This window comes from Cyprinodon tularosa, unplaced genomic scaffold (genome assembly GCF_016077235.1).
Source record: "Cyprinodon tularosa strain WSP-4 unplaced genomic scaffold, ASM1607723v1 ctg327, whole genome shotgun sequence".
In the NCBI taxonomy this organism is placed as follows: Eukaryota; Metazoa; Chordata; class Actinopteri; order Cyprinodontiformes; family Cyprinodontidae; genus Cyprinodon; species Cyprinodon tularosa.
In genome coordinates this window covers 152,361-295,425 of record NW_024039038.1, presented here as the reverse complement: position 1 = coordinate 295,425, position 143,065 = coordinate 152,361, and the positions used below count along the sequence as shown (strand labels likewise).

Below are 143,065 nucleotides of genomic sequence, written 5' to 3'. Positions count from 1 at the left end.
GTATAAAAAGCCATTATTGGTGGAGCACCGATTTGACGAGTCACCATGCCACAGGCAGTCACAGCAGATTCGGCATCATGTCAGCTAGGAAGTTTGTTGGTTGTGGCTGTGAGTGTGGACAAAGGAGGTTCCATCACACGCACCTTCGCTGATAGAAATGCATTCTTGTGTAGGGTGACCAGATTTGGGTTTCTGAAAAGGAGGACAAGGGGGGGTTGTCGACTGCTCGGCCGGAACTCAGCAGAGAGCCATGAGCCGCCCATCCTCCCGACGGAGGAGGGTGGCTGGGGAACGGTAAGGCAGGCGGGGGGCAGCACAGGGCTGCCGTTGTCCAGGCTACCATTACCGGGTCAGGTTTGATCGCTCTGTCCCCCGCTGGCTCCCTGTTTCAACTACCTGCTTGCACTGTAGTCAACCAAAATTCCGGACGATTTTGAAAATCCTCCTGGACATTTTTTTAGGTCTGAAAAGTAGGCAATGTCTGGGACAAGGAGGACATCTGGTCACCCTAGTCTGGTGGGGAAGTTACTCATAGGTTTTGAATAAGCTGGACGCCACAACTTATGAGAAACTTAAATTTAACCTATGTCAATGCTCAGACAACTTACGTGCAACTTATACCCCATTTATGGCATACACTGGCACATGTCGGGAAATTGTAAGCATGCTCAAGATTTCTCAATGTACTCGCCAGAGGTCGACGTGTGCCAGCATCTTTCAGCGTGCTTATAACTTAAACAAAATGTACCCATACCTTATCCAACATATGCTAGCTTTTTTTTTTTTTTGCCAGATTTGTCATTGTCGCCAAGGTGTGACAGGGGCTTCAGTCACTGTTTGATGGTTCCTTGTCATTATTTCTTTGACCTTCATGTCTGTTTTCCTGGATTTAAGTATTTTGTTTGTTGCCCATTAAATCTGCAAGAATTTGGAATAAATCATATTCCCCACTTTAATAAACTCTTCCTAAAACCCCAAATTTCCTACTAGTCTCTTTGTGATGTAATTGTCTGGCCAATAGTTTACCAGACTCTTTCACCACTCTCATACACATTATCTTTCAACTGAAATAGAGCATGCAAATCTTTTTAACTGTTGTAAAATGTTTCATTTATTTGAAATTTCAGGTCACACACTTTAAAACAAGCCAGTATGCTTCTAAACTGAGTGATGTGTGCTTAGTCACTGGGTAAATAGAGATATTGGTGGATGTAAAGCGTTAACAGTCCTATGCGGCGGGGGAGAATTTCAGTCTGGATAGATGTTTCTCATAGGCTCTACCTTGGCCCCACTTAGGCTCTACCTTTCTTATACCAAATCCAAAATCCTTAGGTCATTCTGAGCTATTTTCTGTATTTGTGCTGCTATAGGCTTAGACTGTTGGAGGACATAAGGACCCCTTTTGATCATTCTTACACTGGCATACGTCGGGAAATTCGGGAAATTCTATCTCAATTCCCCCATTCTGCAGTATTTGTGAATTCAATCTCTAACGTTATGCTCTATCTGCTTTTTCTCTTCATAGTAACTGAGCTGCTTAAACTTATGTATATTGAGCAAAGAGCTGTGCTTCGCCTTAGCTTGGCTCTACATACTACAAAACCATTATGGAACCTGAACATGCAATTTGAATGGATTTCTGTGCATTTTGGAATATCTGCCACTTTTGGTATATGATAAGAGCTATTAAGAGTTGTTGCGATCATTCATGTTTTATGCTGACAGTTACTCATTGTTCCATTAGTCCCAACAGCCTGGTTAGGGTGCACTTGAGTTGTATTGCACAAATGGTTCAAATCCTTGTGCTAAATCAGTAATATTAACCAGTGTTGGGCACGTTACTTTGAAAAAGAAATTATAGTTACTAGTTACTTCTCCCAAAAAGAAACTGAGTTACTAACTGAGTTACTCCACAATAAAAGTAACTAGTTACTAGTAAAAGTAACTATTGCGTTACTTTTGTGTTTCTCACCCCCGTAAACCTCACCACCCACCCCCACTTTCTCGCCATGTGTTTCAAAAGCCAGCTGAATAGAGTGGAAGACAAAGACAAGTACCTGCAGAGAGTTTTGCATTTCTTCCAACTCAACGTAAAAGACATCAATGTTCCCCCTGCTTAACATGGGGGGAACGGTATCTGACGGGCCTATAAATGCTGTCAGATAGCGTTTTCCCTGCTTAACATTGGGGGAACGATATCTGATGGGCTTCTAAAACCCGTCAGATAGCGTTGTGAAGCAGAGGGGAACGCTATCTGATGCAGTGTAAATATCATCAGGCTGCATTACCTACTACTCATCCAACCATCCATCCATCCCGATTTCTCCATATAGACCAACATTTGATCATTCAGCTCTCCGTTGTTCCCCTGTGGCACAAGCACAGGGCGGATGTTACGTGCTTTCAGTGAGCATGCGCCTTTCCTGTCGCTTGTGTGGTGAATCGTGCCGCCTGCGCTGTGCAGAGATGCAGGGGAGACTGTATCTGATGGGGAAACACAGCTCGACGTAACACCTGTTACGCACCTGTATTTCCACCTGTAAAAAACACTGTTTTTCTGCTGGATTCCTCCTCACTCTCCATCTCTCTGTGTGTCATGTATGTTAACACCCGCCATGGAGATACTTTACTCGGACTTCACTATATATTAAAGTTATTTTTTCTATTTTTTTATTTTTTATTTTTCAGCATTATGGTACAGGTCAACAACATAGACAAACAAAATGTTTTTAAAGATTACATTAAATGTTATATGTAGTATAAAACAGATTAACATTATGTCTTTCCCAGCAGGTTTTTCTTTGTGTTCAGCTCAGGTTTAAGGACAAGGATTAAGCACTTTGGTGCAAATATACAAAATAGTATCCCATAACTCGATGCAAGAATGGCAAAGATCTCAACAGCAACAGTGAGATTTCCAGGTGAGCTGACATAAGCTGGGATAAAGGTGAGCCAGACTGCACAGAAAATCAACATACTGAAGGTGATGTGCTTTGCCTCATTGAAGCTATCAGGCAATTTTCTTGCCAAGAAAGCCAGGACAAAACATAATAAGGCAAGGATTGCAATGTATCCCAATACAGCCCAAAACCCAACAGGGGATCCCAAGGCACACTCGAGGATTATCTTTTCCATATAATAATTCATATTTTTGTAAGGAACTGGGGGATTTATCATTATCCATAGGATGCAAATTATAACCTGTATAAAAGTGAAAAATAAAACAGTGAGTCTCTGTTGTGCCGGCCCAAACCATTTCATCATGTTATTACCTGGAAGTGTAGCTTTAAAAGCCATCAAAACCACTATTGTTTTTCCAAGAATACAAGAGATGCAGAGCACAAAGGTGATGCCAAATGCTGTGTGTCTCAGCTTACAGGACCAGTTAGTAGGCTTACCAATAAATGTTAAAGAACACAAGAAACAGAGAGACAAGGAAAAGAGCAGCAAGAAACTTAATTCAGAGTTGTTTGCTTTCACAAGTGGAGTGTTCTTATTAGATAAATAAAGTGTGGATACTAATAAAGTTAGCAACAGACCGAACACACTGAAAATCAGCAATATTTTTCCCATAACCTCATTAAAAGACAGAAACTCAACGTCTTTTGGTATACATGCATCTCTGTTCTGATTGGACCAGTATGCTTCAGGGCACTTTTTGCAGTCAATAGAATCTGTAATAAAAACAATAGATTTTCTATTAATGTTTCAATCAGTTATACCCTTATAATCTTTACAACTGACTGTATCATTAACAATTTGATCATGATACACACACTTTGGCATGCAAGGAGTGTACTCATGCTATAATTTATGTCTGTGGTACCTATAGAGTTGCTAAACTCCCCGACTGCACAGGCTATACAATCAAAGCAGCACACAGGTTTTCCTTTCTGAAGGACTTTATGGGTTCCTGGACGACAGCTTTTACTGCAAACTGAAACAGGCAACTGTAATGATGAAAAAAAAGTGTTTAGTTACTCATTATTTTATATAAAACATGTTTGATCAGATTTTACTATCAGCAAAAGTCTTTACCTCCTTTGTGCCCTGGGGCCACATTATTGCGTCTCTGTCTAGTACAAACCTCTTCCCAGAGGGAAGTGAAGCATCATAGTAGCCAACGGGTTTAAACTGAACGGTTTCATTTCCTCCATACTGCCAGTTTACGATCTCATACCTGGCAACAGCAGCTCCGGTGTTATCAAACCACACTTTGTCACCATTCTTAATAGTGAAGTTCACATTTTTCAAAGCCTCTACTACCTAAACAGCAAAAAAAAAAAAATATATTTGATTTTTTTTGTTTCGTTTATCCACCTGTTCCCAGAACAGTGCCTACAAAGTTATGAATTTTTTTTTTTTTTTACCTCCCATGGCTTGACCTCCACTTTCTTTTTACATGCTTGACCTATTGAGCAGTTCAATATACTATGTAAAGAATATGCTAGGGCATAGATGGCTTTATAGATATTAGTAGAGTATCTTAGCTCCATCACGTCATCCTCATTATCTCTGAGCTCCATGAAATCATTTTTTGCTTTGCAAGTTTTCAGACGTGCCTCATTATTATTCTGAGTGCAGAGAAATTCTTTTTCCCAAAAGCCTCTGACAAGGAATTCTTCCAACCCGCTGATATTTGCCTTTTGAACAGCAAATCCTAATGCACCTCCCAGCACTCTATAGCTAGTAGGAGTCACAAGGCTGTCCGCAGTAATCCAGGCTTCCACACCAATGAACTGACGTCCAGTAATGTTGTGAAGACTCAATTGCTCTAGCAGGTTATTCATTTCTACATGAGCAAGAAATGCAACAATCACCCGAGCAGTGCTTTTTTTAATCACTTCTACAACTTTCAGGAGCTTTTTTGGCTCTGCCCTGTCAAATTTTTCTGTGTATTCCACACACACACCCTCCTCTTCTGCTGCAGAGAGAAATATGGCCATCCCATTGTTGCCATAATCACTGTCACTGTTTACTGCTCCAACCCAGGTCCAGCCAAAATGTTTCACTAGCTGTGCTAGGGCACGGCTTTGATAGAGATCACTTGCAATCGTTCGAAAAAATGAGGGGTACTCCTTTCTATTGCTCAAACACTCACAGGTGGCTGAATGGCTTATCTGTGAACACAAAGCGGAGCACTGCAAGTAAAAAAAATTACTTTGCGTATGAAAGACACAGAAATAAGGACTGGTTTCCTTCTTACCACTGGAATCTGAAATGGCCCAATAGTGCGGGTAAGGACAATAGTTGAAGAAGATTCAGACTCTCCAATAATAGCATGAACAGCTGATTGTCCAGAGCAGCTTTTTCCCAAAGTCAACTCATCACCATTCATCAGAGCCATTACGGCACGCATTGATGATAACGTGGATGCACAGTTGTCATAAATCCGATATCCAATTGAGATATTAGGAAGAAGATCCTGGTTTTCATTTATTTCTTGAATAGCAAAAATCATTGTCTGGGCAAATCGAAACTCCCTTATGTTAATACTGAGAAAACACAAACTCATTACAAAATTACATTCAAAAGCCAAAAAGCATATCAAATATTTTTGTGCTTAGCTCATATTTACCTGGTACATTGAAGTATTTTGGGCCTCTCTGTAAAGAAAAGGGAAGGTTGTGTGATTGTGCTGTGGATAGAAAAAACACCTCCAATTGTCAAATCTCCTTCTTTTGACAGTACAGGAAACTCTGGATTTGTCTGTATCTTACAGAGAGAAACAGGCTCCCCAACTGCCTTGTATACAAACAGAATCCCCATAATAACTATGTCTCTTACTATAATTGACATTTTTATAAAAGTATATCCTACTAGGAAAGAGTTACCCTTGTCAAGACTGCAGTTTATTATATATAGATGACAGCAAGACTCCTCCCCGATATTTACCAATAAAAAAAAAAACATGGGATGGCCTTTGATGGAGCTTGTAATAGTGTTATTCTTAGAGATCATTGTGACAATTAATTAGACATATGCTTGTTTTTATTAAAAGCAATACAATGAGATGAAATTAATAAGTAAATAAAAGCAATTAACACAGGGGTTCAGTTTATAAATGTTTGTATTAATTTATAAAGGTTTTTACAGTGTCTAAGCTTTCCAAGGATAACCTATGCATTTAGATATTACACAGCACAGAATTTCAATTCTTTGCTGGGTTTCAAAAGAAAACAAATGTTTGTTTTTTTTTGGTTTTCCCTAGCTAAGCAATGGCTGTATAAAAAGTAAACTTGACCATATCTTCCCTTTAGTTGGAGCAAAAACTCTCTTTCTAGACCTCAAGTGTATATGGGTTCTGAGCGAATATATATAAAAATGCAGAATTATCAGGATCTCCCAAATCTGTTTACATTGTCCTTGCAGGAGAGGTAGGGTCCAAACACTCACAGTGCAAACTGAATCCATTTTCATAGCAGCAGTTAGCCCAATAGGCTCGTCAACTTTCAGCAGCAGAACTAAGTATTAAACAACATTGACCCAGTGATGCTTAAGACACTGAACATCATAGGACTGATTGAAACCCCCTACAAGGACAATTGGAAAACACCTTCGACAGTGGACCAGACCTTTGCCTATTTGGAATTGTTTACATGAGTTTTGATCATAAAGATTAAAAGTGTTTTGGGCATCTTGGATAGTATTATGATGGTGCTCCTCAACATATTTTAAAGGTGGTTAATCAGAAGTACGGGGTAAATAAGAAAACACCCTTTCAGAGACTAACATGATTCTACCAGGACTCATTTTGCTATCCACAATCTGTCTATGGCTCATTCTTTGAATTTCCTAAATACAAAAAAATTAGGTGAACAGCTGTTTTTTTTTGTTTTTTTTTTATTGTGTGTTTGTTTTAAAATCAAATTAGAAAAAGAAAAATGCAAAAAACAAAATGACTGCCCTTTTCTTATTGTATTTATTTTCTGGCAGAATTGGTCTTCACTTGTCTCTCCTATCTTGTAACCTATGAAAGTGGGTTAAAAGAGAAAGGAGAGACATTTGGCAAATGTCAGCAGGCTAGAACTCGAACCTGTGAATGCCAGTATATGGGTCATGTGCTTTATCTCGATTGCCATAGTAGCAGCAGCCCTTTTCTTATTTTAATGGTTGAATTAGGCTCTCAAAACCCACCAGGTCACTGGCAAACTGTTTCAAAGCGTTTACCAATGATAACTCAGAACGCATGAAAATTACATTGGTAAAACGTTTACCAATATAGACATTTTAGACATTGTTGGAAAGATTCTCCACAATTCAACCACCAAGTTAATTTTATGGACATAGCAAGAACCAAAGCACAATTAACAAAGATATGGCAGCATGTCAAAATGTAAACATGTCAAAGCAGCCTCAACATCATACATTTGAAAGCATCAAGAAGCCGTTTTTTAAATCCAATCTTCAATTGTTTATACTCCATTCGTCCATAAGGGTCCACAACTTAAAAGTAATCCAGTATATTCATAATAAAAACATACAGCTGAGAGTGGATCAATGCGGGCAACTCGAAGCTAAATAACAAATGTCCTATTTTGTTTAAGTTTGGATGCTGATTTAGTTTTATTACAATGCCTAAGGCTGAAAAAAAAAGAAAAAAATACAGCTCAGAAAAGGCACTGGGGCTTATTTTAGCTTGAAAAGCAACAGTTTCACTATTATTTCATATATATATATATTTCTATGCTATTGTATGTTTATAAATGTTAGATTTCGTTATCTACACTGATTCTGAAAAAAGTGGAAAATACTTGCTTCATAAATGTTTTGTGGCCATCAAAATGCTTCAGTGTTATTCTATGGGTCAAATAGTTGAGTAAAAGCATTTGACACAATTTGGAGAGATTTGGAGACGCTACTGACACCAAAAGTTCAAAGCTCACAGCTCTGTAACAGTTGTAGCTAGAGGTCTGAAATTTTCTTCGGTTGAAATGATGTAGAACAAATATAATATATGAGACATGCCTATACTCAAGCATGACTTTATTACTGCTATTCACAAGAGACCTATTATTTTTGAGAATAAAAAAAAACAAACAATTTTGAGTCATGTTTGAACTAATGTAGCTTGGGCTGTGTTTTACTCACCCAATTTATATTCAGAAACTAGAAGGTGTTAGCTTTCAAATAATGTATCACACATGTAATTTCGGCTTACAGTTCCTAAGTTATTTGCTTTTCCATTTGGGTATGGAGAATAGGCAAGGATTACTTCAAAATGAGGTTTTTTCGTAAACAGTTTCATTTGTCACTTGAATCAACTTGTTTAAGTGAGGTCTGAAGAAGTTTTCTCTAAGGGAGGCCCTAAAGAAATAAGACGCCTTTAATAGGGTTTTGTTTTCCATAGAAATGTCCAATGAATGTAAACCCATAGCCATGTCTAGATGCGTAGAACACTACACAGTACCTTTAATTTGTAGAAATAACAGCCGATTGTTTCATTGAGTTGGTACTGTACTAGGCCAATAACCTTTTTGTTTTATTTCTACTAGTAATTACTTCAGTTTTTATTTTATTATGCCGCTCATAAACCAATGTTTACACTGTATTAGGTCATTGGCTGATCTTAATTAAATATTTTAACCAGTGTATCAGACTCATTTTGAATTGACATTAGGTTGGTACAACGTTAAGTAGCTTCTGATGTAATAAAGCTACTGTTAACACATTTGTGTTAACTTAGCTTGCTATATTTCTTTTGCAATTTATATTTCTTTCTTTTTGTAGTGAAGCTTAATTTATTGTTGAGTAACTGATATCTTAGCTCACTACACTGGACAAGTAGCTTGCCCAACACTGTGCATATTTAAATAAATCCTCATGATACTGTATGTATGTCCCATGCAGAATTTGAACGCCGGTCTCCCACATGGGAGTTGGTCCCCCTATACTTTCTGATAACATATTTTAATGCCCATATTGGTCAATAATATCAGCAGACTCATAACATCGGATATATGCCAGAAATATAATACCTATAATTATTAACTATTCTCATTTTAAAACATGTTGTGATTTCTAAAGCAGAAAAAAAAGGTTTTGTAGGGCATGTAATTTTTGGCACTTGTCTGAAAGCTAGAAACCAGCTATCAGTCCCCTACCTTCTCTGATACAGATGTTAAAATGTCAGCCTGTTTATATTTATTTATTTATTTTTATTTATATATATATTTTTAATTTATGTGATAAAAAAAAAAAATAAATAAATAAAATGTCAGCCTGTTCCATTTAACTCTTTGGGAGTTATTAATTTTCCCACCTGTCAGGAGAGTTGACCAAAGGCAGTGCAGGTGAATTGTCTTGAACCAACAACCTTCTGGGTTCAGGGCAAATTCCCCAATCCGACACCACTGAAACAATAATCCTGCGGAACAATAACCCAAATCCCAATTGTTTTCTTGATCGGCCATTCGAAATCTAATCATATACTGTATAGTAGCAGCCATTCTAAATGTCTCTTCCCAGTCTAAATCAAACTGATTGGCAGCCGAATGGCAGCAAAATCCCCTCCAACTTCCAGCTACTGGCCTTCTCATGGGCATGCATATTTTTTTAATCTGACTCTACCTTTTCACTGAATTACAGGGTCTGAACAGGAGATAACGCTTCTTTTTAGATTTTAATGTCCAGAAATCATGAAGGAAAGAAGATTTTAAATGTTTAAAAAGGGGGTTGTAGGGGACTAGCCACGGAACAGCCAAGGGTCCATCAAGGGAAATCGGGAAATTCTGAATGGCTACTACTGTAAGAAGATCTCAGACGTGTGGCCCTCTAGACCCTCTAAGTCACACATATTTTAAAAAGTTGCACAGGTCTGAAATTTGAAAGTTTTCTGGGAGCCAGAATAGGGGAAGTAGACATCCTTAACTTCTACTTTTTGAGAGGCAGTGATTTGAACATCTACATTCCCTATTTTCCATGTGGATGAAGTTTCCATAGAGACAGAACATATTGTCCTGAAATGTGCCTAAGGACTTTTGATGAGACTCCTAATCGTTCATGTCACTCACCCCAAACGCAACACAGGGAAGGTTTACAATGACTGTTTACAGTATCACGTGTATTTCTGTGATGTATAAAGTATATTGCCAATTACTGTTTATTATACAGTTTTTTACTTTAGAAACATTTGCAAAAACTACTGTAATAGAAACACAGTAAATTACTGGCTATTTCACAGCCATTTATCACAGAGATGCTATGTCATGATTTACTATCAAGTATAATCTGTCCCGTTAACCCAGTGACTTTGTGCAATCCTCTATTCTAACTCTATATCAGTACTTATTAAATAATAAAATATATTATGAGTGAGACTAACACTACTTTAATGTTTTTCTACTCGAGTAAGTGTTTAAAGTACAAAAACGTACACAAGGAAGAGTAAAAAAGCACTTGGTAAAGTGGCTACATATGTACTGAATAATTGTTGTATTATAACATCTGATTTAATGTTCATACTCATATAATCAAACAATAAGTCTTCTTTCCAATAAAAAAATTATTCCTAAAAATAAGCAACACATATGTTAGGAAAGAATAGGGATTTTAAGCTGCAATATTTCCAGTTTACTGTATTTTCACCTGATCTCTGAATAGCTCAAATTACTTGTGATGGGTAGAGTAGCTAGAAAATTGTCTCAAATAAGACTAGCGATACACTCAGAAGAATATTACTTAAGTGAATATAAATAGTTACTCGCCTCTGCTAAGATTATGGTTTTAAATTGCTGTCCTTTTTATTGATTTAGTTTGTGCATGCTGGAATTTAGTAAATATCAAAAACTGAAACTAGTAAAAAGGAGAAGGAGAAAATTGTGAAATTGCAAGAGTATTCAAATAAAATATAATTTCCTATATGTAATTATCAAGAAATTTGTACAGAAATATTTCAATCAAAGTTTGTCAAAATTTAAAATGGGTCATGAAATACTTTAAGTAAACTGGTTAACTGTAAGGAAATCCAAATTTACCACTTTCAAATGGCTAAGCACCACATACGATTCGAAAGTAAGACTGGTCATTCATCCATTCATTTTCCTTCACACTTATCCCTGCTGGGGTCACGAGGGTTGCTGTTTTCTATCTCCAGCTGTCACTGGGTGAGAGGCCAGGTACACCCTGGACAGGTCGGCAGTCTATCGCAGGGCAACACAGAGAAAAATGCAACAAAAAACAACCAGCCAGAGTACCTGGAGAGAACCCATGCATGCATGGCCAGTAATCGAAGCCAGAACCTCCCTGCTGCAAGGCAGCAGTGCTGCCCACTGTGGCACTCTGCAGCCCCAGTGTTAAATGTGCAATTTCAAACTACATTGACTCACAGAGTTATTTGGAATAAAATCTACACTCTTGAAGTGTTATTTTAATACAGCAAAAATAAAAAATGTGTGATATTCGACAGCTTTGTTACAGTGTATAATTTCATCACCAGAAATATCATGATACATTATTTTAACTTTGGTATATCTTGAATTTATTTGAATATACTTGAAGAGCATTATTGTATATTTTACAGGCCAGGTAAATCAGGATATCAAAATTTTTGGTGAATAAATGTACAGGTTTAAACATAACAAACATCAACTTTTTCAGAGTTAAAAAAAAATATTTTGTATCATATAACACATTAACGTGTTTTCCCCAGTAGGTGTTTTCTTGTGTTCAGCTCAGGTTTTAGAACAAGGATATAGCATTTTGGTGCAAATATGCAAAATAGTATTCCATAACTTGATGCTAGAATAGCAAATATTTCAACAACAACAGTGAGATTTCCAGGTGAGCTGACATAAGCTGGGATAAAGGTGAGCCAGACTGCACAGAAAATCAACATACTGAAGGTGATGTGCTTTGCCTCATTGAAGCTATCAGGCAACTTTCTTGCTAAGAAAGCAATGACAAAACATAGTAAGGCAAGGAGACCAATGTATCCCAATACAGCCCAAAACCCAACAGGGGATCCCAAGGCACACTCGAGGATTATCCTTTCAATATAGTAATTCATATTTTTGTAAGGAACAGGGGGATTTATCATTATCCATAGGATGCAAATTATAACCTGTATAAAAGTGAAAAATAAAACAGTGAGTCTCTGTTGTGCCGGCCCAAACCATTTCATCATGTCATTACCTGGAAGTGTAGCTTTAAAGGCCATCAAAACCACTATTGTTTTTCCAAGAATACAAGAGATGCAGAGCACAAAGGTGATGCCAAATGCTGTGTGTCTCAGCTTACAGGACCACTCAGTGGGCTTGCCAATAAATGTTAAAGAACACAAGAAACAGAGTGACAAAGAGAAGAGCAAGAGAAAGCTCAGTTCAGAGTTGTTTGCTTTTACCAGTGGAGTGTCTTTATTAATTAGATACAATATGGCCACTATTAAAGTTAGCAGCAGACCAAACATGCTGAAAATCACAAGTATTTTCCCCATAACCTCATTAAAAGAGAGAAACTCAATGTTTTTTGGTAAACATGCATCTCTTCTCTGATTGGACCAGTATGCTTTGGGGCATTTTTTGCAGTCATTAGCATCTGTAACAAAATGAATATTATTATTTGGATTTAATCATACCCTGTTATGCTGATAAATGACTGTATCATTGCTAATTTTAACATAATACATAAACTGTAGCATGTGAAGAGTGCGTTCATACTACTGTATTTCAGATCGGTGGTACCTGTGGTATTGCTAAATTCTCCAGCTGCGCATGGTATGCAGTCAAAACAGCACACAGGTCTTCCTCTTTGAAGGACTTTATGTGTACCTGGACGACAACTTTCACTGCAAACTGAATTAGGTAACTGTAAATATAAAAATAAAAAAATTATTTATGACATCATTCTGTCCACTGTTTAAGTTTTTTAATTCATTCAAATAGTTAGATATTACCTCTTTACCACCTCCAGGCCATATAATAGCCTCTGTGTTAAGGTAAAATCTCTGGTCAGAGGGCAGAGAGGCATCATAGTAGCCAACTGGTTTAAACTGAAAGGATCCATCTGAACCAAGCTGCCAGTTCACCAATTCATATCTGTTTACAGCTGCACCAGTTTGATCAAACCACACATTTTCTCCATTTTTCATGGTGAAGTTCACATGCTTAAGGGCCTCCACCACCTAATGAGCAGCAGAATCAGTTTGGGTCAACATTGTTAGGTATAAATAAACAACACCAAGAAAAACAAGTCTTTAATGTCTCTTACCTCCCAGGGCTTGATATTCACAGCCTTATTACACCCTTGGCCACCTGAACACTTCATTATTGTATGAATGGAATGTGCTACTGCATAGATGGCTTTATAAATGTTACTAGGGTATCTCAACTTTTCCAAATCATCATCATGACCTTTTAACCCAACAAAATCCAGATTCTCTTTACAAGTTTTCAGAACTTTTTCTGAGGTTGTATCATGGCACTGAAGTGTTGTTTTCCAAAAATCTCTAACTAGAAAATCTTCCAACCCACTGATGTTGGTTTTTTGTACAGCAAAGCCTAATGCTCCTCCTAGCACACTAAAGCTAGTAGGAGTCACAAGGCTGTCTGCAGTGATCCAGGCTTCCACACCAATGAACTGCCTCCCGGTGATATTGTGGAGACTTAACAGCTCTAGCAGGTTATTCATTTCAACATGAGAAAGAAAGCCAACAATAACTCGAGCAGTGCTCTTTTTCATTACCTCTATCACTTTTACAAGTTTTTCTGTCTCTGCCCTGTCAAATTTTTCTGTGTATTCCACACAAATTCCTTCTTCTTTCGCAGCAGAAAGGAAGATGGCCATCCCATTGTTACCATAGTCATTATCACTGTTTACTGCTCCAACCCAGTTCCAACCAAAGCGTTTCACTAGCTGTGCAAGGGCACGGCTTTGATAAAGATCACTGACAATGGTTCGAAAAAATGAGGGATACTCCTTTCTGTTGCTCAAACATTCACAGGTGGCTGAATGGCTTATCTGTGAAGAGGAAAACAGAAAACTGCCAGAAAGAGGGAAAAAAAAAAAAAACATTGTTGCATGTCATAAACACATAAATACCAACAAGAATCTCTCTTACCACTGGTATCTGAAACGGTCCAGCAGTGCGGGAAAGGACAATAGTTGAGGAAGATTCAGACTCTCCGATAATAGCATGAACAGCTGATTGCCCAGAGCAGCTATTTCCCAAAGTCAACTCATCACCATTCATCAGAGCCATTACTGCACGCATTGAGGATAATGTTGACGCACAGTTGTCATAAATCCGATATCCAACAGTAATATTGGGAAGAAGATCTTTATTTTTATTTATTTCCTCAATAGCAAATATCATCGTCTGTGCGAATCGGAACTCCCTTAGGTTGATACTGTAATCAGACAATCATTTTATAATATTTTGTTCACAGATGAAAGAACATTTTTGACACATTATTTAAGAAGTCAAAGTTACTTGGTGCATTTATATGCTGCCGGCCTCTCTGTAAAGAAAAGTGAAGGAGGAGAGATTTTGCTGTGAATGGAAAAGGCACCTCCGATTATCACGTCCCCCTCTTTAGACAGTACAGGAAACTCTGGACTTCCCCGTATCTGACAGAGAGAAGCAAGCTCCCCAACTGTGGCATATTCCAACAGGAGTCCTGCAAAAATAAGTGCTGTTTTAACAAATAACATTTCACCTAGCTGGATGCAACTGGGGAAGAGTCTACCAATTCAAGGGTTATATTTATGAATATAATTCATTGTTGGGCACACTGTTGCGTCATTGACCAATCAGACATGTGGGAGGGCCTCGGTTAAAGCTTGCTATTTCTAAACTTGGTGTGATTTTCTTGATGAATATACTTTTTTAAATGCATTCCATATATACTTTTTTTGTTTATTCACAACAGGATTAGAGCCACTGAAAAAAATAAAAACAAGTGTACTAAAAGAATTCAGAATTCTGACTATAATATATGCACTAGAATATAAGTATTCTGTCTATTCTCATGATACTTATATTACTCTCAGAAATTATACAGATGGCTTTAAGGAAGGATGTCATGTCTTCAATGACATTTGAAGTTGTGCAGGAATGTCACCACATTTTAGGTGGAAATGATGGGACTAAGTAACTTTTTTGTGGCAGAGGAGTCGCTGAAGATGCACTTTTATTAATGCAAAGCAGAAGGTGAGTTAAACAAGATAACTATTTCAGAGCCTGAAACTGAGAGGTTGCGGCTAGTTTTAAGCATGTTTGTTAGCTTACAGTACATCAATGGAGGAATAAACCGGTTTCACAAGTTAACATCACAGGCAATGAACAGAGGCTTAGCGTTTATCAATTTCTGGAATTGTCGAAGCTTTTGCATTTGTTGCACTATATTTTTGTTTTTATCCTACTCACATATTTTCCAAGGAAATTTAGTAGTATCTGTATATTAGGTTGCTATCCACCAGTGGCGGCTGGCCAATACAGGGCCCTAGGTTGCCCCCACCCACCCAGTGACCTTGATTAAATAAAAATAAATTTATAAGATTACAATATTTCAAAATCTACTAATATATATTTTTTTTTAGATCTGCAAGATAAATACTTAATATTTAATGATGAGTAAAGCTGTTTCATTGTCAGTCGGATTGGTGAAGTATTTCCACCCTGGGGCGCAAAAATATTTGACCATAGACTCTCGTTAAAAGTTGTACATGCTCTGTTGCTCCTCTTCAATGCAAAAGGATAGGAGAGCTGGGCCCAGAGCTGGCAAGAACTGCGTCACAGTAGTAGTGCGGCTGATTGACAGGTTGAGTCGCAGAAGTGAAATTCCTCAATGCAAATTTTCCAAAAGAAGCTGAAGTTTAAACCAGAGACGGTACACTCTGTCTTTTTCCAGGAGCTAGTTTAGCTACAAGGCTTGGCTAACTGCATGCAGCGAGGCTAATGCTTTTTTTTCTGCTTTCCTGCCTCCTTTTTTCAAACGTCAGTATCTGACCCAGCATGGATAAAGACAGGTAGAACTTTTTAGAAAAGGCAAAGGAGAATGAACAATCTGGGATTCACATGGAAAATAATGTAATATAGTGTACTTTTTCTAGGTGTTTATTAAATTGCATAGTTCCCCTTGAATAATAAAATAAAGAGTTTTTATATATTATTAAAATATAAAACTGACTAATAGCTTCTCCATTATTAAACTGGTATATTTCTTTTAGGTTTGTGACACAATATTGGAACATGCAAAACACAGATTTGCCTTCACAAAGCCTCAGAAGTAAAGTTTAATAAAGAATTTTTGTGAAAATTGATGTGAGAAACATGTTTATATATTTTAATATTAAGATTTTTTTTTTAAATATACAGTCATTGATCCCCATTTGTTGTTCTGATTGAGGTGGACTAAAGATCCTTTTGCACTTTATCACCTTACACCAGCGCTTAAAGTGGGCTGGTTTCCAATTATATGGGGTACCATTACTTCTGACTAATTTAATGCAATTCTTTCTTTTGTTAAATGAGGAAGTTATGTCCCTTTAAAAAGGCCGTTGCGCCTCGGGGGCTTCCTCCCGGTTCTTTTCCTGGGAGCAATTTATTTACTACTCTTAACTCAAACTGGGTAGAACCATATAAAAAAGGACTATAAAACAGGAGTAAAAAAATTAACAGAGCTTATTCCAGATCAGGTCGTTTGCACAGCTGTGGGCTCAAAAGTCACGTCCGCGAGCGTCCGGCAAAGATTGAGCCCCGAACAAGGCCATCTTCTCCTTCTTATAGCTCATGAGTCTATGTATTGCACCAGGTGGATGCTTAGTTGTCCGTATCAGAAACTGACACGCCATCCATGCCCAAGGATTACAGATAGCTCTCCTCTATCAGTCCGGCTCCAAGATGTTCCCATATCCTGTGTATTTTTAAAGACATGAAGGCTGTCCTGATTAGATGACCTCCGTACACACAGCGACATCCACAATTTGAAGGAAGGCCATCTACTCTCTCTATTCCGGCTAGCAAAGTAACAATGCACATGATGTATAAAGCATAAACCTAACAACTCCCCCTGATAAGTTACCGTTTATACATGTAACTTAAAACACAGTAAGCGACACATCTTTGAAGGACCAGGTGACTCAGAGAGCATCTATAATTAGTGATGTATCATTAATTAGGGATCAAAAGTAATCACAATCAAAAACTTCACAGACCAAATGTTTTCACTCAAGACCACCGTTTCAGCATTTAACTACAATTTGGGTTTCATCTAATTAAAGGAAGGCTATTTTAGTTTCCTATGCGCACATTATTCTAATTTACCTTAGACTAGGTAACCTAAGCCTATAGATCTAATAAGGCCAAATTTATCTACTCTCACTCCCACCTGGAGGCCTCCTAAACATGACCGCTCCTCATGGATAAACCATCCATCCAACTTTAGCAATCATTCAGTCACAGTAGGGGACGTCACAGGACAGGTCGGGCCGTTCTCCACCGGAAAACCCTACCTTCTCTAAAAGGTAGTAGAAACCAGGGTGACCCCAGGGAAATCCCACTCTCGGCCAATCTGAGCAAGAAAACCCCATTTTGAATCTGACAATTATCATTACCAACTATTTAAAGAACCTTTAAGCCAATCAGGTTCTGAGTCTTTCTACATCAAAGAAAAAGTGGCATAAAGCTTGATCTTGGTGGGTCTGGAGCAAAATGTTTCCATGATTTTCATCAAAACAAAATCAAAATAAACCACAAACACTTTCATAGTGCCACACTGACCTGCTTCCAAATAGACATATGAATTTTAACAGAATTGAATGACAACAGCATCATTCTGAACAGTTCTCCACTTTACAAAAAATTGGAAGGGGGTTCTGATGCTGCAAAAAACCCTGTGACATATGGTGATGTAAAAGACAAGGTCAGGGGTGATGCTAGCCAGTTGAGAGCCCTCAGCAAAAATACTGTGTGGTTCCCACCTAATGCTGAATTGAAATATATTTCTTGGGAATGACATCTCCTAAAAGATTAAAAATAGAATTTGAGTTTAATGTTTGTGATATTGGACAGAACCAACTTACTGATGGTACCTGCCTGACTACTAGAAATATGTATGAAACAGCAAGGCTCAAAATGTTACACTACTACATTTTAATATATCTCAAATATCCTGAAGGAGATTCAATTTAATGAAGTAATATTTTTCTTGGAAAGCAAAAGCAGTGAAATTAATACATTGCAAATGGTTGTAGTCTTCTGTTGTAGTCCGAACTGCATCAGGACTTGTAGATGATTCATATATTACTTTGGTTCCATTCTTGATGTTGAAGAAGCAACAGAACACACATTAATCTATGAGGGTTTGCTTGTTCCACTACTGTAAGTTCAGCTAATCCAGAGGACGTAACATATGTCATACTAACACTTAACATGACATTAACAGTATGATCTCTGATCCCAGTATTATACTACTACTGAATGTTAGGCTCATACTTTCAGACAAAATCCCCAATACACTACCCCTACCCTGGAAACTGATCCGTGATGTTTGGACCGAGCTTGGATCAGTTAACAGTTCTGAGTTCAGTTCCTTACGACCATTTACACACCACGCTAGCACGCTCCCTCGCTTCCTAGAGACGATCTATAGTACTACTGCTCTCTAGAGGAAACGATAATCCATATAATCCGTAACATTCAGGAAGTTTGATTATTATTGTGATATTTTGTTGTTTACAGAGAGTCAGGCGAAGAAGGAAGCCTTTGGTGTATTTACTTGACAGGGTTGGTTTTTTGGAAGTGGATACGACAAACTAATCAGGGCTTAAAGATGCAGGAAACAATGACAAATGTTGAAGTTCATCACACTGCTAAGCAAATTCATCACTGGAAATCGTGTGGCAAGATAGGGTCTGAAATTTAATGATTATGGAGGCTGACTGTAAGGAGATGACGCGGTCTGCTCATGTGCTCTTTGTTTTCTGAGAACTGATCCAGCACTGAACCCCGCCAAGCCCTACGGATGAACTAGAACCAGTTTGGCGGTCTGGTTCAGTTTTATGTGCCATTTACATTTAAAAGTTATCTTATTTACCATGCTCGGACTGATCTCGACATAGTTTCAAAAAGTGTAAATGGGGCTACTCTATAGCTTGTTCATTGTACTTGCACGGAACTTTACATTTTGAGTGGATGTAAAAGAGGGCAACCCCTAACCTAGGGTTGAATAATACATGTAGTTCAATTCGAATGGTACACAGTATTCTTAATTATTTGAGCTGTTTGGATAAATGTGTGGCAACTGTCTCCAATGTTGCAATTTGAGCAATTGCAGCTGCAGTAGCAGGTGTGACGTATCACATTCTTGATTTGTTTCACAATTAGCAGAGCTACCTGATAAATCACACTCTAGCCAAATCCAATTGGGGGGTATGCACAAATATCTTTCCAATCTACAAAGGCAAAAATCTAGTTCTTTTGCATTTTCCAGAAGGTAAATCAAGGGTACAGTATTCAGGCGAAAATGGACAGAATAGTAGAGTCTAAAGGTAAAACACTGCATTTCATTGGTGTGAAACATATCTGTATTTAAGGTTAATGCATTTATTGGCTTACAGCAAGCCATTACAAAAAGTTTCCGAATAGTTGCTATTTAGGAATGTATTTGCCCCCCATCAACAAGAACAAAGGTTTATATGTACTCTAATTTGAGTTGTCATCTATGCATATGAAAAATAATGGCTAAAGAATGCAACTGAGTTGTTCAGTTTATTCTATGCAATAATTTGCAATAAAACAGTAATGTTATTAATTTAGCCCGTGGGTTTTCAACTTTTTTGGCATTCTTTTTTGCTGTACTCATGCTACTACTTTCATATCTCACACATGCATTTGTATTGCATTTACAAAGAAAAACATGAAACCCTGGAGTGACAAATCTTAATGCTTTTGCTTGGACCTAAGGGAAAATAATCAATATTTAGATTTTTGGCAAAATGTTATAGCACTAGCAGGGATATTGGTCTTTTGAACTTCACAAGGTTTAGTCTTTCTTTGCCCCAGTGAAACTCTGGAAATGAGTATATAACTACTGGGTGACCTGATACTGCACTTCCACTCAGCCGGATTTAAGTTCTGTGTGTGAGTTCCATGTCTTCACAACATCATAACGTTCATCCTACATAAAAAAGCATAGTGTAAATGTATCAAGCCATGAGTCCTACGTAGTTAACTACGTAGCAACTTGTCTCAATTAAGTGTGAGACCTCAGTCAGTCCGGGTCAGACAGAACACATTTAAAGTCATCAGCCTAAGCGCAGGCTCCCCTCAAGGCTGCGTCCTAAACCCTTTGCTGTTCACTCTGATGACACATGACTTCACCACCAATCACATTGTGAAGTTTGCACGCGACACTATTGTGGTGGTGCTAATCAGAGATAACAACGACCAGGACTACATCAGGTCCTGTAGAGGAAGTGTAGCAGCTGGTGGGCTGGTGCAGAGATAACAGCCTGATCGTGAACAGGGAGAAGACGAATGAGATCGTCAACTTCAGGAACAACCGGCCTAATCACACTCCACTGCTCATCAACAGCTGAGCTGTAGAGGTGGTCAACAGCAACAAATTCCTGGGGGTGCAAATCACAGACAACCTCACCTGGACTGTAAACATCACCTCACTGATCAGATGAGCAGACAAGTGCAAATCCAACATAAAAATATATGAAAATATATACCCAAAGATTTTGGTGATCTCAATGTGTTCATGTACCAGCAAGTAATTGCTCTGGTAAACCATTCAGAACAAGAGAAACGTAAGAAGAAAATAACACAATGAAAATTAGTTCCCGAAATCTAAAGGTATATAAACCATCATAATTATGTCTTCTTATTTTTTTGTGCAAACAAAGAAAACAATTTCAATTCAGGTGAATTTTGCAGCCCTCTTGAACAGTCAAGAAAGCACACAGGATGGTGATACAGTTTCCAAGCCCTAAGGCATATAGGGCTTGGAATCCTGAGGTTGTGAGTCCAAAACCCACTCCCACAGACTGCCACTCTTGGTCCCTGAGCAGACCCTTAACCCTGCACTGCTCCCCGGGCGCCGCAAATGGCAGCCCTCTGTTCCCCAAGGGGATCGGTTAAATGCAGAGAGTAAATTTTGTTGTGCAGTACTTGTGACAGTGTAATGACATTTAAAATTCTGGAAAAATTAAAACTTTACCTAATTCCTCCTGGTGTTTTATATCTACTAAAAACAGATACACTTCACCAATAAAGTTTGAGTACATTCACCAAACCTAACTGAGTTATAATTGTTACCTTTGCTTTTTTGGATATTTCCTTGAGATTGTTCCTTACATTGTAAGGGTGTCAGATTATTTTCACACTAAGGTGTTGGAATAAAACTTTATATTTTTATTTTTCAGTTTAAATTACTTTCTTTGTTTTTAATAACTGACAGATTTTTCCACCTATAAATCATTATTTATTGAGCTTTGTGTATTCTAGTCTGCCTGTCATGTGTTTTTGTGGGCTACTGAATATAAATTTAGGCATACAGGTACGGTATTCAAATGCTAGAATTAAATTTTTAACATATTTTTTTGGTTAATGCACTTTACATGTAGTGAGGAGACGTCCTAATTTGCTCTTGGGGCTTAATATGAGTTATTATCAAATTTCCATAACCATCCATGTTTAAAATGTATTTCTTATTGCTTAACTTAACATTTCACTTCTCAAGATCATCTGGATAGACATGAGAGAAATGGAGTGAAACTTTTGTCAACTGATCAAATTAAACACTTAACCAACTGTTATTGCAACGCACTGAGCCATGTGATATTTAATTTAATGTTTTCCACATTTTGCAGCCTGAGGGGTGTTTAGAAATCATGGTATGTGCCTCTAAGTCCCTTTATTAATTAAAAAAATGTTGTTTGAATATTTTAAAGAGGTCTCATAATTTATGAAGCACCTTAGTCTGTTTTGGTTAGGTCTTTTGGGAACTGAACGCAAACATTGCGTGTGCCTTAGGGGTGATTGTGACTTATTTTAAATTCTCTTTCCAATAACAAGCAGATAAACCCTCTGTAGAGTTCACAGTTCCTCCATCCCAACAACATAAGCTCCTTAGAGTTTGCATTAGAAATTTCTTTCAGGGTTATTGCATCATGATTACAAGGAGATGACTATTACATACATTGTTTCTGTTCACAGCCTTTTACTCCAAAGTTTCTTTGTGAAATATGTAAGTTAAGAAAAGTTTAATAATCTCAAAAACTTTAATTTTACTTGCATAACAAATACACCAAATTCACAACAATGCATGAGAAATATATGTTATATTAGATGTATTTGGATATTATAAATATCTAATGTTAAAAAAGATGTAAAGAAAGAAGGGTACAATCACAAAGCCAGTCTGTTTACTTGAACAGTCTGTTTACATTTTTTATTCCTTTCAATGTGGAATAGTACTTTCACTATTTTCCTTATCTAAGCTAATCAAGAATCAAAGTGAGTCTAATGACTGATTTGCAATAACGACTAAAAACTGATTGTTTTTTTTTATTACAACTAAAACCAGGTAAATCTCTTAGCAGATATTTGCAAAAACATACATTTTTATGCTACACATTTTGAACACATGAGGTAGCCGGTTTAAATGGAAAGTCTACTGTGGACATGTATCAGGCAACGTTGAGAGGTAGTGTCATGGGTCTTGAAGAATTTCGACCATCTGGAGTTTTGCTCTGGGAGCTTTCAAACGTTGACGCATCTCAATTCAATTCACTTCAATTCAGTTTAAAGGTCCAATTCACAATACTTTTCATCTTAAGGCAATTTATTGTGACGATTGAACTGTATCATACAGTCTGATTGGTTCAAAGTTTTCTATCTAAAGCCCCTGTAACACCTTGATGATTTAGACCAGCATATGCCTGACCTACGGAAAAACTTGCAAAAATGCTGGCATACATTGGATAAGTTATGAGTATGTTTTGTATAAGTCATGAGCATGCTGAAGTATGCTGAAGCATGCTGAAATACACTGGCCTACATCGACATACATACATCCCAACGTATGCCAGCATATGTCATACGTGGGCCTTAAGTTACAGGTAACTTATCTGATCATTGACATACGTTAAGTGTAAGTTACTCATAAGTCTTGGCAACCTGCTTATCCAAAATTTGGTGGAAGGAATCGTGCTAGACTCAGGTTTTGTGGGGGGGAGAAAAACTCCCCCCCACAAAACCTAAGAACTAATTCATAAAAGAGCAAACATTCTGTATTAGTCGTCTTTATTTGTAGTACACTGTTTTTGTTTTTGCTACATTTTGTATTAGTTCTTGGTTAATATACCAGTGTTAAAATCTCCAAGTAGAAACTTCCACATGATGGTATCACTGCTGCCAACTTTGGGCTTTAAAAAGAATTGCTTCTTACATGGGGTACTGAATTGCATCCTAGAGGGAACAACAAATCACTTGGTTGGGGTGGCCACAAGAGTGGCCAATGACTGACCAGAGGGGCCATGGCCACCCTTGTAGATCTGCTCCTGGTTTCAATTAGTTTTATCTTCCACACATCTTAACATGAATTGAAACAGAATTTGTTTGCCTGGTCCCACAGCAGCCCAATGTCAGAACGTTCAACCAGTGATGGGCAGTAGCGCTGCTACATGTAATGAAGCTATTAGTTTAACTACATTTTCCAGTAGCTTGACCGTAGCGTCGCTGCTTTATTTATCAAGTAACTTTCCTGTAGTGACGTTATTGTTTCTATCAAGTAGCGACGTAGCGTCCACAAAGACTACAAAATCCATAAGATATCTGCATAAATCTGCCCCATCAACATTTCAGGGAAATTTACTACTGTAATGGGTTACAACATTAGACTGCTATATTATTATTTTTATCTCAGTCATTTTTACAGAGACTTTCTCACATGAGCACAGTGCAATTAACTTTGAGTTGATTTGTTAGGATAATTCTTCAAGTTCCATAATTTGATACAATTAAGACACTAGATGCATTTAATGATAGTTTCAAGGCCTCAAAAAAGCCTCCGCTCACCATCGCTAGACATATCCATTTATTATGGAAATAGATACACTCTATACACCCAATCAACTTTCTTTTATTGGTTCTTATTCAGCAACTTTTATGCCATTTGGTTATTTTACTTCCATTGTATCAAAATTGTTTACTGATACCACATGCAGTGGTAGCAGTAGGTGATGCTGCTTTCTGTAGAGTTGAATTTGAGGAAACTGGTCCTGGAAAACACTTGTAAAGACTTTGAATGCAATGTTAACCAAGTCAACCATGCCTGGAACAATCAATGTGACCAAAACTTTGCATATAAATATGGGGAATATTTAAACTCCACAGAGAAAACTGTGGCTGCTGTTTATTGTAATACTAGGAAACAGAGCTTACTTACACCAATGTGCAGATTTGTATAAAACGGAGAATCTATTTGTCTCAATAATAATATTCTTGTTTTGGCCTGTTACTAGAAATAGGGTATCATAAAAACTCTTAACCTAAACAGAAAGTTTTCTCTCTGTGTGGGGAAAAATATAGAAATCCCTGATCAATTTTAATTTATTTGTCTACAGAAAGTTTACACAATACACAAAGTTGGTGTAAATGCTTTTTTTTTCTAACTGTATCTTTCGCTGCATTTGCCTTTGTTCATACTTTTAGACTGAGAATTGGCCCGTGGTTTAGTTTCCACTATTACAGCAGCATAAGATCTGAATAAATTCCCTGGAAAAAGGAATGAATATGGGATCCTATAACAAATTATATCAATAAGAATTGTATTTATGTTTGTAATAGCAGAGTGAGGCTTTTTTTTTTTTTACACACAGGCTTTTATTTTAATGGTGTAGTGAAAAGAAACAGAGAAACACCACCTTTTGTTTTAATGATAGTGGACACAAACATATCATGTACAATGCTGCCACCTCCTGACTGTATTAGTACATTGCTGGAAAGAAAGGATGGAGGGTAGCACACGTTTAACCTCACAGACTCACAAGATGCTATAGCATCTTGGTAGCATTGTGGGGTTCTATCTATCTATCTATCTATCTATCTATCTATCTATCTATCTATCTATCTATCTATCTATCTATCTATCTATCTATCTATCTATCTATCTATCTATCTATCTATCTATCTATCTATCTATCTATCTATCTATCTATCTATCTATCTATCTATCTATCTATCTATCTATCTATCTATCTATCTATCTATCTATCTATCTATCTATCTATCTATCTATCTATCTATCTATCTATCTAATCAAACATGGTAAGACCATGGGGATAGCAAAAATAACTTATGCAATACCTCCAATTCCCCAGATGAAACTGTTAAATAGGTGGAAAGTTCTTTTAATACAATTTCCAGCAGATTGTTTCTTCCAGCTTGGGTTAGAATTTATAACCAGCTCTGTTCTCAAAACACTTAGTATTTTTACGTTCATGCCATGTTTTGCCTAGTTTTTATCTGCTCAATAGGTGCTTACTTATACATCCATGAAGGAATTTACACATGTTCTATCTTCTTTTCTCATCTGTATGGACTTTCACATATTTGTGAGTGCACTATAAAATTGTTACAAACTTGATACAAACATAATTATAAAACCAATGTTTATATATCAATGCTACAATACAATAATATTTCAGTCTTTGAGCTGTTTGGTGTCTGTTGCTTTCTGATGCCATAAAACTAGCCCAAAGTATGGGTTCAGTGGAAGCTGTGAATTGAAATAGAGTAGAATAGAGTCAGCTTTAATATGTATTTGTCTTTACAATAATACATTACAACATAACTTCTCTTTTTTATTATCTTCGACAGTTGTGAGCAGAGAACATTGGGCAGTGAGAGGCGAGTGTGAGCGGCGAACACCTTACAGCATCTTGGTAGCATTGTAGGGTTAAAGGGGAACACCTTTTTTTTTTTTTTTTTTACATTGGCCCCTTTTACGTTATTACATCATGTTCTGCTCACCCATATGAGTTTTGTGTCATTTGGAGCTGTTCCAAAGATATTCGATGTTGTTATATCCAAGTAACGTCTTCCTTTGGGCAATGAGTTGAGCACAAACTAAACTGTTCATAATTGATAATTTATGGTACGCTAGCATTCATAACATGTAGGCGAATCACTGTCCCCCAGACATCTGCCGTTATATTTTAATATTTACATTTTTTAAAAACAAAGCGGAATCACTAAAGGACCCATAGTGGTACCTTTAGGTTTTAACTTGCATTCTTGCTCCCTCCCCAGGGTACAAATGCCCTGTTTTATAACCAGCCGGCCCCCACCTCCCAAAAGCCTATAGCACCTAAGTACTCAAATATTTTCCCACACCGTTTCTCCTGTTAAGGCTTGTATAGGCCGGAGGCCCTTCCCTTCTCTAAGTAATAGTGGAAGGGGCAACACAGAAGAGCTAAACGCTACAAATGCACACTTTAGAGTGATCAGTTAACAAAAAAACAAAAACAAAAAAAAACCTCAGAATAAAGGGACAAAGCTAATAAATGTAGTAATACAATGAGAAAAAACTATGTAGGCTTATATTGAACCAGAGGCATGACTAAGTAGAAATACAATAAAAGAATAATTTATAAATACCTAAATTACATTAAAAAGGTTGTTTTTGATCTTTGTGTTATACATTTTTTCAAATGTTGTGTAAATATGTCCCTAGCCATATTGTTTGACTAAATATTACAAATGTTTTTTAAATTACTTTAGTCTGTCTGTGCAACATATGCATCAACATAAAACGGGAAAATTTGGTACTTCTTGAAACATAAACAACAACAAAAAAACATTTAGCTAATATCAATAAATGTTTACAAAATATCAGACATATGTATTTTGCTGTAGCCAAGATACCGTAAGTATAGGGAAATATTCAAGCCTAAGTGAAACTTGTTTCATAACTTCATCTTCTCAAACATTTAAGATAAATTTTAACTCACTAATGTTATTGGAAATGTAATAAGAATAATTAGGTATTACTTTTTTAAACAAAAAAAATGATCTCTCATTCCACATTAGATAGCATTTACTAGTTAAGTTTACTTCTTTTTAACTCCAAAGCAACTGTTACAATTAAAAGTGAAAGATACATGTTAAATGATGTAATTTAGTCTGTTTGTGTTTTCAAATTGTGGCAATAACCTTTAAAATCCCAATTACTTTCTACAAAAACACCTGTGACTACTTGTATTATAGCCTCGGGCCACTATGGTATCCCTCTTGCTGGAAACATTTGCTTGTTCCTGCATGCCCAACCCCCCGCCCATCTTTTCACCCTCTGCCCTCAATGCCACTGGGTAACAACTAAAGTGGCAGGTTGAGGATGATGCAAGGATGTCATCTCTTCTTAAAAACAAACATAAAAACAAGTTTAATGGCTTCCCAGATGAGTGTTGTGTTTCACAAATATATATATATAGATCTTTTTTTAGTAATGCATCTTATTAAAAACAGCTATGGTTCATTGGGTGTTTTTCTAAAGCAGAAGTTCACAAAAATAAGTTTTACAAACATGGGACTACAGCAGATGTTTTATGTTCCTTAGGAAATTAAGTTGTTGCCATAAGTATTTAACAAAGAATTTAATTAACAAAGTGGTTATTTTCTGCTACATATTTTTTTCCATTAAGTTCAAATCAGTCTTGCTTTCCAGTTTTCACAAGATGTACATGTTTTGTTTTGTTTTTTTACATAGAACAATTACTTCAAGACTAGATGTTGTGCAATTTTACTAGAATATTATGAATATAATGAATAACTAGAATTGGAAGATATAGCAAATTGATATGTCCCTTAAATCAAGGGTAACCAATTAAAGATTATTAGTTAAGTGATTATAAGTATAATTTGCTTAGTCACCAGGGTTCCTATTCTTTTACATAAAGGTTGGAGTCCTGGAATGGCTGTTAAAATCAAGTTGTTCTTCACCAATTTAGTAATTTAGACCAACCATTTAACTTTGGGGTCTCCATTCCAGCTGGGGTCGCGAGATGAGGTCTTGGGGTCACCAAATCATTTTGGAAAGATATAAATATGCAAAGTTTATGTAGCTTCTGACCTGGCTTTAGAAGGATGGCAAGTGGTACTGTAATACTGAATCAAATGGGCCTTAACTAGGCTTCTCCTTTCTCTCTTTCACTCTTTCTTCCCCTCTGTCGGCAGCTGCAGAAAGCATTCACAGTCTGAAATGACAAAAATGAAACTTAATATTTGTCTGCATAAACATTATAAAAGTAATGGCATTGCATCTATATTAGATTATATGATTTCAAACAGAGATTGGTTTACTGCATTATCTTTTGTTCAAAATTTATTGTATCATTACGTTTGTATGAGATTCTGATTGTGCATGACAGATTCTGGTCCGGAAAGCACTATGGGGTTGGAGTGTGGGGGGGATGGGGGAGAATAAAAAAATTATGTTGGTGAGCACAGACGAAGCTTGACCTGGATCTGTTACCCGACTCCATTCTGGATTCTCCCTCGGCATCTCACTGGATCTCTGATCTCCTGGCTCTGATAACTTTACAAGTCACTGACATTCGCTTTGGCTTCTCCCTTTAAATGATCCTGCCTACCTCTGTCTGCTCGGTTCTGATCTCCAGCCTGTCCTCTGACCATCAGATACATCATCCACTTCATGAAAGATGTGGTCACTAACCTGTTGACCCCTCCTGGAGAAGTTCGTGCCTTAGACGCCCAAAGCTGCTCACTACGTTTCAGTTTCCAGTAAACGTTTTGAGAAATCTGTTTGTCCGCCTTGAATACTGTATCCTACTGTTCTGATCTTGACAGTATAATCTGGCCAAAAATGGATCAATCGGCAGCTAAAAAGCATTCTGGTGTAGAAAACTTTATTTCCCAGCTCGAGTCAGGCATGCAGGAGATTCTTACTCATCTGCTCAGTCAAGCTAATCCCATTTCTACATGATCGCCTACGTCAGCTACCACTCCTACGCCTCGTTTTTCACCTCCTGAACTATTTAACAGCAGTTCTGATCAGTGTTGGACTTTTCTCACCCAGTGTGAGAATCGTTTTGAGCTTGAGCCTTCTGCATATCCTACTGATCGAGCTAATTTAGCATACGTAGTCTCACTCTTAGCCAAAAAAGCAAAGCTTTGGGAAACTTCTAAGAGGCAGTTAAATTCTAGCTTGTGTTGCTCTTTAAGAGCTTTTTCTTACAGAGTGTTTTGAGGAATCTAACCGGCTGTCTACCTCGATTACTGGATACTACTGTTCTCTCCTATTCTAGCTTCTCTTCATTTGTATCCTTTTAAATCCAGAATTTAATTTAGAATTCTCCTTCTCACATATAAAGCTTTAAATGACCAAATTCCATCTTATATCAGAGATATGATTGTTCCTTATGTTACTAATAGAGCACTTCACTTTCAATCTGCAGGTTTAGTAGTTGTTCCTATAATTTCTAAAAGCAGAATGGGAGGCAGATCTTTTTATCAAGCTCCTCTGCTGTGGATCTAAATCTAAGGTTTAGCCCACCCTATACTTTTAAGGGAAGGATTAAAACTTTTCTTATTAGACTGCTGGAAGACAGGGAACCCTTTTCATCATTCTGCGTCAGTCTATCTTTAATCTCCAATTCTGTAGTATTTCTTAGTTGGAGCCCTAACGTTATGATCTCTCTGCTTTTTCTCATCTGGTCTGTTCCTGTTTGGCTGTGAGATTATCCTGGAGAGAAATATTAGCTTCCCATGTAGCAAAAAGTGGCTGGAAAGACATCGTAAAAGAGACATGAGTTACGTCCAAATAAGATCTACATTTGGTTAAAAAGTGAAAGGTGAAAAGTCGTAATTTTGAAAAGACATTGAAAGTGGATTGGCAATGTCTTTTCAACATTTATTATTAGACTAAAGTGGGGCAAAATCAGACCGACCAAACCCAGACAAGTTTTTAGCAATGACTTTTTAACTAAATCAATATTATGATGGACCTACCAGATTTTGACTAAAAAACAACATCAACATGACGTCTGGTGTTAAGGGAGTGTGCTGCTTGTTTATAGATGTTGGAGCTTTGCCTATTTTTTAGTGTTGGTCTGTTTCTCAGACTGGGGCAAACTGTATGGGCTCTCTTTCATCCTCTAAAATGGGAGCTGGCTCGAAGCTCGCCTGCCTGTTTGTGGGTTTCCTGGACTGTAGAACTGATTAATCGGGGGAGAGGCAGAAGATCAGAACAGAGCAGCCAAAGGGAGGTAGGATAATCCAGACGGCGAAGCCAAAGCCGTTGTCTAAGATGTGCTAGATAGTCAGTGCCAGGAGATCAGATCAGATCAGAGGTCCAAAGAGGGTCCGAAGTGAAATCCAGAATGGAGTTACGTACAGTTCCAGGTTCTGTAAACAGACAGGCAGAAATCCAGCAATAGTCCAAAGACAGGTCAGGCAAACAGATCACAAGGTAGACAGGCAGGCTCAGAAGTCAAGAGGCAGAATGGGTCAGGATAAGGCAATCAGAACATAGAAGAATTGTATACAACTCTCACCAAAGGCTTGCATAATCTGGCACTATTGACAGTTTGAAGGCTGGTAAAGTAGAGGCTGAAGTAGGTGGATCAGATTAACTGTAATGAGAACTGGTCGGAGATAGTCAGGTGAATGAAATGAGTAATCAGACCACTAATCAGTGCCAAGATCATGACATCAAAAAATAATGATGCACAGTGTGTGTGTATATATATATATATATATATATATATATATAACTCTTTTCTCACCCCTCGTGGGGTGGTATGTGTCATCTTCAAGCTCGGGTCCTTCTACCAGAGGCCTGGGAGTTTGAGGGTTCTGTGCAGTATCTTAGCTGTTCCTAGGACTGCGCTCTTCTGGACAGAGACCTCCTATGTTTTACCTGGAATCTGCTGTAGCCACTCTCCCAGTTTGGGGGTCAAAGCCCCCAGTGCTCCAATTATCACTGGCACCACTGCTGCTCTTACTTTCCACATCTTTTCTAGCTCCTCTTTCAGCCCTTGGTATTTCTCAAGCTTCTCGTGTTCTTTCTTCTTGATGTTGCTGTCGCTTGGGATTGCAACATCTATTACTACTGCCTTCTTCTGCTGTTTGTCGATCAACATGATGTCTGGTTGGTTAGCCATCACCTGTTTGTCAGTCTGGATCTTGAAGTCCCATAGGATCTTAGCTCGGTCATTCTCAACTACCTTAGGAGGTGTCTTCCATTTTGACCTTGGGACTTCCTGCCCATACTCATGGCAGATGTTCCTGTACACTATGACAGCTACCTGGTTGTGGCGTTCCATGTATGCACTTCCTGCCTGCATTTTACACCCTGCTGTTATGTGCTGTATTGTTTCAGAGGCATCTTTGCACAGTCTGCATCGGGGGTCCTGCCTGGTGTGGTAGACCCCGGCCTCTGTTGATCTTGTACTGAGTATATAGCTATATAATATATATATATATATATATATATATATATATATATATATATATATATATATATATATATATATATATATATATATATATATATATATATATATAATATATATATATATATATATATGGTGAGGTATTCCGGGCACGTCCCACCGGGGGGAGGCCCTGGGGAAGACCCAGGACACGCTGGAGAGACTATGTTTCCAGACTATGTTTCTCGGCTGACCTGGGAACGCCTTGGGGTTCCTCCTGAAGAGCTGGAAGAAGTGGCAGGGGAGAGGGAAGTCTGGGCCTCCCTTCTTAAGCTGCTGCCTCCGCGACCCGACCCCGGATAAGCGGAGGAAGATGGATGGATGGATGGATATATATATATATATATATATATATATATATATAGCCATATATATATATATATATATATATATATATAGCCACCTAGTATATTTAACAGCCGGAATATGAAAATTCACAAAAATCCAGGTAATGACTCACCTGCAATGGCATAAACTCTTATCCACACTCCTGTGGGTATGGCATATATAGGCTACTGTATGTCTATACAGCCCATGCAATCCTGTGCCACTCATATTTTCATAATGATCCAAACGATCTCACAACTTGCAGCTTTTTTTTATTTAGCTTTATATTAAAATATCAATTCAATTTCAATTCAATTTCAATTCAATTCAGTTTATTTATATAGCGCCAAATTCTCAACACATGTCATCTCAAGGCACTTTACAGTTCAACCAGATCATACAGTCAAATTGATACGAAGTTTTCTATCTAAGGAAAACCAGTTGATTGCATTGACTCATTGACTCAAATACAATCCCTCACACTAAGCATGCTTGTAGCGACAGTGGAGAGGAAAAACTCCCTTTTAACAGGAAGAAACCTCCAGCAGAACCAGGCTCAGTGTGAGCGGACATCTGCCGAGGCCGACTGGGGTTCAAGGAGACAGAAGCAGAGATACAAAAAGCAGCTGTAAAAGGCGGCCCCGTCCAGGAAACACACAGCCAGGCAGACGAGCTCCAAGGCAGCTCCCATGCCAGAGGACGAAGAGAGCACATCCACTCAGTCACGGTCAGAGAAACAGGACAACACTGGAAAACAGGCCGATCTTCAACATCTATAAACAAGGGTGTTGATGGAAGCAGCACAGCTGATGTTTCTTTCCAGGATGACGTCACAGCCAAACAGGAACAGACGAGGCAAAGCTACTCTGAGGAAAAGCAGAGAGAGCAGAAGGTTAGAGATTGACTAACAGATTCTGCAGAATAGGAGAACAGAGAGAGAATGAAGCAGAATGATGAAATGGGGGTCCCTATGTCCTCCAAAAGTCTAAGCCTATAGCAGCATAACTATAGAGATAGCTCAGGATAACCTGAGCCACCCTAACTATAAGCTTTATCAAAAAGGAAAGTTTTAAGTCTAGCCTTAAAAGTAGACAGGGTGTCTGCCTCACGGACTAAAACTGGTAGTTGGTTCCACAGGAGAGGAGCCTGATAACTAAAAAATCCAACAAACAAGTGAATGTCAGCTGTGTATTATACAGGAGAAAACAAATAGTAAAGAGTAAAAGGTTGGTATATCAAAAAGGGGGAAAAAGAAATATAAATGAATAAATGTAAAAAACTGTTGAATTGGTCAATAACATATTTTGTTTTAACTGCCTTTTGGTTTTCACGTTCCTTTATTGTGATGTTGTTTTGTTGAAGTCTTTTCCCCCTCTGAATTAAATTGGGTCTTCAGTGAAAGGGTACATCATTTTTTCCCAAACAGCTGATTGGCTCCTGCATGGGGTGTTTTCTTGGTTTCAGCTGAATCCTGAAACCTAACCTGCTTCACTTCAGGTTTGGCTTAGAGCACGTTACCATGGTGACTTGCCTCGGTAAGAATAAATCCAGTTTTTTGATGCAGGGAAGACAGGGTTTAACCTGAAGTTCTCTCGCTAACCCAGCAACCCTGCTTCATGACAGGCCCCAGATGACTATGAACCATCACAGCATTGGCTAGATGCTCAGAACGTGGATGTACCATAATTTTTTCCAATCGAATAAAAACAAAACTGAGGAAATAATCTTCTGACCAGAGTAGGAGAGACCCAGAGTTAGCTCACATCTTCAGCTACTACAGCTAGAAACTATGTATTATGGCTGAAATCATGGCCTAAGCAGTAAAGACACTTGATAATTCAGCCTTTTATCACCAAGAAAGACAGGATTTAAGGACTAATGTCCAAGCAGGAACTAGAAAAATATATTCATGCATTTATCTTTATTACAATTGACTGAATCACAGAATGTATTAGCACCAAATTGCATAACGTATTTATTGTCAATGTATCAACCTCCCAGACCACTCAGGTGTTCTAATTCAAGCCTCTATAGACCCAAAAAAAAAAAAAAAAAAACACGGAGAAGCAGCATTTAGCTCCACTTATCTGGAGCAAACTCACAGAAGACTGTAAAAGTGCTGAAAGCCTGAGTTCTTTTAAGTCAAAGTAAAAAAAACTATTTGTTTAGAGCTGCCTTTGAGTGTATAACTACACTAATCATTAGTAAAAATTTGTGGGCCACCTGTTGTCCACTTGCATTATTATGTGCTTTGATCAGGTTTTTTTCCCCATGCTTTTATTCTACTTTTATTTTGTTTCCATTGTATTATATAATTCATATAAAACACTAAAACAAACAGCTTGTAATGAACTATGCTATACAATTAAGTTTGCCTTTCATTTCCTTCTTTATATTTCTCATCTCTATTATAATATATATATATACACTATATTGCCAAAAGTATTTGCTCACCCATCCAAATTATTGGAATCAGGTGTTCCAATCACTTCCATGGCCACAGGTGTATAAATTCAAGCACCTAGGCATGCAGACTGTTTTTACAAACATTTGTGAAAGAATGGGTCGCTCTCAGGAGCTCAGTGAATTCCAGCGTGGAACTGTGATAGGATGCCACCTGTGCAACAAATCCAGTCGTGAAATTTCCTCGCTCCTAAATATTCCACAGTCAACTGTCAGCTGTATTATAAGAAAATGGAAGTGTTTGGGAACGACAGCAACTCAGCCACGAAGTGGTAGGCCACGTAAACTGACGGAGCGGGGTCAGCGGATGCTGACGCGCATAGTGCGAAGAGGTCGCCAACTTTCTGCAGAGTCAATCACTACAGACCTCCAAACTTCATGTGGCCTTCAGATTAGCTCAAGAACAGTGCGCAGAGAGCTTCACGGAATGGGTTTCCATGGTCGAGCAGCTGCATCCAAGCCATACATCACCAAGTGCAATGCAAAGCGTCGGATGCGGTGGTGTAAAGCACGCCGCCACTGGACTCTAGAGCAGTGGAGACGCGTTCTCTGGAGTGACGAATCGCGCTTCTCCATCTGGCAATCTGATGGACGGGTCTGGGTTTGGCGGTTGCCAGGAGAACGGTACTTGTCTGACTGCATTGTGCCAAGTGTAAAGTTTGTTGGAGGGGGGATTATGGTGTGGGGTTGTTTTTCAGGAGCTGGGCTTGGCCCCTTAGTTCCAGTGAAAGGAACTCTGAATGCTTCAGCATCCCAAGACATTTTGGACAATTCCATGCTCCCAACTTTGTGGGAACAGTTTGGAGCTGGCCCCTTCCTCTTCCAACATGACTGTGCACCAGTGCACAAAGCAAGGTCCATAAAGACATGGATGACAGAGTCTGGTGTGGATGAACTTGACTGGCCTGCACAGAGTCCTGACCTCAACCCGATAGAACACCTTTGGGATGAATTAGAGCGGAGACTGAGAGCCAGGCCTTCTCGTCCAACATCAGTGTGCAACCTCACAAATGCGCTTCTGGAAGAATGGTCAAAAATTCCCATAAACACACTCCTAAACCTTGTGGACAGCCTTCCCAGAAGAGTTGAAGCTGTTCTAGCTGCAAAGGGTGGACCGACGTCATATTGAACCCTATGGATTAGGAACGGGATGTCACTTAAGCTCATATGTGAGTCAAGGCAGGTGAGCAAATACTTTTGGCAATATAGTGTATATATATATATATAGTAAATTAAACAATTTCCAGAGAAATAGGTGTCAAATAATAGTGCACTAAGTTATACTGTTTAATTATTAACATTTAACTCCAAATATTGTGCGTTATTCATTTGATAAACTTTTTAACCTACTAATTTCCGAACTGTCAAAAAAAGTACTATTTTCAGGTCTAATTCCATATAATTATAGTATTATATTTTTTAGACAAAAATAAGGCATTCGACTACCCTACTCTCATTGGGTTTATTCACTTTAAAACACAGTACTGTTTAACTTAACACTGCTGAAAAAAATCTTAACTAATTGTTTCAGTAACAAATGTGACTGTGTCCCCTGAGAGAAAATTAGACTTTCAGATTGGATTCTAAAGGACCTAATGTATATTGTCTTAAAGCAGTTCATTTTTGTCACACAGGGACATATTAGAATTGCAAGCACGCCTACATGCCAGAGGCAACACAACAAGTCGCATGTAATATTTTGTTTCCTTCATACTCTATGGTGCTGTGTTTTGTAGCCTGCAGTGTTGATGTTGGAAAGGATTTGTGCCATCATTTAATTACTTCCCAAATGATAAAATAAAACATAGTCTACAGAGAATGAAATACAACATATGAAAACCATGTAAACCAAATGAGTATATTTCAACTCTACAAGCACATATAAAATATCCTGTCAAGCATTTCTAAGAAGTGTGTACATAAATGTAGACAGTGTAAAACAGTGTTAAAGCCCATTTTATTCAATATTTTGATATATCTGGCTGTCAGTAAAGTCTCACACATCTTGTTAACACCCTGCCTTGCAAACGTTTTTTTATCTTAAAAAATGGAGAATTGCTTGGCCTTCAAAAAAAACTCATCAGGTGAATCCTGCTTTGACTAGTGAACTTTCCATGGACAGATGGATGGAAGGTTGGATGTATGGATTGAATGAATCTTGGACATGCTTGGATTGAAAGACGCCAGTCTCTTAATGTTTAGCTTTTTTAAAAACACTTGGGTGAAAATTTGTATAAAGGAAACAACTAACCTAAGAGCATTATGCTGTCATCATTGAATATCACTGTAGGTGTAATGTAATTTTTTTTTTTTTTTTTTTTTTTATCTTTTGAAATTGTACCGAAAGATTTTAGCTTGATTCTCTGAGATCATAATGATTCTTCCAAGAGAATTCAGGCCTGAATATCTTTAAAACACAATGCTTAAGTTTATTTTTCGTTCTTTTTTTTTTTATTATTATTATTCTCCTTTGTTAAGATATATGGAGAACACAGGCAATCGTTGGCACGTATATCAAATATGTAACTTTTGCTCTTTATTTTTATTTGTCTGTCTGTCTGTCTGTCTGTCTGTCTGTCTGTCCATCTATCTACCTTCTGTCCATCGACCTTCTGTCCTTCTGAGATCTTTTTTATCAACATTCTGATTGCTATACAACTATGTTTTTATACTTATCTCACTTTTTTTATCACAAAACCTGAAATTTTATTTATTGTATTTAAGCACTGATTTTTACAGCTTTTAATTATCCAATTTATTTTTTCTCCCTTTTATCAATGTGGATATATATTCTAATAACAAGTATGTTTAAGAATGCAATATATTTGTATTAAAAACTAATTCTAGGTAAGAATAGCCCCCTGAAAACAGTCACACTGAGTGCACCTCAAAGGCAAAAAGTATATCTAATGTGATTTAACAGTTCCAGAGACATTTGTCTACTCGCATTAATGAAGGATGATTAAATCTTACTCAAGCATAACTCTCTCAAATCCATTTCCCATATGTTCCAGGTGCTCCAGCTCTGTTTTGTTGTTACCTGATGTGAAACTGGGGATTATTTTCCACCGAACAGAAGCCAAAGGGGAAATTAAATGTTTCACACAGTTAGATCTTGATTAATAAAATATTATATATGCTAAAGGGCAGAATCTCTTACATGACACTAGAGGGTGGATATGTATGCCTCACAGCTTCTTTAGAGCAGTGAAGATAAAGAACTCTAGAGCTGTTTGAATTACCAAATTCTTGGGTTGATAAGTGATTCTTATTCTTTTGATTTGACATCTATTATCTGCTTTTGGAATCCAACCTATAATTAGAAGTTTGGACTATGCGGTAGGATGAAGCTGTTCTGGATGGAACTGGCTTCACCTATTCCTATGAAAAGGACTTGTTTTTTGCTTTTATGTTTTTTATGGAATATGTTATTTCCTTGCAATTTCAACCAGGATGCACACCTGCGATGTCAAATGATACCCAACAGTATGTCAGTGCTGGAGAAAAAGGGGGACATCATCTTGGGGGGACTCTTCTCCCTTCATGACATGGTGGAGGAACAGAGTCTGTCTTTCACCTCACAGCCTCCTAAGATTAAATGCACCAGGTACAGTAAGATGCCTCTGACTTGTACATGTAAAATATTACTACATCTGATCACATACGGTATATGTTTTTTATGAAACTTTCACAAATCGTTACTGTTTTAAACAGATTTAATTTTCGAACATTCCGCTGGATGCAAACTATGATCTTTGCAATTGAAGAGATCAACAAGGAGGGTAAACTCCTTCCAAACATGACAATTGGATACAAGATCTATGATTCCTGCAGTACACCTCATCAAGCATTAAAAGCTGCAATAGAGTTAACAGGGAATGAGAATAACTCAGAGTTTGAACAAAAGATTCTGAGTAATAGCATTTGTAAAGAAAGCGTGCCAGTAGTGATAGGAGATGGAGGCTCCACTCAGTCTCTTGTTGTTGCTCATTTCCTGGGAGTCTTCACTGTACCACAAGTAAGTACATGTGACTATGGCTCTGCAAAGTACTAATTTGGATTGGAATTTTATCTGAAGTACCAAAAGAGCTAGTCATAATTGTAATGTGAAGGAAGAAAATTACACATTTTCCAAATTTCTTTACAAATCAAAATCTGAAACACTTGCCTCCATGATTCAATGTGGAATTCAGGGTGATTTGCTATTTCAGTTTTCCAGTAACAGTTTTTTTTTTCTTTGTTTTTTCTATCATGTAAAAAAAAGAATCAAAATATACCTACCAGACTGTGCTTGTTACTTGACCAAATGGACAGGAATTGTGTCAGTCTCTTTTGGTTTGATTACTGTTATTTAATCAAACCATATTTTACACTTTTCACATTTCTGGTGAACAATTTGGTCTTATTGATGATATTTGCTTTTATATTCTGAAAGCAAGTACTTTTAAGAAAAGCTGTATATATAATGAGATATATTATATGACAAACTTCTAAAAGCTATTTGCTACACTGAATGTAATCACTGTTATCAGATTAGAATGACTTTATTGCAAATGCATGCCACTCTTTTTTGTTTACTTCTTAATGTTTTAAGAAATGTCCTTCCTGTCACAACATAGAACATTACTGTACACTGTCAATATTGTAATTGTAGCTTTCCATTTATTTTGAGTTTTTGTCAATTTACAGATCAGTTATTTCTCCAGCTGTGCCTGTCTGAGTGACAAAAATGAGTTTCCTGCCTTTTTACGGACCATGCCTAGTGACTTTTTCCAGGTTAGTGAGAATGACAAAGAAACATTGAGCAGAAAAATAGAAACTTTTATTCCCCTTTGAAAATTAAATTGACACATCTCTAATTTCTTCATCCAATGCTGCTTAGGTAGAGGCTTTGGTTCAACTTGTTAAGCACTTTGGCTGGACGTGGGTTGGTGTGATAGCAGGGGATGATGCCTATGGTCGGAATGGGGCAAACATTTTTGCAAATGAGGTGGGTCAAACAATCATGTAGAAAAAATAGAAATAAAGCATGATTTCTGTATACAAAATATAATTAAAGTATAAAGTACCATGAACCTGTTGTTTTAATTTGTTTTGTTGTTTTTTTTCTTCCAGGTCACAAAGTTTGGTGTTTGTATTGCCTTTTATGAAATTATCCCTAAGAACAGACAGCAGACAAAAATTTTACACATCATTTCCAGAATCCGCTTGTCCAGGGCAAAGGTGATTCTCCTGTTTGCTGTGGAACAAGATGCAGCAGCATTGTTTGATGAAGTACAGAGGTATTATACTTTACTTTTTACTTGCATGAGAACCATTCATACACAGAATTTCAGTGCTTTATTCTTTATTCCCATTAAATTAAGAAGTGATCTTACTGGGATACAGTGGTTAGCCAGTGAAGCTTGGAGCACAGCAGCTGTCCTTTCCAACTCCAGAAAGTATCACCACATTCTCCAGGGTACAGTTGGCTTTGCTATTCAGCGAGCAGACATTCCTGGATTGCAAGACTTTCTGCTAAGCGTTCATCTATCAAAACTGGATGCCCACAAAAATCCTCTGCTTGTGTCCTTCTGGGAAGAAGTGTTTCAGTGTAGCCTGGGTGCACAAACTGAATATCAGGAACATGAAGCAGAAAGCAAGCCCCCATGTTCTGGGAAAGAAGACCTCAGGAGCGTGACAAATATCTATTCAGATGTGTCACAGCTAAGAATTTCCTACAATGTATACAAAGCCGTGTATGCCGTTGCTTCTGCTCTGAAGGCTTTGAAAAGCTGTGTGAAAGGAGAGGGACCTTTTTTTCAGAAGTCATGTGCAGATCCAGACAAAATCCTACCTTGGCAGGTACTGTTAGATGTCTAAACTACCCACTGCAGTTTACTATTCCTTCATTTGCTTTATCTATGAATATACACCTTTTTGTTTTCTTTAGCTACTTCATTACCTAAAGCATGTGCAATACTTGAATTCATTTGAAGATGAAATCACATTTGATGACAATGGTGACCCAACAGCTGTGTATGATCTGGTAAACTGGCAAATGAATACAGATGAGGAAATTATGTTTGTTAACATTGGCAAATTTGATGGTATGGCCACAAGCGATAAACAAAAACTCCATATCCATGATGAAATAATTTTTTGGAATGGCAACACAACCAGGGTAAATCACTCAAACTGTATGTGTGTTTTGCTAACAGTTTCAACTGCTTATGACTTTATCTTTAATTTGGTTTTTGTGCAGGTTCCCTTGTCAATATGCAGCACTATTTGCCCTCCAGGCACACGAAAGGCAATGAGACCTAACTTTCCAGTCTGTTGCTATGACTGTGTGGCTTGTATGCCTGGGGATATCAGCAATATCTCTGGTAAGACATTAACTATCAAGCCCACTGTGCTAAATACTTTTACCTACCATCCAGATGCATTTCAATATATATTTAAGAAGATAACTTATAATTCCAACATAAAACACAGTACTTCCATACATACAAAGTGATTGATATATTTAAAAAAATATTTCATATTCATTTTATGATCATGGATTACAGCAAAGATCTCTGATCAGCTTTAGTTACCAGACACTATGTTACCACACAGCTGTGAAAAAGCACTGATCTATGCAAATGATCCTGATTGAATGACAGTGGCTGTAAGTTCACATTTTTCCAGTCATTTTCTTTTAAAGGCTTTTTGCATCATGTACTCCATAACACACAAAGTAAGCCCTGTGCTGGATTATGGAATAAGTCTGTTTGGTGACTACTATATCTTGACTCTTTTCCAATTGTTTCTGATTAGGGAGTTGCTTAACATAATAAATGTGATAATTTCTCTGACTTCAGCCGCAATCCAAGGCTTGTCAATCTTATCCAATGTCTGTTTTACTTCATAAGGCTCACTGTTAATAGTGTGCATGAATTCTCCGACACCATTTTCCTTCATTCAGCTGTCCTTTAGTATGCAGTGCATACAGCGCACTCTGAACAGTCAGTGCCATGATCATCAGGGGCCGTATTTATCAAACCCCTTTAGAGTGCTGTCTTTTCTCCTAAGTGCTGAGTGAATTTGGATAATAAACTCCTGTCAGAATTAAGAATAAAAGCTATTTATCAACCTTTTTAAGTATTATACTGCATTCACACCAGAGGTACTTCGTTTTAAAAACACTTAGACGCAGCTATTTGGATGCTAGGTCAAACGGTGGATCAAATTGTGGTCAAGTTGCTTTAACTTTTCTAATAGTCCTGCATATAACTGGTAAAACTTCTCAGATCGCTCTGATTCCAGAGCTTGTGCAAATTTGGACATAATGCTGGGCCATCACAGCCATCAATAAACAGTTCCATTCAGTGATTGGTCAATTCAATGATATAGTGATATAATCTAAAATTCCAGTTACTTCCGTGACTCTAATACTTTAGATTTCGTCATACACTTTGCTAAAAGTGAGTGTGACACTTGATAAATAACTTTTTAGTCCAGCTTTTAATTTAGAAATCTTTTTCTCGCGAAGTCCACTCTTGAGAATGAGCATAGGACTAAAGCTAAGAATTTTATGAAATATGGGTCCAGGTTTTTGGTTTGTGTTTCTTTTGATAATGTAATATCCATATTTTTCTGCTTAATTCTCACCCAGCTACCTTCCAAGCTGTTGATTGTACTCTCCTGGTTTTCATGTGGCTTATTTCATCAGTCTGCTGTATTTAAGCTTCTGGTTCTGTTTCGTTATTGTTGCATCCATTGCTTGCACAATGGCCCCCAGTCAAGTCTGTTAGATTTTCAGTGTAATAATTAAAACATATCCTCATGACATGCCTGCCTCTGCCTCTTAGTAGTTTGGGTCAGCATCAACCTGTCAATATGGAAGTCTATTTTTCAAACAGTCCCATCTGCTTACTACTCAATGATTGTGTTGGAATGACAAATGATGTATCTGTTAAAATTCTTTTAATAACTATTTCACAGAGTAACAAATTGTCTGAGAAACCTGAGACACATATAGAAAATGTTGTGGTATTACAGCTAAAGCATTTTTATCTTTCCTGTAGATGCTATAGAGTGTACACCATGCCCACCACAGTATTGGTCCAATTCCAAAAGGACCACCTGCATACCCAAACATGTGGAGTTCCTCTCCTTTACAGACACTATGGGCATCACTCTAGTTGTGATTTCTTTATTTGGCTCAGTAAGCACCTGTAGTGTGGTTCTTATATTTTTCTGCCATAGAACGACACCTATAGTCAGGGCTAACAACTCTGAGCTAAGCTTCCTGCTGCTCTTCTCCTTGACACTATGCTTCTTGTGCTCTCTGACCTTTATTGGCCAGCCATCCAAGTGGTCCTGCATGCTGCGCCACACAGCATTTGGGATCAGCTTTGTGCTCTGTATCTCCTGCATTCTTGGAAAAACAATAGTGGTGCTAATAGCCTTCAAGGCAACACTTCCAGGCAGTAATATTGGTAAATGGTTTGGGCCTGCACCACAAAAGGCTATCGTCTTGATTTGTACCCTAGCACAGGTAAAGGCTTTTTTATTTTTCAAAGCAATTTTCTGAAAACTATTTGTAAAATGTTTGAGTAAGAAATCTTTTTTTCCTGCAGGTCATCATTTGCACAGTGTGGCTGCTTGTTGCCCCTCCTGCTCCACGTGAACTGATGTCACGAGAGAAAGCCTTTGTCATTCTATTATGCGATGAAGGCTCATACATTGCATTCACTTTGGTCCTGAGCTACCTTGGACTCCTGGCATTCATCTGTCTTCTCTTGGCTTTCTTGGCCAGAAAACTTCCTGACAGCTTTAATGAGGCTAGACTCATCACTTTCAGCATGCTGATATTTTGTGTCGTGTGGATAGCATTTATTCCTGCCTACATCAGCTCCCCGGGGAAGTATGCAACAGTCACAGAAGTGTTTGCCATCCTAGCCTCCAGTTATGGACTTTTGGGTTGCATCTTTGCCCCAAAGTGTTATATGATCCTACTCAGACCAGAGAAGAACACCAGGAAAAACATGATGTTAAAAGTTTCCTCCAGCAAACAATAGAATACAACTTGAAAAAAAAAAAAAGAAGAAAAAAAAAGTGGCTTTAGAGATATTTTACCACCAGATGGTAGCAGTGAGCTATAAAACCTAATTCAATCTGTGAATTTAATAAATAAATAAATAAAAAGGGATTTTCTTCTGTGACACAAATTTATTTGTACTCATTTTTTACCTCTACCAACAACCACAAAACCGCAATGACTTAATACTAAAGAAAAAAAATTAGAAGATAAAGCTTCAGCACCATAAGGGTACATTTAAAAGACGTCTCAGAGCAGAATTTAAATGGGATTTGGAAGCAGTTGCTTATCTCATGACAGAATGCTAAGCCCCAATAAATCTAAAGTATGCTGTATAGAAATCCTAACTTTCTGTGTTTAATTGTTCATCATTCCTCAGAGACCTTTCCTTAAAAACATTATGCTTGGCTGTTTCGTACATTAACACACCAAACTGCTTTGAGTTTTTTTTAGTGTGTGAAATATTCCTCCTTTTCTCAGGCGCATAATTAATAACAATGATTATCATGGACCAATGGATCTTTTGATGTTTCCCTAGACATATCAATGTGGTGAAACACAATAGATTATCATCTGTGTCCCAGGAAAAGACAGATGGAGAAAGGCAGAAAAAAAATAGGAACAAATTTTAAAAATTATATAAAAACGTTTGTGAAAGCCCTGCGTTTTTGTCAAAGAGCAAAAGAGCAGTGAATGGAATTTTGTTCATAAAGAAACATGTGCAACAATTATACATTTTATGGAACTAAGCACTATTTTTTTTACTTTATCTAGAAAAAAAGAATAGATGGGTTTTTTCACCTTTGAAACCTAATCTTGTTTGAATGATAAAATGGTAGGTATTTCTTCAATGAAACGAAAGGATCCTGAGACTATATGTGTAGAAGATGACATGTTAGATATAAAAAGAGCATGATTTGCTGTTGTGTACTCAGTCTTATCTGTTTATTTATGGGGGGTGAGCAGATTAATGGTCCTTCTAAAGGGGAAATTCACACAGCAAGATAATTGCGCTTACTTCTGCACAGATCTTCATTTTTCACTCAAGAGGCTCCAAAATATCGATAACCCCACAATCTCAAATCAAAGTTTGTCTTGGTCCGAAATCTGTGGTCAACGGTAGAGGATAATCCAGCAAGCGATATGCGATAACATCCTATTCTCTCTTCATTATGCCGCATCCCAGTGAGCAGTCCTGGTCTGTCTTGGTCTGCACCAGAGTCCGGGACCAGAACCTGTATACATAGAGCTCAGACCCGAGTCTCGGCCAAATTTATCCAAAGTTATCCTCACTTAAAATCCTATCCAGAATTGTGAGTAACAGCGAGCAACCTCCACCGTTTTTGATAATTTATACATTTGCCCATACCTGCTAAATTAAACAGTTTTATTTTCTACCCTTTATTGGACATCACAGGATTCTAATCTGCACACAGACCCTTTGATAGAACCATATAAACATGAAATCATTGTGTGTATCTCTAGAGGTTTGGCAAGATTTGAGACTGGTTAAGAATTTGTGAATTCAAAATCTCCCAAAAATACATATTGCCAGCAGCCAGCAGATACTTTTGGGCTTGATACAGAAGTGTTTTGGAGAAATCAAATGCATTTACTAGTATGACAGTAATGCATCGACTAGAGGGAGAAGGCAGAAGCAAACTGACACGGTGCAGCAGGTTTAACTGGATTAGCCTATATTTCGTTTTTGAAAAATGAGCAAAAATTAGATTTTTGCCATTGTGGAAGGGAAGTTGGTTCCCTCGCCACCCTGGTAAATTTGCTAAGACTTTAATTCATCAGTTATTGTGAAACAAATTAAGCTGCTACTGCTGTGATTGGTTAAAAAGTTGACATGGGAGGCAGGTACCCAATTAGTTTGAAGAATTGTACACTTGTTAGTTTGAACACTTGCTCTAAGTGTTCTTTTCTTTTGCATACACCTCCTACAGAAGCCTTCTCAGATCAATATTTGCAGTTCAATTTGAATTCTACACAGTATCAATCTGCATTTTGCCTAATTAAAAAGTTGTAAGTGAAATTGGCTTCTGTGAGGTTTGATTTGCCTGTTGTGTGTCTGAAGAGAATTGTCTAAAAGCAGTCATACCCTGAAAATCATACATTCTTATTTTAAATTGTGTTCATAGGTGTTGAAGTTCAAATTAATTGGGTGGAAATACAGGTGTGTGAATTTGTTGATTGGTTTCTTCATGTGGGCAAATTGTGCAGAATCAGAAATGCCCGCAAGAGCAGGCTTTCCACAAAGCCCCATTTTGTTCCTCCTTCTGTATTGACTTTAATATGGAAAGAGATGCAAGCCCACCTGGATATCACCACTCCTATCTCTATTTCACCAAAAGGGGAATGCCAACAACTAGGGAGATACCTGTAGGGAGTTGTAAGTGTTGCTTACAAGGATACATGGGTCAATGATCCATAATGGTACATACACAGGAATGTGAATACACAAAAGTAAATTTCTTCTGCATTTACTCTCACGAGACAAAAAGGGGGTCTAGGGTATATCTATCCTAATTCATCTTCTATCAGTTGTAAAAAAAAAAAAAAAATGAGAAATTGGTTTGTTAGCCACATTTTATGCAATCTGCTAGTATATTCTTCTTATGACATAGCTCATGTTTAGTTCACTGAAAACAGCTAAATTCTACCAAAGCACATCTAATGGTATCCAAAGTGGCATGTGTATAGACCAACATTTGTTTTATACACAAACCATGTTGGCTGTATTTTCACCCGTCCTTTTATATTCATGCTCTCCTTTGTTTTTTTAATACCAAACAGAACCTGTAACTTGAGGACAGGAAAAGCAAGGTCTCAAACTTATTTGTCACCCTCCCATTAGAACTAATGTAAGCTTGCCCAACAGCCAGCCAAACATTAAAAATCAGTGTATGCACAGTGGTTAGCTGGGGTTTATTTCAGTTTTTTTAAATTACCTTGCTTTGAATGCCAAGAGAAGGCCAGCAATAAAAGCAATCAAGCTGTCACCACTAACATTATCGCACATAATGATCCCCAGTTGTCCATAATCTCTTTGTCTCTGTCCCTCTCTCCCTCCCTCTGCAAGGTGAGACAGGAACACAGCTAAAGGCTCAGCACGTTAAAATAAGATTAAACTGAAATATAGAGAAAGGTAAATGTTTAGACTACAAACACAAAGAAATAATCATATAAACCTTTATTGCCAAGTATTGTTTTACACATATGGGGGATTTGCTTCAGTGAGAAGTTGCTCCACATGGACACTTGCAACTGTCATGAATACATTTGTAAAAAGATCATTTTAGAGTAAACAAACGCAAGCTTTACAAGAATTTTATGAGCATGTCGGATATTAAAAACATACAATAAAAACAGCATGATATGCAATTGTAGTATTCAGAGTGGAGCGGATATCCCATACAGGAAAAATGTATCTTAAAAAGATAAAAGTGAACCACAATTTAAAAGTCTAATTGTTTAAGAGAAGAATGGTATAACGGTTAAATTACATTAATAAACAGTAAGACAAATGCCTAATACAATGTTTTTCATCTGCTGTGCAGGTATTACTGTACAGACCAACAAGCATTCTATGCAATATATGGGCCTAACTCTTAAAGCAAAACACCCCCATTGCATCATGTACTATGATTACTGTGATTCAGATTCAATCTTAGGAAATAATCTGCAAACTATCGAGAACCAAAAAGATCAATCTTGCTTTCTTTTTAGCTTAATTCATAGAAATTGCTGGGGGGGGGGGGTTCTTATAATATTATAACCTCTTCAGCACATCATTTTTTTTGGACCTGAATCTGGCTTCTTCTGGATAGCTTGATTTATCTACTTTATGTTTCAGAAAATGAATAGCCTCAGTAATTGAAATTTGACACTGCTAGTATTTTAAATGGTCTCTTAAAGCAGCGGTCCCCAACCACTGGGTCATTTGGTACCGGGCCGCACAAAAAAAAAAAAAAAAAAAAAAAAAAAAAAAAAAATATATATATATATATATATATATATATATATATATATATATATATATATATATATTTATATTTATATTTATATATATATTTATATATAATTTATCGACGATCAGAGTCTGAGTGATGTTTTATTTATTATTATTATTTATTATTTTGAAAAACATAAAAAATTGCTGGATTCTCTCCCAATTACATCAGTCGGTGCATCTGTGCCTCTTGACAGGTTAATTCAGTTCAAGACTCATCCTATCTATAACATCCTATCTTTGTGAAGCGGGATTTCCTGCAGTTACAGCAACCAAAACAAAGCTACGGAGCAGACTGGACATCAGGATCACACCTCGTCTGTCATTTTCTCCGATTACGCCTAGATGGGACCGGCTTGTTGTTTTATTGTTATGCTATTTGTATTTGATTTTATGCCAGTCGTATCAATTTACTTGATCTTGCAGAAAACACTTGAACTTCCATAGCTGCAAAACCAAACAAATTTAATGAGTCATAAGTATTTAACTTGATATTATTTTATTGTTTTTTTTAGATCATTTATTGCAAAGAAATGCTTAACAATTCTTATAATATTTTCTGTTGGTGGAGTCCTGATAATAGTCTTTATTTAGAAAACATTTGCAACTCCTTCAGAATTGTGCCACTTGGTTGCTTCTAAATAAAGTTCTGACTTCCTTTACTTTTTAATATGTTGCTTCTTTCTTTATAATGCTTTCATAGATAGATTTTTAGGGAGTTTAATTACCCATGGGTGGACTGTTTAGTGAGTTCTAAATCTTTAAGTGCACCAGATTTTGTTCAGGGTATCTTGTTGCTGGGCTGAATACATTTTGTAAAACAATTTTCAGATTTAATTTTAATATTTTGTAAAACAATTTAAAAGCATGAATTATTTTCCTTCCAGATTATAGGTTGTCATTTTGTCATGGGCTGTCACTCTAAACCAGAGGGAAATTAATCACTTTCACTGACATGAATGAGGGGAGGGAATAAAATCTTTGTCTGACAAGCAATTCAACAATTTGGACTTGCTGTAGAAATCCCTGAATAAGGGAGAATCCAAAAAAACAGACATAAAAAAGTAAGACAGTTCACCTTTTAAAGCACTCTTTATTTAAAAAAAACAACAACGTACATCTACTATAATACTGTAACTATTTATCCAAAGCACTCCACAAATCTGAATTAGCAGAGAGCTATCGTTTTTACAGCATTTTAGTCATTACCAATGTGGGTAAACAAAACCCCAGGATGTTTGTTAGAAATACATGGACTAAGAGGTTTCTTAAACAATAATTAGTGGTTAAAAACACACAGATCTATCTGAATTTGCCAAATAAGTCTTTAGAGATGAGCTGATGTATGTCCCAACCACGTATCAACTGCTACAATTCAATTTATGGAGGGCTGAGTAATTGCTAATTTTCTCCACTGTCATAAGGAAGGAAAACAGAAACAAAGGAAGGGGAGATTACTAGAAATAGGCATTGTGAGGATGGTAAACAATGCAATATTTAAGATGCAAAAAAAATGAGTACCAGCCATGTGAGATTCTGACTCAATATTCGCTGTCTTTAAAAAAGGGGAAAAAACATAAAGATGTAACATCCACTGCCTGACATACACTACCTGGATTTTATTTATCATAAGCTGGCAGGGCTTTTATCAACGCTGATACTGCAGTATCAATTTGGATATGAAAAGTGTTGCTGGAGAAATCAAAACATGAAAAGTCATTGAGTACTTTTCACATTGGACAGTTGACATAAAATGCAAGAAATACTACAATATCACACTATAACTCAAAAATAAATTTGGATACCTGCTATAAGCAACAGTTGTAGGTCATTCGGTCATTACAAGATTTAGGAAATATCCAAAGTAATTACCAACAGAGAGGAAATTCGAACTGTGTCATAGCAGGGAGGGAACTATCAGTGAAGAGAATACAGTACAATACGGGCACTGTACAATGGAGGTAACACAAGAAAAATGTACATCAACTTGCCTGAAGAAACTTTTTTTTTTTTAATATTTGATGTCATTAGTTTCTGAAAAACAACTTGTTACATATAGTGAAAGGTTTTAGATGTTTGATCATTTAGCAATTAATAAGATCCCTACATCAGGGTCTAATCATGCTAATTCTCTTCTGGCATATCAGGGTCCATGTGATGTACTCTGAGCAGGGGCACGTATAAGAGAATTCGTTTTACAATAGGAAGAGTTGGAGCAAGAAAATGAGAGCTGTCAGTTTCAGAACCAGACCCTGCTGCTTGCAAGTGCTCATCCAATTACACCACAAGAGTCCTCTTTTCCTGTCCTCTCATTTTTCCTACGATCCCAACTATCCAGACCATCTGATCCTCTTTTTCTCTCTGCTGCTCTTGTTCATCTTTTTTTTTTTTCTTAAGAGGTCATGAGTAATGAGCACTACTTCACCCTCCATGTTGTGTCTTGTGTGTTAAATGTCCTCAAAGACCAAGTGTTTCTTGAACAAAATGCAAATGTATTCCTAGTAGTTTGGCAGAGGTTCTGTCCTGCCTACCGCATTATTAAAATCTGTAACTTTTGTCTACATTATTTAGTTTAGAATATTTTCTACAATTCAAAATCTAATAAAACATCTATACTTAAAATTTAAGTACTTTTGGTGTCACAGTGTCAGACTGAGATAAAACTGCCCTTCTTGCACTAAATGTTTCTCTCTTCAGTTTTCTGTTTAGGATATTGAAACCAAAGCATTAATCAGTATTGAGAAGTCCAGAACTGGTTGTTAAATGATGGTTTATTAAAGTCATTCATTCCATCAACCAAACTAAGTGCTAGACAAGACCATATACCAATAATCACAATCATTTTATAATCCGTTGTCACAATCCGTTACAGTTTGTAATAAAATTGGGATTTACTGACAGAAATGTAACATTTAATACATATGTAGGTTATTTACAATCATCGAAGAATTGAAAATCTTAATCTTTATGTCTGCATTACCTTAGAAATGGTCTATTTATAATTACATAGGAGCAGGTTTCTCATTTGTGGAGGCAAAGATCTTTACAATACAGCAGCGTAAAACAAACAAACCTAGTGAATGTGGAGATCACCAATATAATGTGACAGCTGCAAGTTAGACCTGCAAAATATACTACACACACTAACAAAATAGTATTCATAAAATAATCAATGTAAAATAAACCTACACCAGCCAAGACCATCAACCAGATGGTCATTTTTAAGACTATCAATCTCAAGCGAAAGTTGTTGCATTTTCGATACGTTTTTTTCCAACTCACATCATGCTCTTCGACTTGGTCCATATTTGTTTTGGTCACAGTGCAGAAAACAGGGGAACGAATAACCCAAAAAACAGAGATGAGGTGAGATGGCCTTCCTCAGTTCAGGCAGGAGCAGTGGGCAATCATTGTGAGAACAGTGGCTGAGAGAACTCCATAACCGGTATGAGGGGGCCAGCCATGTCCCTTTCTGAAGCTAAGGAAACACAGCGTTAGAGGCGGGCGGTAGGCTGCTGCTGCTAGCTCAGGATAAGGCCTGAGTAACACAGCTGTAGATCCAAGAAGCCTGCCTGGCAAACAGGGCGCTGAAGGCCCAGGTTGGCCCAGGCCAGCTACAGTGGCTAACTGTCGAGGATCAGAGCAACACTGCAGAGGATCAAAGTAGGACTGCGGAATTAATTTCAGTTTATTTATATAACACAAATTCAAAACACATGCCATCTCAAGGCACTTTACACAGACAATTCAAAATGATAATAAAGTCAAATTCGTTCAAAGTTTTCTATCTAAGGAAAACCAGCTGATTGTAAAATGATAAAAGTTTGTCCCTATGTTCTCCAGCACTCTGAGCCGATAGCAGCATGACTATAGAAATAACTATAAAATTGATCAAAAATGAAAGTTTTAAGCCTTGCCTTAAAAGTAGACAGGGTGTCTGCCTCACAGGCTAAAACTAGTAGTTGGTCCCATAGGAGAGAAACCTGATAACTAAAAGATCTGCCTCCCATCCTTCTTTTAGGAATTCTAGGAACCACTAGTAAGCCTGCAGATCTACAGGAAAGTACACTGTTAGGGACATGAGGAATGATCAGATCTCTGATATAAGATGGAGTTTGGCCATTTAAGGCTTTATATTTAAGATATAGGATATTACATTTTATTCTGGATTCACTAGAAAGTCAATTAAGAGAAGCTAGGATAGTAAAAAATGATAACTCTCGCTGCAACATTTTGAATCAGCTGAATCTTTTTAAATACAGTTTGTGGACTTACTGATAGTAAATTATAAAATTTGTCCAGCCTTGAAGTAACAAATGCATAGACTAGTTTCTCAGCATCATCCGTGTTTTGCATTATTCCAGAGATGACAGAAGGAAATTCTATAAACCTCTCTGATATGGGATTTAATTAACAGGTACTGATCAAAAAGAACACCAAGATTTTTTACTGTTATCTAAGATTAACTTAATCCCATCCAAAAAAGTGACTGACTAATCAGCTTCTTTTTCAAATATTCTTGTCCAAAGACTATAAGTTCTGCATTGTGTGCATTCAGAAGCAAAAAGTCAATAGTCACCCAGGTTTGTATGTCTTCAAGACAAGAATGTAGTCTATATAATGGGTTAGATTGATCTGGATTAAACAAAACAAAAAACAGCTGACTATCATCAGTATACCTAACAGTAGAAATGAATCCCATACTCTCTAATAATTATACCAAATGGGAAGATACATATAGTAAAGAGAATTGGCCCTAGCACTGATCCCAGTGGTACTCCACACATAACCCTGGAATATGAACAGTATTTATCATTAACATGAACAACTTATATTCACCAGATAAATACAATTTAAATCAGACTAGTGCTGTTTCCTTAATTACTATTAAATATACAAGTCTTTCCAGAAGAATAATTGAATCAACTGTGTCAAATTCAGTACTTAGGTCTAACACTGATGAATGGATTAAAAATATCCACCAGATTTGTCGTGGAAAAGATATATTTTTCCCTCAAAGTTGAAAAGAAAAGATTTATGAGGTTTGGTCTAAATGGAGAGAGCCTGTGAAATCAATTAGCTTGGATTTAATTTGACTACATATATGCTTGGTGTGAATCTGCTCTGCCTTATTTGTTTGTGATGGTGCACTTTCCTGTTTTGTTCAGTTTTTGTTCCCAGCTGAAATGAAAGTTAGTCAATGAAAGAAAATCCCAGCAAAGTCATTACATGTTATTTGATCCATGTCCCTGATATTGTAATAGTGTTAATCAGATGTGTAGACGAGCCTAGATAGTCTTGGATGATGTTATACTTGCAGACAAGCTTTGACAGTTGAAATGCTAGATCGTTTTTTTGCTGTTTTAATTGCTCTGTTATACACTCACCGAACACTTTATTAGGTACACCTGTCCAACTGCTCGTTAACACTTAATTTCTAAGCAGCCAATCACATGGCGGCAACTCAGTGCATTTAGGCATGTAGACATGGTCAAGACAATCTCCTGCAGTTCAAACCGAGCATCAGTATGGAAAAGAAAGGTGATTTGAGTGACATTGAACGTGGCATGATTGTTGGTGCCAGAAGGGCTGGTCTGAGTATTTCATAACTGCTGATCTACTGGGATTTTCACGCACAACCATCTCTAGGGTTTACAGAGAATGGTCCGAAAAAGAAAAAACATCCAGTGAGCGGCAGTTCTGTGGGCGGAAATGCCTTGTTGATGCCAGAGGTGACAACAAATAGTGACTCAAATAACCACCAGTGACTCAAATAACCACCCGTTACAACCAAGGTGGGCAGAAGAGCATCTCTGAACGCACAGTACGTCAAACTTTGAGGCAGATGGGCTACAGCAGCAGAAGACCACACCGGGTGCCACTCCTTTCAGCTAAGAACAGGAAACTGAGGCTACAATTTGCACAAGCTCATCGAAATTGGACAATAGAAGATTGGAAAAACGTTGTCTGGTCTGATGAGTCTAGATTTCTGCTGCGACATTCGGATGGTAGGGTCAGAATTTGGCGTCTACAACATGAAAGCATGGATCCATCCTGCCTTGTATCAACGGTTCAGGCTGGTGGTGGTGGTGTCATGGTGTGGGGAATATTTTCTTGGCACTCTTTGGGCCCCTTGGTACCAATTGAGCATTGTTGCAACGCCACAGCCTACCTGAGTATTGTTGCTGACCATGTCCATCCCTTTATGACCACAATGTACCCAACTACTGATGGCTACTTTCAGCAGGATAATGCGCCATGTCATAAAGCTGGAATCATCTCAGACTGGTTTCTTGAACATGACAATGAGTTCACTGTACTCAAATGGCCTCCACAGTCACCAGATCTCAATCCAATAGAGCATCTTTGGGATGTGGTGGAACGGGAGATTCGCATCATGGATGTGCAGCCGACAAATCTGCGGCAACTGTGTGATGCCATCATGTCAATATGTACCAAACTCCCTGAGGAATGCTTCCAGCACCTTGTTGAATCTATGCCACGAAGAATTGAGGCAGTTCTGAAGGCAAAAGGGGGTCCAACCCGTTACTAGCATGGGGTACCTAATAAAGTGGCCGGTGAGTGTATTGCTCAGTATAGTAACCACAAATATCAATCAGATTACTATGAAAAAAAAAATTGGAAAGATGTCTTCCTCCACGTCTTGCCCTTAATGCTCTGTGTAATTAAAGTTTCTCAGCTCCAAATGTTTTGAATCAAAAGTCTCAGCTACTGATGAGATAAATGATACTGTCAGTGAGTCAGTAAGTGCTGATTGGATCATCCCGCTTGTGAGTAAGTTAGTGTCACTAGTGTTGTCTTTTGTACCTTTTTCACTCAAAAGGCAAAAAAAAAAATGCAATTTCAAAAAGGATTTGAAAATGCAAATTGAAAAAGAAAATGGAAATGAAATGAGGAATAATCCTTTTAAATCTGTAACTAGGAACAGTATTTATAATCAGATTTAATAATTTGGTTCCAAATTCCAGTGAATTGCGGTATGTAATAATGGTTTGATAAACACAATGTACAATTCGTAATTCAAGTTAAAATGTACCATTAGAAATTGTTTTTTGAACTCTTTTTGTCTAGATAAAAGTTATCATCTTCACAGGGTAAGGGAAAAAGAATGGGTAGATACTGAGCAACCTAAATACATATAATGGCCTACATAGATACTAAGTTGGCCAAGCTTGATCAACACAAGACATCTTTTATCTTTGTTATAAGAGCTGCAGGCCAATTGATAAAAATTGATGTAAAAAAAACAAACATTGTCTAATTCAAGTGAGTTTGTAGTTTTAGCTTTTGCCAATATAATTACACGATTATGTCATAATATATCAGGTTCATAAGTTGCTGTGACTGTTGTGCATTCTCAAATGCTCTAATGGAAGCACTGTCCGCTATAAACCATGCTGTGAAGGCTGCATTTGATAACAGGAAATTAGATTGTCTGGCTGGTACTGAAGGTTGTGTCACATCCATTTTCAGTATGCAAAAGGCAGAAATTAAACACACTATTCTACCCCAGCTTAATAACCCAATGTATTTGAGGTTTAGCTCAACATGTGCCCCAGATGAAAAACCTCTGGCTGACAGACTAATTAGATTGAGATGGAAACTTTCTGTACCACAGCACATAAAAAAAACAAAAACAAAAAACACACAAGCTCACAAACGTGCTGTTTGCACAGTCATAAAAAATGTGCCTATGCAACGCAGGTTAAAACTGCATTAAGCATATAAAAAGACTGACAATAAAGTGATCACAATAAAAAGGAAAACAGAAGACATTTTTTCAGTTGTCTCTATTTTCTAAATTAATTAGCGAATTCAGTTAAAAGAAAGCTCGAGAGGCAATTTAATCCACAGCTTTGGAACCAAACACAGAAGCCCCAACTCCATACACACACACACCTACACACCCTCCCCTTAGTTTTGATTTGTGGGTGTAAAACAATCTCCCAAATTCTGAGCCTGGGACTTGAGGATATAAGTAAAACTTAGCATCAGATATACTGTTGGTAAAAAAAATAAAATAAATGCATACTGATTTGTTTATATTTAAATTATGTATTAGGACTATTTTCCTTATTTATGTTTTGTTTTTGTTTTTTTGTTGGGGGGGGTTAGACCCACAGTTCATCATAACGATTTATGTGTAACCCCTTGCTCACACTGGCTCCGGTGCGGTTACCGAGCCGACGGAGACCGCAACTCCCGCACACCCCCTCTCACACCGCCCTTTTGACTACGGTGCGGTGCGGCTCTGCGGCTCCGGCAACAGGTCCGGAGATTTAACAGAAGTTCACTTGAGTTCACGTAACTTCACGCGATAACACGGCCCAAATAAGGATATTTGCGAGAGTTTGTTGCGGAGGGCTCCGGCACGCTGCAAGGATAGCTTTCTTGCGGAATTTTCTGCAGCGCCGGAGTGTCTCGGTAACCGCAGCCGGACAGCTCAGCAGCCGGTGAGAGAGGTTTACGTCTTTTTAATGACTTGGAATCACTGCGGCGCCGCACCCACCGCACCGCAACGGTAAGACCGGAGTCGGTGTGAGCCTGGGGTCAATCTTCCCTATGCGTTTCTAGGTAAATCACACAGCTTTTGTTGCCAGCAAAACGGCATATTTCTGACAGGATATGTTGTGGATAACAACTTTATAAACACATTGAAATGGGTTGCGTTCCTGACACCTATAACACAGTGTTAGAGTTGATTCCTTCCCAGTATCTTCTCAATCCTCATCGCCATGCAGGATCAAAACATCTCACCTGTTTAGCCCGGCAAACAATGACCTTAAGGACCGATGGCATAACGAAACAACAATAGGCCCATAAGCAACTTTATCTGGATGGGCCCATATGAAGTACAACCCACCCCCCACCCCCCCTTCGCTGCCGTAGGCAACCGACCCAAAATGTGTCCCATACATACACACTTCATCATTCTTCACCTTCACTGGACATGGATATACTTGAGTATATTCTGCTGTAAAAAGTCTTATCGGGCTACCTTTAGTTTCACAACCCCCTCCTCACCTATGCTCTCTCCATTTATCTCCTGGTTGCAATCTTCACTCACTGTAGCAGCAACGTCTACCATTTCCTCTTTGGTTATTTGAAAAAACATGTTTATTTTGGGAAGTTTTTCTTTGGGAAGCTCTTCTTTGCTTATTCTTTTCTGGAAGTACCTCTTTTTGGTATCCATTGTCGCTAACACGTTGTTTGTAACGGTTATGCTTTTAATCGAAGCTCTGGATTACCCATAATTCCTAAGTTGTAGTGTAAAAAATAAAATACTGAATTACATCATTCTTTTAAGATCTTTATTGGGGTTTGAAACATATTATATGAGTGTATTTTTTACCAACTGTCTAATGAACTATACACAGTTATTAACATAGTAATTAAAAGTACCACTGTCTGCTTTGCTATAGGAGTTGTGTTTAAACAGCTCACCATCATGTTGAAATCTGCCATGTGTCCGGGTATAAATAAGGTCCAGTCAGTTAATGTCGTATTAGGTGGGTTTTAAGAAGAATTTTTCGCACCATTACAGTAACTCTATAAGCCTGGAACTCAATGATACTCCAGACATTTTGAATTGAGAAAGCTTTCTGAAAGGGAAGCGAAACCCCTTCAAACTTGGAAAACAATGTCCAGTGGTATGTTTTTTTAACTTTTTTGGAATGACAATGACATGGATGACTAAGAATCTTCACCAGCAAACTGAGTTGAACTGCTGAAGCACATAAAACAGAGGAATCCAGCTCTGGTAGAGCTACATCTAACTGCTAAAGGAAAAGCTGGGTCTAATTGCTGTTTACCGAGGAGCCTTTAGAAGCCGGTAAGCCATGCCATACTGATCCCCCTGCCTGGGGCTGTTCTGCCCACCTGAGCTGCTACCAGCTGAGCTGCTACCACAACTAACCGAAGCAGGTGGTAGCTCAAGCAAGGCTGTTAAGGCTACTCAAGGTAAATAACATTAGGCCCCACAAAGTTGTCTCTTGTTATTGCATCAGATCAATCCAAATCTCTTTGAGAGCTGCTGTTGGACAAACAGACTGGACTGAAGATGGGGCCTCCAATCTGCAAAGAAACGAACCAAGGCGAAAAGTCTTGGTTCGAGCCAAAACAGTAAAATCCATGTTTCCCTCTTTCCATCTGATGCCTAAATATTGCCCTGCTTGGGTAAACTAGGTAGAATATATTACCGGTCATGTGTTTAGAGAGACTGCTACATTTTCTACTACAACCGTTAGCTCATGTTACGAGCGCTAACTGTCATTTGTTTCACCTTGACCATCCCAGACCAGACCCCCTGGGGCCAGTTAAGCTAATCTAGGGTGACAAGACATCCTGTTTTTCCTGGACATGGCCTACTTTTCATACCTAAAAAAGTGTCCGGGGGAATTTCAAAATCGTCCGGAATTTTGGTCGACTAGAGTCCAGCAGAACCGAGCTGTCAGTACTGCGGTGAAGTTGGTTTGAAGTTGGATATTGGGTATTCAAGCTCGGTGGAGTCAGCGGAATCTAGCAAACGGTTGATCCGACTGAGGAACTCCGAGGTCAGCCAGCGTCTCTCTGCTGCTCCCTCCTCCCACACGCGGTGGTGCAGTTAAGGACAGTCAACAAATCTTTGAACCAAGCACTCTTGAGAAACAAAAATCAGTAAATTCCTTATCTTATGACCAGCTAAGACAAAACTAATATAAAATCATGCCAATAGATATCATAGATATCTTTTATGCAATTTTAAGCTATTTACAATTTTAAAGATATTTTTAAAGACAAAAGTTGCGACTTTTCTTCAATAGCTTCCAGGTCATGTGAACTACTGACTCAAATTCCTTGTGAAATTGTTTTATTACATTAGATAGATGAGGCACACTCATTTTTATTCAATTTTAAGCATTTGTTAATTTTTAAACATTTTTTTATTACAAAAATAATTGATATTTCTTCAATAGCTTCCTGGTTATATGACCTACTGACTCCAAATCTATGTCAAATTGTGCTACTACTTTAGCCAGATGGGGCACACACATTTTTATTCCATTTCAAGCCTTTGTATATTTTTGCCTTACCAAGCACAGTATACAATACACTACCGAGGCACAGAGGAAATCCTCTAAAATACATTTTACTTTTTCAGACATAAAAGGTTTTTCTGATCATATCTAAGATTTTAAATGTGATTCTATTGACTGTAAAAGATTCAAATCATTCTTAAAATGAGATAAAGGGCAGATTTTGGCTTACAATGGGTTAAATTATTCTTTTGAAAATCACACACTTGGAAAAAAAACTGTTTGATGAGCATAAGTATAGCATATTTATAAAAGCGCTGAAATTGACCTATATGATATTAAAGTGAAAATAATTATTTCTTAAAATATTAAACAAAAAATATAAACAATGATCAGAATAAAACAAAATTGAACTACGACTTAATTGAAAATGAATAAGTTAACTAAAGAAATCCTACTGTACTTTAATGGTTATCATAGGCATATGCCTACATAAAGTCTCTGCTATATGGATATATGCTTATACAGCTACCTGCCTGTACGTGTCATAGTTGTACCTTTACAATTAAATACCGTTTGAACTGTCAGAATGGGATTATTCCTAACATTTCAAGTTAAAGAAAATAATTTTGGTTAAAGAAAAAATTTAATTGTATGACCATTTATAATGTTTAAAAAAATATGATATGAGGCTGTTGAACAATTTTCATTCAACTGTGCATGTGCTTAAAAAATCACTTGGCTAAAGAAAAGATAGTTACATTAAATAACCACATGAGGTCACTGTGTTATATTAATAGACCAATATTATCTTACAAAAGCTTATTCAAGCTTATAAAGATTACTTTTATTTATGCATTTTTTTACAATCTAATGATTGTTATTAGGGGTCCAAATGTTAAGATACCTCTAAGTTACACATCTAAACTTGTTGAATTGTCTTTTAATTTCATGGCAGTTAACTCAAAAGCAAAATGTTCGTTTACCGTTAAATCCACCTTTTTTACTTGATCATGTCCCTAAGAAGCTTGCAATTTCAAGCATTATCAGTTTAGATTTTTGGATAAAGCTGTCAAAGCCTCTTTAAAATCACAACAGCTGATGATCAGTGTTAGCACAGTGGAGTGCAATGGAGTTGATGCAATTTAAAATCAACTGAGCCAGTCTCTAATGCCCACCTGTATTTTGCCTGTTTCAATTTCTGATGAATCATGATCCTAGAACATCACTTGCACATGCCATTGTGCACCTAAACATGTGTAGCTGTGTTCTTTTACAGGACTTTGGCATGCCTGAACACATATGCAGATAATATTGTGTGCTCATTTTCCAGCAATGACCGTCCATGGTCCCAAAACACCACACAAAGTCTTGCAACACACACATACAGACATTCCAGTGGCTGTATGTTGTTTCCTCGGAACTACCACCACACTCTTACACACAAACACGCATACCACTGGACACACTGTTAGGGTCACCCAAAGGGCAGCATCCCAATGGAGTGGTTTTATGACAGCAGGGCAATGGGGGGAGTAAAACTATGTAATGTGAAAAGAAAAAAAAGGTCTTGCATGAGTGACTTAAAACATTGCCATGGGGCTTTAAGGTTTTAAATGCCTTTCCCCCCTCTGAGCAGTAAATTTCAAAATAGGTTTCTTATTACCTTTAAGTTTAAATTACTTTCCAGGTCTTGTACTTTGAATAAAGAGCTCAGCAGTATTCAGTATTCAAAGTGCAAAACACTCAGCTGAGCCTCCCAGGAACATGCTGAGGTGTCGTAATGTTAGCTGTGAGGGTAACTAGTGTAGCTACTTATGACAGGGAGGGTGAAAGCACGAGGATGGTGGGTGGTGTGAATTATCAGCTATCTACTAAAGTGCCATTGATCAGCAGGAGCAAAAAGGGGATATTTGAGAGTATCCCAGTAGATATTTAGCTTGAATTAATGCTTGAAGTAGTATGAGTGACTGGAATGTTTTCATACACTGTCACTTTTTTTTAAGGTGCTATAATGCATAAATTCAGTCTAAAGAATTGGCAATCTAAGCCATTCCGAAACCCTTTAAATAAAACAGCTGGCTGTTGACTTTTCATAGTGGAATTCAGTGTACAGACCTGGAAAAGATATCAGCCATCTCTTTTACTGACAAGTTTCTGTTTGCTTTTTTTTATTCACAGGCCAGAAACCTGTTAAATTTTAAACTCATCAGGTACACCTTTCTCATAAAGGGGTATATTTCCTATTGCATTAAGAGCTGCCTTATTTTTTCATGGCATGGCTTTTGTAAGTATTAGAAACGTTCCTCAGAAATTTATGCAGGTCCAGATTCCTCAGCTCTACAACACAGAAGGAATTCCACATTTAGTTATGTTAAAGCATTGTAACAAGTAGTCTTGAATTAATCCTTTTTGTAAAAATTCCACACTCTTTGTTCATTGATTGAACATCCATTTGTAAATATTCTATCCCAGCCTATAATTTTAAACAAGCTTGTCTGGACTAGAATCTCATAACAGTGAAGGCCATGGACTACAGCAAATTAATTGTCTGCTTCTAAACGTTTATTAGACAGAATTTGAGCTTATTGACATATGCTAGGGAAGGCCATGGTGTTTTAAGTACTAAAAGGGACCTTAAGTGTAGTTAAAGTTACCACACCACAATTCCAACACCTGCTGAAATTGTTTACACAAAGAAAGATAGAGCTTACATGTTTACCAAAATATCGCTTTCTCAATGTGCTAGCAGAACTTGAGACTTTGGGCCGTTCAACAGTTTTTCAGCCTCTTATTTTCTCATTTTGGTAAGCAGTTAAGGTAGCCTCAGTTCCTACAAACATGACAGTGATTATTGTATTCTGTTATAACTTCAGACATTCTGCGATTACATATTTTTGTATCTTGGATTGGAAGAAGTGGTTATTATAAAAACGGATGCCTATGTATGATCAATAAATAAATCTGGCCACTCTCTCTAATACCTCTAACATTAACAGGAAATGTTCTGTCTAAGTGCTGATCATTAGATTTTTTTACTTTTTTTCTGAGAAATCTCTGTGAACCAGTGACACGATTTGCTAGAAAATTAGAGCGAGTCATCAGTTTTAGGAACTGCTTAAATCGGTCCATTGAACACCAACAATCATGCCACATTGAAAGTCACTTAAATCAATTTTCTTCTCCTTCATGCATGGTGGGGAATTAGGAAAGTGGTCTTCAACAATTCTAGATGCCTGAATTCATTGTGCTGCTTCCAAGTGATGTTCCTGACTTTCTGTTGCTGCTAAAAAGTTGACTAAGTCGTGACTCAAATAGGAAGTTTAGTGTTTTTTTTAAGTGTGCTGCAGACTTCATTACTTCAGCCCATAGTTACTCATAGACCAGGCCCATTTAGGTTTCAGGTAATAAGTGAACTATACTAATAACTTTCAACTTAATCTACCATTAAGATGTGTGTCATTTTTTCAAACATGAGTCTTGTTTCCTGTGAAAAACAAGCTTCTTTTATGAAAATGTTTTATTTTTACTTGATTCAGCGTGCCAGTCAAAACTCATCTAAAATACATTTTGTTGAATGCTTGCTAGAAATATTTCCCTACAGTATCTAAAGAACTTAATCTTTAATTTCTAGATAAATACTTCCAATTTCAAAAGGTATAATATGGTTTAATCATAAAGTTCTCTAAAATTCTATAAAACTTTTCTTTCATTTGATTTTGATTTCATAATTCTTTTTAAATAATTATGAAATGCTTATAGCAGAGGACAGCTAAAAGCTCTTTGAATGGGTAGCCTGTTTGGTTATTTTTTAGAATTTACAACTTGTCACTAAACATTTTTAAATGTAAGAGAAACAGCATTAATATACATTTTCCCCCAACAGTTATAAATTGTTTACTTATATATGCATAGATAAGAGATGCCAAATGGCTGCTGGATAGAAAAATCTGCCTGATCAACTCACTGTAATCTTCCACAACAGATAATATAACTATTACTAAGACTTGGTATACTCTTGAGACTTCACCTGAAAAAATCTGAACAATTAATTTAAAGCTTGCCCTAGAAAACAAAGAAACCCAAAATAACCACATTACACAAGTCACATAAAGACTTGGTCCATTATTTGATGATTTATTTTAAAATAAAAAAAAAGGTTCCTCAATAAGTTTTTTGTTGTTATAAAGTATTTAATTACAGGCAACTGAGGTATATCTGTTGTCCTACAATTGAGAAAAGAAGGAAAAGATTGCAAGAAAAATTGATAAAGAAAGTAAAAGCTTAAACAAAAGTCACTGGGACAATAAGCTGAACATAGAAGAGGTTGTGTACAGTAATGGTGTGGATGATCGTACTGCATAATTAACTATCTATTTGATATATAAAAGCCAAAGTTTTCCACATTCATGGACTAAAAATCACAGATTCAGTTACATTTGAACAAAAAAGACAAAACTATTAAAACTGGAAAGATTAAACCCACTGACCATACAATCCACAGATAAATTTAGGTAAAACATTTATATGTTAATTTCCACAAGTGGAATATGTTTTAATTTTTACATAGGTTTAAAAAGAGGTTATTATTTATTTGACCATCAGGCTAATGTAGAGCTTAAAGGTTTTCAAATCAGCTTAAAATCATACATAGCAATATCAGCTGTATGACCTGCTTGATGTTTTTGAGTTTTGTGCAGCCTCATTTCAGTGGAGCAGCAAAGCATATTTTCCCCCATTAAAAGAGAGTCAAAGACATTACCAGATATATTACCAATATTAAGTAAACCAACAGCCAGCTAATATCAAGGTATGAGAGCTGTCTAGTTTGTTTTTACTTTTTAAGAGGAAAGAAAAGAAGCATTGTAAAAAGTTAAACTATTTTTTAATACATATATATATATTTATATATTCAGATTCTTTGTTCTCATTAATGCACACTTGTGGTTTAACAATCATAAGGCATACCAATTAGCTTGGCCAACAGCAGGCAGTGATAATTTGACATACAAAGCATATTAAACAACATTCACAGAAAATATGGAGGCTCGGGACAGTTTATGTTAAAGGTCTGGAATATTTAGATTGTCATCTCAGTTATTTATGGCCATTTAAAGAAACAAATCAACAAAATGTAATTTTGGTTAATCCTCACATTAATAAAAAGCGGACCCAGGGGAAAAAATCTATCAACATAAAGACTAAAACTTTTTAATATTGGATCCCGAATAATAATTATTTTTTCACAGGACAAAATATCTTCTGATTATGTGACCATTTATTTAATCAAACTAAAACAAAACAGTCCATGGTGACATAATTAAGAGAATATCTGCTTGGAGACTAGACAAAGGGTGAAAACAGCAGAGGATAATGAGAGTTCCAGCAAAGTCCCACATACAATACAGTGGTTCGGCCCTGTTGCATGTATGCGAGTGAGTAGGCGGCGCATTAATGTGTGAGTGGGTTGAACACATTTTTCTGTCCACCACTCGATTGCCTACTACTTGTAAAGCATTTTAACTGAAACACACTCACATTTGCGCCCACAAAAAAACAATGGCAGGCTCAAGTGATAAGCATTTGAGAAAGAAAGAAAAACAGGGCTTGATTGTACCTGGTGAACAGAAGATTAAAGAGCTGACTTATTGGACTACAGTATTAACGTTTAATAGATATGGGTTTGAGTTTGTCCGGCTCGTGAGGGGTAACATCTACTGCTTGGTTGAAGTGCATACTGCAGTGTTGAACAGCCATGGTCCATTCGGTAAAAGCGGCTTCCGCCTCCCTCTAGCCCTCTATGAGGTATCCAGCATTTAGAGGGAAGAGGTACTGTACGGGTAGAAACAGGGAACAGAAAAATCCCTCCCAGAAGTCTTTAAATCACCATACACGACAAATGTTGTCAGGGACCATATAGCTGCTTTTGTTGCAGTTGAATGCTTTGGCAAACTCTGGGAAATTCTGAAGGGATCCCAGTACTCTGAAATGAGAAATTGGAACGGTATTAGGAACTTAATGTACTATATTGTAGAGTTACTGCATTCCAAATCTTATTTTAAATGAGGAAACATAACGGCTGATTTTATTACCTGAATTTTCCTGGACTGTGTACATCTACTTTAATGGAATTAACAGCTTGCTCTGGTCGATGTGTTCCACACCACACCTAGAAGAGATATACAGGATGTAATGCTCATGAAAAAATCTATTCATTTCCAAATAAAGATTTTTATATCTTATCCTGACTTTTAATATACACAAATTTAGACAAGCAGAAATTTTCAAAACTATCAAAACTTCATCTGGAAAACATTAATAAAACACATTTGTTTTCTAAGAACTCTTACAGTAGTTTTGTCCATAAAACAATCAATTTCCATTTTTTTTCACTTTCTAAATGTACTAAAATTAAGGGATATATTGATTTCTACTACAATGCCTAATGTGTTATCATTCATGAAATAAAAATAGAGGATAAAAAAACAGTCATCAAATAACTACTGGTGGGATAAAATTACATTAAAGGGCAATATACACTGTGCCAGTAAAAATGACAATTTTCTCTGGTCTGAATGATTACCTGAGCAAAATTAAGGAAAAAGAGCTGATCGTGTGAAAGGTCAATCCCAGGCAGTGGTGGCTCTTCTCCATTGTGCTTCACAAAGTTCTTGTATGCCTTTAATAAAAACAAAATGAAATATATTTTTAGGCATATTAAAAATAACATTTTAATATTATTTTACATATAAATGCACCTGTCTGTTGTTGTGAAAAGAGAGCCGAGTTAAAAACTCTCAATTTAACGGTCAGTCTATGTTCCTATCCTCACCTATGTTCTTCACCTCTGGATCATGACCAAAAGAAGGAGATTCCGGATTCAAGCGGCTGAGATGAGCTTTATATTGCAGCAATCTGCAGTCTGACTATTGCTGAAAATCATTAGATAATGGTCTTATGCTAATTTATCACTTCATCTCTAATTCTGCTGTATTTATCTTGAACTGGTTTATAAGCAAAACTTACCAGTATTAGTCTTTGTGGCTTACTAGAGCTTGTCACATTCATCTTTATAGATTGTTTTGTTTTACTTACAACCAAAAAGATAAATTTAACTTCTTATTAAATGAAATGTAAATCATGTTTGGAGTCACCATTTGTTCACAGACAAAAAAATTGGGTCTAATGCTTTCAGATTGTTTAATATCCCTCTGTTAACTCAGAGTCAAAGAGCCAACATGCACAATGTAAACCTCATACAAGGTATGAAAAAGTCAACAACCCGGAAAGCAGACATCATACATCAGTGTTTGCAAATGAAATGATGTAGGCTAAAATATCTATAACCCCAAAAATGTTTAAGAGCATCTTTAAAGTACTTTACCTGGTACGCCTGTCGAATTCCTCCATTGTCGGCAATGTTCTCCCCAAGGGTGTTGTTACCATTCAGCTAAAAAGAAAATACAAGTGCAAAAGTAGAAAGAGAGATTGAAAGTTTTCCCTCCATTTTTTCAGTAAATTGCAGATAACACTTTCCAGGTTAAAGAAAATATTACCCACATAATAAAAAGAAGCACTGTTCAGAGGAGCAGTACAGAGGAGGAAGGATGAAAGGAGAAGAACTTGTATATCAACACAAAACAATAAAGAGACTTAAAGTAATGAGGAGGTGAAGCTGCAAAAGAGGAGGAAAGATTGAAAAATGCAGATGGATAAACTGGCATAGGTAAAAGGAATTCTGGCAAGATCGCTTAATGTGAGGCTTCTGAGAATTTTAGGTGGGAAAAAAATAGTAAAATAAAAAAATAAACGCAAGAGAAAAGAGGCAGTGATTGTGTGAACATACATGTAGTCCGTTAGCCAGGTCCCAGGAAAAGTTGCTGTATTGGTCAACTATGCACTTTGAAAGCTCTAAGAATCTGTGAGTGGAGTCAGGTGTCCACCAGTCCTTTAGGTCACCATCCTTATCATAGTTGCGACCTAAAAAAACAGATGTTTGGGAGTTATGGATGGGAAGTGTAAAAATGTATACTACAAAAATAATCACATCATGGATACTACAGGTATATAGTTTATTACTTTTATAAGTGACATATATTCATTATTGCATGAAATATTATGATATGTTCTACTATAAAACGGTGTTGCCCTAAATAAGACATGACTTTCTGTAGTTTTTCCTTTTTTGTACACTGAAATATTTCTAAACAGCCACATTTGCAGTTTCCAGTAAGCAGGAAAAAAATGTTGTTGTTGACAGGCAGTTTGCAGAAGCATGTGGGAAAGAGAAGTGCTGTGTTGATCTATGGTCCAAACAAGAGAAGAAATATCTGGTCACTAAAGCACTTTCTGTTTCATAAAAATGACTTTGAAAAAATGAAAATGAAAAATGAAATTGTAAAAAAAAACATATAACATGATACAATAATTGTTGTTGCAGTTTTTAAACTTCAAACCTTTTTATATCTGAAACGTAACAAATGTTTTAATTTGTTTCAATGAGATAATAACAAATAGAGGGTTGGTGGAAATGTGATATAAAATGAGAGTGACAATCAAATTTGAGAGAATGCAGAAAGAAAGAAAAAAATCGGGAGGGCAAACCCTTGATAGGGTGAAATAAAGCAGTTTTCTAAAATGGTATCAGTTACAGGGGGCAATGGATCTGTCATAAAGCTAATTTAATCCACCAAAACTGGAAGGGAGAACAGCTAAGTGAAAAATCATACCATTGTCATCAAAGCCATGGGTAATCTCATGACCAATTACCATGCCGATGCCACCGTAGTTAAGAGACTTAGCTTGGCCTTTGCTGAAGAAAGGTGGCTGAAGGATACCTGCAGGAAACACTAAAGACAGAGAAAATATTTTAGAGTTAAAATTATGTTAGGTTTTACCTTTTAAAGATGCAAAGGCTTGCCAGTGCTCATATGATACCTATTTGGTTTTTGCTAGACGAGTAGAAGGCGTTGACAACAGCGGCTCCAGTTACCCACCTTAAGAGAAATAAGGGGGATAAAATTAAATGATACCACTATAAAAGAGCGCAGAGGCAAGTCAGGAGAACTAGTTTTTAGAAACATTAAAATGTAGCTTTTAATACCAAGGTCATCGGAGGGAATCCTGCTGTTTAAAGCTGAACTCTATATTCGTGTAGGAGTTTGTGTGGGAGAAAGTGAATGCAGTGTACAAAGAATACAGTAAATGAGACAAACACTGTAGTAGATCAGTCAGCTGAGATCATAAATGAAGCCACTTTGAACAGGTGATTTAAATACTGAACGCTGCAGTTTTCATTTACAACACATCTGGAGTAAAGCTGTGAAATCCACCACCCCCACAAAAGGACGTCTTACTCCTCCTTGTTGACTTTGACTCGCAGTTTCCGCAGGCGTTTCTTCTGCACATACTCCAGATTCTGCAGGATGTTTTCAAAGTACTCCTCTGCACTGTAGCTCAGCTAACACCGACACACAGCCAGAAAAATCAGGAGGATTAGCAGTGATGAAAGCCATCAACACTTGGTGGCATATGCGCAAGAAAAAAATGACTAAAGCAAAAAAAATCCACTGTGATGTTTTTTGGAGGATAAAAAATGTGACTTGCCTAAAGCATATTCCGTTACAAGAATTCATTGACAGATGAATACCTCGCAGGAATTTTTCCAAACACTTACATCTTTGTACTCATTGTTTAGATATTTGTCATCCATTATGTTTTCAGAATAGCCAATGCGTTCACGAATAGCTCGAGCCTGGAGAAAAAGAGAGAAAAAATGAGACAAAAACACTTTTTATGAAGAAAACTACAATAGGATTCTTGGAGTTAAAGTTTGCACCTTTTCTTCAGCTGCTTTTTTGGTGTCTGCATCCATCCAGGCAAGGTCATCAAGGTTGCTGATGAAAACCTCACGAATATCTTTGATCATCTCCTCCATCTAAATTCCCAATGTACAATAATAAAAAACAAAAAAGTCTTAAAATGTCACTGATATATAAAAACGTTTCATCCCTGATATGTTAAAAACACTGACATGGAAAATATTTATCAGTCAACCTGTCATACTGATGTGTAAATGTTATTGCACCCAACTGTAGGAAATCATCTTATAGTATTAGTAAGGCTTTCATAATGTTATGGTCACATTATGGCATCAGTGACATTTTTAAGAAAATTAAGAATATTCTCCCCAAAGATGATTAAGATTAAACATTTTAATATAGACAATTACATTTCCTCTGAGTATATTGGATCAACTCCAAAAAGAAGGAAAGACAAGCGTAATTTGATATGATGTCATAGAAAACACATCAAATATCACCCTGACTTTTGAAATCATAACAAAATCATTTTGTTTCAAGAATAAGGTTGTTGTTTTTTTATTTGTCAGGTAAGAGGTTTAAATCTAAAAATGTCAAGGGTACTCAGTGTTCATCTGTGTCAACACAAACCATTTGTTGACATTTAAATGAAATAAGATGCTATGGCAGAATGCTCTGGAGTACCCAAATGCTGACACAAAGATAAGACTGCAGGTCCCTGAAAGTAAATGTAAAATGCCCCATTAAAGAATCTAATGTCCCATTATCTAATGAAACATTAAATAATTTAAGTAAAAATAAAATGAATAAAATAAAATGTAACAATAATTAAATGTCATGAAAAATATTCAAAAATAGTAGAGCTATTCTACTTTATTGTTATAAATAAATACTCAGTGAGGTATGAGGGGGTCTCTGGTCTGTTGCATTGTTATTTTTGGGGTCGCAGCCTGAAATGTTCAGTAACCCAGGTTCTAGGAGATGGGTCTTCAAACAGCACAACCCCAAACATTCTTTAAAACGCACTCATAAATAAATGGAAACAATTGAACAAAGTTCTCAGGTTTTCTGTAAAACTTTAAACTTTAAATGTGACAGACTTAAAGAAGTTTAGAAAATAAGGTGCAAAAATTCTAGTTGAGGGGTGAAAAAAGCTCCTTGGTGGTTACATAAAACAAGTGATTTCAGTTTGAGAGAACTTGTTTGGTTTTTGAAACAAATCTTGACTATTTTTGTTTGACTAATTGTTTGTTAGGAGGCATATTGAGCAAATCTTTGTTAAACTAAGTGTATAAAATGCTACCAAGGACCTGTAGGACTCAACTTGAGGACTATTTTGTGTTGATGAATTGATTCTGCATTTGTTCGACTGTAGTTGTAGCTTTAAATCTAAAATTACGTGACTAATCAACCCTAAAGTGGATAATTCTATACTAAAATTAGCTGTAGAAACAGTCATTTCTAAAGAGGACCTCAAAATCGCATCACTTATTTTTGATTCCTTTTTTTAAGCAGCTAAATAATGCTAATCAATACCTGAGTTGAGGGGGAATGAGGGAGGATGGCACCCACCTTCTTAAAAAAAATCTTAAAAATCATCCCCCTTCTTAAATGACCATTCCCCCATACCTGTTACATTTTATCACTGAATGTGTAAATTTCTATTATATATTAACTGTAATGGCAATAATATTGCCCTTTCAACATTTGACAGGCCGTGCACTAACAGGTATCCTGACCAAATTACAGTGGCCCAGAGGGCAAATGCGATTTTATTTTCGACCTCAGTGGCGCAACCAGCGGTGCAGGTGACGATGTTCTGAACAGCATCACGGCCAAGCGGCAAAGACAACGCAATTTGAGGGACTTAATTTTTAAGAAGGCAAGAACTAACGCTTCAGGTAAGCCGAGAGTCAGAAGACATTACCTTTTACAGTATAAGCTTACCATTGTGTCCCCAAATATGTAGAAGTCTTTATCTCTGGATAAGCGGTAGCATGCAAAACTAGGTAAAGTAGTTTGAAGCGCAAACATTTTTCTGTCTTTCTTTTGGTGAGTAAAATTATGAGATTTAATATAGGCTTATTTCATTTTCAGGCTCCATTTGTAAGCAGTTTTTTTCAGATTTTGAAAATAATTTCAGCTGTTTCAAATTAATTAATAAATTTAATGAAATTGAATTAAAGTTGACTTGAAAGGTTTCAGATATTCATTTGCAGTGTTTTGTGACGTTTTGTTCCAAATCTTAATAGGTTCCAAAAGATTTTCCAAAGTAAAATCAAAGAAGTGTCCTACCATGACTATGAAGCTGATCCCAGTGAGAAATTTGTCGCTAACTTTTTAGGGGCAGTGATAGCCATGCCAGTCCAGGGACTGACTGCAGTTCTACTGTAAGGTGCCTCTGTCTAGGCCAATGACTGGCGTATCTTACAGGTTACAACCATACCATGCATATTGCTTTAGGTTTATAGACTATATTAATTAGGCTATGTATGCTTCCGAAAAAAAAAAAAAATTCCACCATCACCATTCTTTTTCCCTCTTTTTTTAAAATCATGCATATATATATTTTATGATTTCACAGCTAAATAGACAAAATAAACAAATAGAAAATAGAAAAAGTTTAAATGTAAGTTAATTGATTGATTAATTGTTTATATCCCTGTTTAACCCGCATTGCAAATGTATGTGGGTGTTATAAGGACACAACAAAACCAGCATCAATAACTTTTTTTTTTTCCTGGAAGTTGTGCTGCAATTTTCTGGTGTAACCCTAACCATTTCCCAAAATGTTGGATACATCACTGCATGCAAAGAAAATGAACTCAGACCTACTCTGAGACCACAGCAAGAGAAAACCACGTCTTGTCACATCAGTAGACCCCTCGATTAGTCATTGCACAACCTCTTAAAAAAGTTGTGGTTTGCCTCAAACTGTGAGCCAGCACGCTCAGATGATTTTAGAAAAGCCTTTGGGAGATTCTATCCTGTAGAACGTGGATTGTGTGGATGCAAACAGTTTGTTTAAATTTCAAAATAAACATTGAAGTCAGCTTAAGTTTACTGTGGCAGTGCCTGAAAATCTATGCTAACCACTAAATCCCTTAATCACTATAGATTCGGGGACTATATAGTGGACTTTATAGTGAACTCAGTTAACTGACTGTTCGGACAGATGATCACTACTTTTTGCTCCCGCTTGGTCATGTGACTCTGCCTCCCCGCACAGTGCCTGAGCCATCTTTGTTATTAGTTGCCACTGGCAGGTAGCGACAACTTATGGTAACAGCGGGCTGCTATGACAACAAATCCCATAATGCTTTCTGAAGAGAGCTCTGCTCGCAAAGCATTCTGGGATATATCTGCTCACCTAGTGAGCATGGATGATCATTACTTTTAAAGGTGCATTTTGGGAAATTTCGAGTCCATTACCTTTTCATCCACTAGACATTCGGACACTCATTTAAAATGGCATAACCATGATTTAGTGCCCTATATAGGGAACTATATAGTGCTCTATATAGTATTTAGGGCGGACATATGGACACAGTATATGAGAGCTGAAGAAGAGTGGAGTGAATGTTCCTCAACAGCTGATTACTAGATACGTAAATGGGAATTTGCAAGCAGATGGTCCAGTGATGATTTGGGTAGGAACTATGACAAGATAGATAGCAGATCCCTCTGAGCTTTTCTCCTCTGCTAGAACGCCCAGTCAACTACTTCCAGCTAGAGAATGGAGGAAAAAAAAATAAACAAAATAACCCCCCAAAACCCTTAAACTACTGAGTCCTACATGTTCATTACTTCCCTTATGGAAATAATCAGTTGCTTTTTAAATGGATTTATCTACTCTGTCTGTAAAGTAATTAAATGTGTTTTACATATAAGAATTTAAAGTAGCATTCCACCAAGTACTACAAAATTTAAAATGTGCATAACTTTTGCTGATAAACATAAAGCTATTGGGAGTTTTGTGACATATAAAATATTTATTTGTATTAACGTAAATGTTTCAGCTCTGTCAACTCACTAACTAGCTGTATGCTGGCTCATGTATTTAAAGAAATGGGTAAGCCGATATGTAGCTAGATGTTCAAAGTAGCTGTGTGTTTATTCTCCCTTTACCAAACACACAAATTCAAACACACAGCCACACACGGTGGGGAAATGGGATCTGTTTGAGTTGGCAAACACCTTTATGGTATTTAAATCGCTCAAGAGTTACGATGGTGTCACTCATACATGAAACAGTGATGTGATAAAGCTCGTATATGCACACACACACATATACAAAGGCACACTGTGTAGATTTACAGTGTAGGTGGTGTCAGGATGATAACAAGGACACCTTGTTCAACTGCTTTCATGAGGATGTAAGGAAACAAGAATGCACTGATTCAGACACAAGACGGGTGACAAAATTGCAGATGTCTGTTAAAAAAACTAATTTATATATGAATACAATAGTTCAGATTGTCACTGTAAAAGAAAGAGCTATTCTTATCTGATAATGGAAGGTCCAATTCAGGCTCTACTTACCAACTCTTTGCTCTTTTCAGAGAAAGCCTCCTGCACATAGAGCCGTCCCACAGCATTGTCCATGTTGTTGTTGACATACAGCGCACACTGTCGCCACACAGCCACCTCTGATGTTGTACCAGACAGAGCCTATTGGGAAAGTAATGAGACTTAGAACAATTGTAAATAATAGAAGAAAGTAAAACAAGAAAGAAATGATTAGGTTATGGGTGACAGCTCTGAAGAATTTGTCAAAGTGTGAGTATGGTGTCTTAAAGAATATTCATATGCTACAGGGGTTAAGCTCGTGATCCATGTACGGGGGCCTTTGATTACCGACCGGCCTTCCCCATGCCTCTCCTTCAACCCTATTCCTTTGTGCATACTTCCAAAAAATAATACAAATAATAGCCACTAGTTCCTAAAATAATTATATCCACTGAACTCTCTTTTTTTCATTGTTCAACTCCAAGCTTTAATATCTTTCAAAATGATTATATGTGACTATAAAGAAACACAAAGTAGTGAATAACTGAAGTGGTTAGAAATGATTATTGAATTGTTCTTTAGCATGCAATCAAACTTTCCTGCTCATAATGCAATATGGTTTAAGTGAGTTGAAAGTAGTCTTTGTCAAACCCCTGGTTCCAATTGTTCCACTGCAGCTGTAGCAGTATCTTTGTGGCAGCATTCCCATGTCTAAAAAAATGAATGAGTGTTCTGCCACCTTCAGATGTGTTTCTCACCCTTTACACTTGAATTTATTTGTGTGCCTCACTAGCATGAAATCAAGCACACACTCAAGTGTGATAATTAGCTAATATTTGTGTCAACTCCCCAAACTGTGGTCTTTAAAGGTTTTGTATTTAGTCTAATTCATTTTTCAATTAACTTTGAACCCCCAAAGCCTTTCCCCCATTCCTTACTGAAGGATCAATGCCAGCATTAACAGCTCAATGCTGACACTATCTCACCATTTCCACTGTGACAATCCATGTTGTTTCTTTGGAAGTGTTTCTCAACATCTGGCCACAGCAGACATTTATGAGTAATCCTGCTAAATCCAGATTTGTGGAGCTCATGACTAATAGCAGTCCAGTGAATAGATTATTCCCCGTAAGCCAATTGATTTTTGGAATACCCACAGAGTTAACATGTTTTTTTGTTTGTTTGTTTGTTTGTTTGTTTGTTTGTTTTTTGCAGCTTATTTAAATATTGTTAAACATAATCAGATGGCTTATGAATACTACCATTACCTCTGGATATATTTGAAGGTATTTTAAAGTGTCTAAATGCTAAATGTATGTTAAAACTTTTAAGGGTCAAGTAGCATTTTCTTACAGCTGACCATTTTGTGGTAGTCTGCTACATAAAAACCCTGTTGGAGTACTTTTTAATGGTCATTAAAACATATTTACAATAAAAAAACTGAGAAACTACAGAGACAGTCTGTTCTAAATGTTACAATGAGAAGCTGTTGATGGGTTTTGACAAAGGTAAAAGTGATATAATTAGTGTTGCACCGATACCGATACTGCACATAAAATGGTGGTATCAGCGAGTACCGACAAATAGGGCACTGATACCATTTTGAGAGCCAAAAGTTTATTCAACTATTGTCACCCATTCCAGGTAGGCAATAAAAAGTTCTACTGGATTCACTTTGTATTAGTATTTCTCCTACTTCACAAAGGTAGGCAGCAACTTGACAAAGCCATGATGGCAATTATTTTACATCCAAGTAGTGTGCATTTCTTCATATACACACACACACACATATCACTTTCAAACAGATGGTATTGAGTATCGCTATCGGCGCCAAAAAATGGCAACAATGCAACACTAGATACAATGCTAAACTATCATGAGCATTTCAATTAAACTGCACCACCTTAAATAAAGGATTTAATATAAGAGAACATCAAAGAGCTTTATTCATACAACCTTAATAAAAAAGTCAAATGTCTAAAAAAAATATGTTTGACATAAAAAGGCTGACTTATGTTAAAACTGACATTACAGCATTCTGTTATTTTCAACAAAATAAATACCCTTTTGTTGCTCATATTTATAGGTCATTTTCCTAAACTACAATGACTCCCATTCTAATTTTCATTTTTTAATATTGATATAGATACATAACAAAACTTCTTTCTTACTTAAAATGCCAGGGTTATGGCTACATACCTTGCGGAAAGCTTTTCTGGTGTCTCTGTAAGATCGGCTCAGCCCCACCACCATGTTCATAGCAAACCGCCACACCATGTAGTTTTGCAGATCCCTTCAACAGAAAACACCCCAAGGTCAAGATAACAGACATGAGCATGCAAATATGAAATAACAGTGTGTGTCAAACACTGCATCTCTGGACTCCCACCTCAATACAAACACACACAGTAAGTAATACCTCTGGAAAAAAAACAATAGCTAATCCTTATTTTTTAAAACCCCACCTTTTGGTGTATTTGGCTAATACAAAGTTGAGTCTTCTGTAATAGTTGGGGGAATAGTTGATGATTTTCTCTGACTCTGGAATGCTGATATTGACTGTATCCATTATCTTAGCAGTGAAGTAACTCCAATTGAATACCTTCAGGTTGAGTCAAAACACATACAGAAAAGTTACAAGGATATGTAATAAAAAGTTGAAATAATAGAAATTCTAACAAATATTTTAGTTTTACCTGTGATTCAATCTCAAGTGTGAAGTTGCTGTTCAGCTCCCCCAATTCCATCTTGTTATAAAGTAATACAGGGTTGTTCCGATCCTCTGGTGTGTCAGTGGCCTGGGAACAAAAAGAAAAAAAAAAAAGCTAAGGGGACAGGATAGAATTAAAAAAAACAACTAAATTCTGTAGTTTCCTAACGTGACTACAGTTTCAATACACCCCCAGCAGCATCAAGTATGTTTAACAGCCCAGGAGGCTTCAGGTCTGTAAATGTCAAAGCTTGAATTGTTTAACTGCCTCGTAATAGCAACCAGCAGAGTGGGGAGGAAGCAGTGCTCATCGGAGGCACAAGCAGCCTGAAATGCCAAAAACAGGTACAAACCTGTTGATTTACAAGGAAATTATTGGTGTCAACTGCTCAACAAGATTCCTTCGAAACAAATTATTCGTACATGTAGAAAGACATTTTGTACATGACGTCTTCCTGGATGTGGTATTTTACTTTACTGATATGCTGCTCACATGAATTATGTAAAGGTCGAAAGAGAACCACACCTTGATTTTCTGAGCCCATTAAGTTTAAGGCAATACCCTGTAGCTCAATATAATGAGGCCCCAAAATAGCTTAATATAACCCTTATTGACTTCAAGATACTGATATATGTACCCACATCCCTCTCTTAAGACATTCAATTGTTCCACAGTTTAGCAGCAATTGTACTGCTGATGTATATAAAAAATAGCATGTATAAAATTAAGTGAAAAGATTTTGGAAATAACTGCTGAGACTTTAGTTTTCCCCAAAGTGCTGGCTGACAGCCAAAACTCTAACAAACTGCTGAAAAACAACTGCAAACACAAACAATAATAATTTTAACATATTAATTAATTGAACTGTTGGTAAACCATGTCGCAGAGATGATAGATGTACTTAACAATAACTAAATAATGGGACAGACATTGACAAAATATTATTTTAACTTTTATGTGTAGCCATTTGGTATTTCTGTTTAATATACCAAATCTCTACTAAATAATGTGTATTTATGACACATAAATCCTGTTTTGACCAATCTATACAATCCTAGGACTGATAAATTTTTATATCCTAAAGTAAAAACTTTCGCTGGAAGCCTTTATTATTAGAGTAATCTAAAATATCCGAAAACATAAGAGGGTATGCACATTTAAATACTTACCACTTATCAAACCAACCACTGATTGTCTCTTAAGAAATCTCTGTATCAGGAATGTGATCTTTGATATGTTTGCATATCCTAACTCTAATTAGGACGGGTGCCACAAAATCATCAATAAATGCTTCAGTTTAAAGAACATATGGATACAGTTTCCTATAGCTAGCTTGTCCATGCAGCCTCTGCATGGGAAGAGTTAAAAATGTGAAAGTCACACCATCTATCAGTCTCACTCCCTTGACTACGCTCCCTGAAACTGCAAATATCCAAAGCAATAAAAAGAAGAATTATGGTTCTTGGAGAAATCGAGAAGATTGAAATTGTGAATCATTCTACAGAAATATTGTGCTTGTAGCAATAAGCAACAATGGGCTAAAAGAAGTTCATAAATAATAGTTGAAAAGTAATGACAAAGACATTAAATGGATGTACTCCTTTCTGAAATGTTGCCTTACATTTATTGTGGTCAGGTAACTGTACAGAATGTCATAACTGTTTACTATAATTAAGAATTAATTTGGCGAAGATAGTCAGACAATCCTGCTTACAGGATAATGTCAGTTTCACAATAAAGTTTAAAAAAAAAAATAAGATGAGATTTTGCTGCCCATTAAATAAAGCGCGAAATCTAAATTACAGTTAGATTAAAAAAACATATGTAGAACTTACAAAGACAAGGGCGAAGTGCTGTGTAAAGTCAGGTTACAAGAAAGCCAAAAGCTAAAGTCTGCACTGCCACTAAAATGGGTGCTATTTCAAAATTTCCCAAAGGACTCAAAGTGTTATGGTACAGAAGATGAAACAATATTAGCTGCCAGCAGGTTTAGGGCTTAACAGCAAAATGAAAATATTACGGTAGTCGATGGTTCAGAGAGCTCAACCTTGAATTAAAAAAATATATTTAAAGGTTAACTTCAATTGTAAACAGATACAAAACACAAAACATCACTTGGGTCCCCCACTGGTCCTGTGGAAGCACTAGAAAGACTCTTTTTGCACCAGATCTGTCTTTGGCCCTCTTTATTTCCTTAACATTCAATAAAGGCTTTGTAAAATACTTGGTATATTGCAAGGTGTGCTTTACAAGATGCATTGTAAGGGTATGCCAGTGACATAACCCTTTTTTTGAAGCCTAGCATGTTTCTTTTTTTCTATGTCACATAAATCTTTTACAATGTGTGGATTCCTGAAGGTAGAAAACACCTTAACCTGTGTCTAAATCTGCATTTCTTAAACTATAATATAAAAGGAGCATGTCTTGTATTACATGGCAGCCATAGCAAATCTCTTTTCCCCTGGAGCTAGTAACAGCAGGGGCGCTAGCTATTTGTAAGTAAGCCATGTTCTGTACTGAAAACAGAAGCGAAGCTGTCAAGCTTTGCTTTACTTTTTCTTTTTATGTTCCTCTACTATTATGCCAGGCATCTTTCTTGGTTATCTGCCAATAAGCCAAACTATTTCCTATGAGAGTGAATCTTCTTTATGTAATGGTATAATTTCAAGGTAATGCTTAATTAGTTGAATTAAAACAGCGAAGAATGTATAAAATGGTAGAAACTTTAAGAGTGTTAATTGTACTTTCAAACATCATTTGACTTATTGGATAAATAGAGTTATGTTAGAATAAATTACTAACACCGACTGACACCATTTTTAATGCAGATATTTTATTTTGCATACCTTGTTATACATTCCCTTTTTTGTATTTAATCTTGTAGACCATTTCATTAATTTGTCTTTACTTGTTGTTGTACCTCTTTTTTTTTAACATAATTGGAAAAAAGAAGACGAAAAACCAAACACAACAATATGTATAATCAAGTAAAATTATTTAAAGCAAAACAGATTCATGCTATATTTTAAATGGGTTAGGAAGAAGTGCAAAATAAATCCTGTACCCCAGGTCCTCCAAATTAAAATCCGTCCTTGTGTCTTTTTGTTGAAGGATGATTTGATAGCCTTTAAACATTATAATTATGCTTACATTATCAGTGTTGTCTTTATACTGAAGAAAAAAATTATTAATTCTGTTTCGCATTGGATCATTTTTTTTTATCCATACTTAAGTGTGTACACAAAGATGCTTACTCACCACAACTTAACATTGTAATCATTATATGACATATACAACGTAAGAAGTCCAACCCTCCTATCTAAATTGCTGTTTCAGTGGAATTTCTTCGAAGCCTTTTTTTACAGGTTGATGTTTAATTTTGTAATTCCCGTACATCTTCCCTGTATTCTGCACTGAGACTTTCTCAAAGTTTCCCTCAGAAAAAAAAAAATACAAAAAGTTTTCCTGGTGGTTCCAACCATAAAAATCTTAATGTCATTGTTTCTTCTGAGATTATAGCCTCTTTCTCTATCAATTGGCAGCAGGTTGTATCTTACTTTATATAATACTGTATTTGTGCATCTTTTTATTTATGTATTTATTTTTATTTATTTTTTATGTTATCTATACCAGGTCAAATAACCATTGGGGAATTTGACTTATTTTTTATAATCATATGGTCATGACAGTCAGCATTGTATACCATTCTTATCTCTCATTTTGGTGGTTTCTATATTGTTCCACCTGCTGTTTTAAATATATTGCTTTTACTTTTACATGGTAGTGGAGATATGGGGCACTAACAGAATAATACAGCAGGTTGGGTGATTTTTGATTTGAAAAGTACCTTCCAAGAACTCTTTCCATTGCTACATTATTTACTCATATGTTTTACACAATATGTATAGTTCTGTGACTCAACATAATACATATTTACCTCAATTTTATTTGCAGTTACTGATAATTTCTTTCTATTTAAAAAATATATATATATGAAACAAGGGGTCAGGATCTCTATTATTTTCAGGTCTGATTAGACACCCTCAGTAATTCCTGTATTTATTGGGTAGTCAGCTCCAAATTCTTTTAAATTCCTATCCCAAGGATACATTTTTTGTGTAATGAGGAAATAAAACATCACTCATTTTGTTTTAAACCACGTACATATAATTTATATACAGAATAAATGGTTAAAGACCCAACTTTGACCGTTGAAGAACCTCTCAGGCTATATCCAAACAATGTAATTTATAGTTACCCATATGCACTGCTGTCCATTTCTTCTATAGTTTTTATCCTGTCAAGAGCCAGTTGTAAAACTACTCTAATATAGAAAACTGTATATGATGTCTCATTGTGTGAAATGCATTTTAAATCCTATTAATGTTTTTTGGTCAATATAGTATATTGTATGAGTTAAAATAATTAATGCAATAACTTTTGATCTCTTGGCTCTGAAACCATACTGCCTCTCTCCTAATATATATTGAGTCTTTCAATAAGTTTGTTATGTGTCAATAAACTGTGTTACCCTTATTTTTGAGAACTAAGAAGAAATGGGAAATTTCTGCTTGATTAAAAAATGTCTCAGTGTAAAATGACAGAGTAGAGTGCAGGGGTCACAAACCTGTTTAAGGCTGAGGGCCACTTCCAGCGTGCCGAGTCATAGGAAGGGCTACCAATCCTAACCAATGAACTGCAAGGGTCAGCGTTCACCTAAACTTTGTAAATTATAAACATATTTTTATTGTTTCTGTATCTAATTTTATTTTAGGATTGACATTTTGAAATGCGCTATAAAAGATTAAAAAACAAGAGCACTGGCGAGTTATTCTATTTTCAGAAGACTCTGAGGGCGCCCCATCTGGTTCTTGAGGGCCCCTTGGTGCTTACGGGTACCACGTTGGGGACCCCTGGTATAGAGGCACCAGAGGTTTGGAAATCTCAGCTATAATCTTATCAATAAAGACCATATTAATATCATTTCAATCTGTGGAAGTCTTTATTTTACATCTTCTGATGATGTCTCCAATTTTTTCTTCTGTAATAAAAAAACATCACTTTTTAAAAAAATTTTATACAGTTCCTCTACCTTCCCTTCTGGTATTTTCTTTATTGTTAAATAATTAAATAATGTGAAATAAAACAAAGCATGGAGAGGAGGCTCTGGTTTTGCTTCTTTTTTTATCCACTTTAATCTGAGAAAATGCATTGCTGCAAAGAAACAGGTACTGCACTCATGGACCTACTATGACCTGGCAATGCCGAAGCATTGATTTCAACCTGCTATTACTGTACTATTGGTGCAGAATCCTTTTGTGTCGACAATGGTATCATGACCAGAAGTAAATATTTATATATATTTGGATCTGCTAGAATTTATAAAAGAATTATTTTCATACCAGATCCGTTTTTTCATTAAATGTTTATACTTATATTCTGCACCACTCTAAATGTCCTGTGGATGCATTTTTTAATGATCATTTTGATGAAAAAGCAGTAGCAATGATTTTTAAAGGATTTCTAAGTCCAGTTATGAGCAGCATACAGATATCTAAAAAGCCAGTACCAGGAAATAACAACATTGGTTTCCTTTTAGGGTGTCTTCGAGACAGAACCACTGTAAGATCTGAGGCTGTCTATCGCTCATGCAAAGAGACAAGCTGCTTGATAATTGTTGGGTTTTTGCTAGACCAGTGTAAATATTTTAGAGTTTGATCTGCAGATGGTTAACATGTAGGTCGGACTCATTTTAAAAAGTGATGTTGTGCTTTAATTTAGCAAAGCAAAATGGTCTCTAACAGAAAAAAAGATATGCTCACATTGGCAATATCTCTCTCCAAGTCCACCACTCGCGTCACTTCTTCTCTTATGCGGGTTTCATTGATTGTTAGTCCCCGGTCAGAGCGGATCAGCTTAGCCAGGTCAATCATGAACTGCTCATAAGCCCGACATGCCTGCAAAATATATTCATTATGTCACAGCTGAAGGGCATGTTTTAATTTTTTTTCAATAATTACATGCCAAATTTCTTACTACAGCATATGCAAATAAAGTGACATATCACTGACAGTTTGTAAAATACCCATACTCCATGTTAAGCATTGTTTTAACAGAATACACTGGTAATGTACTGGTAGAATCAACATAAAAAAAAAAGGTTTTTGTGTGTTTTGCACAGTTAAGTGCAAACCATTTCAACACACCTCTGCATAAGGACCTTCACATGCATAGTAATCACGGGACAAGAGACCAAGACTTGTTTGCTGATCAAACTAAGAAAAAAAAAGAGAGAAAACATGTCAATAAAATATTCAAGCTGCCATGTTAAGATACAGACAGGTACCCACAAGGAAAATGCATTTGTATACCTTTGACTCTACCTGTCTGTTCGTCTGTCTGTCTGAAATGCCTATACTGTACAGTGTTTTGTTTTTGTCCAAAAATAGCAAAACTCACTCAATAAAAAAAAGTGACACAAATCACACTTTTGAATTAAAAACCTGAAATAAATCAACCCTGACTATATTCTTTATTCACTTAGATGTACCGGAGGTAATTTTACGGCCCCAAATTTAATACGTACATGAATGATATATGAAGTGGAGTCTCTGTCGTCTGTGCCAACGAAAAAGTTAACCAAGAGTTGAGTTCCATATTTTTCATTTAACCTGGCAATGACATCCTCTAACCTCCAGGTTTTCCCTGAAGAAATAAGATTGGAGGAAGGAGGATGCAGGAGGGAAGAAATGTCATAAGTGATTTATAGTTTGATGGTATGTAGGGGGAAAAAATGCTGTACCATAGTCATCCTCCCAGTTGTCCACAGCAATGGGCCACTCAGAGACATCTGGCAGCATTTCGAGCAAAGGAGTTCCCCCTCTCTGCTCAATTAAACCTTCAATACAGTATAGTTTAACAACCAAAGAGAAAGCAAGAATTAGTTTGCTGGCAAATTTCAAATGAACTGTAAAAATATATCAGAACATGCTTATTTAATAGTTACCGAGTTAAAGACTATTTCCTTCTAAATTAAATTACATCTTAAGATAATCTTTTATTTCTCTCTTAGTAATGAATATGCTAAATAATAATTTTAGAATACAACAAACTAAAGTAGACAGACAACCTTCAACAGCAGCATAAAAAGACTGTATAAAATCAAAACGGAATGGTCTGTTAACGTCTCGTGTCTGCTGACTCACTCTCATTTGTGCAGGACTTGTAAAGTGTCTTAGCCTTGGTGAGAGCAGCAGCCTCCCCCTCCACCGTCTTTTCAAGGACACCTGCAAATAAACACAACACAGGCACATGTAAAGAAACAAAAAATCCCAACAAAGGCTGGCATCAGTGCAACTAGACTAAGAGAGAGGGGAAAAAACATACACCCACAAGAAGGATGCAGAAGATTTTTTTAATGGGTGAGAGTTTAAATAAAGTAATGGTTCTTACATTACTGATTTGTCCCTGTGTCACTAAGAGCCCTGAGAAGTAATTTAGTCTCTGCATAACCCTGGCAACAGATTGCAGTCATTGACAAGCTGAAACACATGATTCCTGTACCTAAAAGGAAGTGGAAAAACAACTTCAAAGTTGAACTTCTCGATCCCGTTTTGTTTTTTAAATTTCCATATGCCTTTGGCAGCTGAACAAAAAGAAAACTTAACTGTTGTTTGCAGATGCAAGCTCCTTTGAAGATTCAAACCCACTATTTTTTAAACAGTCTTTTTTTCTCCAAAAAAAATGCTTTAATTCTCACCTTCCAGTAACAAAAATCAGGACTCCGCTTTGAATATGACAGTAGTTTCTGCCTGGAAGACTCTAAAACCTTATAAAATGCTATGGTTTTGGTGGAGAAGAAACTTTCACACATACTGAACCTATTTCTGTCACCAGAAAAGCCCCTTCAGAGTGACTGCTGGGACTGCATCCAGGTAACTTAGCTCAGGTTTTTTGCTTCCTTTCATCAGCCAATTCCCTTCACAAACCTGGTCTGCTACTGCTAATCCCCCAAGCATTCTGAATCTGTTTTTATCTCTGAATCCAAAAGGGTGAAATAAGCTACCAACTGCTCGCAGAGAAGGATCGGCTTTCTGCCTTCAGAATGCTATCAAAGGCCTCTACTGAATTAATGTTTGTGTGAGATTTAATACTGATGTCAGCGTTGACATGTCATTCAACTAAAAAGAAAATGCACCATGTACCATGCACTGAAAAAGTACATATAGATCTTATATATTTTCATTATGTTACTTTAACTTGTTTAAAATTAGTCTTGTGAAAGATTTTTTCTATTTTGTAAATTTCATCATGTAATTGCGGAAAGAAATAGTGATACTGGCTTCAAAAGTCGGCTCACATAATCAGCAGCACATATCTGAGAATGGATTTTTATGTACAAAGGAACGAGAGCGAGCTCCCCTCCACCTCCAGTAAAACCTTTTTTTTGCTGAAAACTGGTAAACTGTTTATATAAACCTACTGTACATTAACTAGAAATGTTAAAAGCTGTTTGTGAAAACATTAATTTTATATGCTGGTACTTTTTACCACAAATCTAAAGAAAGTTAGGATTCACTTGCAGCTGCTCCATACAGCAGAAATCCCTGAGAGCTTAGCAGGCTTCAGAGAGCTGTGACTCACAGCACTGTCGCCACCGGTATGCAGGGGGTCTAATGAATCCTGCCTGAGAAGACAACATATCGAGGTGGACTTTCTCACTCAAAAACTTGTTCAAATATTTAATTTTTTTTCCATCTCGTCAAAGCAAATAAATCCAAGAAACTCTCTTGATTGCACAAACAGAAAAGAACAGCTCAACAACCTGAGCATCAAGCGCCAAAGTATCTCGACCAGCGTTTGATCCAGTGTGAGTGACTTGATTGCCCAGAATGTGTTTGGTCTGAACATGCAATACAGTGGCTGTAGAAAAAAGGGTAGCTTCAAAACAGAAAGCACTCAGCGTGGCTGTACTTTTTAGACGGTAGAAACAACAATGCGTTTTATTTTAACTTTAGAAATATGAGCTACTCTGAGTCTGTACTTATTAGTCACATACATTTCAAATAAAAGACACTGTTGGAGGTAATGTGATAAAATAAATTAAAAAGATCAAATGGCATGAACCATTTGACAAGTCCCTTTAAATTAGTAAATCTGTGCTGGACTTGACTGATGCACATGGTACAAAGTGGAGTCTGCTTCAAATGTACTGTGGCTAAGGGTTGCAAACACACTGAAAATACATAAATGCAAAAAAAAAACTGTTCAACTAAAACCAAAACAAAAATAAGGATTGTAATCTCAAGAATTAGACCAGCAAAAACTCTGCACACAAACAGGCAAAACACAAGCAAAGGAAAATGTAGCAATCATCGATAAAGGAGAGCAACAAAGTTAAAAAAGATGCAAACACAAAATCCACTCAAATACATAAATGAGGCAAGCATGAGAAAACATATGCAAAGGAAAAAGGCAGCAGGTATATATATAAAAAAAAAATTCACATGGGACTAGACTATTATTTTATTATTCCCAATCAATGTATATGGCCCAGATCCACTGCAAAAATATAAATAAGATGCCTGACAAAAGACATGTAGAGGAAAGAAAGAAAATAATTTTCCTTTGAATCATTTTTAAACACTTAACACCTCATAAAATCCTGTTTATGTCTTAACTAAGAGTTTGAGTGTTAGCTATTTCTTTTTAACCCATCTAATATTTGTGTTAGCTTGTTACATTGTTGTGGTTGTAGTACATTTTGCACTCACTGTATACTCATGCATTTGCAACTGGGTTGCAGATCTTGGCCACAGTACAATTAAATAACAGTACTAATTTACTAGTGCAAATTCTCAGTCATCCAGGTCATAGGAACAAAAAAAACAAGGTCATAAAAAAACAAATCATTTAACAGTGGAGAGTTTAGGTGAAACAAGAGTCACAGCTCCACAGGCGTGACAGTCAAAGGCCATTTGAAAACAAGTGCAAGCACCAGTTGTTGATTTTAGTGCCTTGCTTTATTGCTTCCTGAGCACCTGTTGTGGGCATGAAGATGCCAGTTGGATCTGTCTCAGGCTTGTATTTCTAGCAGACAACAAAAATGAAACTAGCTCAGTTGAAGGCAAAGACCAATAGACTTTGCCCATGTTTAGTTACATAGTCGGTCTTTCTCAGAATAACCTTTCCCTATAAGGAGTTGCGATCTCTTAAGCCAAAAAAAAATCAAATTAGTTGTACATAATCATTTTCTCAACCAATTCCATATTTAAATAATTTTAAACTGGAATATACAGAAACCAAAACTTGCCATTTTCTAAGAAAACAGAGCAGTTAAACAAACTGTATTAAGAAACTGTATTCATTTTATATTAAAGACGAAAATCTGTTTTTTGTAAATATAATATATTCAGAACTCGTCAGGTGGCATTGCTTTATCTTCACCTGGCTCAGATTCTGTAAAAAGATCATTTTACTTGTTGCTAATGAATAATGAACTGATCAATCAAAAGATTTGTGGGAATCTTAGAATAATTTCATTGATTTGCAAAATAATATTTTGCCTCTCTAAAGTAAAATAATTGATGATCATGAATAAATTACAGGTTTACATTATTTAAGAGGATATTTTCAGCTTCTTTGTTATATCATAAATTTCAGCAGCACACCACAGTATACAGTATGTTTAATCTCCAACTCATAAGGTTTTAATGTCACCAGTACAGTTAAAGGCTATCTGAACTTTGAGATTTAGAAATCATGCTCCAAAAGGAAGAATCAATCCACAAGTTTTAAATACAATCACCAAACAAAAGTGGTTAAAGCTACAGTGTGTAATTTTCAGCGACATCTAACGTCCAGACTGCAGACCACAGCAACATGAACATCTCCCCCCCACCGCTTCTCCCCCCCAACAGTACGGCAAGCGTTACGGGACAAAATGTCTTCCACGACGTCCGCATCACCTACCTTCTCAAGTGATGAGGTTTGTTTACATAGATAATTTTACAGATAGTATTTCATTAGTCTGTGTAGGGTATAGATTTCATGTAGACTTAAGATAATAAATATACCCGTAATGGGCAATCTCGCAATCGCTAGTTTGTTGGCTCTGCGCTGCCGTAGCGTAAAGATGTCTGCCTCCATGACTGCGAGACCTGCTCCTATGTAATTATAAATAACGAATTCTAAGGCAACGCAAATATTAAGGTTAAGAGGCTGAGCTCGTAGATGGTGATAAATAACATAGTTATGTATAATATATTACATTTCTGACTGTATATCCCTGTAATTATTACACACTGTAGCTTTAATACTAGGCATAGTCAGTGTTTAAAAATGGCTGTAGAGAGTCTTTATTAAGCCAATTAAAACCATGAATACTTCTTATATGAGGTGCATTTTAGTTAGTCAGGTTCATAGTCCCTGACAATACAGCTCTGTCTGCTGTCTAATATTCCCAGATACTCCTCTAAAAAGTCTTTGGCTTATATTTCGCATAGCTAATATCTAAGACTCATATTCTGCAATTGTCAGATTACATTACTGCCCAATAACCTTACAAACATTACAAAAAAAACTTCAATTAGTACTTTAGAACATCAACAAATATGGAAAAAAATCTTTTATAAATGGCCAAAATGTAGCAAAACAAAACTTTTTTTTTGTTTTTAGTCCAGGAAATCTGTCTTTTCAATGCAGTCAATGTAATTTAAGCCTTCACATCACAAAGATGTTTGAAGTAAAAAAAACTGCAAGCTTTCCTCAGAATCTTCCACTCAAGATTGGGGAGAATGAGTTGCACAGAAGGCAGCTGAAACTCTGGTCAAATTTCAAGATAATTAGCTTAATCTCCCAAACAGGAGAACAACCCTATGCCTGCTTTTACTGTACTCAAATATGTTACAAACCACTTTATCAAATTGTATTAAAACAGAGTACATATGCTATCCCACACTTGAAAAAAGCAGGCAGACATAAGAAACTATCTGAAATTATTTAAATCAAGGGACATCTAAGCTTTAGCTTCAAGACATTACAGAAGCCTTGCAACCCTCACAAACCCAGACGCGTCAAGTAACAAAGAACAAATACTTTGTTACGTTACTTAGGAATAAATTTTGCCTATCTACACTTTACTGGAGTAATTATTTTTTCAACAACTTTTGACTTCTACTCCTTACATTGTTTTTGCAATTATCTCTACTTTCTACTACTTACATTTTAAAAATAGACTCATTAGTTATGTCTCATCTCAGCTGATTTTCCTTATGGCTTGTTGGTATTTAAAAAAAACAAAACAAAAAACATCAAAGTACTTTGTTTTATCCAGACAACTAGTCTCTTTGTGCTTGGACTCAGTGTTGCACCAACTTGTTGTTCACCACATACGAAAAATAGATCATTTTTTAAGATGATGCAAAGTTTGATTTGACCTTAGTTAAAAAAAGTAAGAAAATTGAACAGGAAGTTATCATCCAGAATTGTAGTAAAATCTTCCTTTAATAGGGTAGTGCAAGAAAACATCTGTCCTTAACATTTTTTCCTGCATTACTTTTACTTGTATACTTTAGGTATTTTTAAAAATGGTACTTTCACACGTTTACTTCAGTAAAAATATTAAGTTGATACTCTAACTTCTACAAATGTGTTTTTAAAAAGTAGGATTTATACTTCTACTTGAGTAATAAATACAAATACTTTTGACACCTCTGCTCAAACCTATCTTGGAGAAGCATTCAAAGTAGTGTTATTTTAGCATACTTAAAAATTTAATTTTCAACCTTAAAGGTTGTTAACTTTAATTAATTAATTAATTAAATTAATTATTAAAATCAGACATTGCTTCACTGTTAATTATTATAGCTTCTATGTGTGGACTGAATATCAGGATATAAATTAAAAGTATTATTTGGAACCTAAATCTGTTCATCCCCATAATCACTTTATACACTGGAAAACACAACACAAGTTTTTTTTTTCCACCTGTCTAGGCCGCAGTTAATAACAGGTCATCCAAGACAGGCTAAATGGTGTCAGAGAAAACAAAAGATTCAGCTGCTAGATCTTATCACAGGTTTACCTTGCATATATTCTTTCTTTTTCCCCTTCTTTGGAATTTAAAATAGATATTGCCATATTATCACTACTTGCTAGCATTTTGGTGCCTTTTGATGGAATTTAAACAGATGTTGTGAAAATTGAGGCCATATTACAACTAAAGCACCAAAAGCTGCTTTGTAGATGCCCCTCTCTGTGTTATTTCGAAAGAAATCTGTTTCTTCACTATCTTACAATTCTCACCAAGTCACTTAACAGGCCTTACGCCAGTTCCTATGAACCCATAATCCATTGTTAGGATTAGAGGAACAGATTGGAATAACTTTACATAACGGTGTCAAAAAACATATTTTTGTTGCTTTCATTTTGTTCCTCAACATTGGATAAAGACTGATTTGTTTTGGGTCTTTTTCTACTTCTAGGTTCTTTATTCTGTGTCTAATGCAGCATGGAGACCTTTTGTGAATTTTAATCATTAACCATTTGAATTCATTATAAAAACTGTCATGAATTATACATAATGCAATTCTCTTTCAAGTCTTTTTGCATTATAATAAACTTCCAATACATGCAAAATGTATTTAAATGATTGAACTTATAGTTTTACCAGTTATTGTTCAAGACAGGTTAAAAGAAAGAAAAGAGATCTGCTGCATTTTGTTAGAAATTTCATAATGTTTATTCCTTTAATGTATATGCAGGTGCACCAGAACTATGAGTGTTTATAAAAACTGTGAATCTATTAATTACTGTCAAGGTAAATGACCACCTATATTGTTGTCTGTAGAGGTTTAGGCAACTCTCATATGAAACTTTAAGATTTAAAATTCCATAAATCAAACAGATAATCCAGGTTAACATTTTAGATACAAAAAAACAACAAGACTTTTGCCCTTTTTTCTAAAAATGTAATTTGAGCCACCCAAAACCGACAACAACTTCTGGATAGGTGACGTGACATTTTCAGAAGAACTGAGCAAAAATGACAGTTTCCCTTTCATTAGAGCCAGTTTTGTTTATGCCATGATTTATAAGACCGATAACTTGTATAGTCAAATGTTAGGTCTTGAAACTTGTCTGTGTTCAGTTCTTAAAATAATTTTTATCCAGTTTAAGCTCCAGTATGTAAAATGGCAGCACGGCTGAGCCCTAACTAACTAACTAACTAACTAACTAACTGACTGACTGACTCATTTAGCATGCACTCTAAACCCCATACATATATAAAATGCAACATGGAGGTCAACTTGGTTGAAGGCTGAATTCTTGCAGCATTTTTTAATTATTTAATAAACCACACTTGAACCAAATAGCTGAATTGACTGATCATTAATCATCAAATTGTTGGATTAAAATGTGTGAAAGCAGGGACACATGTCAAGACACTCCAGGCCTTAGGGACAGGAATTGTCAATCCCTGGTTTAGAGTCTGCATGGATAATAATTTGCTCTAGTCTGATGTGACTACCAAGCAGGTCCACAACTTCACCTACAGGTTAATGCTGGAGGTCAGCGAACAATTTTGATCACAGAAGCTATGAAAAGCCAAAGGGCCTGTTTGTAAATGCATCAAATTAACAAAACAGACTTAATTCTAAACAGGCCCTGACAGTAATATCCACTAAACTTCCAAATGTCTGTGGCCGGTAACATACCCACTCTGATTAACCACTTTGGCTGGTTAAATGCTATTCATATTTTATATTTATGGCCCTGATTTTTTACAAATAATTTTCTGTTATTTAAATCATTAGTGATTAATAAACCCCTAATATGCCTGCCTTATAAATCGAAATTATTCTTGCTTCAAGAACTAAATTTTACCATGTATATGATTAAGAACTTTTACCAAATCCCCCAGTTTAATTACGACATTGATTGATCAATTCTAACTTTGTAAAGTCTATCATTAGCCATAGCACTTGTTCGAGAGTTTTTGTTAACGATTACTTCATCTGGTGACAAGGGTAGAGTTATTCACACTGTTAAACTTTAGAGATTGCTTCTATCTAACTACAGGTACTTGGCTTTGGCTTACAGGTATTTAGAGATTCACTTCCATTCAGAAAGCCCATATTCTTATCTTCAGCTTCCACAGTATACATGTCAGATTAAATAATACCACTTATACTTCAGCAATTGTATCAAGGTGTTACTTCATTATATCTTTTATACTATATCCGTTGGTTGTGCTGTTCTTTTAACATCTCTTTGCAGGCAATGTAGAAGACTTATCTCCCGTTTATCTTCCCTTTTTATTTCCTCTTTCTTTCATCTTCTCTCCTTTTTTTCTGTTTTTTCTTTCCTGTTCTTCTTACATTGCAGTGTCCATAAAATCTGTAAATCTCCCTGCATGAATTATAATAAAGCAATTTATATGCATAAATCAAGCGGAACACTATGGTGATAGCCGTACTGCTCCACCTGTGAAAACAAAATCTGTTGGGCTCTTTTTGGCATCAAGACAATTATTCTTATTGCCACATTGCCATTTGCCAGACAGGACACTGTTTAAAAAAAAAAAGGAAAAAAAAAAAGATTGCCGCTATCTTGAGGAGTACAAATTCTAGAGAATGTACTGACTTTCTCTTTTTTTTCCCCCTTTTTTAAATGTTAAGTGCAGATATAATCATAAACATTACATTTATCAAACAAAACCAATTAAGTCAGGCATATAACTGCCTGTGTGTCTTACAGAGAAAACAAGAAAAAAGTAAACCTTTTAAGAGGTTTAATGAAAGAAATTGGTTATTTTGTAGATAGAACAACCCTTTGACTTTGGCAAGCCTTCATCACTCTAAACATGGCATCACCACTGTTTGTAACCCAGCATTATCTCAAATGTTGCATCAACCAATACACACTATCACACACACTCTTCATCTCAAAGCAGCACTAGGATCAATACAGGAAAGAGGATGGGTCTTAAATTACAGAGGGGGGCGAATAGGAACTCTCCCCGGAGTCCAAAAGGACATCAGTCACATCACTTTGAGTTTCGATCAAAAAAAAACAAAGACGAGGAAGCCAAACCTCTAGCTGAAACGATAGCAACATAGAGGGATAATTTGATAGGGAAACAGTTATGATGCATTTTATCCAATCTTCTTTTAAATCCCTGCCCTAAAAACAAAACAAGGTGTAATAGAAAAGTCAATTTGTCATTTAGAGATAATTAAAATCTTTTCAGGTCCCTATGGAGCAAGAACCATCATGTTGGACAGTAAAATACAGCAATATATGCCTTTTTTGCTTCAGCAATGTTTTGCAATGGAGACTGTTATTCGGTTTTTACTTCCGCAGCTACTCATATTTTATGTTTAAAGTATATAGATGGATATATTGTGGATTGAAGTACAGTACTTTGAAACCTAAGAAGGTAACTGTTATTCAAAAACACAAATATTTAGAAATACTTTTTGGAAAATTACTTTAGCGGACAGAATGCCAGTGACTGAGTATTATGAACTAGATGGCAATGAGGTAAAACAGTTGGACTGAGTCATTAACTACTGTAAGCTTAATAGTAACCACTTAGGGCAACCAGCATAATAGAATGTTGGAGACAGGAATATTTTAATACATATGAAACTAGATGGAGAGCATGATTCTGTAATCATAGCTTTGAAATGTCTACTTCAGCAGCAAAAAAATTTATTATTTCTGTTTGTATACTGAATGTTGTAAAATGGGGAAAACGCTTCACTTGCTTCTCTACATCATCAAATAGAAGACACTTTTATCCTCTTCTTGTTAGTTTCAAGTAAATGTGACGGATCTGGATTTTACTGAGTGAACATTATTTGTTCTATTTTCCATTTGGATTGAAAGAAATCTCAAGGAAGGAGTCTCCGCTGGGCTCCTTCAACCAATGCACATCCAGTCCATTATTGGTACGATTTATGAATTCTGTTGAAATTCACTTCATGTCCATCGTAACTTTTGCTTTGTTTTCACTTCACTTAATTTGGGTTCATTACACTGTTTGTATTGCTAGAAATTCTTCCCTTGCATCACGTTGCTCTTAAATGTGTCTCTACATAGAGATAACGAGTAAAGCACTTGCTTCGGTAACATATTTGTCATTTGGTGTGAATGCACGATAAAAAAAAAGAGAGAAAAAAAAATAATAAATGTTCTAGCACTATCAGACAGCACACTTAAAGGTATTGTGCAGGACAGCTCTCTTAACTTTAAAAAAATTGCGCATGCAAGAGCATGCAGATGCCCATTTCACCTTGTGCATGCTCTGTTTAACATGTGCTGTTCTCATAGCTCATACGAGCTTACTGTGTCCACATACAGCAGTAACTATATAGTGGACTTTATAGCACACTCAGTTAACTGACCATTCGGACAGATGATCACTGCTTCTTGCCCTGTTGGTCACCTAACTCCTCCTCCTCTGTGTGGTGCCTGCACAATCTTTGTTATTAGTCGCCGCTGTCGGTTAGCGACAGCCTATGGCGACAGTGGGCCGCCGTGACAGCAAATCCCATAATGCTTTGCAAGGAGAACTCTCCGTGCAAAGCATTTTGGCATATGTCTGCCTCTTCTGAGGCCTTTCTTTTCTTCTCATACACTTCGTAGACATTTTTAAAGAACCACGGTCAGAAATGTGAGCTTCAATGACAGTCTGAAACCGTAGCTCACCACACGTATGCGCAGAAAAAGATAGCTAACAGGGCAAGCACGTAAACATATCACCAGAATAAATGGCAATAAAGAGGACCACTTATTTAGATCATCCACCCAGAAAAAAAAGATGATCCTCTATGCCTTTACAAGAAAAAAAAAAACTGTTATACAGTAGTTCCTTAAACTAGCATAAACAGAACTTGATTGCTCTGCATTCTAACAACTTATGAAACTGCACCTGAATCTGTTTGATATGATTACATTTTTCTTCATGTAAATTAATTACATTTGACATTGCACAGTGATTTGGGAGTATACTTACTGTTATACTAATACTTTTTATCTGGCTGATTTTATCTTATAAATTAATCTCATAGATCATTTTCTATTAAGACATGACAAAATTATAATTTCAAATGACTTTCCTTTATAATTTCACAATTTTGAGTTTAATCCAAACTGTAAAAGACATTTGCTATACAAATGTAGCATTAAAAAACACAAATTAAAGGGGAACATTTCATGCAAAACAGACTTTTCACCCCTTAAATACATTTTGTTGTGTACTTGGCGTCACTAGGCGTACAGATAATTTGATATGGGTTTCTCCCTGCAAGGATACATTTCATTTTGATTGAGTCACACTTTTATTTGAATCTGTTTTCCTTATTTCCAATTAAGTTTTTTGAACAGTAATGTCATAGTATTTTTATCAGAATTTAAGAGAAAATTATTAGCCAATTAGCACGCTGCTTTAAGCCTTTATGTAGGTCATATTTTACAGCAAAAGTCGTTGCATGCATAATTAAAACAGCAAAAATGGGGAAAGAAATCAAGTGTCTCCCTATGCACCATTTTGAATATGATGCAAAAAGAGCTATAAAACAGTTGATAGGAAGGCTTTGGTAATCTAATACTGGTACAGTTTGACCAAAGCATCTTACACATTTCATTAGAATGGAGGAAAATTGTGTCAGTTTCTTGAAAAAGGCAAAGTCTTCAAATCACCTTTTTTTTTTCCATGGATGAATGCAGCTCACTTTATAATATATGTACACTTCCTACACACATTCCAAATTCTTCATTTCAGTTCAGTTTCGGTTCAGTGCCATGCATACAATGTCCACTCACTAATTGTAAGGAATCATAATGTGTATGTGAGATTGGATTACAACCACAACATCCTTATGTTTAACCACGGCAAAGGCTTAACCCTAAAAGTGTAACACACACACAGACGCCCATGTTATATTTCACTACCCTTATGGGACTTTTCATTGTTTTCCATTTATTTCCCTTCATTTGTATGGCCAAAACCAAACTTGTGCCCTTACCTTAACACCTTCCCTTACAAAGATAAAAACATGTGGATGTAATTATTAGACTTAGACAGATTTATTTTGTCATTTTGTACACACAAGTGTTGACAAAAAAAGTGTGTATATTCGGTTCAGCCTGAGCTATCGGGGCCAGATCATTGTTTGCTGTTGTTTGTTTATGCCTGATTTTTGACAAAATGATCTGGCCTCAAAAGGACCCATCGAGGGACAGTCAGTAGGATAGGGTTTTTTTTGGTTTGTTTTCAGCTCGGTTTTGTCATGCAGGGTTCTGTGTTTGTGTTTCAGGGTGCTTTCGGATCTGTTTCGGGTTTCAAGGATATGTGTCCAGTTCTGAGCCCCCTCCACCCGCCCTGCTTACAGTAGTTTATTTTTTCTCCTTTTTTTTTTCCGAGGTGTTATCAAACTTGTGATCAGCTGTGGACTCATTGATTCCTGGTCTGTTACTGCCTGGTCTGTCTTCCCTTGACCTGGATCGGCTTCCTGTATTTTCTGCAGGGCTGCAGCATCAGGGACACTCTGGGCGACGCATGCCGCATCTGGTTGTCACCCTATCGGCTGGATCACACCCTTTTTTAAGGAGATGGACTGAACTGTGAAACCAGGTGAGTGACTCACTGATATTATCATCTTCTGTCAGATGGTTGTGGGCACCTGTATGTCTTTCCCCAGAGTGTCAGTGAATGGGCGGTGCCCCGTCCCCCTCCTGCAGCCGCCGCGAGCCACAGATCCACAGATCCACAGCAAAGTGCTTCTGTTCTGTCTGTTTATGTTTTTATTTTAATAAACCTTTGAACTTTCCAACTGACTGTTTCACCTTGAATACTGGGTCAATCTGTCCCGGTTCATGATACCTTTAGGAATATGTTTCTATTAAAGATAAGGCCATTGTAGAAAGGGAGGCAGTAAATGAAGTAATTAGAGAATTTTAACTGTGTTTGGACTCTTTTGATCTACTTCAGCTTCCTAAGGTATCACATTTTTTATCTTGATCTAAGCCCTAGGGTTGTATGTTAGATCCACTTCAAACTAAACTGTCTAAGAAACTATTCCCTATTCATTTCCAGCATCAATAAATATGATTAATCTATCCCTAATATGGGGATGCATACAGTAGGGTTTTATGGTAGCTATAATTAAATCATTACTTGAGAAAACTTATCTCAATCCAAATGACTTAGTCAGTTAAAGACCTATATCTAATTTTACTTTTTTAATCAAAAATTCTTCAGAAAAATTGTTGCTTATCAATCTACTGAGCATTTACACCATAATGACCTTTCTAAAAAGTTTCAGTCAGGTTTTAGAGCTCATCATACCACAAGTGAAAACAGCACTGATAAAAGTCACAAACGATATTCTCCTGGCGTCAGATTTATGACCTGTCTATACTTGTCCTGTTAGATCTCAGAGCTGCATTTGATACAGTTGATCCAAAAAATATTTAAGAAAGGCTTGAACATGCTGTTTGAATTAAGAGAAGAGCTTTAAGCTGGATTTAATCTCATTTCACCAACAGATTTCAGTTTGTTCATGTTAATGATAAATTTTATATTGTCTTTTCTTATATAGTGTTAAAAAATAAGTAAATAATAACTATGCATCTTGATAAATTAATTAAATATTTAAGTTACAAAAGTCCTAAAAGAAGGGAATCCACTATATTTAGTAGTTTGATTTATAAATATTTATCCTTGAAATACCTCTAAGGATTTATGTACACACTCACACTCAAACACACACACGACTCCTCAGTAAGCTGGGCTGATTATAGTTCTTGGAGTTTTCAAATGGAAAATGCAAGGCAAATTCTTTTGTAATCAGGTCCCTCTTTGAAAGCCCTTCCCAGCCTGGCTTTAGGAGGCACTGCTAAACATTCACGTCTCTCTACTCAAAGCGCTTTATTAACAGGGATGGGTCAGTTAATCTCAAACCTAACCCTCTTTGTCTTATTTTACATCTAATTAATGCCATAAACTCTATTGACCCTTTATAGTTGTTATTTGAAAGGTTTCCAGCAACATTTCACCCAGCAATATATCGATTATTAGGATACTTTCTGTAGGCCGCATGGTGATATAGTTGTAAACACAGTTGCATTGCAGCACGAAGGTCTGCGGTTGGATTCCTAACCATTCCTTCATGTACAGGCTTTTCCAACCATCCAAACATATGGATGTCAGATTAAATCAAATAGATCATCAACAGGATTAAGTCTATATGAGTATATAATTGTTTCTATGAGATGCCTTTGTTTTTGCCCAGTGATGGACTGTTAATCTCTTCAGGGTGTACTCTGTCTCCTGCCTAATAAGCACTGGAGAAAGGCGTCATTCTTCATAAGAGGTATAGAAAATAAATAGATTATTTCAGTCCGTTTGGAGTACTTAAATCCAGGGATGGTGGGATCTGAGTAAAGGGGATATTAAAAATCTTATGCTCACTGCAAAAAATCGAAATCTAGACAAGTCATATTGATACTTTAGGCTGAATATTCAAAAGAAGCTGCTACATCTGCTCTCTGCTATTTATGTTAAAGCTTACATTGTCTTGTCAAATTACAAATTCTGTGCCAAAACAGTTTTAGATGCTATTTAAGAATTGCCATTACTACAGTTTCATAATGTCTAACAGAGTATTTTACATACATAATGTTAAGCAGTGTCTCATACATTGCTGTAGAGCATCTTATCTGGGTGAAATGCATAATTTTAGTTTCTGTCTCATATTATGGAAATGTGTTTCAACCCTGTACAACAAATGAGGTGTTTGAGGCAGTTCAGGATGACTGTCAAGAATAAACCTCCTGGAGGTAAGCTGTAAAACACGACCGACTTTTAGATGCACAACATGTGAAAAAAATCAAGAGCCAAAATAAAGCCTCCAGAATTCAGGTTCATATATTAATAATGTTATAGCAAAGCTAAGAAGCTAATTCACATGAAAATGTGAATTTTTAGCATTCATATCATGCTTCTGCTGTACCTTTCTGTGTATGAATTACCCCATTAATAATATTTTGTGTAAATAAATGCCCAGTACAGCCATGGCAGTGGAAGAGAAGATATGGCGAGTAGATAAGGCTACAGTACCTGTTAAAGTATTAATACTTTGTCAACATCTTACAAATGTTATGGTGGAAACCTCAGTTAGAAGGGCCTAACTAAGTTTATGGCAGCTGTAGCTACAAGTGCCACTTGTGGTGGAATCTCACAGCACCTGCAGTGACATATTTATGTCACAAGGTGTCACGAAGGTGGCCAGCATGCTGTCACGGCCACTGTCGCACTGCTGTTGCTGTTTTAGGGCAAATAGTTTGTCATACATGCCTATTAGTCTGTAAATACTTTTAAATAATCATGCTTTATTGATATTATTTCCAACGGTAATATGTAACACTTTGCCCTAAATGAGGGTTGCAAAGGATGATGCAGGATGCCAGAGGATGTCACACAGTGCCAGAGATTGCCATAGGGCAATAGAGGATGCTGCAAGGTGCTAAAGGGGATCATATTCTTTATTATTTGTTTTATCTGCCATGCTATGGCAGCTTTTTCGGCCCAGTTAGCACACGCCCAGACCAGCATACTCCAAGCTGTATGACATCCATACAAATCAGGATGTCATGCTGCAGATAACACAATGGTCCTTTTACCCACAAAGCAGTTTTTAGTGCAACTGTTGTCACAGTGTCAGAGTCTTGAAAGTGAGAAAACATCACAGCATTTCAAATAAATAGTGGAAGTCGTTGCAAGTGGTTGGTTAAAGACAGACTCCCCATGAATACAGGGAGCTGAGTGGGCTTCATCAGCATGATAAACCAAATACTTAGAAGATACATCCCATCATTGAATCACTTATCCAAAGCCAGCATTCCTCAGATGTACAAAATAAGCAAAATTATGTATTTGCTGATACATCTATTTTTTGCTCTGAACCCAGAAGAGAAAGACAACCAGAAAGTATCCCCAGGAATGAAATTGATCTGACACAATTTTAAATGGGGCTATAAATTAAATTGAAAAAGTGAAGCACTGTAAAAACTTTATAATTTATTCATTTATCAAGAGACATTGTAATATGAAGCACTTTAACCCATATTATAGATTTTCTTAATACCCTGCAATCCTATTATATATGCACTGTACAACTCCTCAGACCAGCAGTTCATTTTCAAGAAGGACATATGGCTTTGACATATAGCCAGAGCTACAATGAAACAAAATTAAATGTGTTGACAACACAACTCAAAGGTCACATTTCAGTAAAGATGAGAGAGACATTAAATGTGGCTTAGAATCTCCATCCAACCGGAGCATTAGCTTATTAACAAGAAGGAATGAACAAAATATGCACAAAACCGACATTAAAGATCTGCAGCTCCATTTGCAATGAAAGGCTCTTCTGTAATCTAGGAAAAGGCTCAATACAAATGTATTGAAACATTTTCAGATTTTTAATTGGAAAATATTTTGAGTGAAATTGAATATTTCTCGTTCAGTGAAAGACAATTTTTTGTAATATTCTATCACTTAAAATTGAAATGCAACACACTGACGTTTCTGGTTGTAAAGAAAACTAATGTTCAAGGGGTATGAATATTTTTTCACACATACAGTATACTGTACAAGTCCTTGGTAATGCATAACATTGACAAGCACATCTGCAATCCGATCACCCTGTAACTCAATATTGTGCAAAGATGTTTTTGGTGATTTTTTTTTTTTTTTTAAGTGATCTTGTGCAATTATTTCAATAAAGGAAGATATTTCTCAATTTCAGTTGCCATTCATTGTTGAATCACATATAATTTCAAAACTTCCCCAAAAGGGACTCTAAAAATCCACAAGTTTCCAAACTGTGGACTGTAACACAAGCAAGAAATTGTTATCAAACTTAGACTTAAAAAAGTAAACTCTGAATCTGTTTGTGTGCTTAAAAATAAAGGAGGCACTAAGCAGTCCATGTAGAGCCCTCTCTGATACATGGGATATAGCAAGGAGATGACAACCACATGCTGTTTTACATGGCTTGACCCATCCTCAAAGCATTACACGCTGATCCCCCTGGAAACAGAACTTATCCTCACTTCATGTCTAAGCTGCTCCTCTCTTTTGCAGGTTACATTTCAACACCTATCATCTCCATCTGTCATTTTCCTCTGGTTTTTAACTTCAGCTCAGTTCTTTTTTTTTAACAAAGCCTTTTATCCTCTCATGCCAGATCTGCTTCCCGCTTTCTACTTCCGAGAAGCAAACTAATTAGTCATTAAAATGCTCATGGTCAATCGGGTAAATTATTGCACAGTATGCAAACCTAAGAGGGTGGTGGGATATAAAATAAAAACTAAAAGCTTGTGCACAGAAAATATGAGGGAAGGAAGAGAAAAAACAACAACTCACTATTAATCACTTAAGTCCTCTGAGTACAGCAAATAACAATCTGAGGTATTTACTTAGAACTGTAAACCACACTACACTTAAAATATGCAAGCATGAAGGCTTCTCTTTTTTTTACTGCTGTAATGTAGCCCAAAGCCCTAAAATGTCCAGGTGTTTTTAGACTTATGCAGCTGTTGATAGGAAAAACATCCATCAATCAGTGGGTGGTGATGTTCAAACTGCTGTAATGAGCCCAGGGATCATAGGTTGCATGTTTGATGTCAAGTTTAGAAGTAGGGGTCATAAGTCTACTTGTCACCTATCACTCATTCAAAAAAAAAAAAAAAAAAAACATCACGTAAAGCCTTTTAGGAATATTACATCTTCTTGCATGTTATTTGGCACATTACATGCGGGTTATTTAATTTATGTCTTAAAACTGAGTTTTACATGGAGTTACACAGACAGAGTAAGCCTGCACACATGTTTACTGTACAGCCTGAGACATTCCATCTCCGGCTGGTGAGCTCCACAGCCTAGAGGAATGAGCACAACACTAACGGTTGGTGGGGATCAAGCTGTTGAATGATTGGGAACAGTTCCATTTCCTTCTGTGGTAAACACAGCATTTAGAGCAATTAAGGCAACAGTTCGACAGCATCAACCTTTGCACTTTGTTCCTCTTTGGTAGATCTTATTTTCACATATTTTTTATCTTTCATCTCAAAACCCATCTTACTTTCAAAAAATGTATAAAAGCAATGGAATGCAGAAAGAAAGAATCGTGTAAAATGACAGTTAAGTGGTGGTGTAAATGCCAATAGTATTATTGCTAAAAATCAGCTTTTTTGTCATTTTTCCACACCACTGTCTGTAGCTTTTATGAGTGTCTGGACTGAAAAGTAGGAGCAAGGGCAGAAAAGAATAGCTCCATAGCAGTCCTAAAGCAACACATAGTGCAAGAAAGGCTTACAGTTTCTTAATAAAGTATGTGCATCCCTGAAAATGTAAATTTTTTCTTAAATACATTTGTACATCTTTAGTTTGGTACAAAACCTAATTTTGAGGAAACCATTTTGAATTGGAATGATAATTGATTTCAAGTTGTTAATAATAAAAAACAGTTCTTCATGTGTGTTGTGATTTAATATTCAGACGGCTTTTTTTCTTAATACTGCTTCATAAAATGCAGTCCAACCATCTGCCACGAGAAATTGGTTTCAATAAATATACATGGGTTTTTTAAGGCCTTATATTAGCTGCAAAACATTAGTTAACGTGGATACCAAGGAAAACAGATGATAAGTAAAGGAAAAAAGTAGTGGGAAAGTTCCAAAGGGTTTGGTACGGTGGCTGACAGGTCTAGAAGCACAGGCAAAAAAATGAGCTGCAAATACATCTGTGATGCCATCTCCAAAACACACAAAAACAAAAAAACAAACGCAAAAGAAAAATGCAAACAAAAAAGAAATGAGCAGCAGACTCACAGTAAATGGCAAAACAAGTTAGAAACATATGCATGATACAAACTGCTAAAAATGCAAACGCATACAGCAAATGCAATAGAAATGCTGCAAAAAAAATGTGTAATAACTAAAAAGACAAGCAAAACACTACAACCAACAAAACAATACGCAAACACAAAATCCTGCAAGCTAAAACTAAATGCTGCAATCACAGAAGAAAAATGACACAAATAGCAAAAACAACAGCTAACAAGACGAACTAAGAACAAACCATATCGGACAACATTGCTACTTATACATGATACCATATATAAATATGTTGTTACTCTGTAATACTGTAAGTCTACGTGTTTGAATATGATATGTAAAATAAAGAACCTTTATGTATTTTGTACATACTATCAAATTAGAAACTATAAGTATGTGTTTTCTATTTAAACTTTAAGTGAATGGTTTTAAAGTATAATGATATGTTAAAAAGGCCTAGAAAGTCCTAGTCAAGGTTAAAAACCAAATATAAATGGGAACCCATGACTTTGAAACTGATATTAACATGTGCTCTACATCTTATGTCACCAAAGTTTAGCTACTTTACACAGAAAACAAATAAATCTCTCCAGATGTGCAAAGCTGATATAAACATACCAACAAAACCCTGCAGCTGTAACTAAAATTAGAGGTGGTTCTAAAAATTAGTGACTAATGCAGGATTGATTACAAATGATTGAGACACTTGGACGGCCATGATAAGGTCCGTAGGTATCAATACTTTTGCAGTTTTGCAGAAAATATCTGAACCCTCACTAGAAATCTTTTTTCGATAAATATACTGTAAAATGTCGGGTAGAATTTCAGGTACAAACAAAACCTCTGGAAATACCACATTTCATTATCCCATTTCAACATTTTTTATTGTCAATAAAGTGTTTGGATGAAAAATAATCATGTTTTAATAGAATGAGATTTTAAAACTCATACCATATGCTTCGCCGTCATGGGAAAAAAAATAAAACAAGGCCTTCTCCAATCCATTTTATTACATTTTTATTTTCAACTCCCTAATTGGTTTTTCTTACCCCTTAAACTGTCCTTAGTCCTCATAACACAAAAATTACTGCCACTTAATTTGTACATTCATGGCAGATGAAGATTTTCTGTTGTTCATGGAGGGTTTGTCCTCCATAAAGTTTTAGTACCTTCAGCTGAGCTCTCAAGTGGCCTTCTCACAGACAACCTTGGGTAAAATATGGACCCCACACAAATGAATACAACCATAAATCCACAAAGCACACAAACAGATTCAGAGTAATGTGACCCTCTCTGTCTATCTAAAGGACCAAAAAGCCTCCAATGCCTGCTAAAAGAAAAAGAAAAACACACTCTTGAACCACACACACACAAATGCAGAATTTGCATTAAAAACCTCCCTTAACTGCATGTAGAAATGCAAAGTTACTGATATCATAAATTGTGCTTTCTGCTGCCATGGGAGTCTGGCAGTCATGTCATTTATGATATCTGTAGAACTGCAGTCTCTGGAGGACAGTTTTAAAAATCATTTTTGTATTAAAAATCATTGCTCATTTCGATATCGGCCTTGAGCTCCTCCTCAGGGACTCATGCCCTGAGGGAACCATGTGTGGGAACTACTGCCCTAAGGGATGGGTTAAATGCAGGGATGGTTTTCTTTGCAATTCCCCCATAAAATAATCCCAACCAGGGTTCTAGTCAGAGCATTTTAGAGAAGCAACCTTGCTACACTGAAATGCATAAATTAGGCTGATTGGTTTGATTTTTTTATCAGCACATTAGCCGTTTGATTGACATCCTTTACCTAGGACTACCTCTGTTCTGTACATTTTAACATATGCCTAGTAACTCTAAAAGTTGTCTAAGTAAACTAAAATTAGGCCGACACTGTAAAATCTGATGAGTGTAAGGGCTGTAGAAAGGGTTTTAAAAACATTTTTCTTCTTTTTTTGAGTAACCTGTTTATTTGGCAGCAGTACAATAACATAGATCACCAGTCCTCCTCAAGCCCTTCAGAATCATTCTCAGTTTCAAGGCCAAAATAATACCAAAGGGGCTCTTCTGTCAAGCTGACCTAGCCGATAATCAGGCTGCTTTTTATTTTCTACCCAATCAAATGCAGCATCATTACTGTACCAGTGTGTAACCACCACATCCCCTTCCTGCATCTGCAAGTGCATCAAAGCAACATCTCAGGGGATCAGTCTGACCGTTTAAAAATTAAGGAGAGCTACCACAGTGACCTCCCAATATGGTTAAAAGTTTGAAAGAAATAGGAGTGGGCTTGATTAGTAAAGAGACTGAAAACAAAGAAAATATTGGTGCTAAAAAAGAAAAATGGCTTTGCTTTACCCCACCAGCTATGATCATAAAAATCCCTGACTTAATAGGTTATTTCATTTACACTACACAACATCCTGACACATTGTTCACTCAAATCAAAACCATTTACCCGTCACTTCCACACACCAAGGTAGGTATGTTAATGGTGTCTGAGACAACATAAGCAGGTAACAAATGTCAACAATTAAGTAGCTACCATCATAGATCAGGGTTTTTGTCATTGTATTAGTGAAATGCATGCAAATGTTTAGTAATGAAGCAATACGCTTGAGAGACATTGCTTGCTTCACCCATGCTCTCAACTTTGATCGAATAGCCCTATCCCGAATTACCCATTTACCTTTTGTGGCTTACCGTCTCTTGAAAATATCATTAACTCTCTGCTGAACAATACTGTATGCATTCCAGTGTGTGAATGAAAATACATTTGATGAGCTTCAAAATTATTACAATTTAAGCAACACTAATTATTAGCCACTAGGGGCCCTAGACCTGTAACTTACAGGTTTAGTGCCCCTGGAAGTAACGTGCGACACTAGAAATAAACAGTGTGCTTTCTTTGTTTTGGAGACTGATGTTAGATCACTTTGGACCAGCAGATTGAGAAATCATGGAGTTAGAGTGAAAGGCAAGGCAGCATTCACACCACTAGATTAAATATTTTATCAGAGAACCAAAACTATGTTTGATCAGGTATTAGTCATATCTGTTGTGTTGCCTAACACAAATGTTAGCTTAGTTAGCTCTCATGCTTAAGGGAAGCTTAGACTGACGTAAAGCCATGCTCTGGGTCACATGACTCATCCAGTGATAGATCCAACACTCTCAAGTTACATATCCAAGACTTTCATAAGAGCATCATTATGTGCTAAGTGCTTTATAATGACCTACTGTAAAATAATCTTTTTATATATGTCACTTAAGATAATACTTGAGTCAATATACAATACTGTCCCCTAATTGTATTTAATTGCATGGAATAAGGAAGGTTTTAGACCTTTGAGGATGACCTCTAGGTCGTCTCTTAGGATGTCGAATGTGCTGTATCTGGAGCTGGTCTCTGGGATGATGTTCTTTTTCAGCCATCCTCCACAGGCATATTGATAGAAGTTGTCACAAGGGTCCACAGTGGCATCCATGTTCTCAATGAGGCGAGATGCTGCAGGAAAGAGTTAGAGGTCAAGAACTGAGTGTAGGGGGAAAAGTACAATTAAATAGTAAAGTATGAGCTAAAAAAGCCCTATAAATTACAATTCAGTTCTGCCAGAGATACTGTGAGTACTGCATTAAACCTTACAAACTGAAAGCTCTGTAAGTAACAACAAAGGAGCAGCAAGGTAGATAATAGACACAGACAAGAGTAGCCAAAACGTTAACAATTAGCAATGACATCCAAAATGGTTGCTGTTATTGCTTTTCGTGTTGCCTAGAGTATCTCAGTTTTAGGAATAAAATCATAGAATTATTTTATCCCTAAAAATTGCTTTAGGCAGAGACTTAATGAATTACTGCTTATGTTTAACACCTGCAGGGGAATTTAGGCTGGTAAGAGCCGCTCGCCAGGACCATAGCTAGCCTCGCCAGCCAAGGTGTAAATCAGTCTGGTGAGGCTTAATACTCTCAGATTCCCTGCTTATTTTCCCATTTGACGGGTCCTCCATTGCAGCGCAGAGCTGCACACCATTACACACAGGTGGTATTCAAATGTGCACAGCAATCAGTGTGCATACTAAACAACTTGTTACATTTATGTTATAAATTTGTGGAACAGGCGTAACTTTGAGAAGGACTAGTGTGGACATGTCCCCACCAACTTTGCCCTGGCGGAGGCAGTCACCACCAATAAGTTCTGCATTTTTCTCCTTTCCGCTCATTTACCTTAGCTGCACCCAACTCTGGTAACTAGAGTTGGGTGCAGTTATCTGTCTTCTGAGCATTTTGGGTCAGTGTTTTTTTCCTCTCTTGCGCTGCTCCCGAGTCCCGCCTATTGGTCTAACATCATCGGATCTGTCCCTTTGAGACATAATATTATTGGGGTCGCTATTAACTGCGTACATAGTAGCTACGTGTTTGGAGGAGAGACACACAGTAGCACTCATTGAATTTAACAGGCAGCTACTTCGATATATGTTTAAGTATAATATAGAAGACAGGTTGGTTGAAAAAATTAGAAATGTCACAGAAAAATCAGTTTGTCAGACATACCGAGCTTTTTCAGCCAAAAATGGCAACAAATTGTAAGTTTATACAAGTTAGTATTAAAATGCAAGAAGCTTAAGAAAAAATAGTTAAAATACTGTGCTCTGTTTCTGTTTCTAGATATATTTAAATGTTCAGAGTTTCTCTGGCATCATTATATTAGTAGACAGGTTCATAAATCTGTTTTAAGCAGAGCAAAGAGACACAAGTAGGAACAGCTGCAGATTTAAAGTTAATAAGATTTACTGGGATATGCAAAATGCAATAAAATATATCTCAAGTTTATCACAAATTTTACAAGAAATTAATATGTAATGCCATAATTAAATTCAACATATCTTCTTGTCTTTCGTAATTTAGCAAGATTCAGAAATAGCTGTGCCAGCCAACCCAGAGACAGCCAGTCTCACAGGACACAGACTTAAAGTTAAGATATGAGAAACTATTATAGATATGGTTATAATTATATAATAATTACTATAAGAATTAAAGAATACATAATAGAGTTAAAAGTAGTGTATAAATTATTTTTGAAATATAATAACATTTATACATAGACTATGGCTGTTGACAATTTGTGGGACAAATTTCTAAATTTGATTTTGTCACTTGTGAAGAAGGATAATCACTGGTGCAGCTTAAAGGGAATCCATCCATCCATTCATCCGTCATCCATCCATCCATCCATCCATTCATCCATTCATCCATCCATCCATCCATTCATCCATCCATCCATCCATTCATCAATCCATCCATTCATCCATCCATCCATCCATCCATCCATCCATCCATCCGTCATCCATCCATCCGTCCATCCATCCATCCATCTATCCATATTTCCATCATCCATCAATCAATCCATCCGTCCGTCATCCATCCATCCATCCATCCATCCATCCATCCATCCATCCATCCATCCATCCATCCATCCATCCATCCATCATTTTTGCATACATTAATGTTTTTGAGCCCTTTATAAATAATGCACTAACAGGCATTTGTGTGTTGTGGTACTCTTGTGCTCTCAAAAATAGGGAAGCGTTCAATAAATATATGTTTGAGCTCATTTCTGGAAAAGACAAAACACTATTGAAAGTGCTCGGGTTGAGTAACTTTAAGTCTATTAGCCACCACCTGAGTGTCCCCACCAACTTTCCTCACAAAGTTACATCCTTGATTTGTGTCACCATTTCCCTCCGACTCCAAAAAGTGTGTATTCGGTAAGCATGGGTACAGCACATTCAGATAGATAGCACATTTTCATTCAAAATATGTTTTTTATAGATCATAACCTTTGTTTGGATAGCGGCATAATCAAGTTTCAGGTCCCATTTTGTTTGCATGCAAGCTTAATAAATGAGAGCTCTGGTCATGAAAAAACCCTAAATAAAACTCATACATGAAAGACATGAGCCCAACATTAAAGTTTGTAACAAGCACCACATTTAATGAGGTGTTTTCAGCAACTACCTCAGCCGGTGGCTTTACGATGCCTCCCATGTTACTAATTGGTACTCTGACATTTTGGGGAAATATGCTTAATCATTTTACACCAAAGTGTTCAGAGAGAAGATTAGCTCTGAACTTGTTAAAGGATGAAAGCAGCAGCTGATCAGCTGAATGCTAGAAAATGGGAAAGCAGCTAAAAGGCTATGTGATTAGAGTAACCTAATCCTTCGACAAATCTAAAGAGCCAAAAAGCTCATTTCAGATAGTACTAACAGAGAGCTTAATTTGTTTATTCTTTTGTACTGTAACTATTCAAATGTAGAAAATATATGGATAAATACTAACCATTCACATAGATTATTTCAATTAATCTCACTTATCTTATTGGATATACAGTAAGACATGTTTTTTATTCAGTCATTTAAATGGAGTCAGGCTACCTTTTTCTTTAATTTCAGACTTTTTTCAAAGCCTGTTGCTTAGAAAACCTATTTGTAAACCTTGGTATTGATCATACTGTAGGTCTTAAAGTTTAGATAAAGCTAAACAATTCAAACATTTAACTAGCACAGTAGTGAGATGGCAAATGAAAATGTACAGATCATCTATAAAGTTTGTTAAAACACTTTCTGCTCTTTAATGAAATAACAATCAATGGCAACTATAAAATAAATAAAAAAGTGTCTTTTATTTCTTTTTACCAAAACATTGTTTTCTGACAAGTAAAATCTCAACATTACAATTGCTCGGTTAAAACAGCCTACTAGCAGTAATTGGGTCTTATTCAAGCACCAGCAGCGGAAATATGTTAGGTGTTTTTGAGCTGCAATTAAATTACTGACGGGTGCTCACTCTGGGATCCCTTGTGACAAGACTGTCTATCAAAACTGACTGAATTGGGACACCAAGACTGCAGAAATGATTCAGAAATACATTGGCATCTGTTGCTGAAAACTGGCACCAAATATTTTTGTTCTTTTTACTTATGTTAGTGTTCATAAACCTACCAATAAATATATTACATATGGACCGGACAGGTTTACTTTCATCAAGTGATTAAATATTTTTTTAAATAGCCTTTTTTTTCTTTTTCTTTTTGTTCAGCAGTGTTGTTTACCTTCAGACTCTCTTAAATCACAAACACTGATCCTAATAGAAGCAAATGACACTTGGAGTGCTTTAAGAGTGGTGCCTGGCTCGTTTTTCACCTGTTGGATGAGTCACCCTTGGAGTGGCCCACCATCCTCCAAGGTTTACAACTATTCCATGTTGTCTCCATTTGTGGATAATGTCTATCGCTGTAGTAAAATACCAAAGCTTTACCCTTTCCAGACAGAGAAACATCGGGGACAGATGATTGACAGATTGTAGCATAAGGTGCTGTGGTTGTGGTTTGAGATATTTAAGTCTGCTTTTTGTTGAAATGATTCTGCCAGTTCTTTTAGAGTAATCATCTAATTTCAACATGTTTTTCTGTCTGAAGGTAATAACATTTTAGATTAGCTCAGCAAAACTAGGATTTAAAAGCGATAAATAATCTGAGAGGGGAGTTTAGGTAGATGGCAAAGAAGAAACCCTGAAAGACTGGGATCTCTTTAACAAGAATACATTTATATATCAAAATATCAGTGGAAACAAGCGAAGCCCTGGTTAAAAGTTACAACAAGAGTTTGACTGCTGTAATATATATTGTTATACATTTTTTTGATTACCTTTAAAGCAGTATCAGTACTTTTCAACATGCTTTTCTAAAAAAAAAAACATATAAAAATTAAACTTTACTCGTACTTTGTTTTAGTACCTTTGACAGATTTCCCTATAAAAAAGGAAAAAAAAATTGGGGATAGATACATTTAAAATTTGACAATGATATGAATATTGTTAGGCTTAGAATGTGGGTGTGAAACATGCATAATAATAGGTCTATTATGTCAGTTTCATCATGGCTTTGACTGAAAGAGAACATGTTCAGATTATGAAGAGACAGTTTTCTGTAAATATGTCATAAATGCTTCTGCAGCAGTTTCATTTCTGCTTGGCTGTCTCCCTCTAGGAAAAGTCAAAGGCTTCAGCGTGAAACAATAGAGAGAAAAAAAGCAAACAAACAGAAGCTGCTTACCTGACTGCGTGCAATCAGCTGTCGTGCAAATTTCATCTGCAAGAGAATGGAAAACATATTTTCATTACTCAGTGGGTGTTTCGCACTCATTAATTATTACATCTAAATAAGTCCCCTCCTTAGTTTACTTTCTGCTTCTCTTCTTTTTTTAAAAGTAATTTGTCACACATATGTACAGTAGGCAAAATGAGTCCTATTTACTGCTTTCACTCTTTCAGAAATGTGTTATTCGAAGGGAATCTGGGATGTACTGACACACCAGCAGAGTGCAATCTGACCTTTAATATACCCCTCCATGGGTTACATTTTAATGAACTCAGTGTGAACATGGTTGAGTGTACACATGGCGACAGACGTGGGCAAACCATTTAGCATTCAATTTCCTGACAAAGCAGCTTACTCATTTATAAAGCACAAGACAGCAAAAATTAATAATAGCTCAACACACCCACAAAAACAGACAGACTCCATCAAACTTAATTTGATAACCCTTTCTGTCAGGATTCTGCAATCATGACCGGCTGAACTTTGTCAATAATTAATCTATACATCACCTGCTTGTGATTGCTGGTACTCAAACTCTGTTTGGCTGCTTATTTTAAACTTGAATATGGAAAATCAACACATCAAACTTTGACATTAAACTAAAACAGGAAAAAAAGGTTTGAGCCCCGCTTCTCAATTTCCCATTTGTCATCTTTTTTTGAAAAATGTCAAATGCATAACATTTTCCATTAAATATGCCAAGAACAGTTCTTAAAATTAAGCCTACATTTAGTAATTTGAGATAGTGTGTGAGTCATGCAAACCTTTTAAATTGAACCTTCGAACACACATGCATATTGTTCTTCCTTTTTTTATTCTGTGCGAGACAGTATTGTAGAACTGTACTTAAAAGCACACAGCTCAAGTGCAAGTGTGTTGTATGGCAGCAAAAGGACAGCTCTTCTGCATGCGCATTTTTACTTACCGTTAACCATGAAGTGAAAACCCTGAATGTCCTTCAAAAAATCCTTTCAGCTACAAGTTTCTCTTGTTTTGCTCACACAGTTCATCAAAAAATAATAAAAAAAACAACTTGTTAATTGTCAGTGATAATCCTTAATCATAACACTCACCAGTCTTCTGGGTGGCAAAAAGGATGATGAGGGCAACGATAACAATGAAGAGCAAAGAGACAATAGTAATGAGGCCAATTTCCAGAGAGGTCCAGCGGGGCTTCTTTGCCGATTTCGGGGTACTGGTTTCTGTCATTCTCAGGTCCTCTCTTTCACCACCCAGCGGTATCGACTCACCTAATGGGGGAATACAAAACAAGTAAATGAAAAAAAATTGTCCGAGAACAAGCTTCCTGTTACTATTACTAAATAGAATCCTGTTTGCATCTGTTTTCTCTATGATTGCTTAGCATCACTTCAAGAGTCATGCAAGCCTAAAGACTTTAACAGATCCTAAATGCAAGCTATTTAATGCTGCAATAGACAACATGAGACCTTAGCTAAATGGCAAGGTCACCATCACCAGGGAAACCCAAAATATGGTTGGGAAGTGTGTTGAAGAACAAAGAAATGAGTCCTCTTACACAGTGGGCACAAACCAGGACTTCAAGGTGGATTTATACCTGCAGAATAAGTAATGCGATGTCTGGCATCTTTTGTAATCTTCTCAGTAACCATTGAGTTGCAACATTAACAGTCTGACAACAGACATGTTGGATTTTTATAATATGTCTATTCTTTGGCAGAAATGGGCCCACATTAGGTCACATGTTAAGAAATATTTTCAAAGTTGTGTCACTGATTAGGAAAATAAACGAAACATTTCCTAAGTTTTGCTTTTAATATAACAACATTGACAACGTGTTAGAACCTCTGCATTTTAACTGGATTTCTAACTAGATTTGTAATTTGTAACCTTTGTATTTGTAACAGTGTGTGCATTTGGGTAGCATAGTGCTCCTCTTTCCCCAATGGTTCCAGCACACTGCTTGTAAGTTGCCTTAAGGAAAGTTACTAAACTTTCCTACATAAACAAGAGAGAGGAACATTAATGTTTGTGAATTGTACATTCTTAAAAAAAATGGTAAGCCACAGCATGAAAACTAAAGAAGAGTCATCAATTATTTATATTCAGTAGGTAAGGTTGTTTTAAAAATGCAGTTGGTTAGCTTTGACTAACAGGTCAGCCAAGTCTGGCAGATAACCTTACTAGCAAACCATTTAAAGCTTTGATATATTTGATTTTCTTGTGACAAAGAGAAGCAGAGCACCCTCTACAGCAGTGGTTCCCAAAGTGTGGGGCGCGCCCCCTAGGGGGGGCACAATGCCATTGCAGGGGGGGCGCAGGAAGCGGTATGGATGAATGAAGAAAAAAAAAAAAAAAAAAACAGTGCTTGCTTGACTGAGCATAATGGACAGTTGTGACACTGCAACCCAGATTTGAGAAGATCTACAGCAAAAAGCAGGCTCACTACAGCCACTGAAAAGATGGGAGGATTAAAGTACAAAGAAAAAACTCTCAGGGAGCTGTTCAATGTTTTCACTCCATTTTGCACAGAGGCTTTTTTAATGTATTGATGATAGCAAAGTTAAATATTGTTACAAATAAAAAAAAGAAATATGTTTAAAATAACACAGACAACAAAGAATCCTCTTCTAATCTACATTATAGAACTATGAAAAAAATACAGTTACACAAAAGTGTTCCACTGTAAAGATGGTGTAGTTTGTTTTGTTGCAACCTGTGTGAAATAAACTTCAGTGGAGTTTGAAAACAAAATATGTGTATAGATTTACTATATCTGGTTGAACGATGTGTGTGCCCAGTTTATTCTTTTTTTTTTTTTTGGGGGGGGGGGGGTTGTGGGGGGGGGGGGGGGGGGGGGGGGGGGGGGGGGCCTTTGGATTTATTGTAATCCAAAGGGGGGCCCAGAAGAGAATCTTTGGGAACCACTGCTCTACAGATTTGGATGTTAAATCATCATTTAATCAAGAAACTTTTTTCTAATAAGATAAAAGGCTGTTCTCTAAAGGTGATGCAGCTACATTCAGTACAAGATAAATGTTTTTTTCACTATCTAAGCTTTCCATCTATCTTTTAAACAATTGAAAACACTCATTGAGAAAACGTGTATTGACATTAATATTTCCTATAGATGCTTACTTTTTTGCAAGTATTCACTTTAAGTCTGATGTTAGTGTAGGTGGTTAGCTTCAAGTCCTTAAGCGCAAGAGGCTACCTTTCTATAAATAAATTTTAAGATTCTCTATCAGATCAATTCCAGAGACTGGGCCATCCCAAGCATTGATATGGCTTGCAATCAGTAGTGACATATAGGTAAAATTGAAAGATCAAGTTAAAACGCTAATCTGCCAGGGGTATACATTTGGGCTATAGAACTATTAAAATTGTATGCATAACTGTGAATAAATCTATTTTAATTGTAATTATTATCATATAATATTCATTTAATTAGAAATAATTGTTCCTTGTTGTGTTTTAAATAAAGTCATTTAGATCATCTCCTTCATGAACCACTACCCTAACGTGGTTTAAGGCTTTCAGTGCTTGGATGACTCCAGCAGAAATTTATGGTGCCTGTTAGGGTATCCCAGGGCAAACAAGCTCTGGATGATGACCAGAAAAAGAACCTTTTGAAGTCCACATCAACAAAGCAAGTGACCGCACCCACTACGGCCCTTACCCTGGAGCTAGATCTGGGGTTGGAGTTCATTAGTGAGCACCTGGAAGTCACAACCGGCTAGAAATATTCTTGCAATCATCTCTTTTCTATGCACAGCCCGGGCTCCAGAACCCAGCTCCTTACAGGAAACTGGACTCTCCTCTACTCTGGAGTGGCCCTTGGAGGGCTAAGACTCAGAATCTGATTTATTGCCAAGTAGGTTTGCACTTACAAGGCATTTGACTTGGTGTTGATGTTGCAGACAAATTAGGTTATATATACAGAATTCAGAATCAATATACTATACTACACTATATATATAGTATACAATATGCAATATATATACAATATATACTATGTACAATATATAGTATATAGCCATATACTATATCCACAGTAGACTGTGAGTTAATGTAACGCAGAAGGTCTGGAGATGCTACGTTCTAGGTCCTGAATTGGGAGGGAGAGAGGCAGTGTCAGCGTCACGGGGGTCTCTAGGCCTTGTTGATAAGGCTGGTAGCGGATGTGAAGAAACTGTTCTTTTGCCATGAGGTTTTGGTCCTCATGGACCGCAGCCTCCTGCTGAAGGGGGTGTCCGAAATAGTTTGTCGCTGGGTGCGAGATATTAGCCACAATCTTCCCTGCACGCCTAGGAGTCCTGGAGGCGTAGAGATCGTCGAGGGATGGAAGATCGCAGCCAATCACCTTCTCTGCAGACTGGATGACACGCTGCAGTCTGCCCTTGTCCTTGGCGTTGGCACCAGCGTACCAGATGGTGATGGAGGAGGTGAGGATGGACTCAATGATGGAGGAGTAAAAGTGCACCATTATTGTCCTTGGCAAGTTGATTTTTCTTTAAGCTGCAGCTGTAGCTGAAGTACATCCTCTGCTGAGCTTCTTGGTGAGGGAGTTGATGTTCAGCTCCTACTTTAGGTCCTGTGAGATGATAGTTCCCAGGAAGCTAAAGACTCCACAGTGTCAAATGTGGAGTCACAGAGGTTGATGGTGATGGCTGGGGCTGAGTTCTTCCTGAAGTCCACAACAATCTCCACTGTTTTTAGCAGGTTGAGCTCCGGGTTGTTCTCCTTGCACCAGGTGGCCAGATGGTCAACCTCCCACGAGTAAGCAAACTCGTCACCATCAGAGATAAGTCAGATGAGATTGATATTGTCTGTAAACTTCAGAAACTTCATAGACTGATGACTGGAGGTGCAGCAGTTGGTGTACAGGGAGAAGAGCAGAGGCAAAAGAACACAGCCCTGGGAGGAAGCAGGGTTGATGAGCAGTGAATAGGAGACATGTTATCCCAGCTTCACGTGCTGTTTCCTGTCAGCCAGGAAGTCTGTAATCAACCTGCAGGTGGACTCAGGCACACTCAGCTGGAAGCGCTTCTCCTGAATTAGAGCTGGGATGATTGTATTAAAGGTAGAGCTGAAATCCACAATCAGGGTCCTGGCATGGGTACCTGCGGAATCCAGGTGCTGGAAGATGTAGTGAAAGGCCAAGTTGACAGCATTGTCTGCAGGCCTGTTGGCTCTGTTGGGAAACTGTCCAGGAGGGGGTCAGTGATCTATTTGAGTTGTGAAATCACAAGGCGCTAAAAGGACTCCATAACCACAGAGGTCATGGCGACGGATCTAAAGTCATTAAGTCCTCTGGACATTGGCTAAGGTGAGTCTGCATGGCTCCCTTGAGTTTAACGGTTCATCCAGGTGAATGAGAGTGTTGTATAGAGTGTGTATCTTTAAAAAGGGTGGAGGACTCTGTGCTAAAAAGCACCTCCCTGGTGCTTTATAGCAGTCCCAAAGGGCTTCATTGGAAGGAACAGACCTCCAACTCTGAACACGAGAGATGTTTTGCTATTGGACCTCTGTGCAAGTCTTAGATTGTCCATACTAAATACCATGTCAGAGCATAAGAGTGTCCATCTGTGCACTTGGCATCAGAGCACCCTAGAATCAAGGATTGACTTTGTAGTCATATGCTCTTCAGCTTGGACATTTTAGATAAGAGAGGGGCAGAGAAGTCAACCAAGAAGAAAGATGAACAAACTTGGCAGGCCCTAGTGAGTAATTACATGTTTCAGGTACAAGGTACATTTCTGGATTTATAGTTTGGTCTGCAGTTTTACCCTGGCCTATGGTCATGAAATCTGGATTATGACCAAAAGTATAAAGATTTTATTACAAATGGCTGAAATTAGCTTGCTTTGAAATGTGACCAAGCTTAGAGATATGAACAGGAGCTTGACCATAGTAGAGCTCCGCCAAATTAAAAGAAGTCAGCGGAGGTGATTCAGACAGCTGTTTTGCATGGCCCCTGGATGCTTTCTTAGGAAGTGTTCAAGGCTCTCCCCACCGGGAGGAGGCCCAAGAGAGGGCCCATAACATGTTGCAGGTACTATGTCTCTCAGCTAGCTCCATATTGCCTAAGGCTTCTATGGGAGAAGCTAGAGGAGTTCTTTGAGGAGAGGGAAGTCTGGAGGTCTCTGCTAAGACTGCTGCCTCTGCAGTCAAATCCAAAATAAACAGAAAACAATGAGGACAAATACAAGCACTTAGATCATATAATACCTTTGGACTGTTTCATGCAAACACTGTGAAATAATGCAAAATTGTTGTATTGTACTCATTGGTATACTATCAATATCTTATATTGTTTGATGCCTTGCATCTCACAAGATATGTAAAAAATTATGCTTTTCAGTCCACCCTTATAACTTATTTTTTCTTGTAGAATGTCCTTTAATTTTTTTTTATTTTTGTTTTTTGCTATGAAAATATTGGCTTCATTCAGAACAACTCAACGGTACACACAACTTTAGTTATTAGTCAGGTACGAATTAGGTAATAATCAGTTCCTTATTAACTGCTTAATATGACGCTTGACCACACAAAGTCCATAAAAAATAGCTAGGCAAGAATTTGTAACAAGAACAGATGAAACAAGGTGCTGACAGGATTCTTTTTTTGTAAGCAGTGACAGGTGAAGTTTATTCAGATCCAACATGGAGAATTTCTCATCTCTTTCTGTATAACTTCTATTAGTTTCTGATTAGTTACTCTGTGTTTTCCAAATAACTTAGCAGTAGTCCGATAATAAGGCTGGGCTAGGTGTTCAAGCACAGAAAATACTAGTACTAGTACCAACTACCCATTAGTTCCTGATTACTTCCCCAGTAGTTATTCAAATGTTTTATACCTTACTGTAAATTATAGTTAATCTTATTTTTACTGGTATTCTTAGTCTCTGCAGTCAAGTACAAATGATATTACGGACAGACAGACTATGCAAGCAAACACTCAAGCGCAAAAGACAAATGCAACAGAAAAGCACTGCAAACAAAACAAAAGAGAAACAAGCTGCGAGCAGATGTAAATATAAGGCTAACAGCAAAATGAGCTGCAAATACATGTATGATGCACACTCCAAACACAAAAAAGTGAAATCTTATAAGCAAAACACACCAAACAAATAAATATTTATTTCCCAGGCAAAGGGGAAAAGTCAGATGTGGAACCAATTCATGCAGGAAGAGGTTCCATATCTGTGATGTTAAAGTTAGTTACAGGTCCAGCACCAGTAAGGTGATAAACATCACAAATTTGTGAAAACATCAAAAACAGAACCATAAAACTTTATTGTATTTTATAGTCTTATATTGACACTGGACATGCAACAAATTTTAGTTCAATTCTATAAGTGTTTTGTTTCTATTTAATCATATTTGGGTTATGATTAGAATTTGAGATGGACTCCTGTTGAACACTGCTTAACTTGTGTATGTCCATGTTCGTTTTCTTTTAATATTCTGGCCGATATACTGTACATTGAAAAATTTCAGATATTAACCGATATAATGGATATCCCATATCAGTCAGGCTCTAATAATTATTAGTTGGTTTAGGGTGAGAATGACCGAAGTAAACTTCGGAAGTAAATTTCAGACACCCTCTATTACTTAACTGCCTTAATTGTAACTATCTAGCTTTCTAATATGTAGTTACTTGATTTTGGAATTCTATCCAAGCAGAGCAAAGGACCATCAAAACACTATAAGGATGGACACTTAGTGTATAAAATCTTATTTCATCATTATCAAATGGTTTTCTGGCTTTTTAATAGGTATATAATTTGACTATGCACCTTTAATGAAAGAATGCATTTGACCATCTTATGATTCGACACAAAGAAGCAGCAAGTTTGCCTCTCTTCTACGAGAAGGGGAAATTAGAGATAACAGAAGAAATACATATACAATAAAAAGACAGAAGAGGGTAAAACTGTCAAGCATAAGATGAGAACAACTTATGTTCTTACCTTTACGGCTGTGCACTTCAGATCAAGAAACAACCCAGAAAAAAAAAAACAGACTTTTCCTCTGCTCTTTATAGGTAAGAGTTGTTTCCCTCTTTGAGCCAGGAGTGAATTTTACAAAGTGCATATAACAAGCACTCAATTCTACCTGTGAAGGTCTGGAGCCAATTAATCCCTAATCCTTTAACAGCACCACATGGATTCATGCACACAAACACTCATACATGGCCATGCACACAGCATAACTTTACAACCCTGTGCCATGAGGTGTGTGCGCAGATGGGTGGGTCTCAGTGCCAGGAGCCCAAGATGAGAACATCGCATGACCAAAGTCTCTTTTCTCCTTCTAAAGAAACAGGCCTATCATTTATGACACACACATACATTTATCGCTGGAAAATATGTTCTTGCTGAGTGTCGAATTGCCTATCATTCCTCTGCATGACAAAACAATAGACCAACGTAAAGTAAACTTTCCTGATTATGGTCATTATCTAACCACATTATTGTACACAGTCACTTCGGCTCCCTCCAGGCTATTTTCTCAGCTCTGAAAGAAGTCATGACATCAGCACAGGTCATAAGATTTACTACAGAAATGTGAAGATTGAAGGCAAGTTTACTATCAAAAGATGGGGAAGTAAAAACAGAGATATTGGAGTCATAAAAATGACAGTTGCAGAAAACAAGCTGATGTGTTAATCAAAACTTCCTTTTAGTTCCTCTGTGTCTGCAGGATAGGACAGAAACTCCATCGACATCAAAAAAGAAAAAAAACAGCTCTAATAAAACCATGTGTACATGTCAGCACTAGAGACTATGCATAATCTTCATTCACTTTTGTCGAGACACGATGCATGTAGAGCATTTGAATGTTGTTTATTGGAAAAAAGAATGTGACTATGACTATGCCAAGTCAACTGGGCAGAGTTAACTTTAAACTAAGAGAATTTCAGGTTACACATTACAAGACTATGCCAGAGACATTTTATTTTGTTCTAGTTTGTTTCATTGCAAATGGTTATTGGATATTATATATACTTGACAACTTCTTCACTCTCTGTACATAAAAGTATTTTTTGCCTGAACTATATTTTCTGTTGTTGCTTTTCAAAGATAACCTTGGTAGACACAAACTGCATTTTTAAATTAATGATTATATATATTAAGGGGGGAAGGCTGAGAAACCTGCCCTATAAAGGAACCAAATTCCTTGTAAAGAGAATAACTGCTGTGCAATACTTGGCAACATTGGCCACCATCATGACTTTGTGAGATAGGATTTACATTTCTGTGGATGATTTTAAACCAACTCTTAATTGCAGAATTGTTTCTAACTTAGGCCAACTGAATAGTTTCTGAACATAAACGGCCTGCATCATGTGAAGCATTCTGATTTTAGAATTCTGCTATTTTTTTTAATGGAGGTAACTGGCTGATCTGTATTGTTCACATCTTTTGTATATTTTATGGTAGCCTGAGAGAATACAAATGAAACTGGCCACCGTGGCTAATTCTGGCATCTTTCGTAATAAGCACTGTACCATTTGATATATAAATGTAAATTATTATCCCACAATGGGGAAATTCACTATCTGCATTGGGATGCCATTGTGCGGAGCCCGGGGAGCAGTATGGGAGGGGTTAAGAGTTTTGTTCAGGAACCAGGAGTGGAGGCTCTGGCGATCAAATCAGGTACCTTTAACCATCCCAGAGCATAAGAGCACTGCTCTAACCGATAGGCCAACATTCCCTAATATATATATATCTATATATATATATATAGATATATATATATAGATATACATATATAGATATATATCTATATATCTATATATATATATATATATATATATATAGATAGATATATCTATATATATATATATATATATATATATATATATATATATATAGATAGATAGATAGATATAGATATATATATATCTATATATAGATAGACAGATACACTATATTGCCAAAAGTATTTGCTCACCTGCCTTGACTCACATATGAGCTTAAGTGACATCCCGTTCCTAATCCATAGGGTTCAATATGACGTCGGTCCACCCTTTGCAGCTAGAACAGCTTCAACTCTTCTGGGAAGGCTGTCCACAAGGTTTAGGAGTGTGTTTATGGGAATTTTTGACCATTCTTCCAGAAGCGCATTTGTGAGGTCGCACACTGATGTTGGACGAGAAGGCCTGGCTCTCAGTCTCCGCTCTAATTCATCCCAAAGGTGTTCTATCGGGTTGAGGTCAGTACTCTGTGCAGGCCAGTCAAGTTCATCCACACCAGACTCTGTCATCCATGTCTTTATGGACCTTGCTTTGTGCACTGGTGCACAGTCATGTTGGAAGAGGAAGGGGCCAGCTCCAAACTGTTCCCACAAAGTTGGGAGCATGGAATTGTCCAAAATGTCTTGGTATGCTGAAGCATTCAGAGTTCCTTTCACTGGAACTAAGGGGCCAAGCCCAGCTCCTGAAAAACAACCTCACACCATAATCCCCCCTCCACCAAACTTTACACTTGGCACAATGCAGTCAGACAAGTACCGTTCTCCTGGCAACCGCCAAACCCAGACCCGTCCATCAGATTGCCAGATGGAGAAGCGCGATTCGTCACTCCAGAGAACGCGTCTCCACTGCTCTAGAGTCCAGTGGCGGCGTGCTTTACACCACCGCATCCGACGCTTTGCATTGCACTTGGTGATGTATGGCTTGGATGCAGCTGCTCGACCATGGAAACCCATTCCATGAAGCTCTCTGCGCACTGTTCTTGAGCTAATCTGAAGGCCACATGAAGTTTGGAGGTCTGTAGTGATCGACTCTGCAGAAAGTTGGCGACCTCTTCGCACTATGCGCGTCAGCATCCGCTGACCCCGCTCCGTCAGTTTACGTGGCCTACCTCTTCGTGGCTGAGTTGCTGTCGTTCCCAAACACTTCCATTTTCTTATAATACAGCTGACAGTTGACTGTGGAATATTTAGGAGCGAGGAAATTTCACGACTGGATTTGTTGCACAGGTGGCATCCTATCACAGTTCCACGCTGGAATTCACTGAGCTCCTGAGAGCGACCCATTCTTTCACAAATGTTTGTAAAAACAGTCTGCATGCCTAGGTGCTTGAATTTATACACCTGTGGCCATGGAAGTGATTGGAACACCTGATTCCAATAATTTGGATGGGTGAGCAAATACTTTTGGCAATATAGTGTATAAATAAAACAATTGCCATAAAACAAACATCATTATGTTACAGAATTTAAATCAATTTATGTATAACCATTGACTAGGCCAGTACAAAGCAAGAGTAAAACTGGGCAATTAATCAATAAAATTGATTACTTTTCTGTTTATAAAGATTTCATTGTAGGAAAACCTTGAATATGTTTTCTACCAATGCATTTACTGAAGAAATTAATGCAACTTTTAATGCAATTATCGATGCAATTTTTTAGCATCTATTTATCATATGTAGTATAATCATACATATATCATACTACATATGATAGTATGATATATGTATGTAGGACACAAAACAATTGTTACTTTATCACAATTGTTTTATGTCCTAGCCTGCTAAAATAACATAAAATAAAGTGTCAAAGTAACTAAATATGATTAAGTAGATGCCAAAAATGGTTGAATTATTTTTTTTCAGTTTAGCCTTAGCCCTGTGTGATATCAGTTTAATCACTATTTCTTTCTAGATGTGTACCTATAAATGATAAACTACCTGACTGTGCAGCACCATTTGCTGCAAATGTTCTTTATACTTTCATTATTTGTTGTAAGACATTGCTTAACCAGCATTTTCACAGTTTAATTTTGTTGCCCTTTTAATCAAAGCAATCTCCAAAATTGGATGATTAAAATAAAAGCTAGTGTTTGAAAGCAAAGCATGTCATTTGTCATTTTTTTTTCTGAAACTTAAGCGAGAGAAAAAAAAAAAACTATTTGGATTTGGTTAGAAAAAATTCAGAGATTAGATTTTTAAACCATACCACCCAGCCCTTAGTACAAAGGCGGACTTGCTGTTGATCTTCAGCTTATTATCCTGTTGCATAATTAATTAATGTTGTACCTGTTTATAATCCAAACTGATTAACTGTGATAAAAGAGCAACTGATCCAATATGGTCTAAGTATGGCATTATGAAATTGATTGATAAACAATGTTTGAGCCATTCGACTTTTACATGACAGATTATGATCCTCTGATGAAATCAAAGTAACTCCCAGTGACTTTTTGCTGGAAGATTAATTCTACTGAAGTCAGATGACTAAATTCAAATCATTTATCATCAAAGCCAGTGCAAAACATCCCCCTGAAAGGTCTGAACTGCATTATCAGAATGTAATGACTTAAGAAAGCCTTTTTTTTCTATTTATATAAAGAACAGACCAAAACTACAAAATGGCATAATGACTAGCACCCTCCTAAGAGTCATACTGACTCTGATTCTGAATTATTAGATAGACACCATGAAGCTGGAATGATCTATCTATCCATCAAAGCTGTATTTTTCTGGGGAAATGTCCATCAGACAAGACACTCAAGAATCTCTTGCTGAATTCTGTGGAAAGCCTCACACCCAGCATTAGGTTCAACAAACCCAATTACTTACCATGAGAATGGCTTTATTGATTCAAATGTTAACTATAATATTTAGATTCCAAATTTAATCTGAACTTAATTGTTTAATCGCTAGGATGGAAACTGAATTGTTTTAACCAGTGTTGAAACTCTATATGATTTTATTGAAATGTCTTTGTAAAGTGGTCATGATATTTTTGATGAATCGGTTTCATATACATAAGCTGAACTGAATCAGGTGATGGGTATGCTTTTAAACACTGTATTTATATCAGTTTAATTTTTATTTCAAAGTTGTTTAAAAAAACTAAATTCTATGCATTCATTTGATTTAAGACGTAATAAAAAAAATAAGTTTCTTTGTTTTAAAAGCCCCAAAAATTACAGGTAATGTAAAATGTTAATTAATTATTACCAACTGTGTTGATAATATGTGATGAATACATTTGTGTGTCCTTTAAGCGATCAGAAACTCTGCTTTTGTGTGGGATTTCTCAGCATCATATTAGAGCATAATAATAATGTGTTTAGGATGTATTCTCTTGAATATGCTCAAAAGGAGTACTGGCTGATTTTAAGCTTAAATCTATAGATCTTACTCAGAAATTGTTAGGTCTAGTAAAAGTCTGTGTTTTTTTTACTGTAGTTCTGAGAAGTCTGAAAAACATTTGCATTCGTAGGATAATGGTTTAAAAATGGGGGAGAAAAAAAAGTTAAACCTAATTTTCTCCTTATCTTCCATGTTTTATCTAACATGATAAATCTGAGACATTGGCCATAGACTTCACATGAAACCTATTATTTAACAATACAACATAAAATGCCCATGTAACTGTACATCATCATAGAAAAGTCACTTTTTTTTTAATATGCATGTGTACCTAAATTAGTTTTAGGTCAAATGTGGCCTACTTTGGATGAAGGTAATACATAAAAAAGGAGTTCTCTGCTCAGGGCATTGCGCTCCAAATTACCTCTGCGAGAAGATATGATGCCCAGAGGTGATGAGATCTAGAAACGTCCTAATTTCCTCTCATGAATGCAAGTCAAAATAACTTTCAAAGGAATACAGCACTTAATGCAGCTGATAAAGTAATAGAAGATACACAGCATGACCACCGTTTCGCAGCTCCACTCAATTCATCAAAGTGTTAAACTCCAGTGATAAAAATATCCAGCTGCAGCACACACTAAATGCGTGCCAGCCTCTCGTCTCCTGTTGCACGTTGGGAACTCCAAGGGGGGTGTCATGATCAACTAGTGCACGATGACCCGTATCACCCAACCGGCAAAAGCACGCGCGCAAAATAATAATAATAACATAATGAGCGCAGACGCGCGCGCCCCCCAACACAAAAACATAAACACTAACGCAGATGAAACCGCGTTACAAGTCCCTCTCTGTTTTCCTGCGGTGACTTACCAGAAATATCAGGAAATTTTCGGTCGATGATATATATGGGCATCACATCCGCTGATCAGATATCCATCAAATCCACAAAGGGAGCGCAAAATGCTGATCTGTCCGCCACTGATGATCTCTCTGCTTCAACCCTTGATGCCAGCCAGACACGAACCTTTCCCGCCTCTATCTTCTCCTCCTTCCTCTGCCTCTCTGTTTTAGTAATACATATTCAGATAGGACCGAGCACGCTCTCGCGCACGGATTCTCTCCCTGAAACTATCACCCGCACTGTTCCACATCTACCCAGAGAGGATCGCTGAATTAGAATGATCCATCAGGGGCGTGCGCAGCGCAACCGCTCAAGTGAGAGATCCACACACGGGTGGAGAGGAAGGGGGTCCCATATTTATGAAGCCTGTGACAGACAGTTTTATACAGCGAGCTATGCAACCCTAAAGTTCCCTTTCTTCTAGATCATTACCTACTGCAACAAAAGGTGTTTTGTAGAGTTACCGTCTGTTGGAGATAAACTGCACCAAGATGATTTTTCAGGCTCAGCAGTGGGACACAGCCTTGAGGCTCTGTCCTCAAGGGCGTAGGTTTGATCTCAACTTTGGTAGGGACACTATTGGTCTTAAGTTGAATTGGTCTGATGTCTTTGGTCCTATGCGTTATGCATGCTCCATTATTTGTTATGCTTGACACGAGCATCATGGCATTTCATTTAGTTGAAAGAGAAAACATCATTTGTTTCTACATTTATTCAAATTTTATAAGGACTGCACACAAAAGATGCTGTTTATCAATGTTTGAAGCATCAGTGGCTTGGAGTAATGTAAAATAGGGACAAACTTACACTTTAAAAAGGTTACATTTGAACTTGCCTTTTTAACCAATCTAAATATCTCTGTTGTATATGTATTTATCCGGGTGTTTTCAATATGCAGAGGTAAAACCCACTCTTATTTTTTTTATCTTTTTCTTTGTAAAACAAAGCAAAATAACATATTCAAGGGACTGCAAATAGAGTTATTGTTATTGCGTATGAAAACAGGAATGAGTAGAATAAATATTTCACTCTCATCATATTGATTTTAGTTCTCTTGTTCTTTCAAGAGTCTACTAAAGCCAATAATTCTAATTTTAAAGAGATGAACAGAAGAGTGCAGAATATTTTGCGGTATCTTGGCATAATTTTTCATGTCTGAGTCAATTTAAGTTGTTCTGGATGCCAGTGACAAAAATGCTCATTATCATATTTCCCTTCATAAATTTCAAACGGATTTTAAGATAATCTCATTTTAGCATAGAAAAACCCACTGTTGAAGACCTCCGCTTTATGCTATAAATAAAGGTTTTTGTGCTATTTTACCATAAGATTATAAATCTATTAGACTTAGACAGATTTTATTAGTCATTTTGTATACAGAAGTGTAAACAAAAAAAATATTTTGCTAAGTACAGTACTATTAGTACTATAAATTACAGAACTGGATGTTATAGTTGATTAATATGCCGTTCAAATCAATGGTAAAACCAAGGAATCATTGTTATAACTGAAAATCTGCTCAATTACCAGGTATTATTAATAACTTACCTTAATAACTGGACGTTTTGGACCACTGTTAATATCTAAGTTGTTTCCACCATCAGTAAAGGTCAATAACATTCTTTACTTTATACATGTTTATAAAGCAGAGTTAATAGTCATAAACCACAAGAAAAAAATCTTTGTCCCTGTCTTATCAAGATATTGAAGGACTCATAATCTCAGCAAAACACACTTGAAATAATGTTACCTACTATTAAACATAATAATCCATATCACATATTATTGTGTTTAATAAACTATGCAAACACTGCAAGCTACTGGAATAAACACATCATATAAACACAGAATACATAAAAGAAACAGTAGACATAAAGAGTAGAGTCTATGATAATATTCAGTTCATTAGCCAAGCTGTTTTGTTTCACTGAGGGCATGTCCAGCAGCATAAATGGTATACAGCAGACAATGTTGGGGAACAATTGAAGTACGAGGGCCTGCTCAGTCACAATAAACTTAGGCCTCTTCTGCAGTTCCTTTTAGGTATTTCCTAGATAAATCCCATTGGCTGGAGATACTTGGGCAGAAAAATAATTGACCACTAAGTCACTTCAGGTCTGGGAATCCATGGATGCTCAAAGGATGTTGGATTGAGTAAGTTTTAGGTTTCCCTCAAAAGTGTAATCCCATCTCAACAAACTGGATGGAGGATGGAAGGATGGATGGACAGATGGGTATGTCACATTCTCTAGATGTTTGGTTTTCTTTTTTCTATATGTTTTTTCAGTATTTTTTTGTTTATATCTAAAAGTGGATATATGAGTACAGGTTTGTTAATTAAGTTCTCTTCATCGTAGTTAATTATTTTGTATTTGGTTATTAGTATTTTATGTTGTCTTCATTGTACATTTAAAAGTACAACAGTTAGTCAAGGTAGGTGCTTCATGAAGGGGACAGATAATATGTGCTCTAAATGCAACAGTGATAGCCATTCATTTGGCAGGTCAGGGAGAGGATCTTGCTCTGAGTGCAGAAATTACGAGTGTCACTCAGATATGCATTATTCAACTGAAATATCACTTTGAGATTGACTTTGAAGAAGGAATAGCATTAGAACAAACAAAAAGGTGCATCAGGTAAATATTTAAATCCTTCAATTTATCATGCTGCTTTGGACTACATGGGATTGTTTTTGGTTCAGCCCTTAAGATTTTGACACCTTCAGTAGACAGTCGTCAGAGCATTTCACTGTCAGTCAAAAATATTAGTGAATATCAATTTATACGGACAATATTTCTATACACATTAGCATGGGTTGCCAGCACTTACGGTATCAGGTATTAATATGGATTGCATTGTTGGTGCAGTAGAAGTTGTCTTGTACCACAGTCCAGGGAGCACTATTTTCACCATTGCCTGATCTTAGCAGTAATTGATAAATCATGTTAGCCACACACACAGGCCAGTTGACACCCTCAGCCTGTCCCAGTAGAAATTTTTAGGATATGAGACTCAACCTATGGTATAGCATATTTTGTATATGATACTTACATACAGTATATAGTAAATAACTTAGCAAATAAGTAAGGTCTTGATCAGTTAAAATTAGAATCAAATATTTGATGAAGCCTTGCATAAAAATTTCCATTTCTAAATAACCTTTTCCAGTGGCAACAAACATTTGTTGCCACTGGAACAAATATATATATATATATATATGTATAATTATTATTTAAATATTTCTTTTATTTTGATGCATGGATCACATCAAAATATGAATAATGTAACTTTTTAATGTACTGAAAATATGCATCAGTTTTGTCTTTCTACCCTTGCTCCAGTCACAGTTAATCCATAACAAAGGTTTCTGTGTGTGTGAAATTTTAAGATTTAAGCACAAAATACTACCATCAAAGTATATCTTTAGCAGTTGATGTTCTACAGTGGGAATGTCTATTTATTTTCCTTCAACACTGTTCCTGCTGACACTGATGCTTGAATGGTGGACACACTTGATAGGTACCTCATTCTAATGCAAATTAGAAACAGCACAGTCTTTTTATGATGCCTTTATCTTTATCTAGCAAGTATAAACATCAGATCACTGACATAAGTTACTCATTTATTTATGTAATCTTATCTAACATTTATCTAATCAGGAAAGTCCCATTGCGATTACTAATCTGTTCTAGGGAGTCCAGGCCAAGATAGCAGTACAGATCACAATAATTTAACTTTAGGGCCATCAGAGCTCTAACTATCATGACAGAGAGATGCAAAACTAAGCTCCACCTGTAGCATGCAGCATTTTAAAACCTCATTTTAGTACTCCTCACCTATTTTGCATACCCAAATTGAAAAGCAAAAAACTGAGGGACTGTAAGCCCAAATTACACGTGTGATACATAATTTGAAAGCTAATACCTATTACTTTCTGCATATATAAATGAAAATTGGGTGAATAAAACACAACCCAAGCTGCATTACTTCAAACATGACTCAATGTTGGGGGGTTTTATTCTCGAAAATAATAGGTATTTTTTTCACAGCAGTAATAAAGACATGCTTGAGAATAGACATGTCTCATTGTATTATGTGGTAATGTGGCCTTTTTGTTAAGTTGTTGCATGTTTTCTAATTTTGGATTTTCTTTATTTTTGAACTTGTTTGCTTGTTTTCAATTTTGTGTGTTGCATGTTTTTTTGGATTTTGTTTGGAGGCCACATTGCCACACACACCTGGACACGCCCACAACGGCACAGGTGTTCCCAATCAACTAAGCAGCGTGCCGACTGGGACGCTGATTTAAAAAAGGCAGCTGCTTGGTTGGAGGGACAGACACCGGACATGGGAAGGTTTGGTTGGGGAAGGCCGATCTTGGAGGGAGCCGGACGGAGCGAGTGAGAGGGAAGCAGCGGGAGAGCCTTGGGGACTGACGGCAGGAGGCCCGCCGGAGCGAGGTGGAGAGACGCGCACCGGAGAGACGCGCACCGGAGAGAGAGACGCGCACCGGAGAGGGAGACGCGCGCCGGAGAGGAGCGCGCCGGAGAGAGAGACGCGCACCGGAGAGACGCGCACCGGACAGAGAGACGCGCACCGGAGAGGAGCGCGCCGGAGAGACGCGCACCGGAGCGAGCGAGGTGCAGGGACGCGCACCGGAGCAAGGTGCAAGGACGCACGCCGGAGAGACGCTCACCGGAGCGGGGTGCAGAGAGGCCCGTCATGGAGCGAGGCGCAGAGGCACGCTGGCGAGAGGCGCGTGTTGGAGGAGACCTCGCAGGCCAGCTACGCTGGAGAGGCCCACACGCGCAGCGTGCCGAAACGAGGACCCAGCGCTGGGGTGGACGGTGCCCTCCATTATACCCGCCAAGTGCGCGTCTTTTAACAGACTTCCCCATTGACTCTGCTGCTCTCCACCATCTGGATTTTTATCTTTCTTTTTAATCTTTTCTCTTTTATCTATCTTTTTTATCTTTTTCCTTTTAACGTATTTTATTGAACACTTTTAGCGAGCTCGTCTTTTTACGTAAATTATTGAACTTTTAATCTATTAAACTTTTTAAGGCCCTGCTCACAATCGCCGCAGTCTGTTTGGTTTTTATGTTTTTTTTAAAGATGATCGCACCTCTCGGGTGCCACAATTACGTTTGTTCTACATCTTGTCAATCAAAAGGCAGAACATTTCAGACCTTGCTATAACAGTTCTAGAGCTGTGGGGCTTTGCACTTTTGGTGTTACCAGCATCTCTAAACCTCTGCAAATGTGCAAGATTGTGCCAAATGCTTTTACTAAACTATTCAGCCCATAGAATAAAACTGAAGCATGTTGATGGCCACAAAATATTTATGAAGCAGATATTTTCCATTTTTTTTTTAGAATCGGTCTATATAACAAAATTCAACATTTGTAAACCTAAAATAACCTAATAAAAAGCATCCAAACTTAAAAAAAATAGGACCAATGTTATATTATTCAGCTTCGAGCTGCGCGCATTGATCCACTCTGAGCTGTGTGTTTCACTCTTACACAAGCCAGAAACATGGCTCTGTTTTATGTAACCCAGCCATGTCTAGCCTTGTTTGAAACCTTATTTAATTGGCTATGAAGACAAGCAGCCCACGTGGTCTTAACCAATAACAGCAGAACTCTATGAGGCGTAATATCGCTCTACTCGGTGCGTCATTGGCTGAAAGGTAAGGAGCGCTTGTGAGATTTCAGCGACTGTCCCTGACTCAAATTGAGTCATACAAAGATGCCGATACCTTTGTCTTGTAGGTAAGAAGATGACGTAAAGAAACATGCCAAACATCGCGGGCAAACAAATGAGGAAATAAGTATTAGGAAGTAAATATTTGCAAAATGCTAAGACCAGCTAACTTTTCTTATGTCAAAAACCAGACGTTATGGGCAATTTTCTCATCATGGAATTATTTTTATTACCAATATGCTGAATTACTTTTACCCTGTGGAGCCTTATGCACAAATGGAACATAAACAATTGAAGATCGGATTTATAAAATGGCTTCTGGATGCCTTCAAAGGTATCTTGTTGTAGCTGCTTTGTCATGTTTACATTTTGACATGCTGCTATATCGGTGTTAATTGAGCTTTGGTGCTCGCTGTGTCCATAAAATGAACTTGGTGGTTGAATTGTGGAGAATTTAAGCTTTCCAACAATGTTTAACATGTCTTAATACGTAAAAATTGCATTCTGCATTCTGAGTTAATAGTTGTAAACGCTTTAAAACAGGTCGCTGGCGACCAGGTGCATTTTGGTTGGCTAAGTCTAAGCATGAAGCTTTTCTCCAGGTGAGAGTATTGTTTCTGTGTAAAAGTGGTGGAGTTGCTGCCTAACTCAGGGCAGAAAGAAAAAATTCAGCCATAAAATTTGGTTGGAATTGGAGGTGGGGGTACTTCCCGAAAACTGCAATTGCAAATTGGAAGAAAATGCTTATGTTGCACATAAGCACAGTTTCACAATCTCAGTCACACAATTGGTTTGCAGAATCAAGTGAAGCATCACAATTGTTTTGATATGTTTCCATTAGCTGTACCCAGTAATGTAGAATCAATGAAGTACTTAATCCAATCCAATCCAATCCACTTTATTTATATAGCACAGTTTAAATAAACACGAGGTTTCCAAAGTGCTGCACAAAAAGATAAAATAACTAAAATAAATAAAAGTAATAAAATAAAATAAAAGCACTGCCCGCACAGGATAAAAATATGCATGTGTATACATAAAATCAACATGTGTACATAAAATCAACATGTGTACATAAAATCAATACTCTACATGGTGTTAAAAGCCAAAGAAAAGAGGTGGGTTTTAAGAAGAGTTTTAAAATGAGACAGAGAGGTGGCCTGTCTAATGTGCAGCGGCAATGCATTCCAGAGTTTTGGAGCTGCAACAGAAAACGCTCGATCCCCTCTGAGCTTAAGCCTTGCTTTAGGCACTGTCAGGAGCAGCTGATCAGCTGACCTGAGAGATCGGCTGGGAGTGTAGGGGTGCAGAAGCTCAGAGAGGTAAATTGGGGCAAGGCCATTCAAGGCTTTAAAAGTAAATAAAAGAATTTTAAAATGAATCCTAAAATGGATGGGCAGCCAGTGGAGTGAAGCTAAAACAGGCGAAATGTGCTCGTACTTGCGTGTGCCAGTTAAAAGACGTGCAGCAGCATTTTGAACCAGTTGAAGACGAGCAATTGAGAACCCAGCAATCCCCACATAAAGTGCATTACAGTAATCCAGCCGAGTGGTCACAAAGGCGTGGATTACTGTCTCAAAGTGCTGTCTCTGAAGGACTGGTTTGATCTTTGCCAGCTGCCTTAGCTGGAAAAAGCTAGATTTCATTACAGCTTTTATCTGGCTGTCAAATTTAAGGTCTGAGTCCACTTTTACCCCGAGGTTTCTTACAATTGGTTTACTGTATTGTTCTAGAGAACCGAGATCAACTAGGGGGGGGTCACAGATGTGCCACCAAAGACCATGACTTCTGTCTTTTCTTCATTAAAATTCAGAAAATTTAAAGACATCCAAGCTTTAAGGTCATGTAAACATCTTAACAGTGGTTCAACAGAGTAGGAATCAGCCTTTTTGAGGGGGACATAAATCTGGCTGTCATCAGCATAACAGTGAAAGGAAATGCCATGTTTCCTGAGAATGGAGCCAAGTGGGAGTAGATAGAGAGAAAATAAAAGAGGGCCTTAAAACAATTTGTACAACAGAATGAAATAGCGGATAGACCTAAACAGACATTAAGAACATTTTTTTTTTGTCATCTGCACTTCTGGAAGGTTTACAGCCCAATGTGTTCAATCTTTTTGAACTTCACTACTTGTCACTGGCATCCAATAATTAGTCCAGGGATTAAAAAAGAAAGAAACAAAAAACTTACAAATACTTCTTTTGTAGTACAGTATGCTTAACCTACTTTAGTGAGTTTGATATAGTAATTAAATATGATTCATGAGACTGAAAGGCTTCTGGAGTTGTCTGCTAAGGTGAAAAACATGTCTGGACACCATGTGATGAGTCAAATCTCACTATTAGTACAACATGATAGCTATGCTGAGAAGAAAGAACATCAAGTTTCTGCTTAGTCAATAAAGTTAATCAACTAGTTCTGCTGTGGGTTGCTGTCTAAATGCTTGCAATGGCATATATTTTGTAGTTTTACTTCACCTAGAGTCAACATAGTTCACAGTTAAGAATGGGAAATGTTCAACATATACTGCATTTAATTCATGGAAGCACCTAAACCCCAACCTCTTGCCTACCTTCGTACTATCACTCATTCATTTAGGAGAAATTTGGATTTGCACTGCTGAATAATTTCCTGAGAAAACAAAAGCATCTCGACGAGTTGTGTTTCTTACTGGCTGGATGACAAAAATGTTCTGTGAAAGAGGTTTATGTCCCAATAGATATGTGTTGGTTTAATATCTTCTGCCCCATTTTTCTTTGCACAGTACTTTTCATGGTCCCACAGGGTGTGATTTAGTTTTATTTTTAAATTGAAACCCTAGAATGCTTTTTTGTTTAGGTAAATTTTGGAAAACACAGATTCGGTCCTGCTGACTTTTACTATATCTTTGAGCGTTCTACTTGTAAGGATAGTATGATTTTTAGCTGTCAATGACTATACTCTAAAATTTAAGGGGCTGATTATTTAATTATTTTGAACAATCCGAAAGACTTTTTTTGTTATTCTATTTTTTTGTGAAAGAAGTATTTTCCTTTTCAGTGGCTAGACAACATCCACAACATCCACATGCCCTCTCCCCTCAATAAGTAATGTTACAAACCTGGCCATCCTGCAAGGGCAGTTTATATATATATATATATATATATATATATATATATATATATATATATATATATATATATATATATATATATATATATATATATATATATATATATATATATATATATATATATATATATATATAGGGACATATTTTTTTAAATAAAAAATCTAAAGTCTCCTTGGAATTAGAAATTTTAAGAACAGCATAAAGTATGTGTAACTTTACAGTATTTTTTTTTTCATTCCATTATCACACTAAGTAGGAGCAAACATCCAGAGAATAATACTCAGTAGCTGAAATTTGCAACCCACTCATTTCTGTCAATTGTATTCAAAGGGCTTTCCATATCTGATTTTCTTTTCGGATTTATATTTCAAATAAACCTTCACAGATACAATTTTTGTAAAATGTCTGAAGACGTTGTAATATTAAAATTTTGCATAAGTGGGGAGCAGAGGCCCATACCAAGAAGCAGGTTCAATTTAGCAGGATTAGTTCCATTCTATCCAGTTTAACCAATCAACAATAATGGAAATCAGGATCAGCATTACCACAAAGCAGGTTATCAACTCACTAACTCAATCCAACTTGGACTGATTAGGAATCTGTGAACATGCACATAAAAAGGGTGGGTTCAATGTACCAGACCAATCACAATCATAAGGGCAGAGGGAAGAGCACTGTATTTCTCCAGTGAGGACCAAAAACCACTTTACAGAAATAGGAAGAGGAAAAAAGAAGTCTCAATGGAAAGTCAAAGATTCTGGCAGCATGAAAGAAATACCAAATAGCATGGAAAAAGGATTATTGACTATTTAAATAAGCAAGGTACAAATAAGTATAATTTAACATAACCTGCAACCAGTACTGTACTGCATGTTGATCAATTTGATTCAGTTAATTGAGATAGTGCCAATTCACAACATATGTCATGTCAATGCACTTTACAGAGAGGATATAAGCAGATTATAAAGGCGGATGGTTTTCTATCTAAGGAAAACCATCCACTCATTCACAGCAATCCCTCACACCAAGCAAGCTTATAGCAACAGCGGAGAGGAAAACTCCCTTCTAACATGAAGAAACCACCAGCAGAACTAGGCTGTGTGGTTATCTGCCATGGCCGAATGGGGTTCAAGGAGATAAAAGCAGATATACAGAAAGATACAAAGAAAAAAAAAGGAAACTGTCAACCAGCTCCACAGGTGGCCCCGTCAAGAAAAGATAAAGCCAGGTAGACGGCACCAAGCCACCTCTCATGTCAGAGAATAAAAGAGAGCACATATAGTTAGTCACAGTAAGAGAAATATGACTACACTGAAAAACAGGCCAAGCTCCAACATATAAACAAAGGTGTTGATGGCAAGTGCACAGCAGATTTGTTATGGTGTCAAAAACAAAATAGAATAGACCAGATTGAGCTACGATGATGAGAAAAAACAGACAGCGCATAAAGTTAAAGGTTTAACTAACCCAAAACAGCAGAATGGGAGAGTGGACTGCTGAAAGGACAGAATGATGAAAATGGGTCCCTATGTCCTCCAGCAGTCTAAGTCTAAGCACATTAACTACAGAGATTCCTCAGAACAACCTTAGCCACTCTAACTATAAGCTTTATCAAAAAAGAAAGGTATTAAGCCTAGCCTTAAAAGTAGACAGGGTATCTACCTCATGGACTAAAACTGGTAGTTGGATCCACAGGAGAGGAAACTGATTACTGAAAGACTTTCCTCCCATTCTACTTTTAGAATTTCTTGGAATCTCTAGTATACATGCAGATTGAGAGCTAAGTGCTCAGTTAGGAACACGAGGCACAATCAGCTCCCTGATATAAAATGGAACTTGGTCATTTAAAGCTCTATATGTGAGAAGAAGGAAATTAATCCCATAATAATAATGATAGTAAATTGGTAGTATATATATATATATATATATATATATATATATATATATATATATATATATATATATATATATATATATATATATATATATATATATATATATACAGGAAAAGTTTAGATACAAGTCTATTCCCCTTTGGAGTTAAGAGGACTTGGCAGAAAGAAAAAAATGAAGCACAAAAACATAATTTCATCTGGTTAGCTGGACTTTTTAATTCAATAATGTATGGGCTATAATAAAGCTGGACGGTAATGCTAGGATTGCATCATATTAATATTACTAGTGGATAATCTGTGGGAAATCATCCCGATTTCTGAGCTCTGTCAAAACTTGTTTTTTACCTGGCCGTTTACCATTAAGCCCCCATTGGAGCAGCTTAAGTGTAACATAATACAACGTAACTAGGTCTGTGATACAGGGAGGAATGTATTCCTGCAGGTCTCACAGCGGACACATGATTCCAGGATCTGGAATACATCCCAGTCCAGCCCGTTAAAACTTGTATCACTTATATAGCTTCAGTAATTGTCATAGTGATCCAAAGGGTCTTGTCACTATTTGCCACTGATTTTTATTACATTTTTTTTATTTTTATTTAGCTTCACATATCAATTATACAAGAAACAAGTGAATCCCAGTGCTGTATAAGGTTATTATATTGGTTGAAAACAAACACAGAATAGTAAATGTTTGGTATATCAAAAATTGGCAAAGGAAACATTTATATATAAAAACAAAACTGCTCAATTTATCCAAAATACATTTTGTTTTACTTGCTTTTCATTTTTAGGTTGTTTTATTGTGATGCTTAAGTACTTTTTCCATCTGAATTAAACCGGCTCTTCGATGAAAGGGCACGTCATTGTTTCCAGAACAGCTCATTGGCTGCTGGGAGGAGCATTTTCTAGGATCCAGATCAATCCTGAAAGCTGTCTGCTCCGAAGCAGGTTTTCCGTTCAGAGTACGTTACCATGGTGACTAGCCAGATAATGAATCCAGCTTTTTGGTACTGGAAAGTCATGATTGAGGCTGAAGTTGTCTGGCTAACCTAGTAATCCTGCTTCGTGGTACAGGCCTTTGGTTAAAAAAACAAAAGGAAAACAAAAACAACAAAAAAAAAACACTATATCATTTTTGAACATTTTTGTCTATTCATGCTTTTTTACACTAATTTTCAGCCATGTGGTAAAAGGTTTGGACACTACTAAGCCATCTGAGTAAAGTTTGTTCAAAATCTATATAGTATTTTCTAACTCCTGATGGAACACCCTGAAGGTACCAAATCACCAATTTTATGCAGGCCTAAGGGAGTGTGATTATTTTTTGTGATTTGGCCTCACACATTTAAATTGCTGTACTCCTTAAAAAACAAAAAAGAAAACTAATATCAATACTGCGGGAAGGTATGAGATTAAACTTTCTCAAAGGCTGTGGTGGATAATACCTTCTGATGGCAATGACAGTGAGAAAAATTCCTCATTACCTTTGGTGCGACTGCTGAAGCCAGTGATACACACCGGGGCCCAGAGTGAGCTGTCAGCTCCGTCACCAACCAGTAAAACGGATCTGTCAAGTCTGTTTTTATCCACAGAACCTTTGCACTTTTTTTAGGTTTGTGAATTTATTGGAGATACTTCAAATCATCAAATAAGGTTTCAAATAAATAAAGACATTGTTGGGCAGAATAGTGTGAACTTATTCCCCTGCAAGAGAAAAAAAAACTTTATGCATAAAGTCTCACAATGCTTCAATTTGATCCATGACTTAGATATGGATTCTGATTATAATTTTACAATAGCCCTGGTTACAGATGTTCCAAGATGTTCGCAAAAGGTATCCTTTGAGAAAACAGTTTCCTCTGACATTGAACAAGAAATACCAAGATTTGATTGCAGTCTGTCCCTGACATTTTTCCACAGTCAAAAGTAACATTTTTAACATTTTGCCAAAATCCAAACATCTCACCAATAGCACTGAAACACCCACATCTCCCAGATGCCTTTTAAAAATTCTGCAATGATGGAAACCAAATCCTGGAGACCACAGTTCCTTATTTTCAGTCCTCTCTTTTTTCCTCATTTCATATGTTTGGATACAGAACTCTCTGAACATCTTTAGTAATGACCTTTTGTGGCTAACATTCCTTAAGAAGAGTGTCAATGACTGTTTTCTGAACATCTGGCAAGTCGGCAGTCTTCTCATGACTGTGTGGCTTATTGACCAATAGTGGGATACTGTTTAAAAACTATGAGTTTCTTTTCTGAAATAACTGGCAAAAGTATTGGATTTCATGAACTTTCCTATATTTATATATTTTTTTACCTGTATATCTGATCAGATTTCAAAGGCCTCAGTGTTGTTAAAGATAAACACACACACCCACCTGCATTATATTATTAGTGAAAAGCTCTGCACTGTTGTCAACACACTCTTGTGTGTTTTGGCACTTTCTAGACATTCTTGAGTGCCCTACCTTAGCAAAGATGGTACTACCTCCTTAAAGATTTAATTATATTTTGACCTGGGTGGAAACATACAAGTAGAACTTTCTTAAGAAGCCTTTTTGATGAAAGGCATTTATGACAAAAGGTATTTCCTATGATGAAAGAAGACAGTTGACAAAATAACGTATTCAACCACCACAAAAGTAATGTTTTCATTATATCAGTTCCTTGCAAAACTATTCACACTTCATGGATATCTTGTATTTTTCACCATGAGAGTTGTTATTTTATGTAACCGAATAAATAATAAGGTTGTAAATACTTTAAAGCGAAAGGATGCATGTTAATAAAGAAAAAAAACAGATGTATTTTCCATCAGCTGCAATCATTTTTTTTTTTTTGTATTTTCAACTAAACACAGTGTTTTGAATGTAGGCCAGACTGTACAATTTTAGTCTTTCCTAAATAGAACACTTTTTTCCATGTGCTTCTCACATTTCTTTTGGCAAACAATTTTTTTTTTCTCCCGCTGCTATATCTGAACCTCATTCAGTGTTACAATGGGTCTATTGGCTGCTTCTTTTATTAATTAACACCCTCACTTGCATGTTAACCTATTCTGGTGGCCATTTCTTGGTAAGTTTGTACCTGTGCCATACTCTTACCATGCATTGCCCTTATTAAGACTTATCCCCTTGGTAAAGAATCACATAATTAGAATTTCAAATAGCAGGCCATTTAATGTGAGGGTAGAAAATTATAGTTCAATTTAGCTTTGAATTGGTTTAATTTTGTTGTGGTTTACTATCATTGAAAAACTGAAGCAGTCATGAAGTTGGTTAAATCATTTATCTGTCTCAAAATTGAAAGGGGCAACACTGTACATCTAACGTTCATTATTCTGTAAGGGTTACAAGAGCTTGTTCATCAGCTTAAAAGACTTCCACTAATGGAATATCTCTTCTGAATGAATACCTACAAGGCTAAACTGACTGGTGTTTTAAGTTTCAGCTTCTCTCTGCATCTAAATCATGTTCATTTAATTCACATATCTCAGCTGTTATATTTTCCATCTTTGTGCTCTCTTGCTCACACACACACCCACAAACACCCCCACCCCCTCTTCTCTGTCGGCTATTTGAGCTCTGCTCATTGTCAGTATACCCAGCATGTTATAGACTCCTTGAGAGTGTTGGATTTTAATTGCCCTGTGTTCAGGGAGATGATAGTATTAAACAGTCTATTGCGGCAAAAAGAAAAAAAAAAAGAACTTGTGAAAATACATTACCAAACCTTTTTTTCTGTTTAATGATTTGTAAAAGTGCTCCTGCCTGTTGAGCAGTTTGCCTCTTGTCTTATTTCAACTGGAAAGCTCAGTGTATTTTGTTTAGATTGTATGGAATAGACCAAAACTGTGAAGTCATAAATGAAATCCATATATATAACTCCTACCCTTTTCCCCTTTATTATTATGTCTCTTTATGTAAATATCTTATGCAGAGGTTTTCAATACAGCTTCTCAAAACAGCTGTTATCAATCTTTTAGACGTCTCTCTGCTTATGCACACCTTAATTAAATGATTACATTACCTTGTTTGTACTTATTAAAGGCTGCAGAGGGCTGGTAATCATCCATTTATTTAACTCAGGTGTGTAGAAACAAGGAAACGCCTACAACATGTGAGACTGTAGGTCCTGAAGACCAAGACTAAAGACACCTGTCTGGTGCAAACAGCTGTCTTCAGAAGTCACTTATTTGGTAAAGCGAGCCTTTAATCTCATTGTTAGTCCAGCTAATCTATCAAGGCTTTGCTACTGAACTCTTAGGAAAGGTATCAAGTTGTGGGGGAAGTTCAAAACAAGGTTAGATTATAAAACAATGGCCCAGACTTTGGAAATCTCAGAGTGCGCTGTTTACGATTAATCTAAAAATGGATGCTGTAGTACAGCATCAAAAGATATGGTGGCCCTCATAACCAGACAGACCAGAAACCATTATTCAGTGATAAACTCAGGATGTTTCTTAGATATATAGTGAGTCAAAGGGATAAAAGAAAAATCAGAATGATAGAATTAGTATTTGCAATCTTTACAAAAGCAGCCACCTTGAGGTTGGATTAGCTGGTCGAAATTTACAACCAGATATTTTGAACTGTTTTGGGGGACAGCCCATTTCTCAGAATAGGATTGATAATCTTATTCTCACATTTAAGGGAAAAATGAGTTGACCAATTAAAACCTTAGAGATAGTCATACTTATTCCCAGTAGGTTAATGCTCTTGTGACACTGGATAAGGAAGCCAGCCTCTAAAAGAGCTTGCCTCTTTCTCCTGCTTGAAATGACTGTAAAATGAACCCAGCACTGGTAACTTTTTCTTCTGCCTTTATGAATTCAAGTTTTAATGTTTATGCCTGCTTTAGAGTCATGGATAGAGATGGGTAATATTGTGTACATATTTATGGGAAAGAAGCTACAGAATATTAAGGAAAAAGGAAAAGTAGGTAGTAACAACACAATGGCAAAACAAAAACTAAGAGAATTGTTCATGCAAAGTGGTGATTTATGAATATAGTAAATGGCATCCTGGACATGTCCTGTTTCCTTAAACAATTTTTAGTTCTCACAAAGGTAGAGCTCTCATAGACAGGATGATACTTCCATATCATATATATTAAATACTGGTTCTAAACAAGAGCTATGTCTACATGGCCAAAAGTAATTAGAATAAACTGTGGATTGCACTAAACAAATGGCATGTGTTTAGGGAGTATTAGACGATAAAAAATAGCATGGCCATAGGAAGTGGAATTGCTGGGGGTTGCTGCAGCACCCCCTAGTGGCGAGAGGGAGATTTTTTTTTTTTATGTATTAAAAATACTTTGGACAAAGTTTCTTTTGAATATTTTGGGAAATGATTAGAACTTTTTATTTTACCATTGCATGCATTTGGATTTTAATTTAATTATTTTGAGGCCTAATCAACACAAGATCATGAAATTTACATTGTCATGGCAACGTCAATATAAGCTAGTGGTCACAGCATAAAGAGATATCCTGCTCGCAGCAGCGGACTAGTCAATTTACATGGTCGAATGAGAGAAACAAGGAAGAAATATGGCAAAGAAACGCATTTTTGATTTTTTTGGAAATCTACCCCAGTGAAGAAGAACACTAGTATTGCAAGCATGACAAACGGACAGCAGACAAACTGAGGAGACTGTCCTCCCGCCTCTTAAAGGCACACTATGCAACATTTTTCAGTTAATTAATGTGTTCCATAACGTTATGGATGATTAAATGAGTCATTTCAGGTTGAACAAAGGTATTCTCGGCCGCCCTGGTGGTCTGTGGGGGAAATACTGCACTTGCAACTGCAGGAGCACCGACCCGCACCCACAGGCTCAGAAGTCTCGTGAGAGTCAGTCTTGCTTTACGGCGAGAACTGCTACACCCCCCAGTTAAAAGCATTCTCGTTGCTAGCACAGTGGCGATCTTTGTGCAGTTATGCTACGTTCACGCAGCAAAAGCAGCAAAATCGCGTCTGCTGCTTCATTTTTGCTGCTTGTACCAGTTAGTTCTGACGCGGCTGAAACAGCTTTGCTATAAAAGTGTGTCTGAGGCGCATTGGGCGGAGCTTCACTATCCTTTCTCTGCCTTGCAGCTATATTTGCTGTGATCAGTGGGAATAAAGTAGTTTTAATATGTGTTTAAGTGAGAAAATACACCTGAAAACGTAATCAGCGCAGTCAGTTCATTCAGATTATTATCCTGCCTTCAATATTTTTTCTGTCGGAGCCGCTCAGACCCCCACATACCAGGGATGCGCCGACAGAAGGAATCCCTTCATCAGCCAACTCTGGCCGGGTTGCCTCCTCGCGGTTCACCACGGCAGCTGGTAGGTGTTTTTCATCTAAATAATCCAAACTGCATATTCTGCCGGCAGATTTCTGCATTTTAAGTTAATTTAGGCGTCAATAAAAGAGGATTGATCATCAGCACTGTGTCTCTCTCCCTGCATCAGATGCTTAGCCCGACGCCCGACGCGCTGCTTCAGCTGCTCAGACGCGCTGCGCCTGCAGCTCAAAACGCGCCACGGGACCTTTTGCTGCGCCTTGAAGCGCATCAACCATTGACTTTGCATGTAAACTCGCTGCTTCTGTCGCGCCAGCTACGTCCAGTGTGAATGCAGCATTAGTCATTCGCTGCTAAGCTCAAAACAACCTCGCCTGGCTTGACGGAGAAACCAGGAGAACAGCTGAGCATATTTACGACAGTGCACTTTTACTTTCGCCCTCTGGGGGGAGCCTCGCTGGAAAATCAACACCGGTTGCATAGTGTACCTTTAAGGCAGTTGCACCGACAGGCCCAGCCCCCAATCCCGCAACCTAACCTAGCGTGATTGGATCAAGCCGTTCCCGCCAATATTCAATTTCAAATTTGTTGCACAACGATGAGGTAATGAAACCTTTTCATGTTCTGTGGCACCGGCTAGGTTTGCTAGATGGCAGTGGCTGCATCATGTGGAAGAGGCTGATCCTATTTTGTGTCTAATTTGTCTGAAAGCAGTCAGAAAAAAAGTTGTACCCAGAGACAAATTTAAGAAAGACAACCCCTTCGTGAAAGCTGGCTTTTCAAACTGGTGTAAAGCCACTGAAAATATTTAATTGTCAAGTTTAATTAATAGCGCATATATTCACCTAAAAACTGATTAATGTTATTAATGATGTCTGTGTGTCTCCAGGAAGTGACCCATGGAATTACTGAGAAGAATATAGAAGCAACTTAGGACAAGATAAGGTGGCATAGGGAGGCATACAAGAAGAAGCTTTTAGGAAGAGGCTGAGATGCAAGCACCAACCAGAACAATATTGAAGATGTGTGGTTATGGATAACTTACTTTTAAATTGGGATTTCTATGAATTACTTTGAAACTCTCTGTATATTGGGAGTGACTCTATGTCTATGTATCTCAATTGAATCATTTCTATTTTTTAGGTAAAGTGCCTTAAAACTACATTCTTTTTAAATCTATGCTACTGCATATTAATAAAATAAATTTGCTGAATTTATTGAAAAAAAAAATGGAAAGCAGCTGCTAATAATATGTTAAATCATATTCTTCAAGAGCAGTCTTTTTCTTCTCATTTAAAATGTCCATTCAGTAGTAGCTTTCAGTAGTAATCATCTGCAAAAGGATTGTCATCTGCTTATTTATCCTTTCCAGTAACTGGTGATCTAATGAATTCAAATTTTAATTTTGTAGGTTACAAAAACCTTTAAACCATATTCTAATTCTTCCGTTTCTGCAGTGGTTCCTGCCCTACGGTAGGTGCCCTAACTGCTTCTAAGTCAGATTTTTACAATAGACGCCTTTTTGATCTATCTGTCTGTCTGTCCGCCTCGAATACTGGGTTCTCTGTTCTGTGCCTTGACATAGTGTCTGTAGAGATTACAATATCACTGTGGCAAGTTAAAACTAAATCCAGTATTAAACGGACTAATGAGAATACTATTCATAAAATAGCTATCTAAACTAGACTTACACTTGCAACTACCCAGTCATTATAAAGACAACAGATTTCAAGTGTGTCTTTGTGCATTTTCAATGTTTTTTTCTGAGCAGCATAAGATCTTTCCCCTGCGATTGGTCCTTACTTTTTCCTGAGCTAAGGCATATGCAGCAGGAAATCAGTATGAGAACACAGGAAAAAGAGCTTTATTACCCCACAAGCTGGCCAGCTGTGCCCTCCTCTGGATCTAAGAAACCACAGCGGTAGACCAGACCAAGAACGCACCAAATCCCCGGATGTTGCTCTCGCCCCTCCCTCTTTATCGAGTATGCATCAGAGCAGACTTGAAGCGCTCTATTAAAAGTTAAAAGTTTTCTTTTCTGTTGTTCACAAAAAGTATGTGTTAAGATCATTTCAGGCAAGAATATTATCCTTTAAAGCGTCACTATATGGCCCATTTACCGATTTAATGCGTAATCTAAAAAAAGATTTCCGAAGTTGAGATAACCGCGGCAACCAACGGACCTGCGAGGGTAACGGCAGCATGGGCTAACCCCAGCCTGTCTGTGCAGCCCTCTCTCTGCATAGCCGTGTTTTTGAAGGACCGCTGGCTCTGATGGTGATTTTTTTGTTTTATTTGTCTAAATTTTCATTTGATTTGTGTTTATCTGACTGTGTCCATCATTATTCCCCCACTAAATGAAAAAAGTAATAATTTCTTATTATCTAGAGACTATTAATAACAGGAGGTGAAATGCAGCTCTAGAAGAGCCGAGCGTGTGGTGACGTCACAAGTACGCACCGGTTCCAATTGACCAATATCTATGCTGCCTGCTCGCATTCTCGCCAAGTCCAGTCTTTCCTGTGTTCTTGCCAATACCGGACTTGACGAGAATGCGAGTTCGTT

At 36.9% G+C, this 143,065-nt stretch overlaps 4 protein-coding genes across 7 annotated transcripts; 1 reads left to right on the top strand and 3 right to left on the bottom strand.

Moving 5' to 3' along the window:
- Positions 1 to 2,670: 2,670 nt before the first annotated feature.
- Positions 2,671 to 5,805, bottom strand: LOC119788839 (extracellular calcium-sensing receptor-like). The gene is made up of 6 exons (XM_038293497.1): positions 5,579 to 5,805; positions 5,207 to 5,495; positions 4,371 to 5,120; positions 4,039 to 4,266; positions 3,827 to 3,950; positions 2,671 to 3,674 (listed from the first exon to the last, which is right to left on the bottom strand). Exons 1-6 carry the CDS (start codon positions 5,797 to 5,799, stop codon positions 2,776 to 2,778), a joined length of 2,511 nt encoding a protein of 836 aa, XP_038149425.1. The 5' UTR covers positions 5,800 to 5,805; the 3' UTR covers positions 2,671 to 2,775.
- Positions 5,806 to 11,559: 5,754 nt separating this feature from the next.
- Positions 11,560 to 14,649, bottom strand: LOC119788838 (extracellular calcium-sensing receptor-like). Its single transcript, XM_038293495.1, has 6 exons — positions 14,429 to 14,649; positions 14,057 to 14,345; positions 13,207 to 13,956; positions 12,893 to 13,120; positions 12,681 to 12,804; positions 11,560 to 12,534 (listed from the first exon to the last, which is right to left on the bottom strand). Exons 1-6 carry the CDS (start codon positions 14,647 to 14,649, stop codon positions 11,633 to 11,635), a joined length of 2,514 nt encoding a protein of 837 aa, XP_038149423.1. The 3' UTR covers positions 11,560 to 11,632.
- A 22,831-nt stretch (positions 14,650 to 37,480) lies between these two features.
- Positions 37,481 to 43,332, top strand: LOC119788831 (extracellular calcium-sensing receptor-like). Of its 2 annotated transcripts, XM_038293486.1 has the most exons (10): positions 37,481 to 37,858; positions 37,966 to 38,269; positions 38,941 to 39,027; positions 39,134 to 39,241; positions 39,367 to 39,533; positions 39,618 to 40,095; positions 40,184 to 40,414; positions 40,496 to 40,619; positions 42,303 to 42,775; positions 42,858 to 43,332. In XM_038293486.1, exons 1-10 carry the CDS (start codon positions 37,596 to 37,598, stop codon positions 43,296 to 43,298), a joined length of 2,676 nt encoding a protein of 891 aa, XP_038149414.1. In that variant the 5' UTR covers positions 37,481 to 37,595; the 3' UTR covers positions 43,299 to 43,332. The 2 variants fall into 2 exon arrangements, with proteins under 2 accessions (XP_038149414.1, XP_038149415.1); XM_038293487.1 differs by lacking the exon at positions 37,966 to 38,269 and having other exon boundaries at positions 37,755 to 37,858.
- A 19,906-nt stretch (positions 43,333 to 63,238) lies between these two features.
- LOC119788825 (neprilysin-like) lies at positions 63,239 to 123,800 on the bottom strand. 3 transcript variants are annotated; one of them, XM_038293477.1, is made up of 23 exons: positions 123,455 to 123,800; positions 110,556 to 110,732; positions 109,438 to 109,473; positions 104,668 to 104,829; positions 82,619 to 82,699; positions 82,216 to 82,311; positions 82,000 to 82,118; positions 81,620 to 81,688; positions 81,236 to 81,370; positions 75,399 to 75,500; positions 75,168 to 75,304; positions 74,902 to 74,995; positions 72,736 to 72,864; positions 68,211 to 68,309; positions 68,049 to 68,126; positions 67,729 to 67,832; positions 67,310 to 67,368; positions 67,102 to 67,221; positions 66,219 to 66,352; positions 65,757 to 65,822; positions 64,956 to 65,051; positions 64,465 to 64,541; positions 63,239 to 64,355 (listed from the first exon to the last, which is right to left on the bottom strand). In XM_038293477.1, exons 1-23 carry the CDS (start codon positions 123,495 to 123,497, stop codon positions 64,256 to 64,258), a joined length of 2,313 nt encoding a protein of 770 aa, XP_038149405.1. In that variant the 5' UTR covers positions 123,498 to 123,800; the 3' UTR covers positions 63,239 to 64,255. The 3 variants fall into 3 exon arrangements, with proteins under 3 accessions (XP_038149405.1, XP_038149407.1, XP_038149406.1); XM_038293479.1 differs by lacking the exon at positions 123,455 to 123,800 and adding an exon at positions 123,006 to 123,189 and having other exon boundaries at positions 64,256 to 64,355; XM_038293478.1 differs by lacking the exon at positions 123,455 to 123,800 and adding an exon at positions 117,440 to 117,651 and having other exon boundaries at positions 64,256 to 64,355.
- Positions 123,801 to 143,065: the final 19,265 nt, after the last annotated feature.

Excerpts from the sequence above, each read along its gene's own strand:
- LOC119788831 (XM_038293486.1), top strand. The coding sequence starts at position 37,596 with ATGAAGCTGTTCTGGATGGAACTGGCTTCACCTATTCCTATGAAAAGG. Across the intron at positions 39,242-39,366 it reads CAAACATTTTTGCAAATGAG|GTCACAAAGTTTGGTGTTTG; the intron begins GTGGGTCAAACA and ends TTTTTCTTCCAG. Across the intron at positions 40,096-40,183 it reads ACAAAATCCTACCTTGGCAG|CTACTTCATTACCTAAAGCA; the intron begins GTACTGTTAGAT and ends TGTTTTCTTTAG.
- LOC119788825 (XM_038293477.1), bottom strand. The coding sequence starts at position 123,497 with ATGCCCATATATATCATCGACCGAAAATTTCCTGATATTTCTG. Across the intron at positions 75,501-81,235 it reads TGGAGAGAGATATTGCCAAT|GCCACTGACACACCAGAGGA; the intron begins GTGAGCATATCT and ends TTTTGTTCCCAG. Across the intron at positions 68,310-72,735 it reads CTGAAAAGAGCAAAGAGTTG|ATGGAGGAGATGATCAAAGA; the intron begins GTAAGTAGAGCC and ends TTGGGAATTTAG.
- LOC119788838 (XM_038293495.1), bottom strand. The coding sequence starts at position 14,649 with ATGTTATTTGTTAAAACAGCACTTATTTTTGCAGGACTCCTGTTGGAA. Across the intron at positions 13,121-13,206 it reads TGAATATCAAGCCCTGGGAG|GTGGTGGAGGCCCTTAAGCA; the intron begins GTAAGAGACATT and ends GCTGCTCATTAG. Across the intron at positions 12,805-12,892 it reads GGCCTGGAGGTGGTAAAGAG|TTACCTAATTCAGTTTGCAG; the intron begins GTAATATCTAAC and ends TTATATTTACAG.
- LOC119788839 (XM_038293497.1), bottom strand. The coding sequence starts at position 5,799 with ATGTCAATTATAGTAAGAGACATAGTTATTATGGGGATTCTGTTTGTA. Across the intron at positions 5,496-5,578 it reads AAAATACTTCAATGTACCAG|TATTAACATAAGGGAGTTTC; the intron begins GTAAATATGAGC and ends GTGTTTTCTCAG. Across the intron at positions 3,951-4,038 it reads GGCCCCAGGGCACAAAGGAG|TTGCCTGTTTCAGTTTGCAG; the intron begins GTAAAGACTTTT and ends TCATCATTACAG.